Source organism: Barbus barbus (assembly GCF_936440315.1).
Source record: "Barbus barbus genome assembly, chromosome: 16".
Lineage (NCBI taxonomy): Eukaryota > Metazoa > Chordata > Actinopteri > Cypriniformes > Cyprinidae > Barbus > Barbus barbus.
Window position 1 is genome coordinate 29,756,029 of NC_136744.1, and position 118,277 is coordinate 29,874,305.

The 118,277-nt window shown below is 37.8% G+C and overlaps 1 protein-coding gene across 2 annotated transcripts; it reads right to left on the reverse strand.

The window, feature by feature from the left end:
* Window positions 1-840: 840 nt before the first annotated feature.
* lyst (lysosomal trafficking regulator) lies at window positions 841-115,750 on the reverse strand. 2 transcript variants are annotated; one of them, XM_079437646.1, is made up of 55 exons: window positions 115,697-115,750; window positions 115,013-115,241; window positions 94,426-94,517; window positions 90,738-90,924; window positions 88,228-88,318; window positions 85,584-87,678; window positions 77,943-78,921; window positions 76,343-76,504; window positions 65,048-65,204; window positions 63,407-63,633; window positions 62,873-62,939; window positions 62,152-62,261; window positions 60,145-60,511; window positions 58,452-58,608; window positions 57,571-57,744; window positions 57,286-57,446; window positions 55,703-55,893; window positions 52,012-52,260; window positions 50,009-50,182; window positions 48,878-49,027; window positions 48,649-48,786; window positions 47,974-48,172; window positions 46,978-47,106; window positions 45,359-45,968; window positions 43,957-44,137; window positions 42,802-42,971; window positions 41,279-41,509; window positions 36,593-36,759; window positions 36,356-36,508; window positions 35,418-35,579; window positions 34,303-34,494; window positions 33,897-34,090; window positions 32,467-32,676; window positions 31,233-31,409; window positions 30,835-30,911; window positions 30,564-30,752; window positions 30,321-30,466; window positions 24,396-24,489; window positions 24,234-24,295; window positions 24,087-24,142; window positions 21,878-22,030; window positions 21,515-21,759; window positions 20,628-20,694; window positions 19,536-19,692; window positions 17,928-18,068; window positions 16,757-16,974; window positions 16,224-16,454; window positions 15,310-15,499; window positions 14,295-14,431; window positions 10,685-10,783; window positions 6,336-6,475; window positions 5,568-5,665; window positions 5,262-5,418; window positions 3,577-3,648; window positions 841-2,697 (listed from the first exon to the last, which is right to left on the reverse strand). In XM_079437646.1, the coding sequence occupies exons 2-55, from the start codon at window positions 115,079-115,081 to the stop codon at window positions 2,559-2,561; spliced, it is 11,640 nt and encodes a 3,879-aa protein (XP_079293772.1). In that variant the 5' UTR covers window positions 115,082-115,241; window positions 115,697-115,750; the 3' UTR covers window positions 841-2,558. The 2 variants fall into 2 exon arrangements, with proteins under 2 accessions (XP_079293772.1, XP_079293773.1); XM_079437647.1 differs by lacking the exons at window positions 115,013-115,241; window positions 115,697-115,750 and adding an exon at window positions 106,653-106,809.
* Window positions 115,751-118,277: the final 2,527 nt, after the last annotated feature.

A 118,277-nucleotide genomic window follows, 5' to 3' on the forward strand; every position in this document is an offset into this window, starting at 1 on the left:
TTATAGGTTTAGTAGAATAAGTTGACATTCTTAGTATGTTGTGGACTCATCAAAATAAAGTGTTAGATATGAATCAGTCTACTAATACTCTAATGACTGCTAGTCCACATGGAGTTGCAAAGTTACTTACAGTAAGTAGAATATCTAAAGTGGACCATCAAAATAAAGTGCTACCAAACTGAGCAATACAGATTAAATTAAGCTTTATCTTCATCTAAATAAAGTTAATCACATTTTCCCCCCGCTATACAGTAAAAGGTTCTTTACACTAAGAAAACTGGTTCTGTTAAGACCTGAAAGATTCTTTGTGGAACCAGAAGTGGTTCTTCTGTGGTAACGCTATGAAATTCCTCTTTTGGATCCTTTTTAGAAGTTTAGAACTGAACAATATAGAATAAAATGAAGGCTCTTTATTGGCATGTGGTTCCATATAAAGAATGAAAATTAAGGCAACACCGTATGTCATGTTCTTTAAATGTAAACGAGTTCTATTAGCAACACTTCAGAGTTTGAAAATATGACTTCATACAGATATCTTCATCGGAAATCCATCAAAATGAAGTGTTTATAATTAAAAGAACAAATATCTGCCAATGGGCTCAGAAAAACACATACTCCATTGGCAACTCAGTTTATAAAACAATACTTCGTTCATTTTGCATCTCAATTAAATGTATCTTGATTTAAAAATGTTTAGATATTTGAATTAGAAAAATGAAATACTGAGGAAGATATCCACAGAAAAAAAGGGTTCTTTAAGTAAAGTGTTCTTCATATTAAGAAAAATGGTTCACTAAAAGATTCTTCTATGAAATCCCTGCAGAAAAAACTAAACAAAAAAACATTTGGAAGCTATTTTTAATACTGTACAGAAGAAACAAGTGCAACAAACCAAATCAAAATTTCTTGAATATTTATATTTATATTATATATAGGTGACACTTTATTACATTTTATAAATACAAAAAAAAAAAAAGTCCCAGCCAGGCCTTGGTGAACATATCAATCTTAAATGACACAAACCACTGTTAATTCAACAGAACGATAACAATAAGCCTTTTCGTGATAGTCATGTCAAACAATCTGACAGTAACATCAATCTCTTTCTGAGGGAACGCAAACATGACAATACTGTGCACGATAATTAAGAGATAAATGTGATGCAAGCATGGAAAATAGATTCAAAAACAAACATAAGGCTCTGAAAACACCAGATGATTCTCCCAAACTAGTCGACTGTCTTTCTGGATTCACACTGACTGAAAAACTTCATTTGAGGGTTGAAATGATACATACGGTAGATATTCCTGAAAATAATGAAAAACAAAGTACTAACGGGGGAAAAGGTAAAAGCGTTCCCTTTCTGGATAATTATATTAGTTGTAATGTAAGACTCGTGCTAACAGCAAATACAGAACAGGAAACAAGCAAACAACATTCTGGATCATGTTTAGATGGTGGACTCAAATTCAATTATTCTCCCTCCACATTTAAGGCTGTCAACACTTAAGACTTCAAGAGCATCTGAACCTTTTGTACTGACAGGGAATTGTAGTTTTTTAGGGATATAGTGTGGTCTTTGTACAATTAACAGGTTGTTTTTTATTGTAACCAGAAGTATTTCTAATTTTATTTGCCTTTTATTTGTAAAAGAGGCGCCTAGAGGTAGATCCGACTAAAGCTTATATTGTTAAATAATGTTCATGTGTTCAATATGTTCAATAAGTGATCATGCAACATCTAAAACTAGAACAGAAAATAGGAAAGCAGAACATGGTTTTAATGAACTATGATGTGGTAACTGGGACGTTTGTGTCTGTCAAACAAAGTCAGATGGAAAAGCACAGGATAAATATTAGCAGTCGGTGATTGACGAGTGACAAACGACCACCTTTGACATTCAGAAGATTGTCCCAATAGTCACAAGTGCATTTTATAATGAAGAACAAGAACCAGACGTTGAGATTGTGGCTTTCATCCTTGTTTATGTAAATATAGAGTAAATATTTCAGCAGTCTGTCAATGAGGGATGAAGTTTAAGAAGGCATTGCGTGCACACATTCATTACGCCGCTGCATGTCACTCATGCACAAGTTTTTAAACTTCCCGCTTAAAAGCTGCCGCATGGATCATGAATGCAGCTTCTGCAGGAGCGCAGACGGACGGTAGTGTTCAGATGACTGCAGTCTGGTTTGGCTTCGAAAGCGGGATTTCTATTCTCAGGATAGCAACGGGTGGGTGAGACGAGGGACAAAAAGAAGGAAAAGGCCTTCAAACGTTTGGTCTGGGCGGACCAGATTGTAGCAGCTTTCAAAATCAAACAACATGAATGCTACATGAATCAGTCAAAACAGACGAGGAGAAATGATGCGGGGAAAGGCTTGCGTTCGCTCTGCCGCACGAGTCGCTGCTCTTTATGGAGTATCATTAAGTGCCAACCGTTCCTATGGTGATTCAGGGGGCGGGGCTTTGTGCATGCTGGCTCCTCCTCTTCCTGGGTCGGCGGGGTCGCTCTCAGCGTCCGTCCGGTGTGGGTAACGGGCCGGCGTGACACAGGGTCAGCCTGCAGCGTAGCTGCTGAGGAACGAGTAAAACATGGGCAGCTTCAAGCGCTGCTGGTCTCGACGACACCACGCGATCACCGTGCCCTCGCTGTTAGCCGTGTAGAGGTGATGACCGTCACATGAGAATGTCAGACTGAGAGAAGATACAGAAGAAAACATCATTAACCACGTGACACTTACACTACCATTAAGATTTAAGTCTCTTCTGCTCATCAAGGCTGCAATTATTCAATCAAAAACACAGTAAAAATGTGTAATATTACATTTTAAAATAAGTATACATGTCTGTTAAAATGTAATTTATTTCTGTGATCTGCAGCTGTATTTTCAGCATCATTACTCCAGTCTTCAGTGTCACATGATCTTCAGAAATCATTCTAACATGCTGATTTGATCAAGAAACATTTCTGATTATTATCAATGTTGAAAACTGCTTAATTTTTATGTGGAAACTGATACATTTTATTTTTCAGGACTCTTTGATTAATAAAAAGTTCAAAAGAAGAGCATTTATTTGAAAAATAAATATTTTGGAACATTAAAAATGTCTTTACTGTCACTTTTGATCAATTTAATGGTATTGTATTAATTGAAGTATTTATTTATTTTTTAAAAGTTTTTTTTTTAACCCCAAACTTTTGAATGGTTGTGTAATCATGGTTTTTACAAATATATTTTATTTTACATAAAAATATGAAGATTTCTGAAGGATCATGTGAGTAATGATGAGTAATGATGCTGAAAATTCAGCGCTGCATCACAGCAATTGCATTTTAACATATTACAATAAAAGTCAGTTATTTTATACTGTAATAATATTTCACAATTTTTGCTGTTTTTTTGTTTAAAGAAATGCAGCCTTGGTAAGCAGAAGAGACTTCTTTCAAAAACAGTAAAAATTCACAAGTATTCCAAACTTTTGACTGGTGGTGCTTGTAACTTCTCTAATGCAGATATCAGAATAAATCAGAATAAATCTGTGTGATGTCATATAAGAGGTTAAAGTGTGTACCTTATGATAGGCCTGTTGGATTTTGGGAAGGTGATCTCTCTGACTGGCTTCAGGTCCCATGTGCTCCACAACCTGAAATATGATGATCCAGAATAAAGGTCGGAAAGCACTAATGAGAATCTTCTTAATATATATATATATATATCAGGGCTTGACATTAAGCATTCTCATCTTTACATTTGTCATTTACTTGTCCAAGTATAAAAGTTACTTGCCCGGAGAGAGAATTAAAAAAAAAAAATTAAGTTATAAATATAATTATTTAACACATTTAGTTTATTTAGTTAGATTTTTAAATAAAAATTTTTTTTTTAAAATAAAATAATGAAAAAAATAATTAAGTGTGATAAAAGTGTTGTATTTTAAAATAAAAAGGGAGTATTAATTACAAATACAATTATTTTATTTTAAACTTAACAATTAAATGCTAATATTTACTTCTTTATATATGAATTTTCAAACTTCAGTTTTAATCAGACAATTAGTAAAATAAGACATTTAGGCTGTTACCAAACAAATGAAATCAGTATCAACAAAATTCATCTTTGCAGTGCAGAGGAAACACAGAAGCTGCATCTGAAGTGGAACAGATATATACTGTTTAATGCAGCTCTGAAGGACATGGAATGTTTTAATCTGCAGTTACACATGAATAAATAATGTTTTGATTCATAAACGATGAAAACTGATATTTGAAATTATTAAAAAAAAATTAAAAATACTGTAAATGTGAAATTAAAACCACCAGTAGGTGGCATCAAGTCACTGTTAAGAAGTGATTCATTGCGACTGAACCGAATCATTTAAACGGTTGATTCTTTCAGGAACGAAGCACTGTTGTTGTTCAGAGATGCAGAACAGTGCTGTGGCTGTGTTTGGAATTATTTTTGTTGGTGAAACAGAGCAAAAACAGGAAATATGGTGTCTAAAACGCAAGTCTCTTAATGTTAACTTCTTGTTTATTGAACTGTTATAAAATCACATTTGTAATCATGATGGTTTTTGGAGCAAAAAAGAAAAACGGCGCTCGATCTTCGTGTGAAATTATATGAAATTATTTAAATATATACCTTTTCTTCTCCCATATCTTGAATTTTCTGATCATTCTTCATGCATGGTAATACTGAATCATGCAGTGAAAGAACGCACTCGCACGCGAGCTAGTCTAACCTAGACGACTTTACGTAATGTATGCGTGCACTCTGGGTGTTTTGATTCTTGCAGTACACTCGATAAAACAACGAAATGATCGCAAACGATATATATAATAACACCCCTATAACAAAGGCTATATCATAAATAAAGGCAGTTATTATTGTTTTTGGTATTGACTTTTTCAAGTCAAGTAAATTTCTCTTTCACTTGCCCGACCAAAACATTTACTTGTCCCGGACAAACGGACAAGCGTTAATGTCGAGCCCTGTATATATAAATAGAGTTAAAAAAATCTCTCTCTACTTTATTTGTAACCACTGTTTTTTCTATATGCATTTAATCTTTACACAAATAGTTGTGCATTTGTGTAGTTGTTATGCTTTGTCAAACTCAACTATTCAACCTTGTTTCCAAAGTTACTACAAGAAAAATAATCAAACAAATATTGTTTTTTTTAAATTAAAGCATAAGTTCATCAGTAAATCACTATTTTTTCCTAAACAGTGTAGAGTTTGTGGCTTCATGTTTACCTGACCACACCGTTCTCCAGTCCGCCAGCGATCACGTTGACCGACACTCCCTCCGGTTGATTGGAGAACGCCACCGAACAGATGATCTCTCGACAGTGAACGTGACCAATCAAATCTCCGTTGATCGTCCACAGCCTCAGATCACTTCCTCCACCCACTGCACACACGAAGAGAACATGAAATGATTACATTTATTCTATACAAACAGTTGCACTATTATTTCACCAACTTTAGCAGCTGGTTTACACTGTAACAGAAAACTTAATAAAGATAAAACAACCATTTATACATGGAAACACAACTCACCAGAATCACACACTGTGGCGATATCTCCTGTCGTCTCACTGGCTGACACTGCGTTCACTGGACTCTTATGACCCGTGAGACTCTGTACGTAACACAACCTAACACACAAAAAACACAATCTTCATTTTCTCAAAGAAAATACTGTATTAAACTGATTTACTGCTACTATGATGTAAAAGTACTTTAAATACACTGAAAAAAGTGGTGTAGCATTTATTTTGAAACAACTTTCAAATCATAAGTCACTAGTTTCATAAATAATTACAAAGAAATGGAGCGTGACATAACTTTACGCATCACAGTAATGAGAATTTGAGGGCAAAATGGGCAAAAATAGGCCTTTTCTTTATACAAATTTTAATGTCATCTACACTATAAAAATATTTTCTGAAAGTGTAAATTAGATTACAAGAGCACGTTTTACAGGAAAATACTATTTCTGTTTTCCTACTTAAAAATTTCAGGTTTAATTCAATAATTCTTTCTGAAATTTACTAGCAAAATCTGAGCAAAAATAGTTTCTGCACCAAATTTGTTCACGGTACTTTTATTTTTTTAATTCAAGCCAACTTTAATGTCTTGTCTGTATCTATACTCCTGTAATATATCTTAATATGCATCCTAGTTGTCTAATTAACCTGGCATTGTTTATTAAAAATATTGTTGGATAAATTGCCTTTGTTCCTCTTTTGTAAGTTGCTTTGAATAAAAGTGTCTGTTAAAGGCATAAATATATGAAATGACTCCAGTGATGCCAGAAGCACAGACCTGTTGAGGTCCCACAGGATGCAGGTCCCGTCTCGACTGACACTGATGAGGATGCTGTAGGGTTTACAGACGAACAGACCCGTGACCTCTGCCGTGTGGCCGTACAGGTGAACCTGCGTCTCCACCTCCATCTCTGTCGGCTGAAGGGATAAACAGACTTCATCACACGTCTCGATGGAGATTGACTGTAATAACACGCAGATCTAAAGGGTAAGGGTTTTGCTAATGGCCTCATTAGAGAACGGATAATGGCCTCAATAAGCAGAAGTGAGCTAAAAGACCGGTTTAACAGATGATTCTGATCTGCTTTTATGGTCCAGAGTAAACAAACCAGCACATGGCAGTACGGAGAGTGCAGCTAAGGGTTAAATCACCCCAAAATGAACATTCAACACTTCTAGGGTGATTTTGACAGCTTCTGGTCTTGAAAAAGATATTTTTCTAAATATAACTAAAAAAAATACTAATTTAATTAAATATATATTTTTTTTAGGGCTGCACGATTATGACAAAAATCTTAATTGTCGATTATTCCCTTGAGATTGTAATTGCGATTATTAATAATGATTATTTTTAACAGATTTATGTCATTGTTTGAAGCTGCATGTCATATTTTTTATACAAAATATACATTTAAAAAAAGGCTGAAAACACTCTTCCTGAACTTTTATTGCTTTTCTATAGCACTGAGCCTCAAATGTCAACTATACATTGGTTTGGTTTATCCTTTAAACAAAAAAAAGGTAAAATTATGCATGGTATAATAATGTTACACTAAAACTAAAAGAAAAAATGGTCTACTAAAGCTATATATTTCATTTACAGTTAAACAGACGAAATTTCAAATTACAGTAACATTTTACTGTACAATTAATATTATCAGGGCTCCAGACTAACATTGGAGAGCAGTGGCACCAGCACCTGATTTGGTAGCACTGAACATGTAATATATCGTTTCAAAGTTTTGTCTCATAGAAATGCACATTAGAACAGGAGCTTGAGTTGGGATGCAGATGTATATTTGACAGTACCATTGTGAAAACTGTAACAGCCTCATCTTTTATACATAACCAAAAGTACAGCACCTCATTACCATGGTACAAAAGTAGCCTAACTATAGGTTTCTATGGTGTTTGCATTGAAAAACAGTAAAATGCCTAAAGACATTCAGTCAATTACAAATCCACATCAACTGATAGAATAATTAACAAAATAATGTAATTATATTACTCCTTTAACATATTTAGTATATTAATAATATAATAATACTCAATTTGAATATCCTACTTTTCTGCCACCGTACCATTGTTACCGTTAGTGTTACTACAGTAAAACTATGGTAAATGTGGGTGATTTGTGGATTGAAACGTCTTCTAACTGGATCGTTGTTGTAGAGACCTGCATTTCGGCACGGGCCCGACGGGCCCAGACTTTTTTACGCCTCTAGGGCCGGGCTTCGGGCCAATTTCCACGTCATAGTTCAGAGGCGGGCCGGGCATCGGGCCTGTTTTGGGTTTCTCCTTATTTTTATATTGTAGACATCTATCGATTAGTGATGAAAAAAATCGCCGCGCTGGTGGAAACAACAGGAGACCGTGTATATAGTATATTAATAATATAATAATACTCATTTTGAATATCCTACTTTTCTGCCACCGTAAATAATTCAAATATCGTGGGACTGAGAGCAGCTCGATGGTGTTTAGTGTCCCGCAGCAGTAGCGTGCGCAAGTGACTTCAGCGCAGCCGAATAGTTCTGCGTTCAAATGCACGCAATAGACTAAAGCTTGCTGCAAAACCCCAGCAAACATAACCATGAATGTGTCTGCGGGAAATAGTAAGGCGATATTTTAATTATTTACTAATAAACTAATGTTTTCTGAGTCTGTGTCGCAAGGATGAAGCTGCTGATCCTGACTCGCCGTCTCCTCATTAGACGGCGTAGGCCATTTTAATTTGTTTCCACTGAAAAAAATCCAAAGCTGGTGCCTCCATGTCCTGCAGAGCGCGCTTTAGCTTCCACTCTCCGCACAAACTCAGATATAGGCTAGCGCACATTATTATTATAGCGCAGGTTTAATGTTTAAACATTGTTATATGCTTGAACTGTTTTAGTATATCTATAGATTTTATTTTAGGCAAGTCGTGATGATAAAGGCTAAATTTATCAAACATAGGCTATGATCAGCTCATGCCGCTGGCCGCTTGGTCGTTACTTAAAAAACCCAAAAACTTATTAGGCTATTTAACGAACAAAAATGCTCCAAACGTTTTTCTAAATTTACTTAATAAAAAAACAAAACGAAATAATAATTTTGCCATTACACACAAAACTGAACTATTTTAATAGCCGAAACAGTAGTATAAACTGTTTTAGGAGAAGGAGGAAAAAAAGGGCTCGGGTCGGAAATTCTGATAAGCTGTCGGACGTGGGCTGGGCTAGGGCCTAAATTTGAGGCCCGTGCAGGGCTCTATGTTGTTGACCTGTTTCTGCATCAGTGTTGATGAGAATAACAGCTCCGATTTATTTGGCTTTAAACTAGTTTAAATTAAAGAGACGTGATTTGTTCTGGAGAACTCTGCGCTGAACTCAAGTGCTTCTTACATGTTATAGATATAAAATCTGTTTTGTTTTCATTGTGAGTGTACACAAATAAAAGCAGACCTGTATACAGTGATTATTAATAAGACAATAAGTGTTTAAAGTTGATTCTGCTGGTATAAGGAAACAGTTGAAGTGTTTAGCGCGTTGTTTAGCACGTGATCGAGACTGGTCACGGTAAGAAACACATTCGCTCTAAGCTCGCGCTGCGCTGTTTTCTTTTGAGGCGAGCGGATAAAAGGTCTGTGTGTGGCGCAGTTCAAACGAGTACCGCTATTTTGTTCCGCTTTTGACATGTTTGGCATTTAACATATCTATCATGCACAACAGAGTGACAACGACTATCAGCTAGACAGAATGTCTTTTATCCAGTGTGTTTGAGTTTGTTAAACCCCGCGCTGCAAACACCTCTTAAGCACACAGAATAATGCAAGTGGGCATTTTTCACTGTTTATTTATTTTTGTAATCGCGGCTTTGAACGATTATGCAATCGTGGCATCCATAATCGTAATTAGAAATTGTATTAATTGTGCAGCCCTAATATATATATATATATATATATATATATATATATATATATATAAACTAAAAAATTTACTAATTTAATTAAATCAACTAATTAAAACATATATTAAAACAAAAATATCAATTGCACTATCAATAATTGTGATACTATTGGTATTGATTCACTTGAAATTAAATAATATCAATGCATTAAAATATATTTAAAATGATAATTTTGTGCATTATAGTAATGCACCATATTATAGTAATGAACACTCCTCAGAATACCTCATTTTATTTTTTGCTAGTTGCCAAGGCAACATCTCATTTTCATTTAGTTTAACTTGTAATATACTGTACTTGTAAATGTAATAACTACAATAGAAATAAAATGAATAAAAACTAAATATATTTAAATATTAAAAAAATTATAATAATTAATATTAAAGACAAAAACGCAACAAAATTACCAAAAGAGTAAAATTAAATTCAAAGTATTAATAAAAACTCAACAAAAATAATCAATACAAATCTTGACACTAATTGTGATATTGTTTGATTGCACTTTAAATTAAATAATATTTCAAAATATATTAAAATATATAATTATTTATATAAAACGATCATTCTGTGCATTACTGTAATGAAAAATAATGCTCATAAAACAGCATTCACTTTCTTTTTGCACAATTTATGGGGTAATTATGGGGTAAAAAAAAAAAAAAAAAAAGAGTTCCTGATCATTTTAACGTTGAAGTCTTTTCTGCTTCTATACCTGTTTAAGTCTACTGTATGTAGAATGTAAGAGTTAACTCAAAAATGAAAATGTTTCATAATTTTTATGGTGATTCTGACAGCCTTTGGTCTTGAAAAAGAGCAGTGTGAACAGTCTTCAGAATATCTTCCTTTGCATTCCACGGATGACATGAAGACAACATACATGAATGATGACAGAACTGAAATACTCCTGATGTCAGAAAGATTCATTTAAACAAACGTGAGAAGCAGAACGGCACCTGCGTTATCAATGAGAGAGCGTTTGAAAGAGCCGTCTGACGCCCAGACTTCAGCCCACCTGTGGGCCGCAGGAAATGTGTTTCTAGGGCAACAGGGAGATAACTAACAAGGCCACTACAAACACTGTGTGTGTGTGTGTGTGTAGGCGCTCTACAGGGAGTGATAATGGACGTGGGCGGCCGCGTGGGTGGGGGAAGAGGGGGGCATGTTGCCATGGTTACATACCATCGTGGTGGTGAAACGGTTGCTGTAGGCGGTTATGACTCCACACTTACTGCCTGTAAACAGCTGACAACTGTCCGGCACCCAGGCGCAACTAGTTACCTGAGGAGAGAGCAGAGATTTACATTTAGTCGTTTAGCAGACGCTTTTATCCAAAGTGACTTACAGATAATAACAATAGAAGCAATTAAAACCGACAAAAGAGCAATAATATGCTATATAATATATGACAAGTCATAGCACTTGCATCTATCTATCTATCATTAACACAGTGAAGACTAATTAATTTACACAATGTATGTAGCGTTTCTTGTTTATTGTAGTTTATTGTCCTATTGCTTGCAATCAGTTTCTTATCCTTATTTCATCACTGTTTATTTATCTTCAGTATAGAGCTTTTCTTTTTGGGTCTCTTTTTAAGGCTTGTATTAGTTTGATATTGACATTGGTGACAAGGATTATGAAAATCCTATGGTATCAAAGATTTGAATTACATATAAAAAATAAAATAACTATATAGTGATATATATCGTTATAGTGATATAAAATGAGTTATTTGTGATATAAGATTTTGGTCATATCGCCCACCCCTAGGTTAAGCTCAGGAAACATCATGTGTGAAAATGATTCCTCGTGCTCACTGAACCACTACTTCAAAAACTGGGTCCAATGCTGGGGTCGACAATATAATTGGCCCGGTGGCCCGGACGTACTTTTAAAACCGTCAGGGCCACCAGATCGCTCCAACCACTAGCCCGGTGGGGCCAGTAAAAATAATGCCTCGATTAAAAAAAAAGTCTAATTTCACATTAATTACCTGTGGTTCTGTGTTTTGATTTCTGTTAAATCGTCTCGGTAACCACCGCTAACACGTTACGTGATCCCGACAGCCTTACGCTCCGTCTGCACCGCCTTGCTCGCTCCCGCGGTTACGCGCGCAAACTGCACACTGCTGCTCAGCACCTACCTATAGCTACTATTAAGCTAGGCTACATGTTTCTGAAACCCACATCACCCGGCCAAACGCCGGGTAAAAAAGAGAAGGCAAGGAAGAGAAAATCACCAGAGGAATTGAGGGAAAGCGAAAGGGAATACGAAAAGAAAAGGCAGAGAAAGTTTCAGCCCCAGTGGCGAGACCGCTGGAATTGGCTGGGCTTAGGGGTGGACGATAAAAATGTCTCCACGATCTGCTTTTGAAGAAATATGGTAGTATCGTGCTACAGCACACATTATGTCAAATACAGTTCTGACGCCTCCGTCTCTATGTACTGTACAACACGACATACAGCAGTAGAGTTACTCAGACAGGACACTGCACTTATTCGCGATCGCAAAAGTACATTATTTGCACACAAGCCTTGCTGGTTAAATGTTTAATTCGCGCGCTGGTCTGACGTGCGCTTTTTCTGATCGCATACACCTGAAGCACGCGCACTAAAAAGCCTGTCTAACAGCGCCTGATTACTAACTAACTTATCTTTTGCGCTAATACTGTCAAAACACACAAGGTTTACATACAGACTGAGTTGGTTATCTCTAAAATGAAAGTAAATAGTTAAGAGAGAAACGGATGCGTGCCTGTACTGTATATTAGATGCGTGCAGCTCTTAAAGGGACAGGACACTAAACGTGCTGTCGACTGTCATTAAAGGGATAGTTCACCCTAAAATTTTATTTCTGTCATCATTTACTCACTCACATGTTGTCCCAAACCTCTATTCATTTCTTGTGCTGAACCCAAAAGAAGATATTTTGAAGAATGAGGGTAACCAAACAGTTGCTGGTCTACATTGACTTTGATAGAAAGAACAATCCTATGGAAGTCACTGAGGACCAGCAACTGTTTGGTTTTCCACCTTCTTCAAAATAGCATTTATGTTCAGCAGAAGAAAGAAACTCATTCAGGTTTAAAACAACTTGAGTAAATGATGGTATAAAAATAAAACATTATGACAGAATTGACAGACAGATGACAGAATATTTATTTTTGGGGGAACTAGTCATGTAATGTTAACACAACAAAACGCAAAGAGAAAAATCACTCACTATTCTTGACTGAAAAACTTTAATACAGTTGCTTTAGGAATCAGTCTATCTAGTGTTTTATTTTTATATTTGTTCATTCAATTTCATTGAATGCTCTGCTAAATACACCTATTGTACCTGAAAATAAAGCACTGTTTGTTTTATTTGTATATTATGTGTGTTTGTAATTTGTATCTCTGTTCTTATTTTTTAATAAGAAAGATAGAATGAACAAAGATTTTTTATCTTCGCCCACTTTGGCCTAAATATCTGCCATGTCTTTTTTTTTTTTTTTTGTTACCTTGAAAGGCTTTGTCTTTCTAGTTTGGCTGTAATGCTCAGACAACTTGTAAAACCAACATGACAAAGAATCGTGATAAAATCGTGAATCGTGATATTTCTAAAAAAAAATCGTGATATGATATTGTTCCCATATCGCCCACCCCTAGCTGGGCTACGATCAAGAAAAAAAAAGAGGTTTACTGTGAGCTCTGCAGATCAATGCCCACATATGCAGACAAGTAAGTTAGAGAAAAGTTAACGTGTATGAAACCTATGGTATGAACATAATATAATGAATTGCTGTGTGACTACGGAGAATGAATCCTATGCAATAGGTTTATTTGCACTTGTTTCATGTTTTTGCACAGTTTTGCTGCACTTTGCACTAAACCTACCTTAAAAAAAATAAATGTTATTCATGTTGTTCAAGCAAACTGTTCTTTTTCGTGATTATTGGGATCAATACCCGACGCGTTGACCTGGGCCAGTGAACTTCAAAAGACACTGGCCCGGAGGGCCAGTGGCAAATTTCCCTTATTGTCTACCCCTGCAATGCATTGTCATCCTGGAATATGAACATAGGTACATATTCCGACATGATTGTTTAAGAAATAAAAAGCTACACACGGCATTAGTTCAGGTTAAAAGAATTATTGCAAAACATACAACATGCCAGAAACATATTAGTCACTGCAATAATGATCCAATCCTAGACTCTCAGTATTTGCTTATTTAAATCCAAATTTTGGCCAGGCAGTGTATAGAGAGAGAGAAAGAAAGAGAGACAGTCAGAGAGTCTGTTTTTAGAACCATTACGATTTTTGCATTGTGACATTTTCATAATTAAAAACTAATGTACAATTAGGCAAAATATGTCTTGTTTTGTTCTTTTGATTTTGGGGTGATATTTACATTTACATTACATTTATTCATTTAGCTGACGCTTTTATCCAAAGCGACTTACAATTGCTATATATGTCAGAGGTCGCACGCCTCTGGAGCAACTAGGGGTTAAGTGTCTTGCTCAGGGACACATTGGTGTCTCACAGTGGATTCGAACCCGGGTCTCTCACACCAACGGCATGTGTCTTATCCACTGCGCCATCACCACATATTTAACCTGATATATTTTTGTGAGATACGTTTTATTATATTCAGTAGAGGGTGCTGTGGACGTCTATATGTAACAGATGAGTGCAATGCCACATCACAAAATGCTGTACAAGCTGAAATGTCTCAAACACGGATTCATCTGAAAACTGTCCAAGCGTAGCCTGTGTATGTTTGCAGTGTTTCTGGCTCTGACCTGGTGCAGCGGTGAGCACTGGATGAAGTTGATGGGCGGCTCGCTCTGTTTGCTCTTCAGACGCAGCATGTTGTCGGTGTAACCCCAGCTCAGAATAGCCGACCACTGTATGTCAGTGCTGTGCATGCTCCTTACACCTGAGAGACGAGGGGAAAACACTGCATCTGTACTTTGAGGTGATTTTCAACGACAGCACATTCACTTCATTCTCATTTCCTCTGGTTTTATGGGAACTGTGTTCATTCATGCGAATCATTGTGATAAGACAAAGGCAGATGCAATAAAAGCACTAGAAACTGGTCATGGACCAAAACACAGCCAAGATTAGTAATTGGCTGATATATTAGCAGTTTGGATTAATCATTCGATATTTTCATTTTCAGATAATGGCCATTGGATGCTGCTTTTCCCAATAAAACAGAAAAATCTTTATTTTACACCTGGTATTAACATCTGTTTGAATAAAAACATCTGCTAATAAATGCATAATTGTGGATAAATAAATTAAAATGCACTAAATACATCTGGAGCACATCCAAAATTCATAAACACTACTGTTCAAAATTTTGGGGTAAATTTTGATTACTGACATAATCAATACAGTGAAAACAGTAAAAATTGTGAAATATTATTACAATAAAACAGTTTTCTGCGTGAATATATTGTAAAATGTAATTTTTTTGCTGAATTTTTGAGGATCATTACTCAAGTCTTCAGTGTCACATGATCCTTCAGAAATAATTCTAACATGCTGATTTGATCAAGAAACATTTCTGATTATTATCAATGTTGAAAACAGTAGTGCTGCTTCATATTTTTGTGGAAACCGTGATACATTTTATTTTTTAGGATTCTTTAATGAACAGAAATTTTAAAAGAATAATGTTTATCAGAAACAAATCTTTTGAAACATTATAAATGTCCTTACTGTCACTTTTAATCAAACTGGGTATATCAGGTTATAATTTCATGTTTATTCATGATGAAGCAGTTTCTTGTGTGTGCTCTCCTTCACCTTGCTCTTTGCTGTAGATCATCATGAGGCAGAACTTGCGTGAGAGGCCGCAGATGGCACGCGTGGGCAGCGCCAGCAGGGAGCCGAAGTGTTCGCCGTGAGGTTGACTGAAACAGACCACGGGGTCCGGAGCACTGGGGGATCCCACATACTCGCCCCATTTCAAGCCCTTTATCCACGGCAGAGGACTCTAGAAATGACAAGAGGGATTGAAGACCAACTGGATGATCTGGGATTTAAATAAAATCTTTCGCTTTCAGAAGAACTGACCCTTTTCAACAACAAATAGGTAAACAAAAAATAAAGAAAACTCTTTTTATAGGAACATTTTCACCCAAAAATGAAATGTTTGTTTCTTTGTCCAGTTTGGAGAAATGTAGCATTCCATTCACTTGCTCAGCAATGTGTGAAAAATCTCCTGTCTCTCACATCAAAATCAGCCACATCTTTGTTTAGTGCTGTTTTGGACTGTTTTGGCTTGTAAACACTGCTTGATCTGTGCGGATTTCTCTCCTGATTCAGACCAGACCACTTTTACACTGGAGGAAGAGTTATTACGGATTATGGACTCAGATTTTGTCCAGAAGCAACAGTTTGAAGTTAAAAACATCTTAATGATGGATCTGTTTCAGCTTTTGTCTTCTCCAGATGTTAACTGATAGACTGGAGTGGTGTGAATTACTTGTGGATTATTGTGATGTTTTTATCAGCTGTTTGGACTCTCATTCTGACGGCACCCATTCACTGCAGAGCATCCATTGCTGAGCAAGTGATGGAATGCTACATTTCTCCAAATCTGATGAAGAAACAACCTCATCGATATCTTGGATGGCCTGAGAATGAGTACATCTTAAGCAAATATAAATTTTTTTGGTGTCAATGTGAATAATGCCAGCGCTGTATGTTTGCTGTACCGGGTAGACGATTTCTTTGGGCTGCTCGCGGCTCTCTCTGAAGGCCAGCTGCACCAGGAGGCCCATGGCTGCGGGCAGTTCTGCCTCTGATAGGAGTTTGGTTCCGGCTCGGCTGATGTGTGAGGCGTTGAACAGCTGTCTGGGTGTTTGGCCGTACGTCTTGATCATAGTTTCTAGAGCCCGACGCTGCACAGGGTCTTCAACGGCAGATACATCCATGCCAAAATAAGTCTAAAAAGGAGGGAGAGGAAAAATCAGATGCATACTAGTTGACAGGCTAAAGCTAATGAATGTGGCCATTATGGTTTATCAATGTCATTTTTTGTTTTAGAGACATTTCTGGCAGACATATAGTAATGCAATATATATATATATATATATATATATATATATATATATATATATATATATACACACTACCAATTCACTATGATATATACACTACCATTCAAAGGTTTGTGCTCAAGACGATTGATTTATGTAAAGAAATTATCAGCGTTAAGTGTTCTATAGCTGTACATAAAGAATCGTACTGCAGGATGAAAGACATTGATGGCCTGGACTGCAGCTTTGCCCTTTTGCTTGAGTCCAAACACCAGGTCAATCCACTGGCAGAGCGTCTGTGAGACCTGATCCGATTCCAGGGCCTGTCTGTGGATGAGGATGAAGAGTCGCGGGTCATTCCTGGCCCACGGTGGCAGATTCACGTGGTTCACCCGCTCGCTGTTCTGCCGCACGCCAAAGTCAAAACCTGCCAGAGGGGAAAGTGGGAAATACAACGCTAACATTAGAAGAGGGAAGATGTGTTCAAATAATTCAATTCTAATGTTTTACATGAATATTCATTGCTTACATCTTGAAGATCTAGGTTACTTAAAGGTTATTAGTGTTTTTATGGCACTAAAACTCACCAGCATTTCATTTGATAAAAACTATCTTCACATCAAATACAAGAAGCTTAAAGGTCTTTACAAGAAGTCAAGATAAAATTTCAGTTTAACTTGAAGAAATTATGACAGAAATATATTTTGTACAGTAGCATATACTTCAAGTAATAAAAAAAATATCAAAATTTTTCTTCCATTTTTAATTTTAAGTAAATCTCTGTTGTGCCGCACTTATTTTGTTAATGTTTTACGCCTTCATTTGATTACCACCATTTTTTATAATAACTTCATATTAAATTGTGAATCCAGAAAAATTAAAACAGACAATACGCTATTTCCAATAAAAAACAAACATAAGAAATTATTAAATTTAGTTCATTTTAGTGGAATTTATTTGATTATAAACGCTTCTTAACTATAAAAATCTTTAAAAAAAAAACGTTTACTAAATTGTAAAACTTTTAATAAATTGTTGTTAAATTGTTTAAATTAGCTTTTTGTGTAAGCATGTTTTTTAATTAAGAAATTTTATTTAACCATCAAAATGGAATCCAGAATTTTTTTTATGCAATTTGTAATATAAAATAAAATGGAATTTCATATGGCCCTGAAAATGTCATTATTGTTAAACCTTCAATAAATTGTTGTTAAATTGTGTAAGATTCAAGATTTGAAGTAAATAGGCATGCTTTTTGATTATTACAATTTCATTTAACCATTAAAACAGAGTCCAGAAAAAATAAAATAAAATTTGGAATCATGAAAGGTTGGATGCTAGAAGAGGAGGCCAAGAAAACCAGTAACAAAAGAGCGCCACCTTCTCTGTTGACCAGAAACTCGGGCAGGTAGAAGAACTCTGGGATGAGCTCTTTGACATCCGTCATGGACTCGTAGGATGACAGACGCCACGTGGTGTTCATGGAGTGGAACGTTCGGTCAGGAATATCAAAGCTCTGGTCTGCAAGACACACAAAACCTTTCATTAGTTTCTTGTGTAACCTGATATGGATAAACCAACTGAACTTAAAATAGACTGAGAAAGAAGGAAAGACGAATACAGAGGCTGGATGAAAGGCCTGATCATCTTTCTGAGGCTAATGCATGTAGCGTGAGACTTCAGAAAGGCTCTTTTCAATGACAACCTTTAAAAGCATCGCACTGACATGTTTGAAGACCTAGCTGCACACGCAGGAAACGCAGGTGCTGTTAAATATTAAAAAAGTAGCGATGCAGAATCCTAATTATGATGTTGAATAAACTCAACGAGCTGCAGCTGAGCAAGCGTTTCATACAGAGTTATGAACAGAAAACATCATGCATTCAGTCTTTATGAAGGCGCGGCTGAATCAGATTTGAAGTATTTGATTTCATGTTGCAGAGCTTCAGTCTTCTTGGTTATGCAAACTAATTAAGATACATTCAAAATGATAAAATTATGTAATAAGGTACCAAAATAATCAAAAATATCAATAATAGAGCAGTATTGCAATTTTTTAACCCTGTAAAGCCTGACATAAGAAATAATAGTCTGATTGTTTTTTTAACGGACATTTTAATCGACAAAATACAATTCAAATCTAAAACAATTGCATAGTTATTTTTGTGGAGCATCACATTTGATCTTTTATGGCTTATATAGTATGATATAGTGAGAATATGAAGGGAAAAAAACCCTTTAATTCAAAGTTTTATGCAGAGGCCCAAATTGAACAAAAATGTGCAGATGCTGATATTTATATGAACAAAAAGAGATTAGGCTTGCTGCGATAGATAGATGGTGCTGGCGGTGATGTTACGCCACAACACCGGTTACGTCACTTGCCCACCGCGGCACCGTTCCTCACCGTCATTTCGATTTTTTTTTAATAGTAATAAAAATTATTTAGTTCAGTTAGAGAACAGACACTACAATTACAACTGAACATCACAGATCAGATTTAATTTATCACCTGAGGAGAGTGAGTCGAGCTGACTGACAAGAAGAGTGAGGTGAGACAGATAAGACGGCAGAAGAGTTTCAAAACGTTTCTCATTTATTTGGATCCACGGTATTTGCTGATTTTGATATTTTATTTAAACTGTGTGATTTCCCCCCCATTATTTTACATCAAGGTATAAGCAGTCCGTGCCTCCAAACTTTCTTAATCATTTTGCTAATAAACATTCTGCGTTTTATAATTATGTGTTCCTCAGTTACTGATTTTTAGTTTTGTATATCTACAGTATTTAAATTTTGTAAGTTATTTGTTATTTTATATTAGGCATATAGTATGGTGTATTTTTATTCGTTTTGTTAATAAAATGTATTTGTTGTTGCTTGAATTGAATACAGAAAACGCATACAGAGCTTTTAAAAGCTATTTAAAACCGAAGGAAATCGAGAAACAGAGGGAAAAACTCTAACTTTTTTCAAATTCAAACTGACCTTGATAGGCCAGAAACATCTTGGTGAAGGGAGGCAGCCGGACGAGGAAGTGCAGGACGGTGCCGCTGTTGGAGTAGTGAGAGCCGTAGTGATAGGGCAGGACGGGGGGCATGGGGTCATCCTCTCTCTTGCCTTTCTTATACTCCTCCTCCAGATACTGTGGAGGAAATCAATGTTACTTACACTTACACACACCTCATAACATCAAACATGGAAGCTCATAAAGCAGTAATGAAATTCACTATGGATACAAATAATCAAAGAGTGTTATGCAGGTGTAGAATGAAAGAGCTTTGTGCGGCTCTGTATTGAGCCTTTCGTATTATAATACTTTGGCGCAATGAAACATTATTAATAGCCTTTCTTTTCTGTCCTATCTATCATATGTTGCTGCCTCCATTACTGTGCTGTACATTTTAAAGTATTTATATATAAATATATTTACTTGTTTATTTCACAACAATACAAAGAGCAATGTGTAACACTTTACCAGCTTCAGTCCTACACTGATTCACTTTTATTTGTTCCCCACTGAACAATGTTATTTCACTAAATGTTTAGATTTAATCAAATTGTGCACTCAAGATTTTTCTAGAATACCCTTTGCTGCTGAATTATCCACTAACCTAATAATAGCTTTTTTGTCATAGATTATGATTACATATTTTTCATTTGTCACGTGTTTTCGTGGGTGTATATGCATAGATCGAGCTTATATGTATAAGCGCGTGTCTACAGGTGTATGCATGCATCAAGTTTATATGCATACGCAAGTTATTATATAAGTGTATATGCATTCATTACTAACATAATATGTATTGGTATGGGTTTCATATTAGTGTGCACGTGTATTTCATATATATATATTTTGAACATCCAATAGTATACATGTATATGTGAGTAATTTATAGGTGTATATGCACGTGCTTTATGTTTGTATTGATAAGCAAAGTTTGATTTAAATCCTACGTGGCGCCTCATATAAAAATGCTGCCTACGTAGGCAGCTCAGAGGTTTTGGAACAGAGCCACAGTGTGATTGGTTAACAGGTGCTGGTGTAAACAGGAATTAGAACCTGCAGTGCTGCAATACCCTGTAATTGTCCACATAACGGTCTTCCTTCTCTTTAGACTGCACCGCGATGGGTTTGCTGAGGTTCCTGTTACATCAAAAAGAGATTCAGTGCCACTTTGTCAATTTCCATTTTCTGACGGCAATGCTAATATATCTATATTACAATAAAATAGTACAAATGGAAGTATGTAAATTCCATTCTGATCAACTACTACTTTAACAAATATAATTATAAATATTATTACTAATTTAAAAAAAATGTAATAATTATTTTATAACTTATTTTATGTATACATCTATTTCTATATCTGTATATATCTATATACAATTTATATATAAATGTATAGTAACTAATTCAATAATTCAATTATCTAATAATAATTCTAAAAACATAATAAATCTAATGATAATTTAATTCATACCTTCATATAAATCTATATTCACACTCATAAATGCACAAATCATCACAACTATGAAATAGAATGGAAGTATATACTAGTTTAACCACTAATTTTTTTTACCACATATTATGAAACATATCAAACAAAATCTAAAATATTTTAACATATGCTTTAGTTTTTTTGTTTTGTTTTTATAATATTTGATATTTTAAATAATTAAATATTTGTATAGAAAGATAGATAGACAGACACAGATAAATAGATGTGTGTGTTTACAATTTTTTAAATCATATTTTAGATATTTAAAAAAAAATTATAATTATGCGTGCTAAAAAATCTAACAAAATCTAAAATATTATATGTATCAGTTTTTATAATATTTTGTATTATTTAAATATCAAATATTTATAATGAAAAAAAGAATGCAACTAATAATCATCAGGTATATCAGACTATCATTACCGAGAAACACCACACAAATAGAGTCATAATTTCGGTTCTGGCCTGTAAATGGAGGTGTCCTGCAGGTCCAGCGTCTCACTGGTGTAGTCTCGCAGGATGAAGGGGAAGACGGGATACTGCATGAGGTCGTTGAAGGAGCGGCCCGCGTGCTTGTTGAGGTGGGTGAGGTACTCGAAGTTGGTTATCTGTCCTGAGCTCCACAGGTGCGTGAGGGCAGAGATGTTCCCGTACTCCAGCAGGTTGGGCAGCTCTGAGGTCAGGATGTTGTGGTAGACGTCATCACGGAACTGAGATGGAGACCAGAGAGTGGATCAACAGGAAGTTTGAGTTGGGCAGAATTGACATTGGAATGAGAGGAGGAATTTATTGAATTTAATAAATCATTCAGCAGCTAACGCTAATTACCTTGGTGGTATCAAACGCGAGCAGCAGCGTCCTGCCGTTGGTGAGGAAGATCTCCATAGCATTGTCTCTGAGCTGCCACCAGCGCTTGTGAACCTCCTTTATCTCCTCATACGTCCAGGAGAAGGAGGCTGGTTCCGTCTCTCCATGAGGACTCTGGTGAGAAAAAACACATTATCAACCTCTAAAACACACATATGCCTCATCATATCTATTAGGGGTGGTATGACCAAACTCTTATATCATGTTATGAGTAACTTCAGAGTAGGGCTGAAACGATTCCTTGAGTAACCAGAGTAATTCGAATACAAAAAATCTTCGAGGCAAATTATGTGCTTCAAAGAATCGTTTAGTCCATTTACTAGGGATGCACTGAATTTTCGGCCGCCGAAAATATATGCCGCACCGTTGTTCTACTTGGCGTAAATCAGTGGTCAGGTTTCACTCTCCTCCAGCCGTCATCACTGCGCCGTGTGACGCTCCGTTCAATATTCCGCTCTATGAATGTGCATTCTGCTCATTTAACGCTCATGCTCACCGGAAATGCCAAGTCCGCTCAAATAACGCGGCGACAAGAAATTTCTATGTAGTATACTTGTTCCTGCTTGCAGTAGCGCTACTGTGCTGTAACGTTACTGGGCAACCCTGGTTAAATCTCCTTCACTGATCTGCTTCTTCCGCTACGCTCTGCTCACATGCGCTGATAATAATAGCTTTGCCAGCTTTTTTAAATATTTTTATACATGTTTACTTAATATTTCTTTACACAGAATCATCATTTCTATTCATTTCCCACTGATTTACGCGATCTGATGAGCATTAACTCATATTACGCGATCATATCTCTGTATGAATGAATGGCAGAGACGCGCGTTTTCCTTTACCACACACACACACACACACGTGCGCGCGGTGACTTCAGCGTCTGCCGTCTCAGTGAGGACATAAACACACGAACAACATCTCCAGAACTGCTCTGAGAGCGTTTTACCGTTTCATTTGAGTAAAACTAGCGTCATATCATACACACACAGAAATTTAAAGGTATTCACGGCAACCCGTCAAAATAAAAGTCCGGTTTAATTTACACACACACACACACACCAGTATGCAGAGAGACATTTAAGAGGGTTCATTCTCCACATAACTTTAAATTCATGTTGCTGAAAAATGTGTTAAGAAATGTTATGTGTATGGACTCTTGTTTTTGTTCCACGTTAGCTTCCTGTCCACTAATTTTTGCCTCTTACAAAAGCCACAAAGCCTTCTAAGAATACAGTAAAGGCTTATGTCATGCCCGAGCTGTAGTTAGGCTGAAACTTGAACGTTAAGTTGCACATTGTTTAGGTTTTTTTTTTTTTTATTACTATTATTTTCATTTATGTCGAGTCTTAGGTTGTACTATGTTTACTTTTTTAAAGTAATTTGAAATTGATTTTTATATTTGTATTTTTAATGTAATATGGCAATTAAATGCACTAAATGGGTTTAGTTTTCAGTTATTAATATATGCAATTTCAGGCAATAACAATGTTAATTTGTCGAAAGAGGAAACAAATTACTTGTTAATTTAAAGAGACCTGTCTTATTTTCTTTTATATATTTAGTATTGCTCTTTAGCAAAGAAAAAGTACTTCTTATCCGATTACTTGATTAATCGATGGAATTTTCGGTAGAATACTCGATTACTAAAATATTTGATAGCTACAGCCCTACTTCAGAGTAACTAAAAAAAAAAAAGGTATGTTTGCTGGAACAAAATGAATATTGCTTTAGATCAGAGTTATTATCATAAACTAAAACTAAATAATAACTAATAAAACAAACATTAACTGAAATAAAATAAAAAAGGCTAACTTGTATTATGTTGCCACTTATTTTAAGTTACATTTCTAATTTTTATTTAAGTTGAAGTACTTAACTAAACGAAATAAACTATGTAGACATTAAAACAATGAATAATAAAGTTACAAAAACACAACAAAATTACTAAAACTAAAATGAAAGCATAAAATATACAAATTAAATATACTTCAAAATATGAACAATTTTTGAATAATTCAGAGAATTAAATATTTTACATGCATTTTTTCGTTTTGTCTGAAACTTTATGGACAAAAACTTAAAGCTCAGATTTTTCAAGTTAAATGAATGATACATTTTAACTATTACTTAGAACTGTATATTCCTAACGTTCAGCAAAAGAACTTACTTGGTTATCAAGTGTCTCAGCAACATTATCCTCCACAAAGTACATCCCAGATTTTCCTGCAGACCCGTAAAACAAAATTTTAGCGGTCAGTGAAGACGGTTAACAGCCAACACAAGACTCATGTTATGGAGGGTGGACGAGTCTTACCCAGCAACAACTCTCCTGCCGTCTCTCTAGAGGGCGCCACGCTTACGCACTTTCTCGTAAACCTAAATAGAAAGAAACAATTTTGTTTAGGTTTTTTAATCATTTGAAATTTTGCAATGTGACTCCAAAACAGACTAGCTACTAGCTTTGCGGTATCAGTACCTGATGGGCTCACTGGTAGCCTTGTCCTTCACTATGGATGAGGAGGAGTGAGTTTTGTCCTCAAACAGGAAGGCCAGAGGAGCCTTGATAGCATCTGTGATGGACAAACCACATGCATGAGACCAACAGCAGCATCAAAAGTGGAAGAGTTTCTAAGTTCTGGCAAAGTTCCATCATTCCAGCAACCACTTCCTGCACAGGCAGTACAGCGGAGGGTATCATGGTGATGATATCAGATGGCAACACCAAGTTACGATTAACATATTCATATACTATTCTGATTAAACAGCACTCCAATGTATTTATTTAGGGACCACAATGGAAATAAGTCTTTGGGCTTTATTGTGTCATCCCTGACTATTTATGTATTTTAATATATGACACAGAGTACTGTTTTCATATTTTTATATTTAAGTGGTCAAATAAAATCAATCAATCAATCAATCAATCAATTTGAAAAAATACCATGGTATTACACGCTTTGGTACTTTTGTGTCAGTGTTATACTCATTTGATCATCTAGAAAACACGTCCAGATCACGTCTCGAAATGTAAAAAAGTAAAAAAAAAAGTGTTAAAGTGTGTTTTTTTCACTTCATTTACTTTCACTTTTTCATTTGTTTGTTTACTTTTTATTTTCTTCTTATTTGACTTATTTACTCAGTAATTTATTTATTTTAGTAATTTATGTATTTTTTTTTTACTTATATACTTATTAATTTTACTTAATTACTTATTAAATGTACTTTTAAAAAAATAGTTTATTTATTTACTTATTTACTCATTAATTTTATTTATTTACTTAGTAACTGACTTCCTTTTACTTCCATTCACTTATATGCGTATTTACTAGGGGTGTAACGGAACACATATTCGTACCGAATGAAAACAGTTTTTTTTTTTCTTCAGGAAATTCAAATAATAAATGCCGTTTGACAGTCTTTGATGTGGCACGACAGATCACTGTATAAACGCCTTGCAGAGCCACTTCTGGGATGGTTCAGAAACGTGCTGGTATTAACCCAACACAAGCATTGACTCTAGCGGCCGCGATCAGCTCCGGTTTCCATGTCTGAGCCGTGACGTGCCACAGACTTGCGCCACAGGGCAAGTGAACGCCATCATTCCTTTCTCTGTACTACTAGTTGTAACGCGAATAAACATGACTGAACATCTCATGCCTCATGTAATTGCTCAATCAGTGTTTCAACCGCGGAAAGACATCAACAAAACAGCATGGAAATTAAAATGTCACACAGCATTTAATTTACCTCAGCAAGTCATCAGTGTCCACAGCTCGTTAGTTTACTAGAGAAATGAAGTCTAGAGAGGAGCATTTCGTGAAATCACACCATATACTCATATTTTACTAAACCTGTTAGTCTTAATTTTTATGTTTTAATGTTTAAATTAATCTGTTATGAAACATGCTATGACAGCTAGTGTGTAATTGAATATATTTTAACAAATAGCCTAGAAATTTTATTATTTATAAGTTCATTTAAAAACTGCATTATGTGCATACAATTTTTTTTTTGAAGTTGAGTGTTGATCATCTATTTAAAAATAAATAGTAAATTTAAGTTTGGGTTAAGTTGTTCGGCCTAACTGTAACCTTATAATGTAAAAGGGCTCCCTACAGTTTTAAGCATAAGCTGAGGTAGATTTTTATCACTAAAGAAAATTTAAACTATAACTGAATGTATTTAAAGAAAGAACAACTTGTTCAGTAACCTGAAACCTAAAGAATTTTAAGAAACCTAAAATTAGTGGACTAAATGACTACAGACCTGTGGCTCTAACATCTGTGGTCATGAAGTCATTTGAAAAACTGGTGCTGGCCCACCTGAAGGACATTACTGGACCCCTGCTGGATCCTATTCAGTTTGCTTACAGAGCAAAGAGGTCTGTGGATGATGCAGTCAACATGGGACTGCATTATGTTCTGCAACATCTAGACAGACCAGGGACTTGCGTGAGGATCCTGTTTGTGGACTTCAGCTTGGCTTTTAACACTATCATTCGAAACCTCCTCCTGCCCAAACTAACTCAGCTCTCCGTGCCCACCTCCATCTGTCAGTGGATCAACAGCTTCCTGGCAGACAGGCAGCAGCTAGTGAGGCTGGGAAAATTCTCATCCAGCACCTGCATAATCAGCACTGGTGACCCTCAGGGCTGCGTTCTCTCCCCACTGCTCTTCTCCCTCTACACTAACGACTGCACATCTAAAGACCCCTCTGTCAAGCTCCTAAAGTTTGCAGACGACACCACACTGATCGGCCTGGAGACAGGTGCAGTCTTAACAACCTGGAGCTCAACACGCTCAAAAAAGTGGAGATGATCGTGGACTTCAGGAGAAACCCCCTGCACTCCCCCACTCACCATCATGGACAGCACCATAACGACAGTGGAGACATTCAGGTTCCTGGGCACCACTATCTCTCAGGACCTGAAGTGGGACACTCACATTGACTAAAAAGGCCCAGCAGAGGTTGTATTTCCTTCGCCAGCTGAGGAAGTTCAATCTGCCACAGGAGCTGCTGGAACAGTTCTACTCTGCCATCACTGAATCCGTCCTCTGCAACCCGTCTGGTTCAGCTCAGCTACCAAATCTGACCGCAGAAGACTACGGAGGATAGTCTGGACTGCTGAGTGAATCATTGGTACAACCCTCCCCACTCTCCAAGAACTGTACTTATCCAGAGTGAGCAAAAGGGCTGGCAAAATCACTCTGGACCCCTCAGATCCAGCACACTCCCTCTTTGAACTGTTGCCGTCTGGTCGACGCTACAGAGCTCTGAGCACCAGAACGACCAGACACAGGAACAGTTTCTTCCCTCAGGCAATCCATCTCATGAATAGTGTTGTCACGATACTGGAATTTCTAACTTCGATACGATACCTTGAAAAATATCGATACTCGATACCATTTTCGATACCACGGAGAAAAAAACTGCCACAATATTAAGGGGGTAATTTTTTTTATTTAAAGATAAATGTAACAAGTCGAGAACATGCGGTATATTTTACATGAACAAAAAAATGTCTTGAGGTACTGCATTTGTTGATTTATTTATTAATCTTTTATTAATCTTAGTTAAATGTTAATTGAAACTAACGTTTACTAATACATGTACTAATTCAAATCCAAAGTTCTATTTGTTGATATTCTCATTTGCTTCATAACCAAAATATTTTCAGATAAAGGGCCCTATGAAATCCGTTTTATTTTTCCCCAAATTCCATTAAATTTTTTTCTACATTCAATTTTTTCCATTTTAATTTGTCTGGATTCCATTTTTTTCCGTTAGAATTTTTCTGGACTCTTTTTTTTTTTAATGGTCAAATTAAATGCTATTAATCTAAAAGCATGTCTAATTAATTAAAATCATGAAAATTGTACAATTTAACATTTAATTTATTAAAAGTGTAACAAAAATGACACGTTTAGGGCCGTATAAAATGTTTTATTTTTTTCTCACCTTATGTTTTATTGTTACCAAATTCTGTGTTTTAGCATGTCTATTAGGCTATTTGAATGCATACAAACAATTTTTATTTATTCTTACAGTAGCCTTATGAACTGTGTTTTCCCCCTCAGAAATTCTGTGTTGTGTATTTAAATTTTACTGGTTATCAGATGAAGGCATAAAACAATTTTAATTAATTTATATTTGAATTAATGAAAATTAAACATTTACATTTTTGGCAAATGAAGGGGATTTACTATTAAAATTAAAATCTTTTGTGATTATTTCTTTAAAAAAAATTAACAGTAGTAGTATTATGTACATTCTACTAAATAATAGTAATATAGTTAAACCGAACTTTTATTTTGACGGGTTGCCGTGAATACTTCTAAAGTTCTGTGTGTGTATGATATGATGCTAGTTTTACTCAAATTAAATGGTGAAATGCTCGTAAAGTGCCTTTCAGATCAGTTCTGGAGATATTGTTGATGTATTTATGTCCTCATTGAGACGGCAGACGCTGAAATCACCGCGAGCGCCACATTAGTAAACACAACCGCACGTGCAGCACATTCACACAGAGACGCGCAGAACATGCAGGATTCATATTTAAATCGACTTTTGCAGCTTAATATTTACAGATAATAGTCCATATCGCGATTTGATTTAAGTGTAATGACCTACCTTTGATTAATTCATCCAAACTTTGACAAATTCCGTGACATTCCGCGTTAAACTGTAAATTCCGTTTTTATGACTGGATTCCGTGCGCGTTCTCTGCATCGCGGAGATCATAGATCCTACAGATAGCGCTCCTGCTGTGTTCTTTAACAACCAGAGCAGTCATCTTTCTATTCACTTCACTTCTGCTATTTAACCAGAGCGAAGGAGACGAGTGCGGTCACGTGTGGTGCTTGTCCACGCGCCTTTGGCGAGAAGTGAAAGTGACAGCTCGGCTAGTATCGGTGTATCCATACTTCGGGAAATTAATATTGGTACCGTTCAGATATTTCAGTATCGATATTTATCGAAATATCGATATTTTTGACAACACTACTCATGAACACTTGACAATAAATGTAGAACACACGACACTATTTATACACTTATGTACTTATTTATCTAATGATAGCACTAACTGTAAAGTGTAACGGGGTAATCAAACTAGCCTTTTTACTCAATCTGTGCTTTTTTATTATTTTCATTTTTAGTTTAGTAAATTTTACTTCTGCTTTAAAAGCATTATTTTTGGTTTTAGATTGCAATGATACAATATTAGAATATAATGTGATTTTAACCCTTTTTTGCACATAATATATGCCTACTAGGGATGGGCATTTCAAGCAAAAGTAATATTCGAAAATTGCTAGGAATTATTCGAAAATAGCACCCCTTCCCTGTATGAATGCATGCACATCACGTTATCAGACTTTTAATCTGTATGATAACAAACTGTTTAATTTATTTAAAGATAGGCTATCTTAAATCAAGCCATATAATGATTGTAACGTACTGAAACATTAATACAATAAAAGTAACAGAATTTATTAACATTGCAGTCCAACCATTAGCATAAATCAACTGCTCATAAGGTATTAAACTGCTCAAAAAATATATTCCAATACTTTCTCTCGCAATTATATCGTTGGGTAATTATACTGTAAATTAACTGCGGGCATCAGTGAGCTGTTATTAATATGCGGGGCACTGAAAACGCTTTTGAATGTGCGTGTGTGCGACGGTTTTACTTTCACACGAGATTCGCAACCATGTGTTTATACTATGGAGCGGCAGTACTTACCGCACATTTTACATGATTAGATGTGTGTCAGTGGTGCTCGGGATCTACAAATCATTTGCCATCGTCCTACTCTGTTGCTGGAAAGTGAAACTGCATGTAATGTAAAAGGCTATCGCTAGCATGCGGCTAACCATATGCCCCTTTAGTGGCTCCGTAGAATGCGTTATTTATTTTCCGTGCCTTTCCATGTACGGATTCAGCACACCTCTAACCCAGTCGGGGATATTTGTGGTCCGCACAGAATCTTATTTGACGTTCGCGTGAGAGAGTGTGTTCTTCTGTTGTCTGACAACTTTTAGGTGCGTTATTGGTGCTTACCTCTGCTTACGTGTCACCACCGCATCAGCACCGAAAACATGGGGAATTTTTAGCAAAATATAAATCGCACAACCTATTCGATATTCTATGAATAAATCGACTAATCGAATATTCGAAAATCGCGACCCATCCCTAATATGCCTACATGCTTACATTCACTTTATTTGTTAAATCCAAATACAAAATACCAAGATATATTCCGTATAACACAAATCAGCCAAAAAATAGAGATATGAATTTCTACTCATATCACCCAGCCCTAAGATAATCTAGAAAACTGAAAGTGTTGAGTAGATGTTTGAAGTGCTTTCTCCAGTCAGAGTGCTTGAAGCTCACCGTCTAGTTTGTGCCGGTCTTTCAGCAGATATTTGTTAGGGATGGTCAGGTAGCAGCGCTGCAGGCGTCTCCGCTCTCGGTTGGGCCCCTCGGTGGGATCCAGCTGCCAGGAAGTGGGGTAAGATGACTGATCGTACCACACCGCCCTGGTCCATGAGAAAAAACAACATCACATGGTGATGAGAATGAGTAAATGACATGAGTGAACTTTTTAGCTGTAGCGCTCCAGTGAGCGATGCTGACCGGTCGTGAGTGAGCTGCTGCACAAGCTCCTGCCAGTGGCGGCTGGCGCTCAGGTCGGTCTTGTAAAGGCCTCTGATGTGCTGCATGACCTTCTTCCGCTCCATGCCCTGCCTGAGAGACACGTTCTGGGTGACGTCAGCGGCGATCTTCGAGATGTCCTTCGACTTCCCATCCAGCCTCTGCAACAAGCTGAAATAGAGAACAGAAGAGCTTAAAGAAAATCGCCTAAGAAGAGTGTTATTTTGAGATGTGTTTCTCTCAGGGCGCTCACCTCCTCTGCGTGTTGGCCAGCTTCTTTTCCCAGGCTCCTTTGCTGGTTCTTGCCTCTGACTCGTATTTCAGTTGCTCCTTAATAGGAAATAGTAAAACGGCTTCAGTTGAACATTAATAAAATACAAACACTTCAACTGAGCAGTTTTGAACTACAAACTATTTAAAAGTAGTCATATTACTAGCATTCACAATACAGGTATACTGTAAACTGAAAAAGCTCATGCAAACCTAGACTATTATTATACGCAGACCTCAGGGGGAAACTAAAATGCTACAAAAGTGCAGAATATCACCTTTATTACTCGAGAAACCAGTGCAATTCATCTAAGCAAATAAAAGTAAAAGACTAACAAATGAATATATGATACGCATGCATTATATATATGCCATGCGCACCTCTTTGATGGCTTTGAGGAGGTCTGGTTTGGCGGGAGCGCTGGGTGGGATGCAGCGGTGGCCGCAGAGTTTCAGCGCTGTCATGAAGGTGTTGGCAGCCACTTGTTCTTCTTTGCTCAGGGCGTCTTTGTGATCGTGTAACAGCTCGTACAGATACAGAGCCAGCTTGGGCCCATGCTAATAACAAAAACAACACCAATAGGAAGGATTTTGAGGAATTATTATTAGTGGTATTTATACTATATAAGCATGTCTGCTATTGGTCGCCCTCCACTGTAGATATCAGAACTAGTCATCCATAAAAACATACTGACCAACAACATAAATACGTTTGAAAAAACACATTTACAAACCCGATTTTGCGTGAATTTTATTTTTTTTCCACCCACAAGCATGTCTTTACGAAGCCATTAGTGATTAAAAAGCCATTTCATTCAAATTTGCATTGGGGTAAAAACGTTGCAAAAACAAAAATTGTGGTGCTATTTTGATACAGTATTGCAAGTTTGTATTTAAACCTATTTGTAAAAAAAATTTTTTCATTCAGTATGGATACAGTAATTAAAATAAATGTCACTATTAGACTATTTAAATATTTTAATATATGTATATAAAGCATATTTAAATTTAAGTCATTTTAACATCTCGTAATTAAAATGTTTATGTATTCTTACTATTTTTTCAGTCTTCATGTTGTACATTATTTCTAAATTATGGAATATTGTGTCAAATACTTGATCCAAAAGTGTTAGTTCATTTATCCCTTTAGCAAGCTGTGGCCATTAATATTAATTTTTTTTCCACCAAAACGATTGTTTTGATCAATTGAGTGTCAGCTACTGTTTTGTGTAGTTTTTACCCACATTTAGTCAAAATTAGGTGTTAGTTAATTGCTTTATGCAAATAATGCAATTCTGCTATGCTGGGTCTCTGAGGGTTAATGGTCTTTTCAGTGCCAGTCTACAGTAAAATGGAGAAAGCAGCGCTGGAGAGGACAGCACTGCTGCTATGGAAACAGTATCATGAAGATGTTTCTGTGGGTTATTTACTGTATGTCAGCAGTAGCGCAGTAGCGTCTTCCTCCCAAAAGAGGAAGTGTGCATGTGAGCTGTGCTTTGATTGGATACACAAATATGATAACTGTCAGCAAATAACCAAAGCAAAATGTCACACCGTCTCTGGTTGGCATGTAAAAACAAAATTTCTGTCAACATATCAACTGCAGCGTCCTCACCTCAAGGCCAGGAATCAGGCTTTCTCTGAGGATCTCTGAGTAGCTCTGCTCGTGGACGAACTCTAGCGCCTCCTTCCTGTCCTCCAGAGAAACCACGGGGCTGAGCGTGTGCACCAGCATGCGGCCGATCTGGACCCTGAACGTGTCGCGACAGGACCAGAGGATTCGCTTCCACTGCTGGCGAGGAGCGCCGCCACGACCCGTGCTGCCCTGAGAAGATAAACCATCACAAAAAACATGTGACACTGAAGCATCGAGAGAGACATAACGTTAACATATTTATTACATCAAGTCTTTTGCATTTTTATTTGGCCTTTAATTATTGCAAACGGAATGCATGTCAATAGACTGGGGTTTATTATCATCAAATTTAAACTAAAACTATAAAGAAAAAAACAACAACAAAAACATTACTTGAAAAATCTTTATAATTTCAGCTAGCCGCCAAGGCAAAATTTCTTATTTTCCTTTGGTTTAAGTTCAAGAGCTAAAATAAAAATTAAAACTTAATTAAAATGTAAACAAATACATTAATAATAAAAATGACAAAAACACAAAACAAAATTACTAAAACTTTAACTAAAATTTTACAATTTCTATCTTTTGCTGTAGTGTGTGAGTAGGAAATATCAGTTTATATTTCCAAACATTCATTTTGCCATTAATTGTAATAATCCAGTGATATTTTTGTTTGTGCTCCACACAGAGATCTGATCTGATCATCATCAGTCTGTCTGGAAAGACATGAAGAACAGAACAAACTGAGACAGACTCAATCCAGAAGAACTGTGTCTCCAAGACGCTTCAAGAAACCTCCTGCAAAGCTCCTGAGAAACTCTGCTCAAGTGCACCGAGGACAAAAGCTGCTTTAAACACAAAGGATGCTCACACCAAATGATGATTTGATTTAGTTAATAGAAGTTAACTGATAAAGAAAATCTATTTATGACATTATTTTTGACAGCATCCTAAAACATCAAGTGTCTAAAACTGTTAATAGCACTGTAGTTTTGCAGGTAAGTTTCTTGAAGAGTCTTTCTTGCCAGCTTTCTTGCCAGTTCTTCTGGATTTAGTCTGTCTCAGTTTGTTCTGTTTCTTCATGTCATTCCAGACAGACTGGATGATGATCAGATCAGATCTCTGTGTGGAGCACAAACAAAAATATTACTATTAGGGATGTCAGTATATTTAACTTGACAGTTAAAAAAAAAATCTAATACATTACACAATGCACTGATAATCAAATCATATATAAATTCATAACCAAATACAACAATGTTTGCTGAGAAAAGTCCCCAAATGAAGATAATTCAAAGATAATAGTCGACACTAGTGGAATAAAGTGTATTGAATCAAAAGAATAAAACCAGTAAGAAACAAAAAAAGGATCACTTGAATTGTAATGCTGATGTCTACTGTAAGCGACTCACCAAGCAGATCTTTATGCCCTCCATCATTAGTTTGAGAATATCTTTGCGGAAGCTCTTCATGTTGCCCGGTGGGATCGGGGTGGACGGCGTGGAGTTGTTCTCATCTGTCGTCTGCTCACCAGGTAACGGCATGGACATCGAGTGATCAGGAGACTCGGGAAAGTTCAGGAAGTCAAAGAAATCATGGTTGATATCTGAAGAATAATGACAAACTGTTAGAGTGGACCAAATGTATTCAGTCTACATGGATTGTTTCTTATCACTAACAAAAAAGTACAGTACCATGGTAGAATGCATATACTTTCAGAACCATGTAAATTGAATTAAAGTGGCTTATGGTTGCTCACATCAGATGATAATGTTCATGAGCAGATATTATCACAGATTTGATGTCTGTCTTCTGTACCTTGATAGATGAGTCTGTTAACGGCCAGAACCACGAGTCTCTGCAGTCTCTGGACCAGCTCCGTCTCGCTGGCTCTGATGGGGTTTTCTTGACTCATCCTGCGCTGCATCATCTGGTTAAGCTCATCGCTGGCCACCGAGCGCATTCGCGTCAGCAGCGAGTCTGACTGGGCCACCGTGAACCGCCTCCGACCTGATAAAAACAGGTGTGTAGTGAACACAACAACATGCTTACTGAACTACAGGAACCGTTCGTAAAGAGCAAGAGGACCATAAATCACACAAATACATAGGGATCAAGAGGCAGACAGAAAGACAGCTGCAGATATTAACATCCGTCTAATTGAAGATTAAGTGGTTAGTTAGTATAGGCAGGTTGTCATTTACACCTGAAATGCAACATGCATCCTAGAAAAGATGATTTTGAAAGAAGTCTCCTCTGCTTACCAAGGCTGCATTTATTTGATCAAAAATAAAGTAAATGTGAAATATTATTAGAATACAGTTATGTTCATTTATATAGTAATATATGTTAAAACTAAATTTATTTCTGTGATCAAAGCTGTATTTTCAGCATCATTACTCCAGTCGTCAGTGTCACATGATCTTCAGAAATCATTCTAATATGCTGATTTGCTGCTCAAGAAACAGTTGAAAACAGTTGTGCTGCTTCATTTTTTTTTTTTTGTAGAAACCATCATACATTTTATTTTTCAGGATTCTTTGATGAATAAAAAGTTTAAAAGAGCATCATTTATTTGAATTAGAAATCTTTTGGAACATTATAAATGTCTTTACTGTCACTTTTGATCAATTTAATGCGTCTTTGCTGAATCAAACATTTCTCATTTCTTTCAAAAAAAGATGGATGTTAATGGCAGGTGTAAATGAGAGAGAATGCAAATGATAAATCAACAGACAAGTCTTCGAGTCCTGGTGCAACTGAGTTGATTTATTCTGGGTAATTGAGGATAAAACACACAGGCACCAGTAGTCCAGGACACTGGGCGAACGAGCAGCAGACACGCTTTAATCACTTCACTGTACGCACTCAACATCCCTGAAAGAGCCAGGATGTTGTGGCCTGTTTTTTTTGCGGATGGGGTCGATGGCTACCTGCGTCTGAGGGGAACATGTAGGAGTTTGCTCCGGTTGGGGAAGGGAGGGGGGAATCCTGGGACAGGAAGCTGAACGGGGAGGGCAGAGGAATCAGGCCATAAGAACAGTAGTGCTGCCGGGGAATTCTGGGAATTATGGAGTCTTTCAGCCCCATTGAACCTTGGGAGTATGAGGGGAGGTGATAATACAACAGAAACACATGAACGGTGAAGTGTTACATCCAGGGCTGATGGTTAAGACAAGATGAATGGAGATGAAACACAAATGTATATAAATGTGCATATTTAAATTTACCAACAAAAATCAGACCTAAAAGATACGGGAAAGAGGCTAAATGTGTTTTACAGAAGTAATTTGAGACACATCTAACTAATAGATGTAAAAAAAAAAAAAAACACAACAATAAATAAATAATTATTATTATTATACTTCCATGTGTTAAGCCACAGATTACTTTTGGGTCAAAACTGGTTAACCAAAACTATCAAAACACATACATCATTTAAAAAATAATGCATAAATATAGCATAAAATTTGATAAAACTATAATAATAAAAAAATAGAAAGTGCACTAAAACAAAAATACTTTTGAATGAAAAAATAAAATAAAAATTTGAATGAATTTCTGCTAGTTTACAAAGAAACATTTCTTTCAATAATAAAAAAATAAAAATGAAATATGAATAAAAAAATATTTAGATGCATATAGAGCTAATAAAAAATACAATGAAAATGGAAAATATAAAGACAAAAGTTCTAAATATTAATAAAAACTGTAATAGTATATTAACGATACACTGAACAACATGAGGGTGAGTAAATGATGACAAAAGTTTAATTCTAGGGTGAACTATGCTTTTAAAGGCATTTCAATAACCTGAACCATCACATAATCAAGACAAATGCCATCCCCTTTGACCTCCAGACCTGCTCACCTGCGATGCTCTTGCGTTTCTGCTGTAGAGCGTGATGCGGTGAAGTGGGCACGTGAACGTAGCTGCTGGATTTCTGAGGGTCCTGATTGGCCGTGGTCTTAATGAAATCAATGGCTGCCTGGATCACGCGGAACTGCAGTGCTGTGGCCATTTCTGAAGCGACAGCAGAGAATTTCCTATTTCATTTGAATGACACGTCACATGTCATTGTAGTATAAAAGTATTAGTCTTCTTTACCCTGTGTGCGCCGAACTTTGCTGGTTTGCATGTAGCCCAACAGGGTGATCAGGTCTTCAATGATGCGGAAGTACTGAGATCCCGAGGAGCTGCAGGAGTGGATGGTGACGGCCACCAGAAGCTGCTGAATATCACACACCACCAGCTTGTAGTCATTCGGAGGAATCCTACAGAGCAACAACATCATGTAGCCTAGAAAACCACAGTTTCAAAGTAGTTTCCCCAACACTAGCTGCGTTTACATGGACCCTAATAATCCGATCAGAATAGGACTGGGTTTCCGTTGTCCGGTAATTGCCGGACATTGGCCGGAAAAAAAATGAAATGTCCGACAAAATTAAATCTCTCCGGTCAAATTGTCCGATTAAAATGGCCTAATAATCCCGCCCCACTAACACAATTTGAATTTGAGAATAAGACTAAAATGTATAAAGCAAAAATACACCGACCTTTGGCTATGTTATAAAGGAACAGGCTCTGCCGTTTGAAAGTTATTAAACAACATCGCATGCTGCATTTAAAATAAAGCGCACGCCTAAGAGGGGCCGCTCACATATCGCGTCTTTTGCGCGCTCAAGTTCGTTATTTCAAATGGAGACGCTCATAATGAAAGCGACGCGCTCGTTTTTTCCAGGCGCGTCCGCGCCGCATCGAGATAAAAACATCTCAACTTTTCAGAATGCCGCAAGCGCACCGCAGGTCATGTGACAAGAACCAACCAATCAGCTTCCTCACCTTTTCCGTTACTTTGAAACCTCAGCAGCGTTTTTGAAGTATGGGGTGCACCCAAACACTGCGGCGTTTTTTCATTTTCTTAGTAAATAAATCTTGTAACAGAGTTACAGCAAGTGTTTTTCGGTGTTGGAAATCCATTGCTGAAATGTCCTTGTTGTAACGGAGAGCGCAGCTGATGGTTGTTTAGCAACGACAGACGCCTCCGGAGCGCAACCGCCCGAGCGCTTTGGAAAAACAGAGAAAGCGGCGCGCCTAGCGTTTTCCACGCGTTTTTAGGCGCGATATGTGAATGGCCCCTGAGACGTCTATTTATAATAAGCGCAGCATTCTTTTGTAGGCCTATAATTCTAATATCGGTCTCACCTATATTATATTATCTTATGCTCTTCAATAATATGCAGAACCAGCGATCAGAAGGATTATTTGCCATTTTACAAGCATTGAGTCTGCGGACACCGCTCCTCTTATCGATGCCATAAGCCTGCGACGTGATGCCCTCGCTGTCATGACAGAGCTCCGTGGCTATGGAGGATTGCATTTCTCCACAGCCTGCGAAGTCCTCATATGTGATTTCAACTAAATGTATCCAGAGTGGACCAAGCTCGCCAAGATAGCCTGTGTAATCCCTGTCTCGAGTGTTCCTACAGAGAGGGGGTTCTCGCTGCAGAATCGGATCAAGACGAAGCAGCGAAGTCGCCTTGCGGAGAACAAGGTTACGCGCCTTATGCGCATTGCAAGTTGTGGAGAGACTCTGGGAAGTTTTGATTTTAAGTCGGCAGCTGCACAATTCAGCACTGCAAAACAGCGTAAAAAGTAGCCTAAAATGACAGTGTTATAGGCCTAGTCATTTGTTTGTTCCAGTTAATTTGACAAGGAGTCATTTCACGGTGGCCAATTTAAATGTTACCAGTTAAATGAGACATATTGAGAGTGTATAATTAAGTTCGCTTGAGTAAAAACAATAGGCTACTATTCAGATATTTTATGTGGGGAAGGGGGATTGGTTTGTTAAACTATGAATGTGAAACCATAGTAAAAACAATTGGCGTTGATTGATGCCAATCGGACGTTCATGTTTTTTCCGTCTATTTGAAAGTATAGGCTAATAAACGTTGCATTCTATACAGCCTGATTATGTCATTTTTTAAGTTACATAGCCTGCCTCCAGTTTTCCTCAACTTGACTAATTAAGAGGCGATATTTGACCGGCACATCACCAAAATGTCCGGAAAACGAAACCTCTGCCGGTCACTTTGACCGGCATCATTTTTTTCTAGCGGAAACTCTGGAATAGGACTAGAAGCACAATCAGAATAAAAAAGTCACATGTAACCACATCAATCGGATTGAATTGGCCAGATCCAATTAAAATTCCAATCGGATTGTAATGGGTGGTTTATTCCTTTTGCAGTGACATTAAAATAATGTAATGACATATGACGTGCGGAACGAGCTGCTCTTTTGTGAATAAAGTGTCATAAATGAGTGCCCAGTCATTCTAAAATTCTGCTTTCATTCAGCGTCTGTGAAGTGGAGCAGGACAACGTCCCACCAGTCCTTGTTTAAGACTCATCCATAGACGACTGCTTTTGGGCACGGGAAGGGGCACTTTTACTGCTTTCTAAAGTAAGCAGCACAGCACAACACTTCATGTGCTGGTTGTAGGGGTGTGCGATATATATCATCTGCAATAATATCGTAATTGTAGTTTTAATGATGTGCAATTTGACATTATCGAGTATTTTGTAAAAGCCATTCAAAACACCCCTACAGAGTACATGCATTACGTGAAGTCTAGACTAGTGCGTGTGCGCATTTAGAGTGTGTTCTTTCACTGCACGATTCAGTCTATTAAGATGCATTTACAATGATTACAAAATTCAAGACATGGGAAATTTATATTTATATCATTTCATATAGCTAATCAATATAACACAAAGAGTGTCGGGTTTTTTTCTCCCAAAATTACCATGATTACAAATGTAATATACATTTTTTAACAACAGTTTAACAAAAAGAATTCCAAACACACCACAGCACTGTTTTGCGTCTCTGAGCGCGGTTCGTTCCTGAATGAATCAACTGTTTAAATTATTCGGTTCAATCGCTATGACTCACTTATTAACAGTGACTTGCTGCCACCTAAATTTAATATCAAAATAGTATTTATGCATTTGTAATTGCAGGTTCAATGCATTCGTGTTCTATACTAAACAGTAATGTTTTATTATTCTAATTCACTGATTAAATGTAAGAATTCGACTCAAAGGACATTGCACTCTTTTAGAAAAATGGCTTTATAAAGGTAAAATGCCCATAAAAGGTAAAAAATCTATTTAAATTTATTGGGAAAGATTAATTTCTATCAGTGTGAACTGACCACCACACAGAAAATGAAGAATATCAAAAACTTTATGAGTAAGCTGTCCACGGTAGTCAGCACAATAACACACTCAGCAAAATATAGTCTAAAATCGATAAAATCCCAGAATATATCGAGATATGATTTTTTGTCAGTATCGCATGCCCCTAGCTGGTCGTCGCCTAATTTAGACCTAAAGTAGATAAATATCAAGTGTGCTTTTTAAAACAGTATGCAACACCAGCGGGAAACCCTGTATATTCATGCAGTGTGTGCTAGGGCAGGACAAGAATATTCGATTATTCGAATATTCGTTCGGTGGGTTGGCATTCGATTTTCAAATTTTCTTTTCTTTTTTTTTTCCTCGAACACCTGGCATCCTCCGCGAATCGGTTCTCATTCGCATTTGAATATATTGCCCATGAGTGAACGTCATGATTCAGTTCGGCTGGAAGAGAAGATAAAAAAACACAGAAGACCTCAGCTTGAGTGAGGACAAGACAAAGGCAGTGTGCCAAATATGCGATTTGAAACTGGCCTAATTTACCACAACAGCACATCAAGTTAAAAAAATCACCTGACTACTGTAAGTGGTACGCCTATAGCCTATATTGTTGGTGTAAAAAAAAAAAAAAAACGAGCTGCTTTTATCCGCCATGTTAATCAGTAATTTTACACGATAAAAACATGCACTTAATTTGCTTGGAAAATACTTGTGAATAACGGAGAAAAGACAGAGAGAGATACCAGATGCCAGAGTGGAGTTCATTGCTATGGATATGAGACCCATTAATTTAGAAATATGAGCTGTCTAGCCAGCCTAACGTTATGTTGTTCTGTTTAAGGGAATTCATTTAATTTTATTTGAACTGTTCATTAATTAAAATGTGTGATGCTGTTATTGAAAAGTATGCTACCGTGTTCTTTATTTATTACAGTTCGTTGAACTTCATTCATTTATTTTTTGTTCTTCTTTTATTTAAATAGCCTACCCTTTGCGGTGTCAGTAGTTACTGTGCTGCTAATTTCTGATTTGTTTGTTAGAAAAATGTTAGGGTACCTTATTAAAAGTATTGATCTTAGTCTTAACAGACCTGTGTGTTTTGTACCTCTAGTTCAGTGTCCTTTCTCTGAGCATATAAGCCCTGTCCGTGTGAAGCGCGCCGCTTCCGGCTCACTCTGTTCTGTAGTTTATTAAAAGTGTATTAATTCTGAACGTGTCGCGTGTCCATATTGCACCAAAATGCGACACTGCACTCCCTTGGGTCTGCAGCAACACACCTGCCACACGTGAAGTCGATTGGATGAACGGTTCTCGACATAATAAAAATGCAAACAGACGCACAGAGATTCCTGCCTTTATAAGAGAGAAGAATATGTTCAGCCCCCTCCCAAAAAATGGTATTCGGACCAGCCCTAGAGTGTGCATGTCAAAACATTAAATCCGATCAGAAATGCGCATATCAACCCGATCACTTTATTTAGCATTCATGTAAACACTGCGTTTGGATTCGTCAATCAGAATGAAGCAATGGAAGCAAAAAGTGTCCATGTAAACGTAGCTAGTGACGTCAAATACAGTACATTACCCGTTCTCCAGGCCGTTGAGGGTGGACAGCGTGTTGAAGAGCACGTAGAGTAAGCCATGGTCCAGCAGGATGTCGGCCAGCTTCGGGCAGGCGTTGAACAGCTGTAGCAGCAGACACAGGCCGTTGTGCACGAGCGAGTTCTCGTACAGAGAGTTCTCCAGCAGACCCAGCACAGGGATGATACAGCGCTTCCTGAACGGAGAGATGTTCTCCATATCCTCCAGATCCAGACTGAGAGAAGAGAGCAATACTGGCTGTCATTGACAAGGATGCTGCTGGGTAAAGTTTCATTCAGTAGACATCATGCAGAAGGTTTTTGAATGGGTTTCCACACAAATATTTATTGCAGTAAAACGAAATGTAAATTTTTTTAACATGATATAATTTCAAATGAATAACTGTTTACTATAGTCTTTTTAGAGCTGCTTTACAGCAGAATTTAATTTGGCTTGTATCACTGAATCACTATTTTCTTGCTTAACACTGTAAAGCTGCTTTGAAACAATCTGTATTGCATAAAGTACTATATAAATAAAGGTGACTCTTGATTACAATATATAGTATAAATATGTTATTTTTGCATCCTTAATATACCATTGTAGTATTTACTAATATTTTGATATGTTTATTAATTTAGCTTGTTTTTGTTTTCTAAAATGTATTTGTTTTTATATATTTTTTGTTTATTTTTTCATTTTTAGTACTTCAACTTAATGAAAATTACTGTGCGTTCACACCGCCGCCGGCGAGAGCGTCAAAATTCACTCTGGCCGCCCTGCCAGCGACGCTGTAGAAAGATTCATTGACGCTCTGACGATCGAGCGCTTGGTCTTGTATTTAAAGGAGCCGCAAAGGAAACAAGCAGGTTGATCTTGTGTAGACTGACCACAAGTAGGGTACAAGTTAACCTCAAGAAATATTTTAATTGTGAAAGTAAGAAATTGATCGATGGAAAGAACTTAATTATAGTTACATGTTTGCTAATGAAATAAACCAATAAAAGCCCTTTGTGTGGAGTGTTTTTGTGTTCATGGTTTACTAGCCTAGGTCTTTAATTAATATTAACATTAATTTGTGCGCAGCCTACAATCCAAACGGTCCTGGTTGAAGTGCAGCCTAAATGCAATTGGTCAAATCGGTGTTGTTTTGAGCAAATGAATTTAATTTATGCTAAAAAACAAGCGTTCTAGCGTGAAAATGCTTGGGAACTAATGTGGTCGGAACCAAAGTTTACATAATACATACATACATGCATACATACACACTCACACACACACATACAGTATGATGATGATATTTGTAATGTATAAAATTATAATACGATTATTTTAATAAAAATAATTTTATAAATGTAGAAACAAATAAAAATAATTCTTATTTTGATAAATAAACAAATTTAATAAACTAAACAAAATAAATTAAACAAAACAAAACATATAGCTGGTACATTTTCTCAATTCACCCTCCAAAACTCATCTCATTAGGCTGAGCACTCATGGTCAGATTGTTGGCATACTACTCACTCTTCCTCGATCCCAACTGGTCGTCCAAACAGCATTTCCAGGAAACACTCCAGCAGACCCTGTGAACCCTGGTTCAGGTACAGCTGATTGGCCAGCAGTGAAAACCCATGATTCTTCAGGAACTTCTCCTTCTGCTCTTTCTGAGCGCGGCTTAAGTAGGCGTCCAGGACCTACATGAATAAACGTACATGTTTGCGTATCCATGCATGTATGAGATAATACATAAAATACATAAAAAATAAATAAATTAAACCCATTACTCAAGCTCCCCTCTTACCAGAGTAGTCAATAAAACTGAATCAACTAACAAACCATTTTCATATCAGCTTAAATAAACAAAGCACAGCAGCAGATGTGATAAACAGTTATGAATAGAGAGATAGTGAAAAGGCCAGTCATTTTATTGTCCTAAAGAAAACCTTTTGTGTCATGTTTTTTTAATTCGTCCATAAACATTAAATTATCTACTTCAATTGAAATTTTTAGAAATTTCAAGGGGTCTATAAAAAAAAAAAAAAAAAAAGTCATGAATTTATGTATTCTCCTAAAAATACTAATACTATTTGTAAAAAAAACAAAAAAAAAAAATACTATTTTGTCATCACAAAATTAATTCTGTGAAGTGACTCACAAAAGTAAATTTTTAAATGGATTCCTGATTTTTTTTTGCAACTAAGAACCCCCAAAATAAGCAATTATTAATAATATTATTTAAATGTAATAAAAATTTTCAAATTAAGAAGAGGGAAAGTTTTAACTATTACTATTACAGGGGTCATCAGATTTAAAATTCACTTTTACATATTGTTTGAACATAAATGTGTGTTGGCAGTGTGTGTACACAACCACCCTATAATGATAAAAATCCATAAAATAAGATATATTTGTATGGATGCAGCACATGAGAGTCTAATTGTGACATGCCAAACAGTTTAATACCCTGAAAGGTACTGTGGTGTGATTTAAAAATCACACTGTATTTTCAATGCAGTCTTCACGAGTTCATATAAACTGACAGACTTTGTGGAATATTTGTATTTTCTAAAACATTTGTGTCACACTGCAAGACCTTTAAAAATGAACGAGTGAAGGCAAAAAAAAAAAGCAGCCATGTTCATTTGTCAAATACCCAAAGACAAGTAAATGTGAGCGGACCTTCATGACGCCCTGCTGTATGAGAGGAGAAGAGTGGTTGACCAGGACAAGAAGAGCCTCCGGCTGGACGAGTTTGTCCATCACCTCTTCCAGCATGAGGTCCGGCAGCAGGAGCAGAACTCCTCTCAGCAGATCGTACAGACCACAGCAGATCAGAACCAGACAGTCTTCAGCACTGGACCTGAATGATTCAGAAAACACACATGAATCATCACTGCGAAAAGGAGAAACATCAGATCTTCAGCTGTGACTCAGCATGCAAAATACACACCTTTTTTTTTTTTTTTCATTGAATTGTCACAAAAATAACTACAATGTTCCCATGACAGAAATTACTCGTACTGTGATATCAGTACAAACAAAAAGGAAATAAATATTTGATAGACTTGGATAAAAAAAGCAAAGTGTTTCCCAACAAGAGCACCAATGACAGCTCGGATACATCTATAAAGCTGAAATATGGTTTGTGGATAGGAGCTCGGAGTTTAAAGTCGTTAACATTTAATGAGTTTAAGTGATTATACAGTAGATGGAATATATCTTTAGTGCAGGAAAGGCAATAACGAAGACAGGAGGCAATTACCCAGAAACTGTTGACTGAAAGAGCACATTAAAGAGATGATGTAACTTATAAATGAAGGCTAATATTACAAGCCATTCAGCTCCAAAACTCAGCAGCAGAAATTAGCATAATTAAAGAGTGTTATTCATCACATGGAATTTAAAAGATATATTACGCACTTCTAGAACAATTAAACACATTATACAACGCATTTGAAAAAGGCTAGACTCCATCATGGAGCGGCATTTAATACACAGAGCCGTAGTTCACTGACAAGCTACGCAATATTGCGTTCATTATCACAGGCGATACATCGCTGAAGCACGTGATGGAGATTTACTACTAATCACAGAACTGGCTTTACTGACGAGATGCACATGATAACCGCATTTGATTATTTGCACAGCCCTACACTAAAGTGAAATAATTTGGCCTGAATCATCACAACAATATGAATTTATAAAATATATATATTTTGGTTAATGACGACTTTTCTCATGTGGCTTGATCATAATTACTAATTACATTATGAGACATTTTCTGTTAATCAAAATGTCATAACTGGATCTTCCAGTGAAAAATCAGACTTCAAATTATTTACTGCGCTTAAACTCCACCTCTGCAGGCTCACACTCATCTGCATACACTTTTGAATGCTACACCCACATCTCAACATCCAATCAACAAACGATGCACAGAACCGAGGCCCTGTCCCAAATTTTTCATTCGGATGCACTTTAGCTTTATCGTGTTTACAATGTTGGCTACAATTTTTCTCTCTTTGCATGGAAAATGCTAGGATTTCCAACAATATAAAACCATCTGGTATTTTCAGAGTACCTGTCATTACTGGAGTCCGCCTTGCTGTGTCTGTCATACCCGGGTGAGTAGGTGTAACTTTCCCAGTCGTCCGGTGGAGCAGCACGGTCAGCCACGGTGGGCCAGCGAGCGATAGTCAGAGAGCCGTTCTGTGCGGGAAAAGCCAAACCCAGACTGGCCAGGTTACTGTGGCTCCTCTGGAAGGACTGGATTCCCTTCAGGCTGTCCGGTCGGCGTGGAGCTTCCTCGCTGGTCCAATCGAAATGGTCCTCAGAGTCCACCTGGCTGCCCGCTGGGCCGTCTTGCTCCTCCTCTACGCTGATGGAGGGCGTTCGGTTTCCCGCGACGCTGCTCTCCTCATCACCACCCACGTTCCGAGAGTCACATATGGTCTTTGCTGACTCACAGCTGCTGAGGAGCTGCTCTTCTTCGGCCCGCTTCAGGGTCTCCGTGCTGCCCAGGCCCGGTTGGGTACTCAGGGACGCCCCCTCCTCAGGCTCGGCGGTCCCCATCATGCTCCCCTGAGTCAGACGGGGCGTCAGGGCCGGAGAAGAGTGCGGAGACGGGCCAATGCTTGGGGGCTGCAGTGACAGATCTTCATCACCATGCTCAGGGGAGGAAGTGTGGCGCACTGTGGGACAAACACACATTTGGTCAGAAACTGCGTGTTCAAGACAAGTTTGACAATGATACATTTTTAATGCTCAGATTTGCCTCTTCTATTTTCACAAAGTGTGAGCTCTTCTTTCTCTGCTGCACGTTTTTAACATATACTTTATGTAAAGTTCGATATATATCCAAATTGATCTGGATACATACAGTACACTCGGATATGGCGATAATACTGTAGAGCAAATCTTAACTGCTTGAAAGTTTACATCATCACAAAATGTAACTATATTAAAATCACACAGCTCTACAGTATATATATATATATATTACTATTGATTGCGAGGAAAGAGTGCTTAGAAATAGGCAACTACCAATTCAAATTCATACATTTGGATTTTTTCATCTTCAGAACATCGTTTCATCGTTTCAGTTTCATCATATGAATAAAACATTTTAACTTGCAATGTTTGTTTGAGAGGCAACACATCTTATTCTTACCAATAGTAATAAAATAAGTAATAAAAAAAGACTTCTACGTTTGAGTAACTGCACCAATAAATGGCATTTCCATCAGTTATATCGGTAAAAACTGATGGGTTAAACCCCAAAAAATCCTTGGATGGAAGCCTGGTTTATAAGGCATGAAGATATTAAGATAATATAAACATTAAAATCATGCTTTTCTCTAAAGCTGCTTTCAGATTAAGTATATTGTGAAACCGCTATATAAATCAATTTGACTTGACAGGCAGGTCTGAGCTGTAATTGATTTGTATTCGTCAAAGGTCACGCATTTCAAAGCTTAATAAGGCGCAGCAGCGGCATACAGTCAGATAAGGACATTTCCAGTGAATAAGGCTAATAAAGTGCAACAGAATGAGTAAGCATGATTTATTATTTTTGGATTTCGACCTTCTCATGAATAACCACATTATCCTCAGAGGATGGCCGGGAGTTAATGTTTGTAAGTCTGCTGCTTTAATGTGACTGCAGGTGGCGCTGACCTCGAGGCGGCAGTGATGCGTTACCTTCGGCGGGCGTCTCTGTGAATACGCTGGGAGAGAGTGAAAGCACAGAGCTGCAGGCTGATTTGCCTCCACTGCTGGAGTGCCGCAGGTACATCATGGACTGAACCTTCTCCTGGTACAGCTTACCATCTGAGGAGAAAAAAACATGAACTAAAATGCTCTTGATTACGGTCAAATCTACATCTCAGAACAATTACTAACAAAGAAGAATGAGCTGGAAACTCAATGCTAGACTACTGCAACAATAAAATGAAAATGAAATCAGTTTAGCCTGCTTAGTTTTCAGAAATCTCTTAACATAAACGTGTTCTTCACATTTTTTTCTTTCGACTATCAGAATAATATCAGCATTGCTAAAAAAGCTTATAAATAAGGTTAGAAACAATATCTGATTTAAATTAGAGGGCCAGAAATGTCATGAGTTTGATACAATCTTTATATATAATGAACAAAATTGAGGGCATAAAAAAAAATATATAATACATAAAAAATAATAGTAATTAAAAAAAAAAAAAAAGAATCACAAAAACATCAGGGTTATTAAAAACTATAACAGCAAAAACTATCAAATAAAACTGAGATAAATATATAATTATATACAGATATTATGTGTGTGTGTTTTGCTATAATTTTATACTATTAAATAAAGAAATGTATAAATAAAAGAAAACATTAACTGATTAGACCGCTTTACTGACTAAAATGGAAATGGTTTTAATTTTTAGTAACTCGCAATCCATGCAGACATGCTATTTATTAGCCATTTAAGAAAAACAAACAAATGAAGGTTAAATTAAATAGTTTTTCTGTTTTAAAACCTGTATAATTTCTCTTCTGTGGATCAAGAAGACAACAACAGTGTGAACATTCTTCTAATCATCTTTTGTGTTCCACAGAAGAAAAGAAGTCTTACAGGTTTGGAAAAATGCAAATAATGACAGAAAACTATTGGTTTAATGACTTGATCAGACACAGGTTTTCTGAACGTTTGCTCACCGATGTGCAGAGAGAAGTAGAAGCTGGTGGGCGTGTGGCACACGTAAGTGTTGGTGGGGGGGTGGACGGCCAACAGGAAATTATAGACCAGCCGCAGCAGGTCCAGGTCCGGAGGAGACCCCAAAACCTCCTGGATGATTTTGACAAACGAGAGGCAGACCTCCTGCGGGATGGAGGTCAGGTACTCGTCTCGATGCTCCTGTGAGAATAATGAAGATGATGTTACAAAATGACCCACACACTGAACTGTGACTGGTCTTTGTTCCTGGATTCTTTCCTCTCAGCATACCTTTAAGCGTTCGTTCGTGTTTATTTCATGCAGTAACTAGTAGTAAAGAGAAGATCGGTTAACGTACCGCTTGCTGGTGCGGCTACAGTAATGTCCCTCCACAATAAAGAGCATCCAAACCGCATTACTGTTCGAGTTTCTTTATTAAAGAAATTGCAGAATTTGAAAACTGAGACTTTGTTTCATATTAAAAATAACACAGAACATAGCTTATTGCAATAACTGGATGGTAGGAACACCAAAACTGTTTTGGCCAAAACTGAAAAATTAATTTCCGGTTGAATCTTTTCAGCTGCCAAAATTTCGGTGCATCACCTGTTGATTCTTAAAGGACAGCTGACAGAAAACAAGACCTCATGTGTTTGTCCATGTAGAGAACGTCTCACCTGAAGCACCTGGCAGGCGAGCAGGAAGCGATGAACCACCTGGGCCTTGAGCAGCTGTTGAATGTTGAACATCTGCTGAGGATGATGCACCCGGATGAGGATCTCTAAAGTAGTCAGCAGCGTCTCCCACACGCCACACTATCACACACACACAGCTGTCACAGCTAGCTCTCTATAAAAATAACCCAATTTATACAATATATGTTCTCATTCAAATGAGAGTGTGTACTTGCGCTTTGGCCCATATCTTCCAGTCCAACAGTATTTCAGACAGCAGTCTGAGATCTTGCAGCACCACAGTGGATTCAGCATCCAGATGAAATTGTCCGTCTTCTCCGATCGTCAGGATTGACCCGCTGCAGCAGCCATCCAACAGCGTCTGTTACACCATATGCACACAGACATACATTTGCTGTGCTGTACCCTAAAATCAAACTCCAGTGGTATTCAAAAGGCTAAAATAGAGTGAGTACTTTTCAGACTGATTAATCTGATGCATTTCAGAAAACAAGAATATAAGACTGTCAGTCTCCATTACCAGTAACAACCAGCAGGGTGCACTGGTTAGTACAACAGCAGCACAAGCACACAGGTTTATTACAGTTAACTAAAACTAAATCCATAAAAATGTCACTTGAAATGAAAAAAAGTTAACCAAATTAAATAATTATTAAATACATCAAATCAAGTTAATTAAATGAGTACTAAAATAAAATGAAGTACAAAAAATATAATACTACAATTAAATTAACAAACTAAAAATAAACAAAAATTAATACAAACTATACAGACATTTAAAAATTAAAAATGACAAATTTACAACAAAATTACTAAAACTTTAGAAAAATTAAAGTGAAAAACAGAAAATATGAAAATTATATAAACTAACTAAAATATATTTTAAAACTAATATTGTTTTAGCTAGTTGCCACAGCAACATTTCTCGTTTTTGTTTATTTTAAATTTAAGAACTGATGTTTTTGTAGACATAAAAAAACATTTAATGACAAAAACAAAAAACAAATACAACAAAACTACTAAAACTTTCAAATAAAACTACATAAATAATATAAAATATATATAATTGAAAATGTTTACAAAAACTACTGGTATCTCAATGATACTAAAATACTGGCACTGGTGATATAGTTGAAAAAAAAATCTAAGCTTTTTTATCATATATAATATGCATCTAAATATACATTTCAAACTGCAATTTTTATGAATCTTTTACAAAATAAAAAAGCACAATAAAATATCATTATATTCATGTTGCTGCTTAATTTTAAATTGTCACCCAGATCATCACAGAATTAAAGGTTTTTGGCCAATTAACAACATCTGAAAGGCTAAAACTCACCTTCAGAATGTGGTATCCCACAATGCACTTGGGCTTGATGAGAACCTGGTGAATCATGGAATAGCCGTGGTAACACTCCATCTCATGAGTGCGATGCTGGTTGTTCTTAACCAGAGACAGCAGCAGCTGCAGCGCCAGAGCTTGAGTTCTCTCACAGTCACTCAACTCCACCGCCTACAAGAACCAACAGACAGAAAGAGATAGCGCAATGTGATTCAGTGTTCCTGCTGCTAAAATCACTGTATGCGTGAAATACATCACATAGTGAGAATGAAGTGGGCTGTGAATGCGTTTTCATGTAGACAATCTGGATCACAGTGTTATAACACACAGAACACAGGAAGCCTCAGCAAACAACACTTGATTAATAATACTGCCTGCAAAACAAACATGATGTGCGCCAAAATACCTAAACTAAACTAAATCTGCACTAAATTTTTTCATATTTCACCTGTTTTCAGATGGAGCGGCAGTTAATACACAGCCGTATTTCACTGACAAAGCTACGCGATATCGAGTTCATAATCGAATGCGATTCATCTGCGATATTGAACGTGATATTGCCTAGCTTGTCAGTGAGCTATGGCTCTGTGTATTAACTGCCGCTCCATCTGAAAACAGATGATGGAGATTTACCGCCAATCACGGAGCCGGCTTTACTGACGAGATGCGCATGAGAATCGCATGCCATTAATTGCACAGCCCTAGTTATTTGGCATCATACCCAAAGTAGAGCATCTGTTGCTATTTTAATTAGCACTGCTCCTCAACTATTACTTTTTTTTTGTCTCATTCAGCATGGTTCACCCTTGTAAACTTGTAGTTGCTTTTCAACATACATGGTTTAGATAATGCCAATCATTTTTCTTACTCGAAATTATGGAGTAAACACCACAAATTTCATGATCCTTTGCTGAAAAGAAAGTTCAAAAGAACAGTATTTATTTGAAGGAAATAATAAATGTAACATAAATGTAACATATGCCTGTACTGTCTGTCACTTTTGATCAATTTAATGCATCCTTGCTGAATAAAAGTTTATTTTTCTTACTAGCCCCAAACATTTGAACGGTAGTGTATGGTAGCTTAAAAATAGCAATATTTGCTTCTGTGTTTTTGTTATCATGACAGACTGATCTGAAATGAGAGAGCGAGGAAGTGAGAATGAGAGAAACACAAAGCGAGGCTTTGACGTGACTGTCGAGAGATGTTTGAAGGATAATGTGAGGGAACACGGTGTGAGAGAGAACGTTCCGGGCCAGAACATGCAGACCAAAATCCAATTTGGCCCGCTGAATGAACAGTATATTATCAGATTAGCAGCAAAAAATGTGACTGAAGATACCTTCACTAGAGACCTCAGATTTACTTTCAAACATGCTTTGATTAAAAAGCACAGCAAACATATACAGCCAGAACTTTTATGAATCAGCATTCAAAAGTTCACAAAAATGCAGTAAAAATTGCTGTATTTTTACATATGATGTTAAGTGAAATTAAATATAGAAAAATGTCATCTTATTTTATTTCAGCTAGTTGCAAAGGCAACATTTGTCAAACATTTTTGTTTGAGTACTAAAATGACTAAACCTAGTAATTCATAAAAACTACATAGACATACTTTAAAGAAAAACTAATAAAAATGACAAAAAATTACTAAAACTTTAAAATTAAAGTGAAAACAGAAAATAGGAAAATAAAATATAACTCAAAATAAAACTATAATAGCATATCAATAGTGCTAAAATAACAATGAAATACAAATAAAAAAAATGTAAGAAATACTTATACCAGATCATATCTCTGTTAGTATGTTGTAACGAATATTGTTTTATTGTCTTTCTTTTTTAAATCTCTCCTGTTGAAAATCATCAATAAAAGGAGTTCAACTAAAGGATCTGGCCAAAACACATGAGCATTGTGTGTTTGCGTGTAGTGACAGATGAACTCATTCCACACGTTCCTGGTCTCTACTAGTGACGGATACGCAGACAAACACATACCCGTGCGAACAGGAAGACAAAAGCGCCGGTGCCTCCGATCTTGTGCAGGACGCTGTGTAGGCCGAGAGCCTGGCAGGGCATCATGGTCCTGAGGAAAGGAGCCTCCAGGATGGAGCTCTGGACCTCTTTGGCACTGAAGGGCCGCTGGGAAGCCACCGCTGACTTGGCCTGGCCCTTCAGACGGATCACTGGCTCATATATGGTGTAGAGAGACGGCGTGCTGGGGGCATAAACTACTGCTAAACACTCCTGCAAAAACACAAATGCGCATACGTGTTGAGACAAAGGCAAAGTAATTTTTCTTGATCTGTTTGAAATAAAAGTGTTCAATGTAGCATGTCGAATCTAACATTGAGATCACAGGATTCCTGTGAGCCGATTAGATTTGCAGTGTGGGAATAAAGTAAGTGGAAACGAGTGGTTCTCCACAGGAACGGACAGATTTGTTTGCTCTACAGTAATGAAAAACGAGGAGGAAATGTTGTCTAATTGTCACAAAACTAATATCACAGCAGAAAAATCTAAAACATAGGCTTCATTTTTTATGCAAATATATTAACTCTATGAAGCCTACTGTATCATATTTGATACATGACATTCTAAGGCACGTAAATGATCAATATGATTCAAACTTTGCTGTAAATCCTGTCATACATAACCTACTCCATGTCTTCTGTCGTCTGATTGATAGTTATCCAGTAAAAGCTCTTTTAGTGTAACTGCACAAACGTCAAGCTTCAGCTGCTGCTTCACACGTCTTTTAGCGGTCAAATCTTGACTGATGAACACTTACTGGACTGAAGCAGCTTCGCTTTACTTGATTCTCCAGACATCAATTTATATAAAAATCATGTTCTAATGTGAGCATCAAACATGATCATCAGGCTTCTGAGGAGCCGTTGTTTGTTCATCTCTCAATCATCATAGGGTCGCATTGTATTATGTTTTTAGCATTTAAATCTCATCTTACTAAGACATATTATTGCAGGTATAGAGCATTTTATGTAAGTATCTGCTGTACTGTTATAAAGACCTCATTGATTTACATTACAAGTTTCAGAATTTCATCTTACTTTTTAGGCCATATAAATATCAGCATCTGCGCCAAATTACATATTTTTTTATCAGGCTGGGCCTCGGAATAAAATTGAGCTGCTTTTTCACACTATATTAGCCATAAAATGCTGATGCATCGACACATGATTTAAAAACACATGCACATTTATTTTATATTTTGTCTACAGATTTTCTTATTTATTGTTAAAGGTTCAATAAAATTTCATTTAAAAAAGGGATTTTCATATATCAGGTTGACAGGGTTAATGTTTTTTTTAATCTTGAGGTGAAATATCACCTGGGCATGTTATTTACAGCTTTCTTTAGATACAATGCTGTGTACAATGCTTTATAATAGCACTAGATATTGTCAGAAGATCTGAAAAAAGCAGCAAATTCATCCATGAGGAATTTGTGTTGAAATGACTTTTTCTGACGGCAGTAATTATTGGGCATATAATGCATTAGAACAGCATGTAGACTCGTAAAATCACCGAAAAAAGAACTTTCAGCCAACGATCCGGCGTCGGTATGGACTGGTCTGAGGAACATCACCATGTACAAGACACCACCCCCACAGTCTGTGGAGAATCAACAACTGGCTGACGATCTCAATGTGTTCTACTGCAGATTTGAAAAGGCCAGACTGACACCCAACACCCGCTCTGATCTGCACTTCACACATTCACCTTCCCCCCCTGCAACCCCCCTTACTCCCTCCCCCACCATTCTACCTGCGTTTAAAGTCTGTGTAGAGGATGTGAACCGGGTCTTCAGAAAACAGAAATCTAGGAAAGCTTCAGGACCAGACGGTATTTCACCTGCCTGTCTAAAAGTCTGTGCTGACCAATTGGCCCCCATCTTTACACAAATCTTCAACAGATCTCTGGAGCTGTGTGAAGTTCCCCGCTGCTTCAAACGCTCCACCATCATTCCCGTCCCCAAAAAGCCCAAAATCACTGGACTTAATGACTACAGACCTGTCGCACTCACGTGTGTGGTCATGAAGTCACTTGAGAGACTGGTCCTGGCCTACCTGAAGGACATCACTAGACCCTTGCTGGATCCTCTTCAGTTTGCCTATAGAGCAAACAGGTCTGTGGATGACGCTGTCAATATGGGACTGCATTACATCCTGCAACACCTCGACAAACCTGGGAATTATGCAAGGATCTTATTTGTGGACTTCAGCTCGGCCTTCAATACCATCATACCTGACCTTCTCTCAGACAAACTGAGACAGCTCTCTGTGCCCTCCTCCATCTGTCAGTGGATCACCAGCTTCCTGACAGACAGGCAGCAGCTAGTGAGGCTGGGCAAACTCACATCCAGGACTCTCACCATCAGCACTGGCGCCCCTCAGGGTTGCGTTCTCTCCCCACTGCTCTTCTCTCTCTACACGAATGACTGCACATCAAAGGACCCCTCTGTCAAGCTCCTGAAGTTTGCGCACGACACTACAGTCATAGGCCTCATCAAGGACGGTGACGAGTCTGCTTACAGACAGGAGGTTTAGCAGCTGGCTGTCTGGTGCAGCCTTAACAACCTGGAGCTGAACACGCTCAAAACTGTGGAGATGATAGTGGACTTCAGGAGAAACCCCCCTGCTCTCCCCCCACTCACCATCATGAACAGCACTGTGACTTCAGTAGAGTCATTCAGATTCCTGGGCACCACCATCTCCCAGGACCTGAAATGGGACAATCACATTGACTCTATTGCGAAAAAGGCCCAGCAGAGGCTGTATTTCCTCCGCCAGCTAAGGAAGTTCAACCTGCCTCAGGAGCTGCTGAAACAGTTCTACTCTGCAATCATCGAGTCTGTCCTATGTTCTTCTATAACTGTTTGGTTTGGTTCAGCTACCAAAACAGACATCAGAAGACTACAACGGACAGTTAGGACTGCTGAGAGGATTATCGGTGCCCCTCTGCCCAGCCTCCAAGAACTTTACACCTCCAGAGTGAGGAAAAGGGCTAAGAAAGTCACTCTGGACCCCTCACACCCAGCTCACTCTCTCTTTGTACTGTTGCCCTCTGGCCGGCGCTACAGATCACTGAGCACCAGAACAGCCAGACACAAGAACAGTTTTTTCCCCCAGGCCGTATCCCACCTGAACAACACATAACACACCCCGGTACTGTACATCTGTAAATAACCCATCAAACCTTCATCTGTACATAGGACACATGCACATTCACAGTTCTGTCTATGGTCATGTCTCTTTTCTGTATATTTTTATTTTTATTACTATTGTTATCCTTAATCATTGTATATTCTCTTCATTAGTGTTCTTTATCACCTTAATTATATGTTGTCTGCACTATGTTTGTACTTTCTGTACTGGAAGCTCATAACACCAAGACAAATTCCTTGTGTGTGCAAACACACTTGGCAATAAAGCTCTTTCTGATTCTGATTCTGATTCTGATTCTGATAATTAAGATGGGGAAAAAAAAAAAAAACACTCAAGCAGGAAATGATGTACAAATAATGTTGCCTGCTTTTCAGTGGCAGTGAAGGAGATAAACAAGCTATTGTTTAGCCAGATACATTTGCATAAAAGCAATCTGGTGGAAAATGTGACATTCAGGAAAAAAAAGGAAATAAATTCATATTCATAGGTGCAGTGGCTTACAATAAGAGGTGCGATGTCGACGTCTGTATTCCTCATGAGGAGCTCTCGTATCTGCTCACACTGAAGACCCTCCTGTGTCACGTACTTGGACAGTGTCCCGTGAGGCTTGCCGTACTTGCAGGGCATGATGGAGGTGAGGTCAGGACCGCTGGCATACAGGTAAAATGCCTCCGCTGTGTCAATTCTGGAGCCTAAAACAACCAATAACCCGTTAACATTTATGAAAATGTTATAAATATAGCCTAACATATGGAAAAATATCACTGTTTATTACTGTATAGTTGCATATAAATGAAATTAAAAATCTTCTGTATTGTTTTAATAAAAATACAGTAAGGGTGGAAAATATGCCTAGATTAATTTAAGTGTCTGCATTTCTTACATAAAAAAAATAAATGAATATTTAAAAAATGAAAAATGTTTAAATGTTTTAAGATGTATTGTAAATTTATTCTTTGTTTTCTTTTTAATTATATTTTAGTATTTTTAGTAATGATACAATGTGCTTTTGTCACCGTTATTATTTTTATTAATATTGCTATTTAGACCCAATTTATTTTTATTTTAGGTTGTTTTTTTTTCAGTAATTAATGCTAGTGCACCAATTTAAAGTAAACGTATTTCTCTTAGTTGACAAGACAACATTTCTAATTTTTGATCTAATGTTTATTTATATTGTATTTTATTTCCGCTTCATTTCAATTAACAAATGTTTCTAATAGTTACAATAGTTTCATTGTTGCCATATCAGCTTCACAGACAATTACATGACAGATATAGATTCAACATTTACCAAACAATAAAATAAATACAAACATTCTTTCTATTAAAATTAAAGTTCTATTTTGAAAAAAAAAAAAAAAAAAAATCATATAAGTTTTTCTTTGGCCATTTTAAAAAAAGTCTTCAAAATAAGTTTGTCCAGATAAAAAAAACGTTGTTTCATGACAAACAATTGGGCAGACCAACAACATGTTTTACAGACAGATAAGCTATATCGCCCTAATCTAAAATATGTGACTGTACAAAAGCCTCAACGACAACAGACAAGAAAGAATAATAATAGAGCGAGTGGAGGATGAAAAGCTGTGACCTAAAGACTACTAAACACATTGAGGATGGCACTGGAGCATCTAACCACATGAGAGTGTTTCACAGGTTGGGAACGGCTGGACTGGGGCCATTCATGACCTATTAGTAGCAACAGATGGCTATTCTGTTAAGAAAAGTGTGTTGTGTGAAGGGAATGTGGAGAATGTGTGGCTCATGCACAGAATCCTACAACATCACTTACATACTTTTGTCATTTCACTGTTTTTTCTATTATTTATTTTAAATATTATTTATAAATATTTATTTTAATTTACACTGATTTTAGTGCATCAACTTAAACTTCAGTTAGTTGCCAAGGTAACATTTCTAATTTTCCGTTTAGTTTATATTTTTCATCTAATGTTTATTTTCAGCTGTCTTTCATTTAACAAATATGTTTTAATAGTTTTAGAGTTTAATAAAAAAATCTGATTGTTCTGATGAAAAATAAAAACACTGTAGGGAAGGTCTTATGGGAACTGGTTTCATACCATTGAAGAGCAGCAGCGTGCCCATATCCCAGCGTGCACTTGGGCTGGCCTGCTCCTCTGAGGGGTGCTGATAGTGTCCAAGCATACAGTAGGTCTTATTACTGTCTGATGACAAACTGGACTTCCTGGGCAGAGTGAAGTCTAGCGAGACATCACACTTCCTGTATGTGGCACAGGAAGGCTTGATTAAAACATGATTCTGACTGCATGAGGAACTGATGTCAGTAGCCCTGGTTGAACTGTCCCTTTAAATCATCCACCAACCAACTGCAGATGCAGACTCACCTAATGCCGCCCACCCAGAGGGTCAGCTGACCGTGGATGCTCTTCTTGCCCTCGGGCTGCTGCGAGTACGTGAGTGCCAAGTGCTGCCACATGCCTGCCGTCAGCACACCGTCTCCAGACTCCGCCTGAGCCAGCAGACCCGCCTTCATCTCGTCGTTTGGATCGATGCAGATCCTGAACTCACAAATGGAGAGCCACTTTAGTAATACAGCACTGAAAACATCTACTTTTTGTGGCTTGTGCAAGGAAATGGCCAGCAGCGGGAAGATCCCAACTTTGCACAAATAATCTTTCCATGAGCACATACAATGACATCTCCAAGCCAGTATTTTCCTTTACTATTTTGAATTAGATTTTATTTACATTTTTAGTTTTCATTATAATTTTAATTACATTTTAAGTAATTTTATTATTATTTTTAAATATTACTATTCAAGTTCATTTTTATTTCAGTTTTGGTTTATTTTTCAGTTTGTATGTTGGAAAAAAGAAGTCAATCTTTTATTTACAAATTTTTAATGAATTTGTTTTTTTTTTAACTTTTTTATTATTATTTTAGGTTTATGTTTATTTCAGTTTTAATTAATGTTGTAGTTATGTTGGAAAAGAGAAGGCAAAATCTAAAAAAAAAATAACTTTTTACCCAACACAAAACAGCATTCACAACCTATTTTCTTTCAAAAACACGATTAAGTAAATTTTTCCATAAGAACTTGATTAGATGGTCAAAAGTGCTGTTTTATACAAGAATGGAGTTATAGCTGAGTGACTTTGCAGTGAACATATACAGGCCTCCTGAAACACCACTGTCATCCAGTCTTTTTGAGGGGAAAAGTTTTTTTTTTTTTTTTTCTAGGCACAGTTTTTGCCATGTCACTCACCTGAAGGTAAAGGCTCTGGTGGAGATGTTCACCCACACCTGAAGCATCAGTGCCTTAGAGCCCATGGAGAGGACATGGAGGAGGCATCTGTCTGTCTGCTGCTCCGTGACATGAGCGGGACCATGCGGGGCCTCCTCTGCCAGAGACGCCTCCTCTTCTGCAACACACAGCCAAACTAACTCATCAAACCTCCTATTAAATATGGTGCGATGACGGTTAACTAAAACTAAACCCATTCAAAACACATGTTTTGGTAACTGAATTAAAGAAAAACTTAGTCAAAAATGAAAAATGTTGCCTTGGCAACTAACTGAAATAAACTAGTTTAAGCACTAAAATTACTAAGACTAAAACAAAAAGAAAAAATCTAATCAAATAATACAAAAAAATAAAAATAAAAATAATCAAAACAGAAGAGAACATAACTTTATGTAAAATTAAATTAAAAAAATAAGAAACATTGTCTATAAATGAATTCATGAAAATAAAACAAACTTATATATATAAAAAAAAGTTGCCTTCGTAACTAACTGGATTAAATAAATTGAAATTGAAGTATTAAAATTACGTAAACCTAAATAAAAACAATTTAAAGAACAATATAAATAAATAAATAATTACTAAACAACATTACTAAACTTAAAGGGGTGGTTGATTGCAATTTCACTTTTTTTACGTTAGTTGGTGTGTAATGTTGCTGTTTAATCATAAAAAGATCTGCAAAGTTACGACGCTGAAAGCTCAATGCAAACGGAGATATCGTCTTTTAAAATTCTGGCAGATTAGAGCCTATAAAAATGACAGGTAAGGGACTACAACGAGTTACTTCCCGGGTCTGATACAATCTTTTCATATATGAATCGCGATTCTGTCTTCTAACGATTCTAATGGATTCACAATTAGTTTCAAAATGTTATGTTTTAAAGCAGCGGTTCTTAATACTGTTCTTCGCGTCGCCCTTCTCTGCATCTCTCTCTCATATTCAGATCAGCTCCAACAAACTGTTCCAATTATACACTTATTTTCACATATCTATGAGAAGCATTATACATGGACGCGTGTGCTGTTGCCGTGCTGTATAAAGGCTTTAATTAGGATAAAACCCTTTACATACACATCTGAGCTGAGGGGCGGGACATTTAGAGGCGGTTTAGCCAATCACAACACACTGGACCAGCTAACCAATCAGAGCCCATAACGTATTTCTGAGGGAGGGGCTTCATAAAACCAGGAAATAATTGGGCCGTTCAGAGAAGGGACAGAGAGGTGTGGATTAAAGGTAAATCATGTGAAAAATAATGTGTTTTTTTAAAAACTAAGCATGAACACGTTTGACCGCACCCCATAAACACAATCAAGCCTAGAAAAGAAAAAAAAAGTCAACCAACCCTTTAAACTAAAACGATCACAAATTATTGTCCATAATTGAAAAAGATCAAATTAAACAAACTTAAAAAAAAATTTAAATGTTGCCTTAGCAACTAACTAAAACAAATAAAATTTAAGTTCAAGTATTAAAATTACAACTGAATTAAAAAAAGAAAAATAGAACAGAAAATCACAACATTACTAAACCTATAATTAAAACTGAATATACAAAATGACAAAAATAAAAGAATTCAAAATATCAATAAATACTATAATAGAAAAAAACATTCATCTGCATTTTACACATACATAAAGCTCTTCTTACCCTTCTTGTAACGCCCGTCCTCATCCTTCCCTGCTCGTACCCACAGTGAGGCACTGAAGCCACTCGCCATGTGAGGCCAGCAGTTCTGTCCCACCAGAGGCAGGTGGAAGGGTGCCGTATGCCAGGGAGAGCTGCGCAGATGACCGGGCCTGCTCAGGTCTGCTTCACCACGGCCCAGGGGTGATTTACCCCTCAAAATAGTGTTTACTCCACCCTTACCACCAGCTGTCCCATGAGGCCTCATCCCAGGGGAGGAGCTCAAGCCAGGGACCCCTGCGCCTGCGATCATGGGAAAGGACATGAAGTAGAGCGGCTCTGTGTCTGCATTAGCCTCCACAATCTGAAGCAAGCCTCTCAGCAAGATCTCCTACAGATGATGGAAACAGAATAAAGATTTCTACATTTCACAAAGAAAATATGAGTGGTTTTTGCGGAGTTTGCAAGATTTTATGTTTTATTCATATCAGGGTTTCCCATACATTTATTTATTTGTGGCGGCCTGCCACAATATCCACATTGACCACCACAAATATCCACCGCCCCCTGCCATCAGCTTCCGTGTCTCTCACGAGCGTGACTTTAGCACTTTATTTACCAACTTTTAGTGGCTTTTTTTCCATAAAAGGTACATACTGACAAACCTAGCGACTGTTTTGGATAAACCTTAGCTATCGTTCAGTTGGAAGATTTGGCCAGTACTGCCCCGCGAGTGTGAGGTCAGACTTTTCTTTTCTTTCTGTGTCTATTCTGTGCAGTGAGCGGCAGAAAAGCAACGCATTCAGTTGGCCGTACCGCAGCAGACTCCTCAGTAAATAAGTACAAAACAGCATTTCCAAGCTTACTGACTGTTTGGAGTTTTAACTATGAACAGCTTGTCTGTTAATATGCACATAGTTTGTTTGTTACTCAGATGCAGACAGTGCACAGCATGAGACGAAAAATTAATATAGCCAAATTCACCACATACATATACATATACAGTGCCCTCCATAAGTATTGGAACAGTAAAGACTAAATTGCTCTGTTGGCTGTGGAGTCAAGACATTTGCAAATATGATTAAAAGATGAATACAAGACAAAACTACAGAATGTCACATTTTATTATTAGCCGTTTCAACACATACATGTTTTACCAAATAAAAAGCACAGCACTTTTAGAGTTCATCCCACTCATTGATGTGAGCATAAGTATTGGGACAGTTGAACATAAGGCAGATATAAAAGATTAAAAGCTATTATTTAGTTGCAGATCCCTTGCACACAATCACAGCAGTGAGTCTGTGACCCATAGACATCACCAGACTCTTGGTCTCATCCTTTGAAATACTTTTCCCAGCCTTTAATGCAGCCAACTCCAATTGTTGCTTGTTTTGGGGAGTTTCTGCCTTTATTCTCCTCTTTAGCTGGTGAAATTCATGTTCAATCAGATTTAAATCTGGAGATTGACTTGGGCAAAAAAGATGATGCCAAAAAAAGCCAGAAAATACAATGACTAGATAGAGCAGTTGATCATAAATTAAGAAAACACAAAATGCAGTAAGTTAAATGTTGAATATACAAGGAAAAGGGCAGGATAAACAACTAGCCAGCTTGATTTCCCACAAGTGGCTAGGTGATCACTGAGATCATTATATGTAGATTTATTCTGCATCTTCAATCTACAGTATGCCACAAAGTATTGAGAATAGCAGAGGAACTCAGAAGTAAAAGACTGGCAATCAAAAACTGGCAAGGTGCATAAAGAAAAACTTGAACAAAGAGAAAGATAATGAATTTCTATCAGCGTTGACAAACCAAAGGTTGGCATTTGTAAAAGCACATTCTTTATCAGCATGTCCACTTTCTGACACTTTCTGTGTTAAAATAAACCTGTTTCTAGGGTGTTTGATCACACTGATCGCATTTGCATTGTGTAATTTCAAACCCTTTCCTTTACTCTGGAAAGTGTTGATATAGTGTTTTTGGCCCACAACACCTCATTTAAATTCTATGTGCTGTTGCACTTACAGTGGGCGGAGTCTTCTCCAGAAAGAGGCGTGTCAACAGGGCGAGTTCTTCCGATGTCATCCTGTCACTCACCATGGCAACAAGCAGCTCCATCAGTATTATCTGGCACTCTGCATAGAGCAATTAGACCAATGTTTAAAGCTAATTAACAGCATGACTCAGCATGATCAGCAAAACAACATTTGTTTTTAGTCACCATGAAATTAAAAAGTCCTTTTTTTTTTTTTAATATTGCAGTATTTATTATAAATTGTACTATAAATAATTTATCTGTGCACCTCACTACTACTTTTGTTTTTTTAATTCATGTGCCTTCGTTATCAAAAACCTCAACTTCCCAATAATCTCAACTATATATATAAAATCATAAAATTTATTTTATATAAAATAAATTAAGAATTTATTTCTAAATAAATGCATATTTCTAACATAATATTTATAATATACATTAAGTAATATATAGTATTAAAATCAATGTATTTTTAAAAATCTGTATAAATAATTTTTATTTGTTGTACTGCCTTTCATTACATTTGAGTTTATTTATTTTAATTAATTGTATTGGAGTATTTTTGTGTAATACAGTAAAATACTGTAAGAAACTCCTTGAGAATAATGAGAATTATGATTAAACTCAAAAGTATTAAGACAAAAAAATCTAGGCACATTGCAGTAATGATAATTAGAGGAAATGCATAATTTAGGTATAAATAATATACACCTTTATAGGAGGCATCTGATTGGCTGAGAATGTTCTGAAATCCAGTGAGAATAGCTTTCACACCACCCTGACAAGAGAAAAAGAGCATGACGGATCACATTTCCTCATAAATACAGTAAAAATGTTTTAATCCAGCTTGCCAGAGAATGCAAACCAATATTGACAAGGGGACAAAGCAACAACATATCACAATAAAACCTTTTAAAATAAAATCACTTTATAAAACCTATAAACATGTCTCGAATAAAAATCATAAAGATCTTTCAAAATGCAGCTGCAAGGCTTAAAATCCAGACTCTTCTTTTAGAGCTAAAATCTCAAATTCTCAAAGGTTTGCATAAGGTCATCTTGCTCCTGCTACATAGATTCTTTGGTTTCAAGTATACTCTTTCAACTGGTTACTGGAACAAAACTGTATACCAATTGAAGGTAGGTAACTTAGACAAAAGGTCTTCTGTAATAAGATATGTCACTGTGTAGCATCAATATGTAATCGCATACATAAATCAGTTTGGCATGAGATAAGAGTCTGACCTGCTGGTAAAGCAGCACTGCGTTGCTGTGGTGGCCTTTCACGGCTCTTAACAGGCTCTGCAAAACATGGCCCAAAACCTCCAGGTCTGGAGAGCCACTGGCTAACAGCTGCAGCTCCATCAAGCAGATCTCCGGGAACAGCAGACGGCCGTGGACGGAGCCCTGAGGCACTGCTGCCATTCCTAACGTACATTCCCCCGACGAGACTGCAGCCTCCACCTTTATCCCTATCACAGGAAGATAGAAAACAGACTATAAACACAATAATAATAATAATAATAATAATAGGTGGTGCTGCAAAAGTGCATATAGAAGGACTGAAGAGCAAGTACTGTATGTATAGAGTCTGCTCACAGCACTCAGAGCTCCAGCTCAGTGAAATGAATTAAGCTGATGGATGTGCCACACACTGGAGAACCCGCATGATTTAACTGTGGACTACCTCTGCAGCTCCTACGCAAGATCTGGGTGCTTTTCATTAATGAAGTTCTGCCTCACACACAAACACACACACGTGAACACGCATGAGCACTCTCTCACAAACATACATTGACAGACAGAAAAGTAGACAGACAGACAGATAGAACAAAGATATAACAAACGATCGATTGATAGATGGAAAAAGAGAATGATAAAAAGACAATGGAACGATAGATAGACAGATAAACGATTAAATTAACGATAGAAAGATAACAAAAACAAATGATTGATAGATAGATAGAAAAAGAGAATGATAAAATGAACGACAGAATAATAGAACGACAGACAGACAGATAGACAGATAGATAGACAGAACATGTTAGATACAGTATAACAAATAGATAAAACAAACAAATGAACAATAGATAGATAGAAAGATAAAAATACAAACATGATAGAAATAAAGACAGACAGAAAGATGGATAAAACAATGGAGAGACAGACAAACAGACAGTAGACATGAGTGACAGACATGTTTCTTTGTCTAAATGAATGAAATTACAGTATTGTCACACCAGTGGATTAACAGAAATGATTCATCAGATGCTGAAATCAAACTCCACTACCTAGACCACATTCAGTTGTCTTTTACTTTCACAGTCAGACTCCAAGCACACACCGAACTCTGCAATTTCAAGCTTTGCCTTCAGTTCCCTCCATTATAAATTAGATCAACTACAGGCCCTCGTGCGAAAGCGAGTGATCTGATCTGTGTACGTAATAGACTGGTCAAAAGCTGCAGTCACAAGACACAGCTCAACACGGTGGACTTACATCATAGCCGAAGGAAACAATGACACCATTCTCAGGGCGAGAGAGCCAGCGCTGCATGTGACTAGAGAACAGGATCACGTACCGCTTGACCAGACGTTCACTCAGCCTACCTGATGCTAACCGGCTCAGACCGGCTACCGCATTCTAGATCATTCTAGAAATTCCCCCTGCTATCAGTTACTATGCACTCTTTAGTCTAGCTAACTGTCATAATAATTACGTTGCACTTTCATTTCAGGATGTTAACCTTACAATAACAAGCCTTTAAAACTAACAAGCTACACAAGATACTTTTGGCTGTAGATAATATGCACTTACACTCTACAGTTAAACTCAAGTGACCAGCACAACGCACACGCTCATGTCAGTATGAATGGGTGGTACTACCTTCCTCCTGACGGGTGGAGTCCTCAGGGTTACTTTCACTGTCTGCCTCATAGCCTTCCTCTTCTCCTAAGGGTGGAGCACCGCTCACCTGAGCTTCATCCACCTCCTCTGACAGATCACCTGCTGGAGGTGCCACCTCACCGCTGACCTGAGACTTCTGCACAGAGGGGCAGAAAGAGCAGTATTAGATGGAAGGATGGATAGGAATATTAAATAACACAGAAAATTTAAGCAATAATAAAATAAAATAGATTAGACTTTTTACAATAAAACATTTAATGTATTAATATGATTATTCAAATATAAATACACACCTTTAATAATTATAATAATAATAATACTAGACAGAGATGCTAATAATATAAAAATATATTTTATAATAAATTATATTTAATAATAGGATTACTAATATCTACTTTATTATACTACTACTAGATGGAGGAATGAATTATAAATAAAATAATATAATGACAAATTAATTGATACATAATTGAAACATTGACATAATTAAGTAAAAAATTGTAATATATATATATATATATATATATACACACACATACACACACATATACATATATATATACATATACACACACTATTTTATTGTTGTTATTATTATTATTACTAGATGGAGGGATGGAATTGTAATCAAAATATAAAGAGAAATCACTTAAAAAATAAAAATATTATTAAACAATATTATGTGCATTATGTAACACATTATTATTATTATTATTAACAATTATTTAATTTAATTAAATAAAGAATATTGATTATCGAACATTATATTATTTATTATTAAAATCTTTATTGAAATATGTTATTATTATTGTTATCGTTGTTGTTTAATCATAACAAGCAGTTCATATAAATTTTCAGTTACAAGAAATGTATCATTTTAGATCAATAGGTGGCACCAAATTTAGGAACCAATTGTATGTGGCATTATCAGGGAATTGTACCATACAAGCTTCATGTGGATATTCAAAACCTTTGCTCTGATACTGCCTTACTTCCTGTTTTCGGTCTTCACTTGCACTTTCATTATGGTTTTTCTGAAGCATTGTGTAGAATAGATGTCAGAAGAACTGAAGATTATTTTTTTTTAAAGACTGTACAAACTTTATAAGGCCAGCGAAGAATTGTGTGTAAAACACTGCCCTGTAATGATGAGCATGCTAGTTTGCGTCAGCACTGCAAAGACACTAATTTTGCCATTTTGTAACTAATAAAAACTTTATTAATAAATACATGTAAAAAAAAAAAGCATAAAGAAATAAAAGGACTATGTGTTCAAGAATCAAAGTTAAAAAGAAAAGTCCAAAATCACTTTCTCTTACACAAGCACACAAAGTAACCACTTCTACATTCTAGAGCTTTCATTTCCCTACAGCACAACATATTAGAACAACAGTAGTAAAGTAGATTAAAGCAAAGCAGGCAGCAGACTCTTACCTTCTAGAAAATGAGCTCTTTTCAGAATAATGTACTGTTGCATTGCAAAAATAAAAATAAAAACAATACGTATAACATTGCTTCTGGTGTTGTCTTTGTTAGAGAGACAAAGTTTGTGATTTCAGAAAGCTGGGAAAGTAAAGAAAAATATGATTTTGGTCACAGGACCACATCAGCTGACTGTTTCCACATAAAATATATCCCCATGTGCCCCACGGTGCTCAATCACACAAAAAGGCTGTTTATCCTTGTTGGTCAGAGGTCATTTTATTGCAGAAAGCAGATTTACGTATATTAAAGAACTGAAGAGCGCCCAAACAAATCTTACTATTTCCAAATGATCAGATTTATTTGGGAATTATTCGGTGATGTGTTTCACTACAGACAATACTGCTGGGAAGACCAGTAATATAAATCTTGCAACAAGCAAAACAGTATGTTATAGAAAAGCACAGAAACCAAAAAAAACTTTTTTACATAAATACTGTAGTGCCTAGTAGACCAGGACACACACACAAAATAATTTCAAGACAGCACATTCCTTAGCAGGAGTTAAGACTTCCACTCCCAGCATCTGCATTTAACTGGCTGGCTGATTTCCTGCCCTAAATCTCCTTATCTCAGGAGACCTCTAAAACCCAGGATAAATTTGAGGGAACATCTGAAATGGATTTAGAACAGAACCTTCAATGTTGTTCCTGACCGGTTTACCATAAATAAAAGTTGCATAATCAACAGTACAAAGCATGTGGCATCTGGAAAGGCTCCAGCACAGACCCTCCCTGATATCTCCTGATCGTTTAACGCAGTAATTCAATGATGGTATCAACAAAGATGATGGTTTTACAACAGGCGTCCGAGCTAAGAAAATCACCAGATCTCCATCCGGAGTGACATTCCCATGACCTCCCGTTTCTCCCCAGCAGAGAAACGCGTCTTTTCTTCTTATTGGCAGAACAAAGAAGATCGGACCTTTATAAGTGTTCCCAAAAGGACAAATAATAATCGCTGCTGCTATTAAAGAAATATACTCAAAAGCAATATATACAATATATTTACAATAAATATTCAGGTTGTATTTTATTAAATTAAATTAAGCTTGCTGTGTTATTGGAATCCATGTTATTTGTTGTAATCTCTTGATGTCTAATTTTTCCCGATCACTATTGTTTAGTTTCACATGCTTGGTGTGATTATTCAGAATTTAGGATAGTTTAATCTATGCCTTAACCGCGTAGTAGATAAAATTTATATACTGTATGTACTTTGGGTATGCAAAATACTTGGTGTTTGATTTTGAATGAAAGCTAGTTGCGTCAGCAATAATTTGGTGTGGATGAAAGTTGACTTTTCTCATCGTAATGTATGATTAAAACACTTAGGAATCTGCTAGGATATGTTCTTCATTTTATGAAATAACTCAGCAAAGGATTTACGCACGAAAAACTGAGCCGTGCGGGGCGGGGCTCCACCCTACAGAAACACTTGTGATTGGATCAAACAGAAAAAGGGGCAGACTGAAATCAGCCCAATAAAGACAGACACCCTTTGGTGTGCTGTTGCTTGCTCGTGCGCTGACCTGTTTGAAACTTCGGCTCCTCATTTGATTAAAGACAAGATGGCGCCGCTGTGTTCGGACGCCGTTCGGGTCGCTCCACTGAGATTTTGCTTAAACTTACTTTTTTACCTACTTTTACTTTCTCTTTTTACACATTTCACGTCGGCACTGATCACCTACAACATAGAAACACTTTTGGACATTGGAAACCGCTACACCAACCTGCTTCAGGACACCTTATCCACGAATCCTGCGTGGCCTCTGGAGATTCTTCGGAACGCGGAGACGAACAATAACCCACCGAGGCGACGGATCAAGAAACACCGCGGGAAGCGCGCTGGAATTCGAGTCCAGACATCCTTTGTTTGTCAGAAACATGGCTTTCGTCCTCGGTCCCGGACACTGCTGTAATGCCGAGTGATAACTTCTCTGTTTTTCGGACGGACAGAACAGCAGAGGCCGGTAAATCCAGGGGTGGAGGAGTATGCTTCATGATTAACAAGAAATGGTGTGACCCCAGGAATATCTCCATTCTGTCGCGTTCCTGCTCGCCTCATCTGGAACATCTTTCCATTATTTGCCGCCCATTTTATCTGCCCCGGGAGTTCTCATCGATCATTGTTACTGCTGTGTACATTCCACCACAGGCGGACACCGGCTTGGCTTTGTCTAAACTTCACGATGTGCTCAGCGGCTACATCAACAAACATCCTGACGCTGCCTTCATCATCGCGGGGGACTTTAACAAAGCCAACCTCAGACAGGTCATGCCGAACTTCCATCAACATGTATCCTGTCCTACTAGAGGACCGAACACACTGGATCATTGCTACACTCAGTTCAAGGATGCCTACAAAGCCCGCTCACTACTGGCTTTTGGCAAATCGGACCATGCCACCATTTTTCTAACACCGGAATACAAACAAAGGCTCGTTCAGGAACCTCCGGTGCAGAGAGTAGTGACGCGCTGGTCCTCCCACTCAGAGACTATGCTGCAGGCGGCGCTTGATGACGTCGACTGGGACATGTTCCGGGCGAGTTCTTCTGACGTCAGCGAGTTCACGGATGTAGCATTAAGTTTTGTAAACACGCTAACCGAGCAAGCTACAGAAACAATAACGATAAGGACATTCTCCAATCAGAAACCGTGGGTGGACAGAACAATCCGTGCCGCGGTTAACACACGCACTGCCGCTTACAATGAGGCTCTTCTGTCTGGGAATACGAGCGAGTACAAAGCATCGTGCTATGCTCTCCGACGCGCAGTAAGAGCCACCAAACACAGATACAGAGAGAGAATTGAGTCTCATTTCCAGCTCAACGACTCTCGACGGATGTGGCAGGGACTGAGGACCATCTGTGACTTCGGAAACAAATCCTCCGCGGAGGTGAGAGCAGATCCGTTGCTGGCCGACGAGTTAAACATCTTCTACGGCCGCTTCGATGGCAACGGCGACGGCGCGTTTCTGCCGACCAGCGCGTCAGGAAGCAACAGGCAGAGCAGCGACGATCCTGTAATCACCGTGTCGGAGGATGAGGTTCGGAGGGCGCTAAAGAAAGTGAACGTCAGGAAAGCAGCCGGACCTGATGGGATAACCGGCCGTGTTCTGAGGTCCTGCGCCGATCAGCTCGCTGGTTTGTTCACTTCCATTTTTAATGAGTCCCTTGCTACCTCCGTGGTTCCCACTTCATTCAAAAAATCCATTATTATCCCTGTGCCGAAGAACAATAAACCCTCTTGCCTGAATGACTATCGCCCAGTTGCCCTCACATCTATAGTCATGAAGGTTTTTGAGAGACTTGTAAAGAGCCGCATCTGCTCCTCCATCCCTGATACTTTGGACCCTCTTCAGTTTGCCTATCGCCCAAATAGATCCATGGACGATGCCATTTCTCACGTTCTCCACTCTTCCCTCACACACTTGGACAGCAACAATGGGAATTATGTAAGGCTGCTATTCATTTACATTTACATTTACATTTAGTCATTTGGCAGACGCTTTTATCCAAAGCGACTTACAATTGGGGAATACAAAAAGCGATTCATCTTGAAGAGGCAGTCAGACAGAGGAAGTGCTCGTAACACCAAGTCTCAGTCATTGTTCAAATAAGTACAAACTAGTAGGTGGAGAGAAAGATAGAAGGAAAGTTTTTTTTTTTTTTTTTTTTTTTTTTTTTAGTTTAGGATGAAGTCAAGTACTGCCGAAAGAGATGAGTTTTCAGTTGTTGCTTGAAGGTTGCCAGAGATCCGGCGTTCCGGATAGGGGTGGGAAGATTATTCCACCAGCCAGGAATGGTGAGCGAGAATGTTCTGGAGAGTGATTTTGAGCCTCTCTGTGATGGTACCACAAGGCGTCGCTCACTAGCAGATCTCAAACTTCTGGAGGGGATGTAGGTTCGTAATAGTGAGTGGAAGTAGAAGGGTGCAGAGCCTGTGGTAGATCTGTACGCAAGCATCAGTGACTTGAACTGGATGCGAGCTGCCACTGGTAGCCAGTGCAAGGAGATGAAGAGTGGTGTAACATGCGCTCTTTTGGGCTCGTTGAAGATCAGTCGTGCCGCTGCATTCTGAATCATTTGTAGAGGTTTAATTGCGTTTGATGGCAGACCAGCCAGAAGAGCATTGCAGTAGTCCAGTCTAGAAACAACCAGGGCCTGGACAAGAAGTTGCGCAGCATGCTCTGTCAGAAAGGGCCTGATCTTTCTGATGTTGTGTAGTGCAAACCTGCAGGAACGAGCAGTCTTTGCAATGTGCTCTTTGAAGGTCAGCTGGTCATCAAAGATTACACCAAGATTTCTGACCGAAGTTGATGGGGTAATCATTGATGAGCCGAACTGAATCGTGAAGTCATGCCGTAGAGTCGGAGTGGCAGGGAAGACCAGAAGTTCCGTCTTTGCCAGGTTGAGCTGTAGGTGATGTTCTTTCATCCATGCCGAGATGTCCGCCAGGCAGCCTGAGATCCGTGCAGCTACCGTTGGGTCATCTGGTTGAAAAGAGAGATAGAGCTGCGTGTCATCGGCATAGCAGTGATAGGAGAAGCCATGTGCATGTATGATGGGACCCAGCGATGTAGTGTACGTGGAGAAGAGGAGGGGTCCAAGAACCGATCCCTGAGGAACTCCAGTGATCAGTTGATGTGGTTTGGATACCTCCCCTCCCCAGGCCACCCTGAAGGATCTACCGGTGAGATAGGATTCAAACCAGCGAAGTGGAATTCCAGTGATGCCCAGTGAAGAGAGTGTAGACAGGAGAATCTGATGATTGACAGTGTCAAAAGCAGCAGAGAGATCCAGCAGAATGAGGACTGACGATTTGGAATCAGCCTTTGCAGTTCGTAGGGCTTCAGTGACTGAGAGTAGCGCAGTCTCTGTTGAATGGCCACTCCTGAAACCTGACTGTTTAGCATCCAGCTTGTTGTACTGTGAAAGAAACCGCGAGAGCTGGTTGAAGACAGCTCGTTCGAGTGTTTTCCCTATGAATGGAAGGAGAGAGACAGGTCTGTAGTTATCTAAAAGAGAAGCATTTAATGTAGGTTTTTTGATCAGTGGGGTTACCCGAGCCTGCTTGAATGCTGTGGGGAAGATGCCTGTGAGGAGAGATGTGTTGATAATGTGTGTGAGTGCCGGTAAGAGTGTGGGAGAGATTGTTTGGAGAAGATGTGAGGGGATCGGGTCGAGAGGACATGTTGTAGGATGGCTGGAGAGGAGAAGTTTGGATACTTCTGCCTCGGTGAGAGGACTGAAGGAGAAGATGGGAGCTGGAGCGGTGGATGTGGTTGATCGGAGGTCCTGCGGAGTTGAGAACTGGTTGCTGATTGTTCTAGTTTTGTCTGTGAAAAAAGAGGCAAAGTCATCAGCGGTTATCAAAGTGGTGGGAGGTGGAGGAGGGGGACAGAGGAGAGAATTAAATGTTCTGAAGAGATTACGCATGTCTGGAGCGCTGGTGATCTTGTTGTGGAAATGTGAGGATTTGGCAGTGTGGACTTCAGTAGAGAAAGATGAAAGCAAAGACTGATACCTACTCAGGTCCGACGGATCGTCTGATTTGCGCCATTTTCTCTCTGCCGCTCTGAGTTTGGTCCGATTCTCACGAAGAACATCGGATAACCAGGGGTTAGAAGGAGTAGCCCGTGCTGGCCTAGAGGAGAGAGGACAGATGTCGTCTAGACAAGAGGTTAAGGTAGAGCATAAAGTGTCAGTGGCTGCATTTACATCCAGAGAAGAGAAATGGGTAGGCGAGGGAAGAGAGGAGGATACTACAGAGGAAAGAAGGGAGGGGGAAAGGGAGCGTAGGTTGCGTCTGAAAGTAACCGGTAAGGGAGATGGTGGCACCTGAGTTGCAAAATGTAACGTAAATGTAATGAAGAAATGGTCAGAGATATGGAGTGGTTGTACCAGAATGTTATCTGTAGAACAATTGCGTGTATAAATTAAGTCGAGTTGGTTACCAGATTTGTGCGTGCTAGTAGTGGTGAGGCGTTTGAGATCAAATGAAGCTAGGAGTGACTGGAAGTCTGTAGCATAAGGCCTGTCTAGGTGGATGTTGAAATCGCCGAAGACTAAGAGTGGAGTCCCATCCTCCATGAAAGACGACAGCAGTCCGTCCAGCTCGTCTAGGAAGGTTGGTGGTATTTGGCCCGGCGGACGATAGAGTACCACAATCTGGAGTCTTATAGGAGCTGTCACAGTAACAGCATGCGATTCAAATGAGTTGAGATTGCCTAGGGGAGAGTGGGTAGAGTATTTCCAATTGTTAGAAATGAGCAAGCCAGTGCCCCCACCCCGGCCAACTTGCCTAGGGGTGTGAGAGAAAGAGAAATTGTGAGAGAGAGCAGCTGGGGTTGCCGTGTCTTCTGGACGGATCCAGGTCTCAGATCCGTCCAGGTCTAGTCATTCATTGACTATAGCTCAGCTTTCAACACTATAGTCCCCATCAAGTTCAAGTTCAAGTTCAAGTTGAGCTTTATTGTCATTCCGCTACATGTGGGGACATGCAGTGGAACGAAATGTCGTGTCTCGCAGGACCACGGTGCTACATAAATACAGACATACAACAATGAAGTAAGAAAAAACACTATAAACCTATACACTACTAACAGATTTAACTATAAGTATACTATATATAAGTATTTACCCTATACAAACTAAAAGAATAAAGGATAAAAAATACAACTATACGAATGCTTCACATAAATATTATCCTATACAAACTAAAAAATAGAAGACGAAAAATACAAACTGTACATGTGCAAAGAGAGACATTTGAGTCAGCAGCTGGTTGGGGAACAGTGCAGGATGATTTGTAGTGCAAGAGCATGTAAACATAACATACATATATTGCTGAGTTTTTTGTGAGATTGTGCACACGCAGCAGTGTGTGTAAGTGTCCATAGTGCACCTAGTGTAGAGTGTGAGTGTCCATAGTGCACATAGTGTAAAGTGTAAGTGTCCATAGTGCACATAGTGTAAAGTGTGAGTGTCCATAGTGTAAAGTGTCCATAGTGCACATAGAGGAGAGTGTCCATAGTGTAAAGAATAAAATAAATAAAAAAATATATAAAAGTTCCATACAGTTTTTCTTTGGTGTGGTAAGGTTTGGGGTGGGGGGTGGTCCATGTTCAGGAGGTAGGGGTTTGCATGAGGTTTCAGAGGGGGGCGGGGTGGTTTGAGTTCAGGGCTCTCACAGCCTGGGGGAAAAAGCTGTTGAGCAGTCTGGCGGAGCGGGCTCTGATGCTCCGGTACCGTCTTCCTGATGGTAGGAGCTGGAAGAGACTGTGGGAGGGATGGGTGGAGTCCTTCACGATGCTGTTGGTTTTGCTGGAGCATCGTGTAAGGAAGATGTCCAGGATGGAGGGGAGAGGGGCACCGATGATCTTTGCAGCTGTGTTCACTGTCCGCTGGAGGGTCTTGCGGTCAGCAGCACTGCAGTTCCCGTACCAGACAGTGATGCAGCTGGTCAGCACACTCTCAATGGTGCCTCTGTAGAATGTGGTGAGGATAGGTGGAGGGAGACTTGCTCTTTTCAGCCGGCGGAGAAAGTGTAGGCGCTGTTGTGCCTTTTTGGAGAGTGACATGGTGTTGGTGGTCCAGGTGAGATCCTCTGTGATGTGCACCCCCAGGAATTTAGTGCTGCTGACTCTCTCCACAGTCGAGCTGTCGATGGTCAGTGGGGGGTGGTCAACGGAGTTTCTCCTGAAGTCCATCACAACCTCCTTTGTCTTCTCCACTGTGGACCAGCTGGCATCTAAACTCACAGACCTCGGCCTAAACTCCTCACTCTGTGACTGGATTCAAGACTTCCTCACCGGCAGACCTCAAGTGGTGAAAGTTGGTCAGTTCACCTCAAACTCCATCACTCTGAACATAGGAGCCCCACAGGGCTGTGTCCTGAGTCCCCTGCTCTACTCTCTCTACACGCACGACTGCGTGTCCTCTCACAGCTCCACATCTATTGTCAAATTCGCTGATGACACTGTGGTTCTGGGCCTCATCTCCAACAACGATGAGACCGCATACTTGGATGAGGTAGAGAGACTCACATCATGGTGCCAGGACAACTGTCTCTCTCTGAATGTGAGCAAAACTAAAGAGCTGATCATGGACTTTAGGAAGAGACAGCAGCAGCCTTACTCTCCTCTCAGGATCAGTGGGACCCCTGTGGAGAGGGTGAGTAGCTTCAAGTACCTCGGCGTAAACATCTCAGAGAACCTGACTTGGACTACACACATCCAATCACAGGTTAAGAAAGCCAGGCAAAGACTGTACCATCTGCGACAGCTGAGGAAATTCAGGGTCTCACCAGCAATCCTGAAAACTTTCTATTCAGGGACCATAGAAAGTGTATTGCATCTCAGTGTGGTATGGAAACAGCTCCAATCAGGACTGCAAAGCACTACAGAGAGTTGTGCGCTTAGCTGAGCGCATCTCAGGGTCTGCTCTCCCCTCTCTGCAGGACATCTACCTCAAACGCTGCAAAAGTAGAGCTGTTAAAATCATCAAGGACTCTAATCACCCTGGTAACCGACTATTCACTTTGCTTCCATCTGGTAAACGCTTCCGTAGCCTGATGGCAAAAACTGAGAGACTTAGGAGGAGCTTCTTCCCCCAGGCCATCAGGCTCCTAAACTCTAACTCTGTGTCATAACATCACTTGACTCCATGTAAATATCACCATATCAATAAGCTATTCATAATTTTTCTCTACCTCATACTGCTGCTATTCAAATACCCTGTACAACTTTTTGCACATTATTTTTGCACATTCCTCTTATTACTATTTAAGTCAACAACATACTGACCTGCACATTTATATTATATTTTTGATCTTATTTTATTTTATTCTTTTATTTTATTTTATGTTTTGTACTTCTCCTTCTTAATATTTGTATTCTATATAATTGCACTGTCCTTGGAGCGGACCTGACCTACATTTCACTGCTGGTTATACCCTGTATAATTGTGTATGTGACAAATAAAACTCTTGAATCTTGAATCTTGAATCTGATCGCGCTGTTAAGTGCTCTCAGCCATATACCATCTGGCGAGGATCCACACATGCCTTCAAAGTTCTGACCAAAGAAACTTTAACACCTGAAGCCAAAAGAACTCTAAACAGACTTCCTAAGAGCATCATCACGTCACAGAGAAACCAACCAATTGCAAGAGGGCATCCCCAGTGACATCACGCAACGACGACTTCAGCAGCCAATCCACACCTGGGGTTCCTTCAACCAGCAAAGAAACGATACAACACAGAGCAAGTCAAACACAGAGCAAATCAAATATTTCTCCATAATTCTGCTGGAAACTGGCTGCATTCATCTTTAAGCGCAAAGATAGTAAAGTTCCTTGCTTGTGACTTGCTGTTGACTGTAAACAAAATTGTTAAAGATATACTGAATTTAACGATTCGCTGGACAGGTCGTTAAAACCTTAGAAATTATTATTTGATTAATATCATATCAATATTGAATCTTAAGAATAGATTCCCTAAAAGCTAAAATTAGGGCTAATTTATAATATATTTATATAAAATGTATTATATAGCATACAATCCTCCCTATAGATTTTGTATTAAGTTACCAAAAGTTCATTTTATTTTAGAGCATTCACTACTTTCCCTAGCTTTAGACAGCAGGCAGTAAAAGGGAACTATGTGGTTGGGTGAGACAAAAGAGGGGCAATGAGATGAAGATCAGACTCAAACCTGAGTCACCCAAATGTACAGCATGGCTGTACAGGATGGGAACACTAAATACCAATTACACAAGCAACTAGATTACCTTGTCAGGTTTCTCCTCGATGACATCTGGACTGCAGAACATCTCAGCCAGTGCCACACGTAGTAAGGAATCAAACAGAGGAACTGCTAGTTCAGAATTCACAACTCCAGATCGAGAGAGCTGATCCCGGACCTCACACAGCGTCTCCTCCACAGATTGCAGCTATGGGATAGAGTGTGGGAAAATTACACTCTTCGAGAATGAGAACAGGACATAGTCACATCAAAACGGCGATCAATAGCTCTGTTCCAAATCTAGTGTGCCTACACTGACAATATTCTCAGGCATCATTTAAGGCCCCTAATGCAACATCACATTTCTCCCTTATTAAGAAAAGAAAAAAAAATATTGGACAATCTAAATTGCCTTAAATCTAGCAATACTGACAATTATTACTGAATTTACTGTATTTTCATTGAATTTTTTTAATGTTTAAGCCCAAAGTGTACTTCGGTCTTCACACGTATGGTCAAGTATGCACAGCCAGACTTTACTTTGTACGCTAAGCTTGCACATTCTCCTTTATTTATTTATTTTTTTTTGCATTTATTACTTTGTCCACAAGGTGGCAACACTGGGTGGGATGTTGTTAGTCGAAAATACACAAATGAGATGCAACAACAACAACGACCCGTGTTTGCCAGTGCTTATGGGGTTTAGAGATACCCACAAATGTAAAACATGAACACAGTCATGTTTTATACTTCAAAACTTCTGTAGGGAAATAGCGCAAACTCTGGATAAGGACGTAACGTGTTGAGCGTTAGTGTTTGTGCACGCTATCAAATAGTATACTTTATAGCAGGGGTGCCCAATCCTGCTCCTGGCGATCGAATGTCCTGCAAAGTTCAGCTCCAACTCTAATCAAACACACCTGCCTAATTTTCAAGCGATCCTGAAGACGTTAATTAGTTGCTTCAGGTGCGTTTGATTAGAGTTGGAGCTGAACTTTGCAGGACAGTCGATCGCCAGGAGCAGGATTGGGCACCCCTGCTTTATAGTATAGTAATACATTGAAAGGCTATGCATTCGGCTGTATGAATACACAAAGCATTCTTTACAAATCTGAAGAAAACATTTGGCTTTAGGTAGGGTGACCATACATCCTCTTTTTCCCCAGACATGTCCTGGGTGGGATTTCTAAATTGCCAAAAATGACTGGGTTTCGGCTTCGTTTTACTATTGTTTTCATACTTGCTGAAGGTAGTGACTGAAAAATAGTTTGACCAATAGCATACAGGCATTGTACATAATTAACCAGTCATGATATGCGAGAAAGTGGGATCTACAGGGAATGGTCAAAGCAATGCTAATACAAGCACATATGTATGAGGACTGTAGAGAGCATGTCAATAGGAATACAAAGCCAAAACACGGACGTTTTAGGCAATTTAGAAATCCTAGCCTGGATATCTCCAGAACAAAGCAGACGTATGGTCACATACTTTACGGTTCCATGTTGTTAGCGTAGTAGTACTGAAATCAATTGCTTCCTGTGCATTTAATTTGAGTAGTGACCTGTTCACATGGGACTCATTCCATCCCCTTAAAGGCAGCTCACTAGGGTTTGAAATAGAGCTAGTATGTGTGTCCACTGTACCTGAAAAGATAGGTCTGGTTCAAGTCTCTGTAGGGCTGAATTGGCACTGTGGAGGCAGATTGCCAAAAGTGCCTCCAGCAGTCGGATGCTCTGGAGAGGCCATTCCTCTTCAAGCCTGTGTGTTGGGTCAATTGACTTGCTCTCGACCTGAGAGGGGCTGAAAGTGTCGTGCTGGTGGGATTCCTCTGTACCAGCGGCTATCACTATATTATCAAACTGTCCTGCAAGTGCTTGAGTGGGAGAGTCAACGTGAGATGGACTGCTTTTGCCCTTACTCTCTCTCTTTTTCTTAAATTTACAGTCTTTGTTTTTAGACGTGAGTTTCTGGATCACCATTGTCATTAGACGTGAACAGACGTCTAGACCTCCCAGTCTAAAAAACTGCCTCTGGAATACTGGACTGGCCATATACACCCAGCGGCATACTGACCAAACATCGGCAGCTCTCCTTATCTGTTCTTTGGAGGGAAGAGCCACACTGTCTGGGGAAAGACAGGGTAGTCGTCCACCCAATGGTTCACTAGCTGTACTATCATAGCCTGAGGTGTCTTCAGAATCATTTGCAGAGTCTCTGTCAGAGTCTGCCTCCTTGCTTACACATAAGAAGGCTACACACAGAAAAAGGTGGATCGTATTCAAATGCGCTTCACCTCGGTTACGTGATACTGCAGAAAATGCACTTTTGCCCTTTGGGTGAGGGCATGCCTCTTTCAGGCCTTCATAAAATTTAGTGAGGCTCTGAGGTCCATCACCAGCCCCACGTGAATTCAGTTCCTCTACAAGCCCGAGAACAGCTTCCCTCTCCTGAGCTTCTGCTCTTTCTAGCTCATGCACAGCAGATTCCGTGTGATGGTGCCACGCATTCAAGATAATTGTCTCGAACGCTTTCAGTGCCCACGGACGAGTGCAGTCCAAGTAGATCAACTCTGTGATTTGGTTCAGTCCATTGCAACTCAGGAACAGGTCCCGTACCACCCGGCTGAATTGGAAGACAAAATCAGAAGTTATAAATTGGAATCTTGGATTATTTTAAAGGCTATTTTATGGGGCTTTCACACTAGCACTTTAGTTCAAAACAGAGCATGGTTTACATGAAAAATTGTTAATGTGAAAGCTTTCATGCAGACCTGGGAGTGCACTGCAGTATTGATCCAGAAACTACCTGTAGGAGGTGTTCAGTTGCAATGGAAATTAATGACACAAGTGACGATTTACCTTGGATACAAGTGAGAGTGAGCATGCAGTGTAATATTGCTGAGTGAGTGCAATCTAAGCAGAAAATGAATTGCTCACAATCAGCTGTCTCCTCAAAAGAGACTGTTTGAAAGTAGCAGAATGGCGTCCGCATGCGAAGCACATACAGTATACACAAGCGTTGTTCATTCTGCTATACATATTTAGCACCTAACAAATAAAAAAATATATTGACCCAAGTTGTGTTTCATGCGGAGTACATATTTGTGATGGCATAAGAACTCAAATCCACCAGGGTTCTACAGAATCAAGTCAGTCTTGGCGTTTTTACACTGGGTGGTACGGCTCGGCTTGCATTTCCACTCCAGTTTAATACTGCTTTTTGAGTGGGCGGGATTATTCACTAGAGATGTTCAGATACCCTTTTTTCCTTCCCGATACAGATTACGATGCCTAAGCTCAGGGTATCGGCCGATACAGAGTACTGATCCGATACCTGGGTGTGTATCTGGTTATACAGCTGTATGTACTACTAGTCCTGAATGAATTGATACAATTATTTTATGGTGTGCTTCCCTGAGCTAGTTGCATCCAAAGCAGTATCTACAGCCATCACATTCTTGAGGACAGTAAGAATGTGAGGGTTGTAGATACTGCTTTGGATGCGACCAGCTCAGGGAGTCCTGTACATTGTTCTGTTCCGGTAGAGCCCGTGCAGCAGGTAACTGGGTGACTGTGAGGCGGCCTAGTCACGGGTCAAAACACCACTCTTCCATTCCGATCAAAACATCAAACAGGTTCTCCCCACTCAGTGACACACCCACTGAGAAAGCTGATGAAAGTGCTCTAGTTATTGGCGATTCTATTGTACGTAACGTGAAAATAGAGACGCCAGTCATCATAGTCCAATGTTTACCGGGAGCCAGAGCGCCTGACATCAAAAAAAGTGCTGGCTAATGCTAAACGTAAATTCAGTAAGATTGTTATTCACGTCGGCGCTAATGGTGTTCAACTTAGCCAGTCGGAGATCACTAAAAATAATGATAAAGAGGTGTGTGAACTTGCAAGTACGATGTCAGACACTGTAATATGCTCTGGTCCCTCCCTGCTTACCGGGGTGATGAGATACATAGCAGACTGTCGTCACTCAATGGCTGGATGTCTAAGTGGTGCCCGCAGAATAACATAGGTTTTCATAGACAATTGGAAGAATTTTGGGGGTAGACCTGACCTGTTAAAAAGAGATGATCTTCATCCCTCCTGGGGTGGTGCCGCTCTTCTCTCTAGAAATATGGCACATAGTCTTAGAGTCCGTACTTGACTAACTGGGGCCCAGGTCAGGAAGCAGACAGATTGGCTAAACCGACCGTCTGCTAGCCGCCTCACGTCACAGAAGTCAGTTAATTCTCAGCACATAGAGACTCTTTCACCTAGATATCACACTATAGAGACTGTGTCTGTTCCCCAAACTAGAAAATACAGAAAACATCCAAACCAAAAGTAAGAGTAACAATTTAATTGATGTTCAACAAATAAAAAAACAGATATAATACAGATAAACAAATGATAAAGCTTGGCTTATTGAATATTAGATCCCTTTCTACAAAAGCACTTTTTGTAAATGATATGATCACTGACTATAAACTAGATGTGCTTTGTTTGACAGAAACCTGGCTAAAACCAGATGACTACATTACTTTAAACGAGTCTACCCCCCAAGATTACAGTTACAAACATGAACCGCATCCAAAAGGTAAAGGGGGAGGCGTTGCTACAGTTAATAGCCAATAATATTTTCAGTATTTCTCAGAGGTCGGGTTTCAAGTATAATTCCATAATAATCCGTCCTTCGGATGAGACGTTAAACCGAGGTCCTGACTCTCTGTGGTCGTTAAAAATCCCAGGATGTCCTTCGAAAAAGAGTAGGGGTGTAACCCCGGCATCCTGCCCAAGTCCCTGGCCTCTGACCATCATGGCCTCTTAATCATCCCCCTACACTAATTGGCTTCATCACTCTGTCTCCTCTCCACCAGTAAGCTGGTGTGTGGTGGGCGTTCTGGTGCAATATGTCTGCCGTCGCATCATCCAGGTGGATGCTGCACATTGGTGGTGGTGGAGGAGATTCCCCCCCTTCTATGTAAATCGCTTTGAGTACCCAGAAAAGCGCTATATAAATGTAACAGATTATTATTATTATTATTAATTCGTTCGAAGTAATGGTGCTTCATATTCACGTGGTGCTTCACGTTATCCAAAGAAACAAGTGTTAATGATAAATCCCCTGTGATGTTTGTACTGGCTATTTTATACATGCCACCATACAGACTTTACTAAAGAATTTGCTGATTTTCTATCTGAGGTAGTGCTGGCTGTAGATAAAGTCCTAATTGCTGGTGATTTTAATATCCATGTTGATAATGAAAGAGATTCATTGGGATCAGCATGTATAGACATTCTAAACTCCATTGGTGTTAAACAACACGTTTCAGGACCTACTTGTCGAAATCATACTCTAGATTTAATACTGTCATATGGAATTGATGTCAGTGGCGTTGAAATATTGCAGCAGAGCGATGATATCTCAGATCATTATCTAGTTTTGTGTATATTCCATATAGCTAAAGCTGTAAAGCCAACTCCTTGTTACAAATATGGTAGAACCATCAGTTCTACCACGAAAGACTACTTTATAAATAATCTTCCTGACGTATCTCAATTCCTCAGCATATTCAATAGCACAGAACAACTTAATGATGTAAAAAATATTGACTCTCACTTTTCTAGCATTTTAGATACAGTTGCTCCTTTACGCTTAAGGAAGATTAAGGAAAAGAGTCCAACACCGTGGCATATTTAGCGCCAAAACTCTGTAACAATCTACCTAACACTGTTCGGGAAACAGACACACTCTGTCAATTTAAATCTAGATTAAAGACCCATCTCTTTAACCTGGTTTACACATAATACACTATCGCATTTCTAGAATTCAAATCCGTTAAAGGATTGTTAGGCTGCATTAATTAGGTCAACCGGAACCGGGAACACTTCCCAAAACACCCGATGTACTGGTTACATCGTTAGAAGAATGGCATCTACGCTAATATTAGTCTGTTTCTTTCTTATTCCGAGGTCACCGTAGCCACCCAGATCCAGACTGTATCCAGATCAGATGGTGGATAAGCACCTAGAGATGACCTCTACAGCCAGAACACCTAGATGAGCCCCAGAGACTGATCCCCAGTGAAGACCCCGTCTCCAAGACGGCCATCGGGACAAGACCACAGGAACCAGATGAGTCCTTTGCACAATCTGACTCTGCTTTAGCCTAGATTTAAACTACTGATTTTGTCTGACCAGAGGAGAATGACACAATTTCGACAAACTCTCCCCGTCTAAATACTGTAAAGCTGATATAAAGCCACCCAGCTTTATATCAAGCCGACGTAAAGCTGCTTTGACACAATTTGCATTGTTAAAAGCGCTATACAAATAATACTGACTTGACCATATATATATATATATATATATATATATATATATATATATATATATATATATATATATATATATATATATATATATATATATATATATATATATATATATACACATACATACACACACACACACACAGAGAGAGAGAGAGAGTCAGACAGACAAAAAAAAATATAATGTATGTTTGGAAAATGGCACATCTTTTTAAATATCTAACAGTATACTCTTAACATCAGTCAGTCAAGCATTACAAAATATATTATGATAATCAAGTATTATTTACTAATAGAACTTTATCAATTAGAATTAAAACTTGGTAACCATGTGTGAATGCATATTAGTCATTTTAACTGAACTTAGGACTGGTGGTGGTGCTTTTTTGGTCATTCAGTGTTTCTGTAAAAATGGGGGGGGGGAAACTATCAATAATACTGATAAGATAATAATCATACTATGAATTCTACTAAGAACAATATAAAACACTATGGATTAACGAGCTGCTGGATTCATGAATATTAATCATGTTGTCTGCACTGGCTCCAACTGATTTGCTGAAATCAAAACAGGGACGATAATAGGTGAGCGCCAGCCAATGAGATTATTGTTTGAGCATTAGCTCCGCCTACTACCGGAGAACCCGGCAGTTCTTAAAAGCTGAAGAATTCCAAAAGGAACTACGTTATTTTGACAGGAAAATACAACAAAGAATATCGTTTACATACCATGCAGAACTGACGCGCTACATTTAAGACTCTCTTGCTCTCGGTCTCTCGCATTGCGTGTGAGAAAAAAGCAAAGCGACGGCGAGTCGTGCGCTTCACACTAGATCTTACGGTACATCAAATGCAGGAGCGCTGCGCATACATTCAGATGATCTGAAAAATAGCACAGATCGCTTGACGGAGAGTGAAATTCTGAAGCGCTCAGTGTGTTCGGCGAGTGAAAATATATCTGTGCTAAACTTATACATAGCTTCCAACTCACACACTGGCGAGTCAAATCTAAGCATTTATTAGCCAGTGGCTAATATTAGACATCATTTAGTCGCCAAGGGTGAAGATTTTGTCACATATGCGAGTGATTTACTGACAATGTGCTAGCACGTTTGTATTTCTTCTTTGCTGCTCTAGCATAAATAGTGGTTGCTTGTGGCAACTAGGGGTGTAAGAAAATACCGATACACGCGAGTATCGCAATATTTTGTATGGCGATACTGTATCGATTCTCAAAAACGAAATATCAATATTTAAAAAAAAAACATACAAGATTCATGGCAGTGGTTTCATTTTGAGTTCATATCCCGACCGCTAGATAGCAGTCATCTCCTCTGAACTTAAATATTGAGCTGCAGTTTTCTCTCCTGTTGGGGACATTTTGTGCAGTTGGGGCAGTGCTCACGTCGCGGTCTCTGGGATTCCATGCGAAACAAATACAAACTGAAAAACCTGTGAAATCCAAGTTGAAAGGTTTTGAGAATGTTCAACATCTGTATTTATTTTATTGTTTAACAATTGGTTTGTTTTCTTTAGGAATCCTGCAAGCACTTTATATTTCATTGATATTAAGCAGACAATTTTTTGTTCAGATCAAAATGTTATGACATTGTATGTTAGAACTGTAAACTCTTCTGAATTGTGAACCTTTAAAGCAGGGTCTAAAAATATATATGGTCCTTTTTATAAAATACATTTTATACATATTATACATTTAGCTAAAGAATCCTGCAAGCACTTAAATTTTTTCCCCTTGACTCGTACTGCAAAAAAAGTGGTTCAATAACGTTGAATGTTACAGGGACTGATTATTGCAAGTGCAGATCCCACTGTGTTGTGTTTAAATAATTGTTTATTTACTGCTAAGGTTTGCATATGGTGGTGTGCTAATGACAGCTTTCCTAAAAATATATCCTATCCTTATATATCCTCATATATAAAAATATATAAAAAGTATCGCAATGTATCGCAACATATCGTATCGTGATTCGTATCATATCGCCAGATTCTTGCCAATACACAGCCCTAGTGGCAACACAGCACAACGTCCTGTGTTTGGATTCTGAGCAGCGAAGAAGAATTGATTTCCAGTAGGCAGCGTTAAGCAAAGCTAGCGGGCATAACTATTGGTCTCGTTTAAGAAAATGGTATTGGACCGGTACAAGGGTTCAAGTTCTCGCTGATACCGATGCCAGAAGTTTTTGTTGTATCGGTGGAATTTCTGATACTAGTATCGGAATTGGAACAACCCTATTATTCACATCACCCCATCAAGCTCTCGACGGATCCGCTCCTCGGCTATCAACGAGAGGAATGTCTGTACTTCCTCAACAGTAGGGCTGTCTAATTGGCTGAAAAACTAAATTCGAATTTTGTACAAAAATATTATCAAAATTTGAATTTAAAAGGCATAATTTCAGTTAGGGGAAAAAAAAGCTTTTGGCTTCTCTCCTGAGGCCACAAGAGGGTGCATCGAGCAAAATATGACTAATGCACGTTTCTTCAGAGCAATAAAAATAACACGACTATCTTTGAAAAAGTATTTAAATATAAAAAATATTGTTTACAAACCATATATAATTAATTACGTTGCTTAAACAATAAACATCGTGTAAGTATGTATAGTTTAAGACTAAGGACCGAAAACCAATCACAAAGAGTAGCCTACTTTTTTCATTTAAAAACATGAGATGCAGTGGGATGCAGGAAAACCGCCATAAAGTCTCGAGACATGTTTTTTAAAAGTTAAACTTGCATTAGTTTTACATGGCTTTCTAAACATGCACACCATGCAGTGGAAAAGCGCCATATGAAACCAGACGATCCCTGCAGGAGGTGCCAGGAACAATCTCACTCAGATTCGGACTGCAGTAAACATGTCCAGTGTGAAAGCCCCCTTAAAGAATGTAAATAACAGTGAATTGGAGGAAAAAGGAAGATTAATAAAACATGGTCATACCTTGACTTCAGTAGAGAAGGCAGAGTTTGAAGATAAACCAGTAGTACCTCAACAGGGAGGCAATGGGCATGGTAACTGCAGACTTGGCTACACGTAGTTGTCACACCAAGTTGCTGGGCATGATGGGTTAGTTCCACACCCCGCTGAAACACTGAATTAAAAATAAGAGTGTAGAGTTGCCATTGCACTACTGCATTGCCTCGTAAAGTCAACTGGCATACATGACTGGCAATTTGTTGACTCAAATGCCAGTCTTCCCCAAACACAATTTCTTGATAGGCCTCTAAAGCATCCCACTTCCATAGCATGTCTTCAGCTCCTCCACTGGGCAGGATACCTTGGGAACGATAAGAGGGAGATGGGGACGTGGATAAGTTCGATTCTTTCTTAGGTCCATAGCCCTGCAGAGTCTCTTCAAGGCCAGGTAACTGGCTACTATCCAAAGTGCAAATGTTGCAGGAGGCAAGCTTGGCCTTTTCGGAAGGTTGACCACCTCCAAGCTGTTCTAAGACTAGTCTACTAAGGACGCTCAACACATGGGACTGATAGCTCCGAAGTCCTGGAGCCTGAAATGCCTGAAGCATTGGTCCAATTACAGACCTTGGGTCCATGCAGCAACAGATGCCAACAGCTTGCACTCCTGCCAGTACCTGCAGCACAGCAGGACCTGAGGGTGATAGGCGCTGGAAAAGACGTAAGCATTGGTGGGCAAAAGCTGCAAGACAACAACAGCGTTCTGGGTACCGCACTTCTCCGTCATGACCCTGTGAGATCTCCTCAAACGGATTACGTCGGGCTGCTTGCTTGAAAGCGGATACCGGCAGTCCTGAGAGGTCACGGTGATGGTGCAAAAAGTGGGAGTATTCGCAGCGACGATGTCGACGACGTGCGCAAACAGACTGGTGTAGCTGCTCTGACTTGGCCCTCTTGACAGCACTGATTATCTTAAGTACATCAGCTATCAGACAACGCAGATGCTCTGATGCCTCATTGCAGACTTCTGAATCTCGAGCTTCTGCTAAGGCCTCAAGGCGCAGAGCTGTTGCCTCAAAGAGCTCCAAGCCACGGTGCTGAACAAATTCATGAACTAACTCAAGAGACTGACTGAAAAAGAAAGGGTTGGGAGCAGAGGCCTGTAAGCAACCTAGTAGTAGCTGCAGGACACCCTCCAAGAGTTCTGGCAGTAGCAAGGCCCGGTGACGGTACCTTGAAAAGGAAAAATCTTCTTGTATCTCCTGCAGAGTCTTCTTTGGCCTTGGCGCAAAAGGGTCAGCTTGCTTTTCTAAACAGGTACGAATCTTTAAAGTTGCTGTGAGGAGGTCAGTCAAGCTTCGACGCAGATTATCAGGCAGAGTCTCATTTTGACCCACATCTACAAACATCAAGTGCAGAATGGTGCGTAAAAGCATCCTTTGAACAAGTGCAATTGGCTCCTCAGTCCAGCCTCCAGCTAGCTCATCGATCCCACCTCCAGCACCACCACCACTGGGACCACAGCAGTCACCAAATTCTGTGAGTATCTCTGTGAGCGTGGGAACAACGCTGACCGCCAAGCCTGGGCTATGGTTGATGGTCATGTCAAATTTGCAGACTTTTTCAAGAAGAGAAAGTAGAACATGGCAAAGGTCAAAAGGCGAGTTCTCCATGCGGTTGAAGATGGAGAGAGTGGTGGGGTCTGTTAGCATGTTGGGATCTAGAGTGTGAGATCCAAACAGTCTTACGTGAGGCTGGGATGGCTCAATGGTGCCCATGGCATCGAGAGGAGGATGTTGCAATGCTGGCTGTGATGGATTGTTGGACTGATGGAGCTGGCAACTAACCCGAATGGCCGAACTGTGGAATCGGCGATGTTTGCTCCCAGTATTTGTGGTCTTATCATCCGAGTTGGCTTCAGAATCTGATGTGGAAAGCTGAGATTTGCGTGCATCCCTCACAGAGTATCGCTGAGCTGTCCTACTTGAACGACGTGACTTCCAAGAGCCAGATAAACGCTTCCCAGAGTTCTGCACATCACATCTATCTTGCCCCGCCTTTTGAGGGATGGTCCTTCCCTCTTGGCATAGAAATAACTCTAGTAGTGAAGGCAGGGTGAAATCTAAGGTCAAAAAGCAGAGTAGGAAAGGAAAAAGTTTAAAGGATTGTCCTGACTAGCATCAACTGGTTTAATCTGGTTTCATTACAGCAAGTCATGATGACCTCGAGAGGTCTGTTTACAACACATTTACGGGAACTAATAACTCAACAATGTGGAAAGCATCTGCTAGAAAAGATTAGCATGCCTACACTAAATATCTTAGGTCTCAAGCTCAATGAAAAGTCTTATCTTTTCCATCATCCTTTAACCGTACTGTTTCATAATTCAAGCCATTATTATTGCATGAATTATTGTTCATGCAGGCATCTACTTAAAAATTCATGGCATCCTTGCAAGATCACCGCCATCATATGCGTTATAAAATTAATTGTGTAGAAGTATATCATATTTCCAACTGAATGCAATGCCAGGATGTCATTTAATATTAGAACATAATTATTTAATTCAAGGCTTAAGGTGGGTTACAGTATACCTCTAGTGCATTCTCAAAATTAAGACAATGTTAATAGCATGCATTATTAAAGGGCTTTATAAAATGAAGTGACTCACCTGGGGCTTTTTCCTCCTGAACAGGAATCTTCCAGACCAGAGGTAGCAGAGACAACAAGAGTGTAAGCAGCTCTTCCCGACAGGTCAACTCCTAAGAAAAAGGCTAGAGGTTAATTCAGGATTTGAACCGAATCCTTCACTCAATCTATCCAAATCCAAACAAAAACGGTCTCCTTGTACTGATGACCACCTAGAAGCAGATTTCTTTTCTCACTTCTGCTTCATAGTGCCCTGCCTCTCTTGGCAAGCTAGTTTCTAGAGCTACGCAAAAGATGGAAAATTGCAGACAACAAAAACTGTATCCAATGGTTTTCTTCCAACTGCTTAAGACAAATACAGGTTTTGCTGGACATGAGGTACAACAGCAAGCCTCTAAATACTGGCTCCAGCCTGAGCAAGATAGCATTCCTCACAAGAAGAAGCGAAAGCACCCTGATACATGTGAATTAAAAGCAAATACAGGGGGCTGCGTGCCACAGTCCTGTGTGACAAGAGACAGGTGGCAAGAGACCCATATCGACCCACCACTATGCAAACACACAGGCGAATGATGTTGTGTTGAGAGATATTCAAGCAGTGCTGAGTTCAGAGAAAAGAACCACTCCTGCCATGATTCATAAGAACTCTCACTTCAAAGAGAGAGAATGAAGTAGAGGCGGCAGAAAGGGGTCTGAAGAAAAACATGAGATCAAATAAACCACTTGTCATTTCCTTCAACATCATGCAAAAAATTTGGTTCATAAATAACACAGAAAATAATTTTGACTTACCTGTCAGTTTAAAAAATACATAAATAATAAAATAATACAAAATAGTAATGCACTAACAAAGGATGTGCTTGGTGCCAGGCAATATTAATATATATTGAAAAGCACAGTTTCAAAAGTATAGCCCCAGTCATTTAAACTGTCATAACCACATTTCTAGGAAGTACATCTTTGCATAATGTGCAAAATGAAAGCAAAGGAACCGTTTACATTGAACAAACTTTACTCACAGGAGAAGTTCCAGAAGTTCATCTGCCAAACAAATTAGTTCCACCTCAAAAACACCAATTTGGACACCATAAATATACTACTGGTTTTAAGAAATGTTATTACTGCATACTGCGTCTAAACCAGTGTTATTTTAATATTTTTTGGATAATATTTTTATTAATATTTTTTTATTAATATTGGACAAGAAGACTTTCTTTCTCCTTCCTCATGTCTGCAAGGAAAGACCAAGAAAGAAACAGCAAGAGTACATTCCCAGGTTCCATTCATTAAGTTTGTAAGCAGGCTGAGGTCCATCGAAAAGACATTACAGCATAATTTTCATATAGAACTGAAAACAATATATAAATATGGGCAATTCATCAAAACTCACTGAAATTCTTGAGATTTTGATGCATGGACGCTTAAGTAGACTTAAGTTACTGCATAAAGAAAGCACTTTTAAGGTCCACTGTATGCAGTGTTTATGTGAATGCATGAAGCATTCAGGAAGGCTATTCAGCTCTGTTGTGACTGTGACATATCACCATGCTATTTCTGAACAACGCCAGCATTTGGACAGGAATTCATTGCCTAAATAACACGTCCTTTGAGTTTGACTAATACATTTACATGACTTGTCCAGGAATTATCCAGTCATTTGTCCAGAGATGAGCGTGACAAGAAAATAAAAACGGACACATTCTGCATTGTATTTTTCCATTACGTTTTTCCATACACATCATTCATGTGTGCATTTTAAACAATCTAATATGTGTACTGCTTTAACGTGAAATCTCTCATCTTTTTTTTTTTTAATGGACCAGTTTATTTAACCTTTGGACAAAAATAATAATAATAATCTTGCATTAAAAAAAGTTTGCATGTGTTTTTTGTTAAGTATCTTACGCATAACAGGCGTTTAAGGCTCATATAATAAGATATAGTGAGAATATGGAGCTCATCGAGGAGGAATAAAAGAGGTTTTTTTTATTCAGAGGCCCAAATTGAGCTAAATATTCAATTTGTTCAAATGTTCATTTGGCCAAAAAGTGATAGCTTGTAATGTAAATCAATGAGTTCTTTATAACAGTATGAAAGATACTTACATAAAATGATATAAATATCAGTCGTCACTATATCTCCAATAAAATGTTTCAATAAAATGATTTTTAAAAGCTTAGATTGGTAATCAAAACAATGCAATGCAATAAAATGATGATTGAGAGATGAACAAATAAACAATCCTCGAAGGCCTGATGGATCATATTTGATACAAATTTTTCTAATATAAAAGTTATTCTTCCGGTTACTTTTTAAAAATCAGTAAAGATTTGACAGCAAAAAGACACATGAAGCACGAGCTGAAGGTGAACATTTGTACAATTATACTAAAAAGCCTTTTACTAGCAAAAAAGTCTAAATTATCACTCAGACAACAGAAGATGTGTAGTAGATTCTGTGCAACAGGTTTTTCAGTGAAGTTTTGATCAAGCTGATCATCTAGATGCTTTAAGGTTCATTTCTCTGACTGACCTGGTCGATGACAGAGTCCAGGGTGCTGAGGAGCAAGAACCCGCGTCCCCGCACCAGGTATTCTCCCAGCGCCACCATGTGACTCTCCTCCTCATCCTCGGCCCGCTGGGCCACCGCGCTACACAATTGGTGCACATCGGTCAGGAATTCCCGTGCCAGGGTGTTACTGGCCCCACTCATGTCCGAGCTGATGAAGGAGAGAAAACCAGATCATGAATACATGTAAATCGTCTGCTGGAACCTGCTACAGCTCTGCTTTAGTTTCACATACATTGCAGTTCTCTTTTTGTATAAATTAACAAGAAAAAAAAAAAAAACAAGTGAAACTGCTCAGTTGGTTTCATGTCCCATAAATTCTTCTATATAAATGGATTTAAACAAGAAAATCTGCTATTGTTATAATCTAGTGTAATGTAATTAATTATGACTTCCTAGGTTTCATCCCAAAAAAAAAAAAAAAAAAAAAGTGATCAATATTGTCAATATCTCACAAAGACTGGCAGTCCATTTGACCCCACCAGTTCAGTCATATCAATAATGCAGCTAACTAATCAAACTTGATCAGTGAAAATGTAAGTTATGGTATGGACACAGATTATGACTGTGTGAGGCCTGACAGGAACTACAGTGATGTTACGCAACAAGATTAGGATCCTGTTATCAGACACTGACCCAGCGTACTGTATCGCACCAACCAGTTATTCCATCCACCACATCAACCGCTGGACAGGATTTCAGCCGTCTCACTTTACCAAACCAGACGGCAGAACAAATGGTCAAAATAAGTGTAACAATACCCAGACATTGATTTAACCTCATTACTTTGAAGATATTAAGGATGATCGCAGTAATTACGCATTACATTAAACCCCAAAAATCTAAAGAAAAAAATTTAAAAAGGACATTTTCACAAAATTATATTTCACAAAAAGTATATGATTATATGTATATCAGGCTTGCACAATCTAAAATCTAATTACAATTTTTTCTGATAAAAACTGCATTTGCAATTTAAAAGGCATTTTCTACAAAAAGAAAAAACTAAACCAGGCCAAAATTTTGTGATTATATCAATATGACAACAATATTATTATTATTAAATAAATTAATAAATAATAATACTACATCGTATTTTTTTTTATAAAAATTTAATTATTTCACTGTTGAACTCAAATTTTTTAAGAAAAACAATATAAAAAATTTGAAATAAAAAAAAAATATTTTACAGTATAAGTGTAAAATTGCATTAAATAATTGTCTTAATTTGTCATTTTCAAATGTTAAACCATATATATACACACATACACATGTATATGATGCTCATTTATTTATTATAAAAAAAAAGAAGAATTTTCCAAAAATAGTCAATACCTCGTGGTTATTTAATTTATAATTAGACATATGTGCTCCGTGTTACACAATGCTCAAATACACAATTTTAGCAGACATTTTAATACGTTCGCTTTACATCACAGCAGCTCCAGCACACACACACACCACAAACACAACCCGACGGTGCTTTAAAGACACGCCTCCATTAAAATCTACAATATCCAGAAACACACACACTCTTCCAACCGACCTACAGTACCTCCTACAACCAGCTTGCAATGGAACTCAAAATCTCCATCATCGTCTGCAGTGTTTCTGCCACATATTCCACTCATGGTCGTAGTAGTGTCTAAACCACAAGAATCAAGTCTGCGTCCGCATGCCTCCATGCTTCACTAATGACTGAATTTTCTGTCCTGCTCCATAAATTCCATTAAATCGGAATTTCAGATGGAAGCTTTCCAGATTTTGAGTTGATCAGTGCATCACATGAAAGCATGTGATGTCACATGGTCGCACAGGGGCAGGCTGGGAAGCAAACTTCTGGTCGGGCCTGGGGGTGACTGAGTAATTCAATTTTGTAGTAAAGCTTAGAAGATAAACCTGCCATTTGCCAGACGCTGAAACAATCCTGTTATGTAAAAACAAATCTTAAGTCTTCTACAAACCATATTATATTATTTTGCACAAACGAGTAAATATGCTTGGATTCCATCTTTTTAAATACTGTTATTTTCAAACTGAATTAGTAAACTACATTAGTTATCATAGACAGGGCTTAGCCTAAACCAGGATTAAGCCATAGTTCAATTAGGACATTTAAGTAATTTTTACAAACATGCCTTAGAAAAAAGCATTACTGGTGTTCGTCTTAAGACAAAACAAAGGCACTGACATGTTTTAAGATCAGTCAGTGCAAGTTTCTTTCAGTTGAAACAGCTCAGATTTACATTTTAGTCGAGGACTAGGCTTAAGTCTCGTCTGTGAAACCGGGGGCAAATGTGTTAATTTCAGAATTTACTAGGGATGCACAATATTATCAGACTGATATCGGATTCGGCCGATAATGACTTTTGTAAATATCTGCATTGGCCTGATATGAAAAATTATGCCGATATGTCTTGCCGATAAGAGGAATATGTTAACTCGCATGTGCTCAAGGTGTGCAAGCAATTAGATCACGTCAACAGTGTGGCTCATTCTTGAAGCAAAGTTTTGTCTGAAAGATGATTAGATTCAATGTTTGGGATCGCTGCATTTGGGATCGCTTAGCCTAAACCAGGATTAAGCCATAGTTCAATTAGGACATTTAAGTAATTTTTATAAACATGCCTTAGAAAAAAGCATTACTGGTGTTCGTCTTAAGACAAAACAAAGGCACTGACATGTTTTAAGATCATGAAATGCAAATACGCTGCACTGTGCAATATACACATGTACAGTAAATACCCTATATTATGTACATGGCACTACACTCCCATTTTATTATCATTACAATTGCTATGCAAGTTAATAATAAACTCATAACTTGATATGCTGTCCCACTTTACCAGTATCTCCCTGTCCCAGTTTGCCAGTATGCCTATGGTAACATGGGGCAGAAGAAAAAAGATTAAATATCCACGGAAAATCAGGAAATCATACAAGTTTTCAATAACAAAAGTGTGAATAAGTCATGCAACTTCTAATTTCTAGGTGAACTATTGCTTTAACAAAGCAATTATTTTATTATCTCACTCAAAGCAGATAAAAGTTTTGAAAGGGTCAAAGGGTTCCATATGCAATAATCGCACACTAATGCATTCACATCAGACGGGCTGTAGCTTTGTCCAGTTCCTGTGTCTCGGCTAAAGTTCCAGGAACTGCACATGATCACAAGATAAAGATTAGGAGCTGAGAAAACACACTTAATTGAACACACGGCATGTGGCCACTCGGCCAGACAAAGAAAGCCTTTTATCACTCGCCTCAAGCGATCAGCTTCTCTCAACACAATGCTAATTAACATGAGCTCTATCGCTGCTTGCTATGATTTTAGTTCATCTAAACAAGGTTCAACTGACTGAGGGCAAATCTGTAATTGGCTAAATTACACAAAAAAAAAAAAAAAACACTGATCAGGAACTGTGATCTGTGCTTAAAATATCTCAAAGATGCAGGGAGTTTATTTGGTGACAAAAAAAAACTGACGAATTTCAGTGAAACAACAAAGATGTTATTCAAAATTATGCTTGACAGATGTGATCAAAAGAAAATGTGATTTTCACAATTTTTTGAGTAACTATTTCTTTGAACACAGGCTGTCAACTGAAGACACTTAGACATCTGGATCATCTTGAAAAAGCAGACGGCTTACCAGAATTTGAGCGCATCCTTTGCTCTCGGGTCACTGAGTTGTCGCACACAGTGAAACGTGCAGAGAAAACTCTCCAAACACTGAAGACTGACCTGAAATCAGAGGAAAACAACAACATACATCTCTGTTATGAAGGAGATTTGATTCCACAGACGAATTAGATGCTTGCATTTTCTGAAGAAAGCAGAGTTTAGTATAGACACTTGGTTAGGAGTTTGATCAAACGTATAACTTTTGAATGATGGTACAAATAGTGTTGATTTAATTGAGCAAGCACCAGAAAAATGTTCTTGCAAGACAGCTTTGCATTGTGCACTTTAGAAGTACATCAAATGAGCAATAAATGTATTATATTTCTACACAAACGCATCAAAATGAGACATGCATTGACTTTGACCAGTTTTCATCAGCAAGTCTTTTCCTTCATTCAGGCCACCAGTGAGCTCTCAAAACACCCAAAGACGTCTCTGTTTCTCCATTTACTGGAACAGACACAGAATAATCACATTACATGGAGCAACTTCCACTCACATGAGCGAGTGAGTGAGTGAGTAAGAGGCCAGACGCAGGGAAACGTACTACAGCTGCTGCATCTACATGAGTGTGGCTGAGCCTTTTTGTGTGTTTTGTGAGGTTCATACATAGTAGTAGTATTATGGATGAATCTCATGAACTTGTCAAGGGTCATATTTCAATCAATCAAATCAATCAATCAAAAAATAAATAAATAGTATTCTTCATTCACTGTCATTATGATCATTTATTTATTGTTTATTATATTTAATTTTTCACTTTTGTGTTGCAACATGACATGTGATTATTATCCATAATAATATGAATTCCGATGAATCCAACAAAACCTGTCAAGATTTCTGAGAAAGGTCATATTTTAGCACAAAATTAAAAAAAATATATATATTACAAAATAAATATAGTAAATTATATTAATACTACTACTACTACTAATAATAATAATAATAATAACCATTATTATATATATTTTTTGCATTACTGTTAATGATCCATCATTTAAATGATAAAACACCTATACATCAGAAATCACAGGCATGTCTGGAATGTCTGATCTTCCCTGGATTTGCATTTGCAGACGACTGGTCACCTGACCCTTTTAACTGGTAACCGTGGGGGATGAGTGTTAATGGGGTCACAGGCTTGACAGCAGCTCTGACTGATCCTCCAGCTGTCAGATCACACACACGCGTCTGCGGGAGCCGCTTCACTAATCCACAGCTTCTACAAAAGCATTTCATATGGACAAAACCGGCAAAAAAAAAAAAAAAAACAGGTAACAATGGCTGCCTGAGATGCTTTGATCAATCCTTAAACTGCTGCACTGACATGCTTCATCACTTACAAACTCATCACTGAACTATTGAAATTATTAAGTTTTGGTTAATAATCATGGCAAAATATACAGCCACACAGGCTTGCAAAGTGGCAGAAATTTTCCAATAAATTTCTAGGAACTTTCCAAAGTTTCCAAAAATTCTGGAAAGTTAGAAGTTTTCCACCACTTTGCAAACCTACAACCGCACAAAATTAGTGAATCAACTTATTGTTAAAAATTAAGTGCCAAAACAAAAAACTTTAAACAATATTATTGTACTCTCAGAATAAAATTATTCTGAACATCAATTATCAAATTTATTTAATCCCAAATATGACGTCTCCTCTGTATGAATCTCAAAAATAACTGTCAAGAACACAACCAAGTCATCAGCCCAAAAACAAGAGAAAATGTGCACTTTTTTCAGCATTTTCTCTCATATGTTCTGCTCTCTGCATTATTCAGGAGATATTGTGTTAGAAATCATCAATCATCTATCAAAATGACTGTAAAATCATGTCTAGAGCTTATGTTAGTGACTCAGTTTCCTACAGACTCGACCTATTTCAACAGCTCTGTGCAAACAAAACACTTCCTAATTTTCGTATTCAGTGACCTCAGGTGACCCCTTATAATAAATATTCACTTGAAAAAGCTGTGGCTGTGCCTCAGATCACATACTATCTTGTCCTAAACGGATGAATCTCACAAAACCTGTCCAAGAACATACCAGATTATGCCTCAACACCCTGCCACTAAATAAATAAACAAACAATGTGCGAATCTCATGAAACCTATCAACAACTTTATTCAAAAATTAATTTAGGGGGAAAAACATTAAATAAATAAATGAAGTGGATGAATCTCACAAAACCAGTCAAGAATTTGACATATGTGACCCTGGACCACAAAACCAGTCTTAAGTGTCAGTTCTTCTGAAAGCTGAATAAATAAGCTTTCCATTGATGTATGGTTTGTTACAATCGGACAATATTTGGCCGAGATACAACTATTTGAAAATGTGGAATCTGAGGGTGCAAAAAAATATATATATATAAATTTGAGAAAATCTCCTTTAAAGTTGTCCAAATGAAGTTCTTAGCAATGCATATTACTAATCAAAAATAACGTTTTGATATATTTATGGTAAGAAACGTACAAAATATCTTCATGGAACATGATCTTTACTTAATATCCTAATGATTTTTGGCATAAAGGAAAAATCGATAATTTTGACCCATACAATGTATTTTTGGCTATTACTACAAATATACCCCAGCGACTTAAGACTGCTTTTGTGCTCCAGGGTCACATATTTCAACCCAAAATAAATAAATACAAACGAAGGTGAAAAAACACTGATAGAATTAGCATTTTTAGAGAAACTGATCCCTTAAAATATTCTAAAATATACCAAAATAGCAAGTCACAGACCACCAGCATCAGCCTAACACACGTTGATCTAGTGTCCACACACTTTGTTAGTAGTATCAAAGGTTTTCAAGGCAGGGTTATTGAAGGTGGCAGAGGTCATGACCTTCTGCAGGTTTCAGACACTCACCAGACAATCAGGGTCCCACTATCTGAATCAGAGCAGATGACAGCGAGAGGCTGGAAACACGGAACACAGGAGAAAAAGAGACAGACGGGATGAGACGAACAGAAGATGAACATGACAGGAAAACTAAAATTAAACAGAAGGACAGAGAAACAGGAAAGCAAGGAGGATGCAGCTCTAACTAGTTTAAGAGAGAGAGAAGTTCATGCAGAATCAAATCAAGGTTCAAGCTGACTGAACAAACAGATCATGGGATGCAAAGATCCTCTGCTCACAGGGATCTTTTACTGTCACGTATGTTGCACATACAGATTGTTGAACCAATCACCTGAGCTGTACATGTCATGTGACAAATCGCTCATGCAGGAAAATGAAGAACAAACACAGTCTCAAACGCTCACTGTAGTGACTATCTTGAGCTGCGACATCAAAAATAACAGACAGGAAAATGCACTTTTAACACTTCTAAGAGCCCTTCAAAACAAGTGCTTACATCTAGCAGCAGGTGCTGACTACTAAAGCTAGTCAGCCTAATCTAAAACCCCTGAGACAAATGATCTACAAAAATCAGAGCATTAAAATATACACCAATAAACCACAGGCTATGATTATGTAGTACGTGCAAATTTCATTCATACTACATAGAATATACAGTCATTTTTTACAGTTACAAAGCAAGATTCAAACCAAATGTAGTAGCTACTACACAGTATTTGGCTCTGGACACAGCACTAGTCTCATGACTGTAATGATTCAGACCCTGCTGCCCTTCTCAAGTCTTATTTACAGTGTTCTCCAAGAGGTCACAATGGATCAGAATTTCCCAAATTTCATGTGACCCAAGATCTGGGCTTCTAAATAAAGCGCTAATAGTCTCTCTGGATACACAAGGGGGGAAAAAACACCATTTACAGGAGCGGGTTGTGTTTCCTGTCAGCTGTTTGCCACTCTAGCGAACTCCACAAGACATGAACAGCTTATAACATGGATTTACTGTAGTAACACTAACTGCATCATGGTATTGTGGCAGAAATGTGGGGTATTTATATCAAATTTGTTATATTAATGTAGACATGTATCAAATATATTAAAGGAGTAATGGAATGTAATTACAGTATATTTGTGAATAAGCTATAGGCTAGCATTTGTGCATTTATAATAAATGTATTTAGACTACTGTTTTACATATAAATAGGCTTCCCAGAAACCATAGCTGCATTTTTACCACAGTATTGAGGTGCTATATGTGTGGTTTTAACTCTGGTTATCATGATGCAAATGTATGCTACTATGGAAGAACAATGGTTAATTTTAATAAAACTCAAACTGTCAGAAGTTAAATTTCACCATATAAAAAAAAGTAGGTTGTTGCAATTTTTACAGATGTTACTGATTTTGATAATGAACATAAATTTACATCTGCATCCCAACTCAAACTACTACTGTCAACTCAATGTCAAATGTGCATTTCTAAGAGACAAAAAATTATATTATTATTGCATATATATATATATATATATATACACACACAAATTATTTTAGGGCTGGACCAGAATATTCGATTATTCGTTCGGTGGGTTGGGTTGGCATTCGATATATATATATATATATATATATTTTTTTTTTTTTTTTTATGGGCGTGTATAAATATAATATGGGGGGTTTGGGGGGCTCAGATTACATGTGTACGTAGGGGGGGCCCATGAAAAAATGGTTGGGAACCACTGAATTAAAGCATACACTTGCACTTTGCATAAAGTTGTATTTTGATTTAAAAGCTTATGAACGAACCTAATCTGCTTCCACTTGGAGCAAATAAACATCTTTTTCATATACTCATACTTATCCGTTGCTTAAAATCATGTTTTGGAATCAGCCCATTTGCTTGTAACACATGTGCATTCAAAATTGGCCATGAAAAATCAAGATCGGTGCATCACTAACAAGAAATGCCGGGACAAGTGTGTGGCAAACAATTCAAGATGAGGTTTGATTGAAGCTTACAATTGTCAGTACGCTGCCGTACTAACAATTGTAATTGCACACACTATTGCACATACTACATTTGATGTTGAAGACTTCAAATGCACATGTTTTCTAAGAACAGACTTTTTGGTGTTTTTCTCAGTTCATTATCTGAGTTTGAGTCATTTTAACACTAGTTCATTAGTCGAGAGACTGCCCCAGATCATATGTTTTTATGAGCCTGGCAGGAAAACTGGGCAGCATCTAATTAACATGTTCTCACCCCATTCGCTTCCCATCGCTCTGACACGCATGCAGCACAGGAAGTCACACATGTTAGCGTCGGCACTGTAAACTTGAGCCGGTCGCAGAATAACTACGGTGGGTTTGCAGAAGTGTAATTTTCCTTCTGTTGCAAAAAAAGGTCAAAAAGCAGATCTTGTTTTTGCTTGCAGTGTTTTGTACGTGAACTCAGACTGTACAGATCTGATGTTGAGGATTAGATCAAAACATTACAAGAAAAGTTAAAGCTTGTGCAGCATGCAGAAAACAACTCAACCCTTAGATTGCATGTAGTTTCAAAGAAATGTAAACATCATATTTTTGCACTAAAAATTAGTATGTTCCATAGGGCTGCTCGATTATGACAATCATAATCATGACTTTCATCAATATTGAGATCAGGATTACTCGCTGACTTTGGAGAAATCATGCATTTATTGAAAAGTTATTTAAAAAAAAAAAAAAAAAAGTTCCTTGAGCTTTAGCACACATATATATATTTTTTTATTTTGTATTATATAAAATATATAAATAGATCATATAAAATCAATGTATGTGTGTGTGTGTATATATATATATATATATATATATATATATATATATATATATATATATACACACACACACACACACACAGGTCCTTTTCAAAAAATTAGCATATTGTGATAAAGTTCATTATTTTCTGTAATGTACTGATAAACATTAGACTTTCATATATTTTAGATTCATTACAACACAACGGAAGTAGTTCAAGCCTTTTATTGTTTTAATATTGATGATTTTGGCATACAGCTCACGAAAACCCAAAATTCCTAACTCAAAAAATTTGCATATTTCATCCGACCAATAAAAGAAAAGTGTTTTTAATACAAAAAAAGTCAACCTTCAAATAATTATGTTCATTTATGCACTCAATACTTGGTCGGGAATCCTTTTGCAGAAATGACTGCTTCAATGCGGCGTGGCATGGAGGCAATCAGCCTGTGGCACTGCTGAGGTGTTATGGAGGCCCAGGATGCTTCGATAGCGGCCTTAAGCTCGTCCAGAGTGTTGGGTCTTGTGTCTCTCAACTTTCTCTTCACAATATCCCACAGATTCTCTATGGGGTTCAGGTCAGGAGAGTTGGCAGGCCAATTGAGCACAGTAATACCATGGTCAGTAAACCATTTACCAGTGGTTTTGGCACTGTGAGCAGGTGCCAGGTCGTGCTGAAAAATGAAATCATCTCCATAAAGCTTTTCAGCAGATGGAAGCATGAAGTGCTCCAAAATCTCCTGATAGCTAGCTGCATTGACCCTGCCCTTGATAAAACACAGTGGACCAACACCAGCATCACTGACTGTGGGTACTTGACACTGGACTTCAGGCATTTTGGCATTTCCCTCTCCCCAGTCTTCCTCCAGACTCTGGCACCTTGATTTTCGAATGACATGCAAAATTAGCTTTCATCCGAAAAAAGTACTTGGACCACTGAGCAACAGTCCAGTGCTGCTTCTCTGTAGCCCAGGTCAGGCGCTTCTGCCGCTGTTTCTGGTTCAAAAGTGGCTTGACCTGGGGAATGCGGCACCTGTAGCCCATTTCCTGCACACGCCTGTACACGGTGGCTCTGGATGTTTCTACTCCAGACTCAGTCCACTGCTTCCGCAGGTCCCCCAAGGTCTGGAATCGGTCCTTCTCCACAATCTTCCTCAGGGTCCGGTCACCTCTTCTCGTTGTGCTGCGTTTTCTGCCACACTTTTTCCTTCCCACAGACTTCCCACTGAGGTGCCTTGATACAGCACTCTGGGAACAGCCTATTCGTTCAGAAATTTCTTTCTGTGTCTTACCCTCTTGCTTGAGGGTGTCAATGATGGCCTTCTGGACAGCAGTCAGGTCGGCAGTCTTACCCATGATTGCGGTTTTGAGTAATGAACCAGGCTGGGAGTTTTTAAAAGCCTCAGGAATCTTTTGCAGGTGTTTAGAGTTAATTAGTTGATTCAGATGATTAGGTTAATAGCTCGTTTAGAGAACCTTTTCATGATATGCTAATTTTTTGAGATAGGAATTGTGGGTTTTCATGAGCTGTATGCCAAAATCATCAATATTAAAACAATAAAAGGCTTGAACTACTTCAGTTGTGTTGTAATGAATCTAAAATATATGAAAGTCTAATGTTTATCAGTACATTACAGAAAATAATGAACTTTATCACAATATGCTAATTTTTTGAAAAGGACCTATATATATATATATATATATATAAACATCTGTTATAAGCTATTTCACATAACAGATGTTTATATATTCTCCACAAGACAAAATAAGAACTGAGTTTATAAGAATGACCCCATTTATAGTTAAACGGAATGAATCTTAATACTGTGTGTCATTTCGTGGATGATCCACGACTAGGGTTGGGAATCGAAAATCAATTACGATTCCAGAATCGGATACTTAAGGTCAGGAATCGGATACTTGTCAAATAAAAATTTCGATCCCGCCTATCGATTCCTATGTGCTTTTTTTTCTTCACCTGTGAGGACCCGAACTAGAAATCTGCCAAGACCTTGCTCGCTAATCTAAGTGCTCCAAAGTTTGGCTACAGTTGCGATCAGAAGCCAAAAAAGCTAAGTATAATATCTGTGATAATATAATATCTGTATATTGCAAGAGAGGTGTCACCACCAACATGACAAAGCACTTTAATTTAATAGATTGTTAAAGATCGCGAACACGATTCAAACACTAACGTGATTCTATTCCTAAATTACAATGATTCGTCCGTTTCATTCCTCAACCTTTGATGCGTGCGATCACTACGTTGTGATCACTTGGTTCGTCCGTGCAGCATACGATCACATCAGTGTGATTTTAACACTTAAATTTGCGTTCGCAGTTCACACTGACGTTGACCTAAAGAGAGCAGCTGTCATCTGTCATGAATGAAACGGCCTCACATTCTTTTCAACCACACAGTATCATTATTTCTGTGTTACAAACATTCAAATCACAGAAGTACTGGGATAAATGTTTATAGTTCAGATAGGGTTGTGACGGTGAGGAAATTTTCCCAACAACACTGGTAATACCGGTATCACCATGGTGGGGGGGTCGTTTGAGTTTTCCCTCTTTTCCTCACTTTCCTTCGGTTTTAAATATCCTTTAAGCGCCATGCGCGTTTTACTTTCACTTTCAAATTAGCGGCAATTCGGTGTCAGACAGTTGCTTGCTTTTAGTTCGTTTGAGTTTTCCATCTTTCCCTCACTTACCTTCACTTTTAAATAGCCTAGTTTGAAAATGCACCGTGCGCATTTTACTTTCACTTTTACATTTTCGGCAATTCGTCATAAAAATCAGTAAAGAATGAGGAACGAATCATTATGAAACGTAGAACGTTTATTAGCAAAACTAATAAAAAAGTTTGGAGGCACGGACAGCATACACCTTGATGTAAAATAATGAAAAATACACAGTTTAAATCAAATAAAAATCAGCAAATACTGTGGAACCAAATAAATGAGAAACAAATGTTTAAAAAAAAAAAAAAAAAAAATTTATATTATCATATAGATTAATGGCAGGAGTCAACAGGCTTTTCAAAATCCTAAATATTTTTAAAACAGGCGCTTTTACATTTCGTTTTGAAACGCTTCCGCCATGGTCTTGTCTTTTTCACCTCACTCTTTTCAGTCAGTTCGACTCACTCGCCTCGTGTGATAAATCTGACTTGTGATGCGTGACTATTTCTTCTGTTGAACATAATTTATTTTGAAGAATGTGGGAAACCAAACAGATGTGGGTTGCCAGTGACTTCCATAGTATTTTTTGCTACTATCAAATTCTATGTGGACCAGCAATTGTTTGGTTACATTCTTCAAAATATCTTCTTTTGTGTTCAGCACAAGAAAGAAATTAATACAGGTTTGGGACAACATGTGAGTAGGGTTGGGTATCGTTTGAATTTTATCGATTCCGATTCTTTTCGATTCCCAGTTTCAATTCCAATGTGATAAAATAATGATATCAAACATTTATCCTGTGTCTCTTTTTTGCAGACCATATTATTGCAGCTGAATACCATATACAAACATCACAGGCTACATAAAAACTGGACTTTAAGAGCTGTTTGTGTGCAAAACAAAACTGCATGATTCTGGATAAATTGAGCAGCAGTGCGAATGCAGATTTAAATGTTCTAATCCACTGCACGGACGAACCAAGGTCACACGCATCAAAGGTTGAGGAATGAAACAGACGAATCATTGTAATTTAGGAATAGAATCACGTGTTTGAATCATGTTCGCGATGTTTAACGATCTATTAAATTAATGTCATGTTGGTGGTGACACCTCTCTTGCAACGTTTAGCTATCACAGATATTATACTTGGCTTTTTTGGCTTCTGATCGTAAATGTAGCGAAACTTTGGAGCGTTTAGATTAGCGAGCAAGGTCCTGGCAGATCGCTAGGTCACACCGGTCCTCACAGATGAAGAAAAAAAAAGCGCATAGGAATCGACAGGCGAAATAGAAATTTTAATTTGACAACAAGTATCCGATTCCTGACCTTAAGTATACAATTCTGGAAACGGAATTGATTTTCGATTCCCAACCCTACATGTGAGTGAGCAAATAATGACAGAAATTTTAGGGTGAACTATCCCTTTAAATGACAATTGGTAGAAGGTTTACTATCCCTTTAAGACCTGTACGTGTCTAATATACAGGCACGCATCAGTTTTCTCAAACATTTATCAAACTCTTCATATTTTATCAAGGAAAATTGTTGCAATTATTATTATTATCGATTTATCGCCCAGCAATAAAACTGTAACTGAATGAATGAATATATATATATATATATATATATATATTCAATAAATTGGCTACGCAGCCCTAATATTCAGAGATCTGAGTTGCATAAATTTGCTTCTCAAGGTAGATAAATTTGTAAATTTGTTGCCCGTGATTTGTGCAGATGTGAGTCTGCCGTATGACCACGTTCTTACAGAGGATGACTGTTGTGTAATGTTTTTTCCGGGCATAATTGTGAGTGACTGATCTAATTTGGTCTTTGCTTTTATGATGAACATCATGAGGAGAATTTTGAGTTCCACATTCCTCCAGGAACTAGGATGAAGAACTGCAGAAGACTAAACAACCTAGAGATGCCAGCCAAACAAACATGTACACACATTTACATGCCTGTCAGATGATTTCAAAATAAAATCTGTACCACAATCGGTTCTTCTGACCACAAACTAACTCCCAGTAACAATACCTTGGCATAGCAACTTGTAAGAGCCAAAAATATTTGCAATTATGCAAGAAAATACAGTGAATTTGTTTTCAAAAATGTTAAAAAAATAAGTTAATTTGGACTATAGAACTACTTCGGCACACAAAATATGAAGTCATTTACATAAATTAAACATTGAGCTGTCAACGAGTCAATGACTTTTCTGAACAACAAGTTGACTAGTTAAAATGAGTCAAAGCAACCTCTAGTTGAAAAGAGCATCTATCACATCACAGCCAGCAGTAGAAACGTGACTCACCAGAGAGAAAGATGAATTATTCAAAGAGCCGAGTCCATTAACTAGTCTACTAAGCAAAATGTGCAATCTGGCGGCAAGTGGGGCGTTGGTGTAGAGAGGATCACGCTAGAGTTCACAAAAGCAGAAACGCAGGATGTTGAACCAAACGATTGCTTAAACTTGATTTAGAAATGGCAGTGGCAGATTTAAGGATGAGCTCACATATGTAGCACTGCAGATGTAGATTTAAACATCTCGAGCAGAGCAATACACAAACACAGAATTAGTTTTTTCATGAGTCATAACTGCTGGTTTTTCAGAGAATGATCTGATGATATCGATCAGTTGATGAAAATATTCAAAACCCATGTTTCTTATTAACTCTGAAGAACTGAGAGGCTGGTGGAGGTTCATTGCACGCCACACCACAGGACATGTGACCCAAAGTGAACCACAGGACGTTACCCATGTAAAGATCTGAAGTATTAACCAAACAGAATATCAGATTATCCATATAATCTCAAACCATTAATTCCAATCTGGATCAAAATTTGGTCCATCCTAAAATCACTCTTTGCAACAACATATAGGGGAGTACATTTTTTCTCCATTTCAATGAGAAAATTATATTTAATAAATCAACAATACCTAAGCAATTGAATTTGTTAAACATTAACTATTTAATATTTTTATTAGTTATATTTTTACAAAAATAGGGCCCTATGAAATGTTTTATTTTTTCAGAAATTTATATTTTTTCTGGATTTATGATTTAATACAGACTTATAAAAACAGTGAAATGAAGGCATAAAACAATATAAAATATTATTTCTTTAAGGTAATAGAATAAAACTTAATTCCTTTTATTTTCTGGCAAACAAAGCACTGCACAAAAGAGGTTTACTGTAATAAAACAAAGAAGAAAAAATCTGTGATATTCCTTAAATAAGGTTTTAATGATGTTATTATTATTATTATTATTATTATTGTTTGAGATATACATACAACTGTACAATAGCCAAGTTCAAGTTAAGCCAAACTTTTATTTTAACAGGTCGTTGTGAAGAACTTCAAGTTTCTGTGTGTATTCATATCTAAAGCTAGCTTGTCTTTTTTTAATATTCACAGAAATTAGTCCATACTTTTATTTGATAAACTGTACAGCTCTACTTTTCATTTATTTCTCCAAAATTTACCAAATACTGTGACATTCTGCAGATTCTTCACATTCATGATTGTTTTTGATATTATGGAAATCATAGGGGCCTATAATGTTGGCAGAATTCTCACGTTTGGGTGAACTGTTTATTTAAAGATCAATGGGAAGAGCGTATCTTGATGTTACTGGTGACATCTGATGGACAGACTTCACAGCGAGACCTGATTAAACTAGCAGATTTCTCAATCAAGGTACCGTGTCTGCACTTCAAGAGAAAATGCAACAATCTCAAGTAATCAAATGCTATTTCATCTGGATTCTTCACATAAACATTAGACAACCTCATGAAACCTTTCAACAACTACAAATGAAAAAAAAAATAAATTAAGGATCTACCTTACCCACACTCAACCGATGTCTTCAGTGAACAAATCTTGAGGAAAATAAAAACACTTCTGGGGTGTACAAAAGAATCGCTACTCACTCAGACATAAAAAGCAGCAAGAAACGAGAGCAGCGAGCATCCTGTCAGCGAACAACATCCCCCTTATCAAATCTAAAAACATCTCACGCAAGCCTCAACTGATTTAAAGCAACACTGACATGTTTGTTGAAAGTCTTCCAGTGAAACACCAGCCCATATAATGCAATGGAAAATGTGCGGTTTGTGTAACACATCAAGATAACGGCTGACCTTTTACTCCAGTGTTCGGTTTAACCAACCACATTTTCACGACATACTCAGCATTGTTCAAATCTGAACTTTCATATCTAAAGGCCCACTTACAGCAAGGACAATAACTATAAAGGTATAGCTAATTAAAACGATATTAGCTATAACTATAGTCATTCTATTTCTATGAGAACAAGGAACCTCAGCTATCACAATACACAAAATATCACTGAAATCACTTTCAGAATGATTCTTTTCTAGATGCCAATCAAAATCCATCTGACTTTAGAGAGCTTGAGCATTTAAAGTGGCAAATGACTACTTTTCTTTATTTATAATAAACAGAACGTTATATCGTTTGTTGGTATGGATGCTAATGTAGTTATCGCTCTTGGTGTGAATGGACTTTGACTCTAGAACTTCTCTCCATCTCATACAAAGGCTCAAACAGGTTCATTTTACTTCTGGCTCATCTATTACACTGGAAATGGAAGGTCAAACACATTGCATTATGGGATACAGTTTCCAGTTTGGCTGTTGTTTACTACACAAGCAAATGTATAGGGAGACCCAGTCGTCACACAGTGTTTACTAGTCACTGGCGATGAAAAGAACTGTCATAGCGGTGAAACCATATTGAAGGAAACTGAAAGTGTGAAGCGCACAGCTACAAACAGAAAAACACCCACAAGCTTACATAAATATCAAGACAAGGAGACCCTCTAACAGAGGTGTACAGTGTGACGAAGACAGAAATGTTGGGGTGGGGCTATATGGTTGTCCTATACTGTATCTATATACTATATGGTAGTGGTAGATTGCAGAAATTACACACTTTAAACCTCCAAATTTACAGTGCAAAGGTGGCACAGAAGCCACCTCTGAGCAGCATTAACTCTCTGGAGTCTGAGGGGGTTTTGGAGAACTTTTGATATGCCCAGACATTTGTGTTTTTTCTACATATTTATGACTAAAATCTGATTATTACACTGTAATCACCTACACTGGTCAAAAATATCTTTTCGATAATCGCCTTAAAAAATATCGCGATATCCGATTATATCGTCTACCTAAGCCCCACCTCCACCAGGCCCCGCCCCCGCTAAGAAAACATTGCCGACATGCACCATATTCAGTTTGGTCTTAATTATTGCCACGTTAAAGTTTGGTATTACTTTTCTTAGTTTGTGCTTAAATCTTATCAAATTTGTGTTTGAAATTAATTTTGTTTTGTGAGAAGAACTGTTGAGGAAAAATGATAGAACCCAATTTTAAGTTCATCATGGTGAAGTTGGACATTCTGGCGGTGATTGTAAGAATGATAAATGCATGTTGGTGTCATATAGTAATGTCTTGAATAAATATGCCTGTTTTCCGATGGTACTCTTTCTTTTTGGCATTAGACAAATTTCATGATGGTAAGTTTAATTTCCTTTATTAGAATAATTGTAGCGCTGTTTTTAAACTTGTAGCTATACGTTATTTGATATTTATCATGTATGACTAAAGTCATGCAGAGATTAAAAAGAATTCTGAGCAAAAACATTACGTTTTTTTTTTTTTTGGTAGCCTTGTTCGGAGGTCTCTTTTGGCCTGTTTTTAACAAAATAAAAATAACTGATTTATTTAGAACAAGGGGTAATTTTAAATTTTAGTTTTGTATTTTAGTTTTTATCATTTTTATTGTATTAATCAAAATACAACGCCCAAAATATAATATTCAGTGTTGGGCTGCCGAATCTCCGAACGCGTGCATGTTGAGCCTATAATGTCTTCATCCGTTTGCAACAAAACTTTATAGTTTTGTTGCAAATGAATTAAGAATTTATAGTGCTATATCTCCGCTTAATTAAACATAATTATACTGTATACACTGTTTAAAAAAATAGGGCACTGTGTGTGCTGTATGAATAGGCTGTGAAGGAATTTGCGTATTTTAATTATAACTGTCATGTGTGTGGTTTTTCATCATTATACAGTCCGTTAAAATAAATATTCAGAAACACATGCAGTGCCACTGTTTGTCCTTTTTTCTGGTTAACTTTGATTAAACTGGAGATCAAAATAGAATGGCCTTACCCTAAATAAGGATCAATTATACTGGAACACATCTCCAAAATAATCGCATACACAGATGCTCATTGTCTTTACAGTAGTCAGCGCCGAACAACAGGAAAATAAAATATAAACTGAGGTTACAAAAGTGATTCAGTCAAGATCAGTGAGGGATTTTCTTTTCTTTTGTTCTTTGATTAACATTAATGAGGGGCGGCAGCGACTGCTGTCAATGCACGGATCCAATACACCCTCTTTACGTTCACTTAAGACATAACCGATTATATTCATGGGATATTTGGATATAATTTTGTGTGTATTTGTCCATTCGAATGTGTAAGAATGCGAGAAAGAGAGCTCAGTCCAGTGTTTGCGTATATAAGAGGTGCGAGCTGTGTGTGTGTGTGTGTGTGTGTGCGCGTGCTCTGCGCAGAAAACAGCGCGCGAGTGCAGAAGTGAGTTCTATTTCGTCTTCTTGCAGTTGAATCTTTTGAAATCACAAAAAATGCACATACAGGAATCGAGAAGCAGAATCGAAATTTAATTTTATAACAAGTAATTTGATTCCTGACCTTACGCATCTGATCTTATCTCCAAAATTGGAATAGCTTTTCGATTCCCAACCCTCCTATTAAATTATTTCATTCTTGCATGCAAAAAGACCTGTATGGTGACTATGGGGCTGTGTAAAATATTTTTTGCAACCTACTAGGTTTATCATTTGTCATTTTTTTTCCTGATAATGTCGATAATCGTCTGTTACCTGACTGTTGACATCGACATTGCGATACTTACGAGACATCGTCGATATACGATTATATCGTCATATCGCCCAGCCCTACTATACACAAATAAAAGTAGACCCTTTGAAGTTTCAAACTATATCTTATTCTTATCTGTACAATCAGAAACGACAGAGTATTTTTAGTTCTTTTCACAGTCATCGAGAAAAAACGAGACAGACCGCACTGCTGCGGGCTTCGGCCCCGGAGGGGTAAACAGTCTGTGTCACAGACACCTAAACGCCACCTCTAAAGCGCTTCAGTGAAGTGTACATTCGGCACAGAGAGTCATCCTCGGATGTCTCATGTTCAAGTTCAGGATCCAGTAAGCATAAATTCTGTAGAAAAAAACTTCACACTTCAATCTGAAAATCTAGTTAAGCCTGGCTGACAGGCTTTAAACCATTTAATCTACTCAACCCAAACATCCAGAAGGGCTTTGACAGGTCAATCTGGATGTGTTTTTGCTTCTTTGGGCTAAACAACCCAACTAACGCAAAGTGAACTTTCATGAACATCCACCAACCCATCTATCAAAATAAATTACAAAAATCTGATCTCGGCCTAAATGCACTGGCAATCAGGACTGCTGATTTGCTGGTGCATCTTATAATAAAATTACACATGAATTCACAGTTAACTGTTAATCACATGCCAACCTAGCAAAGTACAGTGAGAATCAAACCAACAGTCAACATAATCTGAACTATTCCCGGCTGGCGCCCCACGACAGCTGACACACATAACACAAATATGATTAAGAAGTGTTTAAGCAGGCTATCTCTGTGTAATTATCAAAGTATTTATATCTATGCGTGTTCTGCAAATTTTTTCTTGTGGGGTGATTAAAAAAAAAAAAAAAAAAAAACTTAAATCATAGGAGGTAGCCTAAATATACACCTGACCATTGTAGTGCCATTGTGTTTTGGACACGTACCATGGTTAGGGATGGGCGATATGGGCTTAAAAATATATCACGATATTTCTGGTATTTATTGCAATAATGATATCAATGACAATAATTCAGGGAATCCAGTTTCTTTAGAGAAAGTATTATGTTTCCTATTTTTTACCCAAAATAGGGTGTTGTGAGCATTACTGAGTACACACATAATGTATTGACTATTTAATTCATACTGGAAGCCGGAGGGCGCCCTTGCGCAGAAACTCCACATATGCATTGCAGAAGTAATGCTACCTATGATGCTCCAGGAAATCCCTAATATGGACAAAGGTTAAGTTATTGCTGAAATTTGTTAACTTGAAGACAATAAACATACGATTGCACAAAATACATGGTTTATCTGTGTTCTTCAAGCAATCTTGGGTATTTTTGTATAAGGAAAGTATATTTATAATGCAATGCTAATCGACATAGCCTTTATCACTGTATATAATACTATCATTCTCTGTAATATGAAACCACGTCTGGTCACAAAAAGTAGTTATTTCAAACACTCAACTATGTTATTAAGTTAATTTGGAGAAAAAGCATGTCAATAAATGATATCTTTGTTGGACAACAGGTTTGTAAACAGGCTCATACACATGCAGAACTGTATCGCACACGTGCTACTGTAGTACAGTTATTCAGAACGATTTTTTTTTGTGCACAGTACAGCCCTAACCAAACCAGTTCCAGACAGTAGAAGGAGCTCCCCATCAAGGTTATTATAGTTTTGAATTTTTAAGTTTTATTTTAATATCGTTTTCAAATTTGCTATGAAATTCAGTTTAGTTTTTATTAGTTTCATTAATATGTGTTAGTTTAGTTTTTATTTCGTAAACACATTTTTATTTAGTTTTATATAATTTAGTTTCAGTTTTAATTAAAGTCAACAGATCACTTCCAGAGCGAAGGCCAAAGAAAGACTTAGCATAATTTTACTTGAGTGAGGCAAACGTTTAGTGACAAAATTAACCCATGCTGAGACTGATAGATGGTAAAAGTATACAAATATACACCAAAGGAAATAAGCCTTTTTACTAAATAAATCTACACAAGTTGTGCTTAATGTCATATCTAATGGTGTGTTGAGATATTTAATATGAAAATAAATGTAGCCTAATTTGGTTATATGTCTTTTTTCTTATTTAACCATAATCATGATATTGTAGCTGTCGTGTCTTGCACACTTTTCCGTGAACATCCGCGCATAAATCATAACTGGGACTAATGAAATTCAATAATAACGGCAATCGTAGGCCTATTTAAAGGCTCACATTTGAATATGTTATTTTCTTTATTTATAAAGAATTATAAGCGTGTGTATGATGTGATTTAGCCTATGCATATTTATTTGTTCGAAAGTTTGGCAGTGATCACAAGATGCTAGGGCAAGTTTTGTATTGTTTACAGAAAGGTGCGTTCTCATCTTTTTTTTCTGTTATGTTGCATGTCTGTTATTCTTCAAAGCACCAACTTGCCTAATGTAGGTTTGATTGCTTGTGTTACATGAGAAAATTAATAAGTTTGCCTTCCTGATGTTGTAGATTAATGCGGGTCCGGTTCGGGTCGCGACTCTCAGTCTTTATGTCAAACGGTTCTGGTCTGGTAGGCTACAGAAATAAATATATAGTGCTGCTGTGGGATAACGGGTCGGTGTTCTGTTAAGTACTGCTGGTGCACGTTTACCAAACCGGACCCGTGCAGGACTCTGCTTTAAACTGCTTTGCGTCAGAGATGCGCCATTTACAGGTATTTCCCTAAAACGCCACACAGCTCATATATTTTTCAGCCAAGAGGTGAGAACGTAATGATTACGAAAACGATTATTTATTCTTGTTAATTTTTATTTTATTTCAGTTAGTTTTTCAATAACTGTTGTTAGTTTTGTTTCGTTTTAGTTTCATTTTTATTTTATTTCAGTTTACAAAATTGTTTTTTCATCAATCGTTTTCGTCTTAGTTTTAGTTTTCGTTCACGAAAATAACCTTGCTCCTCATTTAGCGATAAACTCCTCCTCAATTTCACGTCCACCCACAACTATATGTCAACAACTAGACTTTATCGTTATTATCGCGGGAAGACAAATTTTTATTGTGGGGAGAATTTTTACTGGTATATCGCAAACGATAAGATATCGCCCATCGCTAACCATGGTTATACCATAGAATTCTTTTCAATTACCAGTGAACACCATGACAATCCATGGTAATTAATTATTCAGTACCATGGTTTATATCAAAGTACCCTGGTATTGGTACTATAAACTCATACAATTACTATACGAAGGCTGTCCAAGGACCGAGTTTGGACAGCCCTGCACTATACCATCGTACCATCACAACATTACTTTAAAAGGTAGTCCAGGGTGGTTGGTTGTAACTCAGGATTCAACTGGAAATTTTAAACCTACAGCTAAAAATCTAGTAAATCAGAAATAGTTCATTTGTTTGTCTAGTAACCCAAAACTAAATAGTACATCCACAGATCTAGAGCTAGTAAACCAGAACTAGTTAATCTGTTTGTCTAATACCGCTTAACAATCTAGTAAGTGTACAGATTTAGATCCAGTAAATCAGAACTAATAAAGCTGTCTAAATCTAGTAACTCAGAACACCCTATTAAATCTACAGGTCAAGAGCTAGTAAATCAGAACTAGTCAATTTGTTAGTCTAGTCATCTAAAACAAACTAGTAAATCTACAGATCTAGTAAATCAAATCTAATATTTTTTTTCTAGTAACCCAGATCTAAATCTACAGATTTAGTAACTCAGAACTGGTAAAATAGTAATAGTAATAATTGGACCAATCAGATATGAGCAAAGTGAATATGATTTATATAATTATAATATTATTATTACTCCATTACAAACAATTTAGTTTAACAATTATTATAAAGCATATATTTTAAATGAGTATTAATACATACAGATCATATGTAATATAAATAAGGGGTAGAATCAATAGATAACCCTTTAAAAATGGCTACATGTGACCTTACATGTTTGAGTCTCTATCGCTATATGTGGGGTAGTCATGGCCTAATGGATAGAGAGTTGGACTTGTAACCTGAAGGTTGTGGGTTTGAGTCTCAGGTCCGGCAGGGATTGTAGGTGGGGGGAGTGAATAACCAACACGCTCTCCAGCCTCAATACCACGACTGAGGGAAGACCCTTGAGCAAGGCACCGAACCCCCAACTGCTTCCCAGGCGCCGCAGCAATAGCTGCTCATTGCTCCGGGTGTGTGTTCACTACTGAGTGTACACTTGGATGGGTTAAATGCAGAGCACAAATTCTGAGTATGGGTCACCATACTTGGCCACACACCACTTCCCTTTCCCTTTATATAATCAACTACATAGAACTAACTTCCCAAGTTTCACTTGCGACTGCACTGATAGAGCAAAATATTTGCCTTAATTTGTCTTCTTTCATGGACAGGTACTTCAGTGGAAATGCGTTTAAATTCCTCATATTCTTTAATCTCTTAACCTTTAACAAAAGAGTTTTGAATCTCACTGGCTCTCTTACAAGAAGTGAATCTCACTGGCTGTGTGTTGTGATTGGCTGTTCGCTGCTGATGTCACACATTCATGTGCACGTGCTCCATTACCTCAGGATCAAGCCTGAGTTGACAGAGAAAGTTGATGATCAGCTTCATGGTACCAACAAAGCCAGATTGGAGAGGTTTGGTTTTGTCAACTCAAAACTTATCCTATAACTCTGAATTTGTTCATCTACCATCATGGTACAGGCCCCTGGTTGATCTAGTACAGGGGTGTCCAAACTCGATCCTGGAGGGCCTACATCTGTACACTTACTCGGGTGTTCTGGGTTATTAGACAAACAGATTAACTAGTTCTGGTTTAATAGATCTAGCTCTGTAGATTTATTTTCACCTCCTTGGTGTATGCCTAGTAAGAGCTTAATTAGCTGCTTCAGGTATTTAATTAGTGTTGGAGCTAAACTCTGCAGGACACCGGCCCTCCGTGTTTGGACAGCCCTGGGGCATGTTCCATAAAACAAGTTTACCAAATAAGCCAGGCTTCTTTCAGTTAGTCTGATTTATTTGGACCCAAATCAACTGACAATAAGTCAGACTAACTGAAATAAGCCTGGCTTATTTGGTAAACTTGTTTTATGGAACAGGCCCCTGGTCTAGTAACCAAAACCAGAACACCTTTGCAAACACACTGCTTTCAAACTTAAGGCTTTTCCCCAACTTCCAAGTAAATCTTTGACAAGCCCACATACAGACTTTGCTCATCGTCTACTTAGTAACTAAGTTAGTTCTCACGGCTCACCTGCAGATCGCGGCAGTCCGTGTAGTTCTCCCAGGCCCGGGACAGATCAGCCAGGTGTGAGCTGGCCATGTCCAGCTGACCGCCACCGGCTCCGGTTCATCCACAGCAGTGATCGAAGCTCTAAAATCCAGCGGTGAAATCCGAGCAGCGTGAGCGGGAACAGCACATCATTTCATTAGGTGTCCATCCGGATTAACGTTAGGAGACGTGAAGTCCGTTAAATCCGTTACTGCCGACAGAGATCAAACAGAACTTTTGAATTCACGGCTGGCGCGAATTGGGTTCTGCACTGGATCTGTTCGCATTCAAGTCAGTTTCCAGTCTGGCTGACGGTTGCGGTCAAGTTACAGTTGCAAGCAGACAAATGAAGCATTGATATTAGTGCACCGCTTCGCGTTGAACACAAGCTGGGGCTTATATTAGCATCGGCGTCAACATTAGTGTGAATGAACCAGTCAAAAAGCATTAACGTTAACTAGGGGGAAATAAAAAAGGTTCGTGTTTGCGTGTATCTGGATCATTTCACGCAACAGCAGACGCAGAATCTCCTGCAGCACAGCTTAGGCTAACACTCATTGCTTTAGTTATGTCAAATATGAGGTAGAACGAATGCCAACCAGCCATGTTTAATCATCATGTCAATATTATACGTCCGAGGTCTAAAAACAATTATAATTCACGTACCTCGTCTCCGGTCTCCTTATAACATATACACAAGCAATTGAGAAAAAAAGACATGCAAAACAGTACAGGAAATAACGCCCACAAAACAGAATCCTAAGCGGCTATTGGTTGAGTAGACTGTCGATCATACCAGTGGCCACTGAGGGCGCTCTCTTTCGACAGTCGTTCGGATGACGTCAATCGTGCCCCCCCCCCCCCCCCCCGTTAGGGCGGGACTTAGGCGCTAACGTTGTTATTCCTGCTGTGGGCGGGGCTACGTGATGACGCCACAGTGCTCCAGTCACATTAAAGAATAATGAGTCTATTTCTGTGTCTTATTGGAATATTCCCTGGAAGAAAGTTTGCTCATTACCTCACAAATATTTAATTTCTAACAAAATGAGATAAATTGCATTTAAGTTTCATAGAATAGTGCTCTCTTAAAAGACATTAACACCGACTGTTCTTTCTGTTTAGAAAACAATGAAACTTGTTTATATTTATTCTGGAATTGCTCCCACACAACATCATTTTGGTGAGACATTCTTGACTTTATCAAATGTTATGTGAATCATAATTTTGAGTTTACTTACATTTACATAGAAATGTCATTTTTGGCTTTCACGAATGTGAAAAAGTGATGCTTATTTTCCTGTTAGCTAAATATCATATTCATAAATGTGCATTTCTGAAATGCAACCCTGTTTTTATAAGATTCAAACTTGAAATGGATATGTATTTTGAATCTCTTGTTTCTTAGTGTCTCCATGTGATAAGACCTCTCTCAAGAATATCGACAAAATGTTATTTAATTTCATATATTAAAAAATCTGTGGTTCTAAATACATATGAAAATGGTGGTTTTAATATGTTAGATTTATGTACGTTTAATAATACGCTTAAAATCAATTGGGCCAAACATTCAATTAAAAATCCAACCTCTATCTGGAACTTTATTCCACATGACATTTTCTCCAAATTTGGTGGATTTAATGTTTTATTACTTTGTAATTATAATGTAGAAAAATGACCAGCGAAGTTATCTAATTTCCATAAGCAGGTCCTTCTCGCCTGGGCTGTATTATACAAGCACAACTTTTCTCCTCATAAATATTTGATCCGGAACAACTCTTCTTCTAATAAATCAATACGTTTGTTATTCCTTAATGATTTTGTATCAATTCCAAATGTTGCGGTTTATTGGAATTCTTTTGTCTCTGAAAAGTTTGGTTGATTCTAAATAGATACTTAATTACTAATAAGATAAAAGACGTTTCCTTTCGAATTATCCATCGTATATATCCTGTTAATACTTTCTTAAAGAAATATAAAAAGATATTGATACAAACTGCTCTTTTTGCAAACAGCACCCAGAGACTTTGTGGAAAAACCTATCCTTATTATTGAGAATATTGATAAAGATTTGACTTTACTTTGGGAAAATGTTTTGTTTGGTTTTGTTAGTTCAAAAAAAGTGCATTTACAGAAAAATAAATTGTACTTAATCTCCTTATTTTGTTAACAAAATCTTATATACATAAATGTACATTTTCATGTCAGAAGCCATTGTTTTATGTATTGTTTGCTGACATGCAGCACTTCTTTCAGACTATTTCTAATTATTGTAATAAGATTTAAAAACTGTTGACATTTGTAAACTGTTTAATAATTTCCTTTGAATGCAATGTATTTTATTTTATACCCCTGTCTAGTCATTTATTTTTGTTATAACTTTTTTATTATTATTATTATTTAATTTTCTTTTATTATTATTATTTAGTATTTTTGTACTGTAACTGCTTTTTATTGTTTGACAATGTTCATAATAAAAAAAAGGCTAAATAAATAAATAATAATAATAATATTCGCTTCTGTTTTTGTGTTGTTTTAGACTCATTCGACACACAATCCTCTTTAATGTGGGAATAAGAGGATGTTTGTGGGACTGTTTTTAAAGCCCACAGCAGGAAATGATTCAGACAGATTTTGAGCCTGACCGCTGATCTCTGATCAGATTTGAGCCACTGTTGCACGATGACACCATTCTTTTGTACAGATTCATTCATTATTAAAGTGCTAGAGTCAGCCAACATTTTCTTGTATTAAACATCAAATATAATACAAATATTAACATACTATATACATCTATATATATATACTAGTGCTGTCAAACGAGTAATCGTGATTAATTTTTGTTGTATGTATGCTGTGTATATTTATTATGTATAAATAAATACACACACATGCATGTACATATTTCAGAAAAATTTTATGTTTTAAAATAAATATATTTATTTATAAAATAAATTATATGAACATAAATATAAATATGTAAATACATGTAAATATTTTCAAAATATATACAGTATGTGTGTGTATTTATATATACATACTAAATATGTACAGAACACACAGATATATTATGCAAACAAAACCCGTTTATTTTGTATGTGATTAATCACGATTAATCGTTTGACAGCACTAATATATACACAAGTAACACACTGAATAAAATGATAAACAGACTAAAATAATACTGTATAAACAGTATTTACTGCACACCTCTATTTTTAATATTTTATATGACTTGCACATTTAAGTC

Excerpts from the sequence above, each read along its gene's own strand:
- lyst (XM_079437646.1), bottom strand. The coding sequence starts at position 115,081 with ATGGCCAGCTCACACCTGGCTGATCTGTCCCGGGCCTGGGAGAACTAC. Across the intron at positions 94,518-115,012 it reads CGGACTGCCGCGATCTGCAG|GTCAGTCTTCAGTGTTTGGA; the intron begins GTGAGCCGTGAG and ends CTCTGATTTCAG. Across the intron at positions 88,319-90,737 it reads TGGACTCTGTCATCGACCAG|GAGTTGACCTGTCGGGAAGA; the intron begins GTCAGTCAGAGA and ends CCTTTTTCTTAG.